This window comes from Pseudochaenichthys georgianus, chromosome 11 (genome assembly GCF_902827115.2).
Source record: "Pseudochaenichthys georgianus chromosome 11, fPseGeo1.2, whole genome shotgun sequence".
NCBI lineage: Eukaryota > Metazoa > Chordata > Actinopteri > Perciformes > Channichthyidae > Pseudochaenichthys > Pseudochaenichthys georgianus.
The window spans coordinates 13,166,394-13,303,164 of record NC_047513.1 but is presented as its reverse complement, the minus strand read 5'-3'; the positions used below and the strand labels follow the sequence as shown (position 1 = coordinate 13,303,164).

At 41.3% G+C, this 136,771-nt stretch overlaps 2 protein-coding genes across 2 annotated transcripts; both read right to left on the bottom strand.

Moving 5' to 3' along the window:
- Positions 1-33,628: 33,628 nt before the first annotated feature.
- samd12 (sterile alpha motif domain containing 12) lies at positions 33,629-121,893 on the bottom strand. Its single transcript, XM_071204732.1, has 5 exons — positions 121,719-121,893; positions 84,953-85,161; positions 74,591-74,720; positions 50,994-51,134; positions 33,629-33,655 (listed from the first exon to the last, which is right to left on the bottom strand). Exons 1-5 carry the CDS (start codon positions 121,777-121,779, stop codon positions 33,651-33,653), a joined length of 546 nt encoding a protein of 181 aa, XP_071060833.1. The 5' UTR covers positions 121,780-121,893; the 3' UTR covers positions 33,629-33,650.
- Positions 121,894-129,371: 7,478 nt separating this feature from the next.
- Positions 129,372-130,246, bottom strand: LOC117455503 (zymogen granule membrane protein 16-like). The gene is made up of 3 exons (XM_034095012.1): positions 130,195-130,246; positions 130,001-130,106; positions 129,372-129,702 (listed from the first exon to the last, which is right to left on the bottom strand). Exons 1-3 carry the CDS (start codon positions 130,244-130,246, stop codon positions 129,372-129,374), a joined length of 489 nt encoding a protein of 162 aa, XP_033950903.1.
- Positions 130,247-136,771: the final 6,525 nt, after the last annotated feature.

Below are 136,771 nucleotides of genomic sequence, written 5' to 3'. Positions count from 1 at the left end.
ATTTTTCGGGGACGATACCTTCAAATATCGTTTTTTTTAGGCAATTTCGTCACTAGGGGAATTTTAATAACGCCCAACCTTTATCTCTATGTATATGCATAGTCTGCATTTGCAGAAGAATATAATGGACTAAATAAGGACTAGTTTACATTTGCAAGAGCTTCCCCTAAAGTTTTGTGTACTTTCTATCTCATTAAGGGCTTTTCCCTGCTACAGATGAACATGATTTATCTCGGTAGTAGATAAAGGTATTATGACTCTAAATGAAGACATTAACTTGTCAAAAGGAGACAAGGATTGGCTTATAACTCCCCATTTAGCGTTATCAATTAGCATCTCCCCTCTCAGACCTTCATTTTCTCCTAACATCCTATCGAATTCTGTTTTTATCGGTTTTATTTGTTCTATGTCCTATATATATATATATATATATTCAGTTTGCAGTTGGATGAGCCTGTGACTTAAGTTTGCCATTGCCCTATCTACACTGTAGCTAATGTGCACAAGACAATAAAGCCTTGAATCTTGTACTGTCTTCCCCCTTTCCCCAACACTTTCCTCCTAATTTCCCCAGTTGTTGATTTTCACTAACACTCCGACTATGTCTTCATCATACCTTTCCATTTACTTCCCCTTTCTCTCCCCCTCGTTTCCTTTTTTTCCCCCTCAAGCTTTCCCCTTCCCTCCCCGGGGTCTCCATTGTGGTTAAGACGAGTAGCTGGCAGGTAATTACTGTCACAGCCGTAAGATCTTAATCAAGGTGTAGATGTGAAAGAGTCACAAGTCTCTGTGACCGTTTAAGGATAATTTACGGCACACTTCTCACTACACCGCAGCAGAAGAACTGTAAACACTTGTAAGGGGTATGTACAAAAAACATACACACACACACACAATCTTGCCACTCTGCTCAAACCTGCAATTATACAAGGAGCCACTTCAGGCAATTTGGAAGCAACGGAGATAAACTAAGGTGCTTACATCATCAATACGGTGCCGCACTTGCGGGAAAAAAGACGAAAGGAAATTAGTGTCGTTTGTCACATGTCAAGATTAAGCGCTGACGTGAGTAAACTCCGTCTTTTATGTGATACCGATGGAGTCCTTCTTTGGGTGTATTTATGGCACGTTATCATGTGTAACCAGTGAAGTGGGGGAATACTCAGAGGATGTATGCCGAGCAAAATAAACCATGGGATTGGGTTTGTTTCACATCACAGCTCAGCAAAGAGAGAATATTGAGAACAGCATTTTAGCAACTTCTTCTCTGTGCAGCAGCGTGGAAAACGAGACCAGACAAACTGCGGATTAGTGTACGTTCAGCAGTACTTTACCTGAGAGGCTCTACAAGCAACACTGCCACAGACATCAAGGATGTGCTATAAGATGTTTTCTGCTTAGCTGCAACGTATTAAACTATTAAACCATTCAACTGCAGCTGATTGAACAAAGCTTTGAATTCTGTCTTGCTTTCCATCCCTCTCAGCATTGGAAACTCACATTGTTCCTATGTACCGGACTGTCACCCTCCCCGTTTGATATGCACATCAAGTGATTAATGTGCATTGTGCAACCTACTTTCTTCAAGTTCATTCTTGACCTGGGAAACATCATTTAACAGAACGATTTCACCTGAATGCCTGTTATGGAGCCTTTTGATTATATCACATGATCTTCATCAGCAGGTGGGTTACAGAATTGTAATCCTTTTTTTCCAAAGCACTTGGAAGCCAACATGAGTGAGAGTCCTTGAAGTGCTCGGAAAACTAATGGGAAATTGAACATCAATAAATCCAAGCTAAATGAGCAACTTCACATCATGTAACATGATGGAAAGCTCTATAAATGCTACTAGAGGGCCCTAGAGGTAAGTGTTTTCTGAAATACTTCTTTATTATGGTCTCTTTTCTGTGCATTAGTCTTCATCCATGCCTTATAAAAATACGCAGTGACTATTGTTGGCAAATCAACCAGGCTGTAAACCTGTACTGTAATTTGGCCTGCAATAACTGATTATTTAAAGCGGGCTGGAAACAAGCAGCGGACACAACATTGATATTATTATCACAAGTTGATTTTAGCAAACAGTTGCAATCATAAGTCCATTCTCTGCACATCATTTCCTCTACATGTTCATTATAGCCTCTTAAATATTATTGAAGATATGCGCCCTTGTACTGTCATTCCTGTATTATGTAAGCATTACTAATATAAAAAAAGTAATTTAGCATGCTCTTTTGCTTTTGTGCAAACAAGGACACAGAAATATGTAAACTATATAAACCCTAAGCTAAGCTATAAACTTTCCCTTTAAAGAAAAATGCTCTATAATGGCGGTTTATTAGACTTGCAGGGCTGTAAACATTAAGATTTAGTTTATGACCTCAGGAGGGAAATAGACTCAGTGCTGCTGCCATATAAGAGTCATACAGGCTCTCAGCTTAAGTACATTTATCCCCCAGGATGCAGTGAGCTGATGTTGCACGACAGCAACATCAGCTCACTGAGGAATAAGCCAGTCAAAATGAGATGCCACTATGATTAATAACCATGCAAATATATGCACGCATTGGACTTGAGGTGACAATATGGATGCCGTGAGTCGAACAATGCGCATCGCGGGGTAGCCATTTTCTACGAAATGTAATGTTCAGTGTACAGTCTATAGGTATTCCTAGAGTACCAATACATATGCAGACCAACACAAAACTGCAATCAGAGCAGATTCAGAAATGTGTGCTTGCAAATGTGTGCATCTATTTGCAGGCCATTGAGTGTGTGTGTGTGTGTGTGTGTGTGTGTGTGTGTGTGTGTGTGTGTGTGTGTGTGTGTGTGTGTGTGTGTGTGTGTGTGCCTACTTCGCTATACTATTTTCCATCAGGCTGTGTGCTGTCAGGCGGTGTTGTATAATGTGGAACTATTCGATCAGTCACTGGGAATAGAGTGTGTGTCTGCAGAATGGCAGACGGCCACCACTCGTCTCCCAGGAGCCAGTTCACTTTAATTGAAGCTCCACTGAAACACAAGCCCGGGCAGTAGCTCACACAACACTGTTATCTCCAGCATTTCTGTCTCCCATAGAAAAGGAATTAGAGCGACAGCCACTGGCCTGAAGAGCTGCAATGTGACACACACACACACACACACACACACACACACACACACACACACACACACACACACACACACACACACACACACACACACACACACACACACACACACACACACACACACACACACACACACACCACACACACACACACACACACACACACACACACACACACACACACACACACACACACACACACACACACACACACACACACACACACACACACACACACGTTCCTAACAAATAGACACAAAACGGCACGTGCACTCGCTAGCGCACACACTAAACTGATTGAGTGGCTGTGGCTCTCATTAACCAAGAAATCTCATATTGGTCTGTTTTATATTGACCTGAGCTACAACGAAGAGGAGAACAAGACAGAAAGGGCGTGAGAGAAAGAGGCAATTGAAAATGGGAGGATCAATGGAAGGAGAGTGAGTGATGAGAATGGGAGAGAGGGGGTATCTTTTTGGGGAGAAACAAGGAGAGGCACGTTGAGGAAGGTAGACATGAAGAGAAAAAGGAGAAGAGGGCGGGTTTGTGGACATCAAATTAATAGTTACCCTCTCTGTAGTTTTCACTCTACCTCCGTGTTCTAACCCGAGTTAAGGCAGAAGGTTAAGAGCTAATCATTGTTTAAGGCAGCCATGAAAGCTTGATCATTTCATACACAGCGTAAATGACTGAATAAATAAAGCAGCCTCCTCTCAGGAAGAAGGTAGGGAGGCCTTCTATATCTGGGCCAAAAATGGGATGTTTAGGTGATCGTGTTTTATTCTGATGGATCAATTGATTTGTTTTAGCCAGATAATACGATGCTAAATTGTTCTTGTTTACCCAAACAGCAGTACACCTACTGCTGTTTGGGTAAACAAGAACAATTTAGAAGAAGAAGAAGAAGAAGAAGAAGAAGAAGAAGAAGAAGAAGAAGAAGAAGAAGAAGAAGAAGAAGAAGAAGAAGAAGAAGAAGACGAAGAAGAAGAAGGCTATATCTCAGATGCATAAACTACAGGTCATCAACTTCTTTTTTAAATACACAGGTAATTATCGGATATTGCTATTGGCTGGAGAAAAATCCACATTGTGCATGGTGGAGCCTATAAATTCTCACTTAATGGTCCTGAAAAGAAACCGATTTCCAATCCTCTTACAATGAGTCGTTTGCTCTTCACATGCTAACAGTCACTGTGCAGCACAATATCAGGAGCTCTAATGTGGCAGAGTCAACAGGATATTATTATTGAGACATTGATATGAGTAAATTGAAAGTGGAGAGGAACATTAATCAGCAACAATTTCGATCACTGGCAAGCCATTTTTTATTTATAAGATGCCAACAAGGCTCTTCTTACAGTTTCTCAAATGTGCTGCTATGCTCCTCTCTTTTACATAATTCTCAATTGAATATGTTTTTATTTTTGGGTGTTTGCCAAACAAAACAAGCGATGAGAAGGCAACATGGGGATTCTGGGAATAGTGATGAGCTTTTTAAACACTTTTTTTGAGATTGAAACTACACTAAAGGATTAATTATTTAAACCATAAACAATACTTTATTTATTGCAATAAATCATATTAATATCCCGTGATTTGATAAAGACAATGTGCATGAATTGTTTTCCACTGATGACAACAGTATCTTAAAAACATTTCAGGCCAGTGTAGGCAGGTTTGGGCTGTTAGTAGACCAGCTCCAGCTGATTTGCAATGCCTTTTGATCTCACTCTACCAAATGCAATACAAAGAAGCATGGAATCATTCATTATGAATTAGCCTCCAAACCCTCTGGCATTTCCCTGGTTCCACACCGTGATCTGCGCTTATGCAAGCCAAGGTCACATGATACCAAGCTGTAGTAACATTTCGATGGCTTGCTTCATCGCCTCCCCACCAATTTAAAAATTCACATAGTTCTGCTAATATATTCACACCATTAAGGAATACATAATGAGCAGCAGGACACTGTTTAGCATTCAGTAAACACCTGCTTGGCCCCCAAATCATATTTCATATTTCTCATTGTCAGCAACTCTTCGCGAGAATGGTGTGGGAGTTGCGACGTAGAGTGGGGTGGGGGGCACAAGGGGGCTATTTATATTCTGCTAATCCTCCAGTACACTGCTGCAGAGGGTAATGGGGGTTAACAGGACTTTCACTTAAACACACCCTGAGCTCCCCGCTCTCAGGGAGTTTCTCAGAGGCCAGAGGAAGGTGCGTCCCGAGATACAAAACTGTACATCGATCAGCTCACCAGAGAAAGCTTTCACTCTCTGATGGGGTTATGGAGGTGGGGATGGGTGGGGTGGGGTAAGGGGGGGCGGGGGGTCGGATTGGGAGTAGTGAAGCTCATGGTGACTAAAGTTGCAGTGTTGGCAAAAGTGCACATGCTGAGCTGTATAAGTGAGTGCATGACTAAAGGTAATAGAGGATACAAAACACTTACCCACACTCTCTGGCACAATTGCAGTGGGGGGAAATACTAGTTATATTACCTCAGAGCTCAAGTACCAGACAATGATACCCCAGGTCTAAACTTAAGTGTAACTTTCTTCTCAAGAAAATCAACAGCATCAGGCGTTTCAGGAAATGCCCCCAAACTACATATGTTTACACTCAAGTGAAAAGCCCTCTAGCGCAGGGATACTTGCTTTGCCCTCAAGGCTACTTTTTCAAAATGACAGGATACCAAGGACCAGTTAATAAACATATAAAAGGACATTCAGGGCATTTCGGGGGTGAATTAGGAAATGGTCCAGGGCCACCTTGCACTGTAGTAGTGATACTCAACGTTAATGAGATACAGACAAGTTCCACTGCTCCAGCAGCTTTACACCTTGTCCGTCTGTAACCATTGCTTTTTCACATCAGAACACTGTTATTGGTCTCATTTAATTGAAGTACTTCTAGCGGCTCTAGCCTACTTAAAACTACCAAGAAGTAAAAATAATAAAGTAAAGTAGCTGCATTCAGCTCCACCTCCACTAGATACAGCCTTAAATTGCTGCTGACATGGATCATTACTAATAATACAATAGTTAATATACATATCTGCATAAAAAGTATTTCTACATTGTGATATTTTACCTCAGCAAAGGATCTGACCCTTCTCCCACACCCACTCACTGTGCTCTTAAGGGGGGGGGGGGGGGTCTACCCTCCTTTTCATGTACTATGTGTTTACACAGTTACCTCATTCACACCAACGCAACTCCGGTTCAAGCTCCGTGCTAGAGCTTTTCAGGTTCAGAACCGGTTCTTCGGTTTAGCTCCGGCTCTTTTCACACCGCCCAGAGTCCGACTGGTGCTGCGTCATTGCGTCATCGTTTGCGTCATGACGTAACCGTTTGCGTGCCTGCTTCACAAAGCCAAACCGCGCGGAAACCCCTCACAGCTCACACCGACAACAACAACAATGGCCGATTGTGTTGAAGCGCTACTCATTTTGGTTTTGCTCTGTCGAAACGAAATGGGACGACTTTACTACCAACTTTACAGTCGTTACATGCTACATTCAAAACTGCTTTACAATCGTAATCATCAACTTCAACAACGATTCCGATTCCCCCTGCCCCCGCCTCGACGTAAGCGTGACGTATGCGGTGCTTTTGCTCTAGTCTGACACTTTTTTGGTGCTTGAAACGAACCGGATTCCGGAGCTAAGAGGCTGCTCCGCTGCGGTGTGAACAGGAAAACCCGGTGCTTTTCAAGCTCCAGCTCCGAACCGGCCCTGAAACACCGTTGGTGTGAATGAGGTAAGTGAGAGATTCATCAATTAGTCATCCACCTTCCATTTTACAATCCATTTCCTATAGTGTCTATCCTGCCCATAGCTGCAAGCAGGGACCTACTGTTGCACTTTTCCAGCATGCACTGGTCACCAGGCTAAAAAACAATTAGACTCTCACACCTACAAGCATGTTAAGATTTGTTTCCAATTGACTGATTATTCACAACACCCCATGCATGTATTTCCATTGCATTCCAAAAAGTGGGGCACTGTTTTCTGTGATATACAGTGATTTGTACACTGAATAAACATTACTTTGCCGGAGTCTAAAACCCAAGATATATTCAAATGAAGTGCTGCTTCTGCATTTGGTTTACTAAATTATTGATTCTGAATGTATAGTACGTCCTCGCCCTAAATCATATATTAGTCTTACATTTGCAAATTCCATTTACTGATCATGCAGTACCTTTACATTAAGAATTCATCAGGTGGGAAAAGATTTGACCCGAGGCTTTCAGTGGAGCCACAAGGGCCATAAAGAGAATATTATCTCAGAGAGAACATGAAGTACCAGCACTGTCACTAATGCCATCGCCCTAAAACACTGCATTCACATTTTCAGCGGAGGGGGAATTCTTATCGACTCGTTAAGGTGGTTACGAAAAATTCTTTATTATTCCGCCGGGTTATTTTGCACCTCTTCTTCTACCACATTCCACATCGCGGAAACTCCGTTCACACATCAAAACGTTCAGCTCGGTAGGGAATCGATGGCTATTACTTTTCTTATTCATAACTTTCATAATTCCAGAGATACATCCCATAATTCATCACATTTTTAACATGGAAGTCAATGGAGAAACTCTTCAGACTTGAACAATCTTCATACAACTTCAACTGCTAACTTCTCTTTCATACTTTCACTCAGAAACCTCATTCCAACTTTAAAATGTTATCCCTCTTTCTGACATTATTCGTGTAACACAACATTTAAATCTGATTCTTACTTTTAGAGATATTAATATTTGTTCAGACCTTGGTAAAGAGGCCTTCTTCAGATTTTAGAGTGCGTGATGTCACAGCTAGAGTGGAGGACAGATTTAATTTTGCCTTCACATTTTCTTTTAAACCTGCCATAATTCCCAAACCCTACATTCCTGAGACATAATTTTTCACGAGAAACGTAGGAAAACATCTCGTAGCTTGAAAAATAAAAATATATTAAGCAAAATAATTAAACAAAACGCCTCTTGAGGGCATGAAATGACAAAAACGTTCCAACATGTCTCCATTAAACTCCATTGTAAATTCAGCCTCATCGATCCCCACTACAGCAGCCGCACACCTTTAGTTAATCTGCCAAAAAGGCCATATTATTAACCCGAAAGTACACAAAAAGTACACTTCAGATGCTCAAGTTCCTTGACATGTATCACGCTTTGAAATGTCACCAATATAACCGGTTACGATTCTTCAACAAAACGTTCACATGTAAGAGGTTTATCTCTCATTCAGAACAATGAAAATGCTCTCCTCTCACTGATTACTGCACATCACCATGGAAACCTTTGATCTCTGGACACGTCGTTAGCTCAAATATAAACACCTGTGTCATGGAACACGATGATGTCATAACTCCAACTGACATGCTCAGAGCAGCAGACTTCAGCTAATGGTTAATGGTCCTGCCCTCAACAGCTCTACGTCAATTATGGGGTGTCGTGTCATCATATGCCGTTTCCATGGAAATGCATCCCTCGCCATAAAAGACGATGTCGCTATACATTAACTATACATTTTGAAAATGTTCAAAGAGTGCTCAAACTTCGCGTGTGCTAACAGTCCAGTCGTGAAGACATCTACGGAACAATTTTTCGATTTCTTCAAATGCTGTTGCCATGGCAACACAATGCTCGCCATGAAACACGGTTTTCTCATAACTTCAGTGAAAATGCTCCAAACGGCCCAACACTTCACAGGTTTGGTAACGATGCAGCCATTAACGCATCTAAGCGTATTATGGGATGTCATCATGGCATTGGCATAGCGACAGATCATTCGCCATCAAGTTAGTTCAAAAGTTTGCAGTTCAAATATTCTGCTGCTTTTCCAAGCCTTTTTACTTTCTTTTCTTCTCTTATCACACATTCAAGCCCCCAGTGTTCATGTATCATTTCAATCTAAATTATTCACTTTTTTCTTACACATTACATTTCAGCATAGCAGTTTAGCGTCAGCTTTTCAGCATAAAGCATTCCCACTAGAGATTTCTTCAGGAATTGCAATCTCTAGTTTGCCATTTAATATTTAACCCAGCTGAATATCTGCTATCAACAAGAATGGTATGTATGAATGATATTATATTAACTCTCTTTTTCTGATGGTAATGTTTGGTTTGTTATGCCTTTTTCTTATTTCACTGACACTTGTTTTTCAAGGAAAAAATAGCAACCACTTTGAAAACCTAAGAGATATTAATGTAGACGGTGGAAGCAGGGAGAGGAATATACGTGCCTTGATCCCTGCCGAGTCGACGCACAACTGTTGATTGGTGTCAGTGCCAAAAAACTTTTTAGGAGCAATGCGCTCATGGTATAGATGTGGCGCATACATCTTAATTCCTGCTCTTTTCCCTCACCCTATCCTAAGGGAGTGCATGTACGTAGACACGTTGTGCCTCTCCACCTCTGTTCCTTACTTCCTACTCCTTTCCCTCAACCTATCCTAAGGGAGTGCATGTACGTAGACACGTTAGTTTAGCTGCTATAGGCTTAGACTGTCGGGACACCATACTTCTTCCTTCTGTCTGTCTGTACCTGTGTACTCTCATGTTCCGAATAACCCAGCTTCCCCAACATTTCTTTTTGGTGTCTATATCTACGCTGGGATCCTGAGTCGTGGCTGATCCTGCTGCTGCGGTCCTGTGTTCTGGATCCTCTATCCTGAGTTCTGGATTTGAGTCCTGGACTTCGAGTCGTGGCTGAACCTGTCACTGTGGTCCTGCCTGACTCTCATCATACTACTTCCCTGATGGCTCCCACAGGATTGTTGACATCCTCGTGGATTCATTTTCTTATTATAGACACATGCATTTCCAAACATTTGGTTTACCTACGCTGTACAATTTATTATCTCTTCGATTTACACACAACATCTATTGCACGTCTGTCCGTCCTGGGAGAGGGATCCCTCCTCTGTTGCTCTCCCTGAGGTTTCTCCCATTTTTCCCTTTAAACTGTGGGTTTTCTCCGGAAGTTTTTCCTTGTACGATGTGAGGGTCTAAGGTGGTCTAAGGTGTCGTATTGTCATACTGATATTCTGTACAAACTGTGAAGTCCACTGAGACACATTTAACATTTGTGATATTGGGCTATATAAATAAACATTTATTGATTGATTGATTGATTAATAAAAAAGAAAAAACCTCAGCAAATGAGTGTTCACTAATAAGCCTTTGACCCAATATCCCAGAGGCTGATTTATTAACCATAGCTTAGCCACCGTAACTAGGGATGGGATTATTAAGCTTTCTATATGTGCTAAAACATTTAAAGGGTTTGTGGATTTTTGGCTTTCCTAAAACGAAAAACAAGTGTAAAGAAAGAATAAACAATATTTGTATTTCCTCTGTAGGCCAAAATCATTAGCATGTTTGGCTAACTAGCTTACAGTAACCTAGAGTATTTTTAAATGCCAAAGTTCGCATTCACCTATCAACATATACGTTTGTTGTTAGCAGTTTACATTTAAAATAAACTAGCACATTCACAGTTTAGTATTTACCCACTGTGTGATAGTCCTTATGCTATGACAGTTTAGGCTAATATTAGCTGCTCTGTACCCTAATGGATTACACTCCATTTAGGATTAAGTTTGCCAAACACAAGTGCTAGTTCTTATTGATTTTAAAGTTATCAAACCAGTCAGCAGCTCAAGCCCGCTTACTACCGCTGACATACCACTAGACCGGGTGACGACACTACCTATTGACGCAGCAACCACTGTAAGTTATATTCTTGTTTAAATAGACTTCTCCGTTTCATTTATTCTACTCTGTATAATTGTTCTGTAGTTATTGGAGCTAAAACGTAGCTTTTGAGAGATTTTAAATCTCAGATCTGCTCAACCGAACCTGTTACACAGGTCTCAGTGGGTCACTCAACCCCGCATTACAATATAGGCAGGGACACATGCTGATTGCGTGAAGTACAACAGCGTGACTTAGTCATCTTTCAGCTAAAAAGCACTCAAATACCGCATTTAAAATCTGAAGTCTCCATCCCCACCAACTCATAAAGCTGGCAATGTCTTTGATCTCATATTCTCAAGGAACTGCACTACTTCTAACCTCTCTGTAAACCCGCTCCACACATCCGATCACTTCTTCATTTCATTCTCTCTACGCCTTTCCAAACATAACAAACTAATCTCATCTCATCCTGCACCTGTCCGCCGTAACCTTCGTTCCCTCTCCCCCTCTACCTTTGCCTCATCGGTGCTCTTAGCCCTCCCTTCCTCTGACTCGTTCCAACTTCTGCCTCCAAACTCTGCTGCAGAAACTCTGCTCTCTACTCTCTCATCCTCTCTGGACTCTCTCTGTCCTCTCACATCTCGGGAGGCTCGTCAGTCCTCTCCTGCTCCCTGGCTAAATGACTTACTGCGTGCTAATAGAACCATCCTTAGGGCAGCAGAGCGGAAACGGTGTAAATCCAAACACCATGACGACCTCCTAACCTATCAGGCTCTCCTCTCCTCTTTCTCTGCTTCGATCTCCCAGGCAAAAAGCACTTTCTTTCAAGATAAGATCCAATCTTCCTATTCCAATCCCAAACAAATATTTCCATCTTCTCCACCCTCTTGGACCCCCCAAAGCCCCTTCCCCCTCCTCCCTTCTGTCAAGCGACTTTGTTAACCACTTTGTGCTTTGTGGTTAACGACTTTGTTAACCACTTTGAAAAAAAGGTTGATGATATTCGCTCTTCTTTTTCTGACTCACACCTTTACTCACCGCTGGGTCACCAGACCCTCCTTTCACCCACACACTAACCTCCTTTTCCCCTCTCTCTCCAAGTGAGGTTCTTACCCTCATTACCTCTGCCCGCCCTACCACTTGTCCTCTGGACCCAATCCCTTCAAACCTCCTTCAGACTATCGCTCCTGATATTCTACCGTTTCTCACCCATTTCATCAACACTTCTCTAACTTCTGGTCACTTTCCAAATAGTCTTAAGGAGGCAAGAGTAAACCCTCTCCTAAAGAAACTCACTCTCAACCCGTCTGATGTTATAAACTACAGGCCTGTCTCTCTCCTCCCGTTCCTGTCTAAAACACTTGAACGCGCTGTCTTTAAACAACTCTCCTGTTATCTCCATCAGAACAACCTTCTGGATCCTCACCAGTCTGGTTTCAAGGCAGGTCACTCCACAGAAACTGCTCTCATTGCGGTCTCTGAGGAACTGCACACTGCTAAAGCAGCCTCCCTCTCCTCTGTCATCATCCTGTTGGACCTGTCTGCTGCATTCGACACGGTGAACCATCAGATCCTCCTTCACACTCTTCAAAAACTTGGAGTTTCAGGCTCTGCACTTTCCCTCCTCACCTCATACCTCAAAGACCGTACCTACAGGGTAACTTGGAGAGGGTCCGAGTCCGACCCTTGTCAATTAACTACAGGGGTCCCTCAGGGCTCTGTTCTTGGTCCCCTCCTCTTCTCCCTGTACACAAACTCGCTCGGATCAGTCATTAGCCCGCATGGTTTTTCATACCACTGCTACGCTGACGACACCCAATTAATTCTGTCCTTTCCCCGCCCAGAGACCCAGGTCGTCGCACACATCTCTGCTTGTCTAGCTGACATCTCTCAGTGGATGTCTGCTCATCACCTCAAGCTCAACCTTGACAAGACTGAACTGCTTTTCCTTCCGGGAAAAGATTGTCCCTCTCTTGACCTGACAATCAACATCGGCACCTCTGTTGTTTCCCCGACTCAGACTGCAAGGAATCTGGGTGTGATCCTAGATAATAAACTGTCCTTTACTGCAAACATCGCTGCTACAACCCGTTGCTGCAGATACATGCTTTACAACATCAGGAAGATACGTTCCCAGCTGACCCAGAAAACAACGCAGGTTCTGGTCCAGGCTCTCGTCACCTCACGCCTAGACTACTGCAACTCCCTCCTGGCTGGTCTACCTGCATGTGCCATCCAACCTCTGCAGCTCATCCAGAATGCAGCTGCTCGTCTGGTCTTCAACCTTCCAACATTTTCCCACACCACGCCGCTCCTCTGCTGCCTTCAGGGATTAGGGTGACTGTGGCTGTGAGGGAGTGCGGTCGTCTTTCAACCAGAAGGTTGTGGGTTCGATCCCAGCCCATGCAGTCAACATGTCGATGTATCCTTGGGCAAGATACTTAACCCTGAGTTGCTCCCGATGGCATGGCCAACGGTGTGTGAATGTGTATGCATGTTAGGTCCTAGAGTAACACTGCTCTGTATGAATGGGTGTGAATGGGTGAACGACATGTAGTATGTAAAGCGCTTTGAGGGGTCTTAAAGAGCCTGTGACACAGTTTTCCCCCATCATCCAAACCCATCAATTTGAGTACATATTGTCCCCTTGAAAACCGTTACTGAACTGATTTTGGATATTTGTACTTTGATAACCATTAATCTGCTTTCAATGTTGACAATTTTCTGGATCTTCTCGCGGATTCTTCAAGTCCCGCCAAATGATGGGTGACGTCATTGCGGGCACAGCGCTCCAGCTGCACCGTCCAGGATCCCAGCATCTGCATGTAAACCTTTATATATATACAGTCAGATGTAAACGCACGACGGCGCACACAGCAGCAAGCTCAGACAGCGATGACAGGTTAATGTTGAACGTGTCTGAGAGCTCATATGAGGCTGAAGGATCGGTTTATGTTCTATCTGTTAGAAGTTTAGGAATGAGGTGCGTCAATATGGGCGATCATATGGTCATGTAGCCAGTGGTGGAATGGGACTACAAATCATCCCGGGACTCTCGACCGGCCCACTTCGGTACCGCTAGTAAATTGTCAACGGGGGGAGTGGGGGATGTCAGGGTGCTGTAGATAGTAAATGTAAATATGTAAATATGTGTGTCACTGCATCCTGGTAAAATACAAATATAATGTATAATGTCTGTGTCTTTGACATTAGCGCTGCTAGCCACCTGTGCCCTGTACTACGAAGCCAGTTCAACAGACCCTGGATATGTTTGAGTAACAAACAAACTAACAACAAACTAACAAACGAGATCTCGCTAAGCGGTCCTACGACGCTGGTTATCAACTCGGTAAATCAAGCCAGGGTTTCTCTCTCCAGCTGAGAGCGCGTTCACGTCTAAGACACGCGTGGATCTGACTTTAATTACATTTGTCTCGAGTGTTTCGTCAACATAATGTGTTAAATAATGCTTCTGCATCCAGTCTGTGACACTGTGAGTGTTGCACGGCCAGATGAGGCTGGAGAAGCTGACTCAGATAAGGAAATATATTATATATTATGATATTATATGATTGATGATCTGATCGATGATGTAATATGAATGATAAGTGCGACACGTCGGCGTCTTCTCTGCATACGGCAGTTTAAACTGTATTTTCTTTATCCTGTAATATGACTTGAGAGATTTAAACTCCGCACACTGAGTTGATCTCTTTTCTATAGACGCCGGAGGCGGGCAGCGTCAGGTAAAAGAAGTTATTTAGCCTTCTCAAACCTGAGCCTCACGCGCCGCCTATGGGGGATGTGCTAGTTACTTATCCGACCGGCCCACTTCGGTACCGGCCCATCGGGATTCGTCCCGATGGCCAGTCCGCCACTGCACCCAGCCCACGTAAACTGTCAACGGGGGGAGCCTCGCTGCGGGGAAACGGTGGACCTAGTGTCCCGATCGGAGTGGGAATAATAATAATAATCCGTGCATTTTATCCATTAATTTCCCCAACATTGTGGTAAAAAAACCACACGTTTAATCCATGTTGTTGGTGTACTACAACTACAAAAAGCATCGGTTTGTTTTCTCATCAGGAAATGCAGACCGGCTCAAACAAACGATCATTTAATGTATCATATGTTCGCCGAATTGACATGAAAGCACTAATAAATGTAGTTTCATCCACTTGAGTTTACAACCACAAAAATAATCGATTTGTTTTGATATCACATCCGACGGGAGGAAATTCAGCAGCTCTCACTCCCGATTTGTAATCCTAATGTAATCATCATCTTCACCACGATCATTTATGTTTATGTCGCCGAATTGACATGAAAGCACTGACAAATATGAATATACTGTAGTCAACTTCATTAAAACGTTATTAACGTGCCTAATCTCAGTAATTCACCATTTCTACGCATGACACAACACACTTTGTCCGTGTTTGGCTCTCGAAGCGTTCCCGCATTGACGTCACTTCCGGCTTCCCCCAAAACTTCAAAATGAGTCAAGGAATTTCCCCGCGATGTTCGAAATTATTGATATTTAACGGAACGGTATCGCTTTTTCTTTTTTAAACTGACGGTTCGAGATTACTAGTAGCCCAATATTTCATTGCACAACAGTTGTTGGGATGGTGTCACAGGCTCTTTAAAGACTGCATAAAGCGCTATATAAGTACAGTCCATTTACCATTTACCTTCACTGGCTTCCGGTAACTGCTAGAATCCACTTCAAGACACTGGTACTTGCGTACCATGCTGCGAATGGATCTGGCCCTTCCTACATCCAGGACATGGTTAAACTGTACACCCCAGCGCGTGCACTATGCTCTGTATCAGCCAAACGACTCGCTGCACCCTCGCTGCGAGGGGGATCCAAGTTCCCATCAGCAAAAACACGTGGGTTTGCTATCCTGGCTCCAAAATGGTGGAATGAGCTCCCCATTGACATCAGGACAGCAGAAAGCCTGCACATCTTCCGGCGCAGACTGAAAACTCATCTCTTTCGACTCCACTTCGAGCGATAGAATTACTAACAAATAACTGCTAACAGAGCACTTATATACTAATAAAGGGCTGGCTTATCTAAAGCCAGTTGAGTAGCACTTGAAATGTTTGGCTCTATGAAACCTGATGTACTTATATGATTCTGTTTTCTTCAAGGTTGTGTCTTCCTGGTCGAATGTACTTATTGTAAGTCGCTTTGGATAAAAGCGTCAGCTAAATGTAATGTAATGTAATTAAAAACAGGTGTCATTTCACTTTTACACAGAAAGCAAACGAGGTGAATTTGCAACTCAACAAAAAAGATAAACCAATCATGTGCGGCGGAACAAGTTTGGTTTCCCTCATATGTATGAGGATTATAAAGCAACAACACAGGATTCCTAGTCCAACACAAACATCAAACTTTAATACTCCTATCAACCTTGACAAAGGCAGCGCATACTACATTAATGATAAAAGCCTGTAACATAAAAAAACAAGCCAGCGAGAATTTTACATGTTTTAATGTATTTGTCCCCCCTTGATGAGTAAAGGCCTTAAACTTGTGATACAAAATATTTACTCTCTTCTGATGCCTGCCGGTGCTCGATTGCTTTGACCGTGGAATGATAAAATAAATAGATTACTCATCCTCTCCTCTAAGAGAAATATGAGAGAAAAGTAAAGCTCTCTTTCAAATAGTAAATGTTTCTTTTAAAGCCTCTACAAAGTTATACAGTGGATATATATATATATATATATATATATATATCTCTGTATTTATATGGTTATTTTAAAAGGATGAACAAAATGTCTTATCAACAGAAGGTTATTATACTGTATGATAAAACTGGTCTTCATGTTACGTCCAATATTCTATCGTTCTTCTTCCTCTCTGAAAAAGAAAACAGTATTTCCCTTATACCCATTGCAAACTAAAGAAACGGGAACGAGCGTCCCAGATGAATGGCATGATATTTCAAAAACACTGAACTCCCTATATGGAGCATTTTATTCTTACTTTCCACCACCAAGAATGCTGACACTACCTTAAATTCAGCAGGTATTCTCCGCGGTGCTTCATGAGCCTGATTTATCTCCTCACTTCCTTCCTCTATCTGTATTCTTGAGAAACTTGCTATTTCCCCAAAGAGTTTGTGAAATCAGCGCCAGATACTTTATCTGCACAAGAGAAACTTGATGATAATCTCGCAACAATGATACCATACTTCATTACTAGGTCTCATTATTTTTTGAAAGTTATATTTTTGGAAAATGTAACTTCCTCCGTGCTGATATGACTAACCCAGTCCACAGTACTTAACGATGGCCTTTAAATGTGAACTTTGGCTGCATGGATTAGGTTTGACTTTAGTACCAACAATTAAAAAGATCAACAAAACAAAACATTTGATTTAGAGTAACGAATAGACCTTTTTCTAACAAAAACAACATGGATTGTAGTTATTGCCACATCAATTCTTATGCTGCATATTACTGGAATGCTCTAATTTTTGGAATATTAGAAAAGTTACTCGAAACAGTATAGGAGTGAAGTTAGTAACTGCCTATTTTACAATAATATTTCTCAGAAATGGTCTCACAATACTCTCAAAATGTGTCTAGTTTTAAATGATGTGAACAACATTGTCTTTAACTAAAGGTTAAAAAAAAGATTAAAGATTTCCCTTGCATGGCTAAATTGCCCAATTTATATGTGTTTACAGTTTCTCTCTGGCTTAATGTGTGAGTAAAAAAACATTCTGCTTTTAGGGAATCAGACTTCAAGGGTCGACCCGACCCACCTCTGAATGTTTCTTATTGCAAAGTCAAGACAGCAGTTTGTCAGTGCCATTTCTTTTTCTCTCCTCATCCACAAAAACTGTTATTTTCTCCTCTCAGACTCCACCTCCATAAGGTTGCCTATGAGCTTCATAAGAAGTACTGTAAAGGTAAAGGTGACTTTTTCAAAGACACACCCTCCACCTGAGACAAGAGCATTTGTGCTTGAGACACATTTTATGTTGTCTCTTCTGCGCTCTGGAGACTCAACAGATTCTATCTGTGTTTTCCCGCTCCCTGGCTCCATGGCCTCTCTTTTCAATAAGTCAGTGTTAATGCCATTTTTGGTCTTTATTTTATAAAATAAGGCTCTAGCCGGGTACACGCATCTAGAGAAATAGCAAGGGATCTGCGCTCAATATCTTTGTCAGATAGTATTGTAATTGTGTGGGGCTAAAGTTGCAGGAGCAGAGCGCCTTGGTTTGGTTATTGCCTGCTTAGATTTCCCTCGAGCCTGATGCAGTGCACACCCACCCACCCACCCACCCACCCACACACACACACTGTGTGGTGTGGATTGCCGCCCTGTCTGTCAGCCTTCCATCTCGTGCACACACAAATGTATCTCGTGCACACACAAATGTATCTCGTGCCCTCATTGGGCGTGCCGTCATTGGGCGTGCATTGCGCGTTCATGTGTGTTGGAGGAGGTGCTCTGTAAGGAAGTCTGAAGGAAGGGGCGGATTCTTTTCGGCTGTGTACTTTCAAATTTTAGTGCACTCGAGCCGGTTTCTGAAACTTACCTACCCCACCTTTAAGTGCCTGAAAAATAAAGTAACTTTGATTAAAATCCCCACAAACGCATGCATTCAGTGACTCTTTAACGAGCCCCCCATGTAAAGATACAGGCACCTGTAACAATGTTATTCCATATATTATTTCTAAGTTACATACAGTCACTGCTTTTAGTTCTGTGGCTCTGGTGTGTGTGGAGGAACAAGGCACTAAACGCTCTGGACTCGTCTGTGTAGACATACCCTCCTTTGCTCATCTGTCATGTACACAAGCACTTTGTAATTACAACAGCTCGGTGTGTGTGTGCTGATTATGGTTTATGGTGGGTTGGTGTTTATAACCGTGGCAAATCAAAGGCAACCTCTGTGACCTCTGATATTCTTTTGGACACACACACACACACACACACACACACACACACACACACACACACACACACACACACACACACACACACACACACACACACACACACACACACACACACACACACACACACACACACACACACACACACACACACACACACACACACACACACACACACACACACACACACACACACACACACACACACACACACACACACACACACACCTCCTTGCTCCTCGCTCCTTTTGAGAAATAAAGCATGAAAAACACGTTAAGAGCCCAAACCATCATCATACAGCATTATTAAAAGCACAATACAATAGTGTTTCTTTGTCAATATGACTGACGACCACACTTATGCAGCGCTGAGGTAATGTTAATTCATCATTTAATATAAATTCCTGATGGATATAAGAGGGCACATTAGCAAACAGCCGGTTGGTCAATCCCCGACCCGTATTGCGCATGCGCAGATCTAAGATCCAGTAGAAATGATAAAGTAAAAGTCTGCTGCTTATTGTTCTACTAGGCCAAAATAGAGTCGAAGAGTATATGAGAGTGTGTTAATTAATATATTTGGGAGATTGGAGTAATGCTGTATATTTGTTTGTGTCTGTGTGTTTCATGTATAGGCCTTTCACGATAATTAATTTTGCTGGATACATTTTCCCGGAAATTATTGCGATAAACGATAATATTGTCGGCACTGTTGTATGACCATTTGAGACCACTGACATAATGATAATATATAATAATAATTCAAGTACATCCTTTCAAACTGCTAGTCACATCCTCATGTAAATGGCAATTTATCGACAATAAAACAGTGGAAACAAACATGTGACTTTCATTAGTGAATGAAACTTTGTGCCCTTTATAGTCTGTGTCCAATATTGTGTATTTGTATATATTGTATATATCGTGTGTATATATATATATATATATACACACACGATAGCAGTCATTTAGTGCGCATTATGTGTAATTAAACCCATGATATTAAAATCTCACTCCAGCCAGGTACCCAAAGCTGGCAACCCTGCCGTCCACACTCACAGCAACGGCCTATACAGACATAAATAAACCAGCGACTGTATTCGCCATGACACAGACAGTCTGTGGTTTGTACTTGTTTAACTTTTGTCTAGTTTCTGAACAGATATGAGGAGCTGTGAGCTCTGAGGGCTAACAGCTAACGGCTGATGTTGGTTTTGTGTTTCGCATTGAAGATGACGTCACGGCTCCGCCTACACTAAGTAAGGGATAATGTGCTGCGACGCGGCCTTCATGCCGATCTAGATCCCTCCGCTTCGCGTCGGGCTCCTGATCAGCCTGTCGGTGTTCTTTTCCCCATAATGACCAAGTCGCTGCACATTATCCCGCTTATTACATGGCCACATTCTCAACAAAGTAACGTTATGACTCCCAATATTAATTGAAATGCTTTTATGGATTTAGAAAATGATTTTATTGATTTAAAAAATAGTTGTATGTATTGATTTAAATTGACATGCATCCGCGAAGAAATATAGTCCGATGTTACTGTTTGAACTAACGTAGCAACGGCAGGAACTGCTTCGATAGCGTTTTTGAGGAGCTTTCTGATTACAGATTTGAAAACATCGCTGCTTGCTTTAAAAGTAGCACAATTCATTATGTCAAACCTTGGAAAGTATCTCGATATCTCGATATCTCGGTAACTGCACACTGTATGTTTTGCCATTTGATGTATATGTCTGGACCGCTGCGTAAAAAGGAGGGTTTCTGCCCGTTACTTCTCCGCTGTTTTCTTGTCCCTCTTGTCTTTTTCTTTTCTTCACTGGGGACTCATCAGCCACTAACTATTACTCCAAATTACTGTGCTCTCCAAATATATTAAAATGAATGTTAAAATCCTCCATGTTGCTATCACACGACAGCGGAAAACTAAAGACAATCAGACATTCTTGACAGCGGTCTGTCTGTTCGGTATTAACAACGTGTCACGTGTTCTGAATTGACCAATCAGAATCGAGTATTCAACTAAGCCATGTACGCTCTCACTGTTTTTCAAATGTAACAGTCGTGTGATAGCAACATGGAGGATTTTAACATTTAGACATATACATCAAATGGCAAAACATACAGTGTGCAGTTACTTTGGCATCAGGGCAGGGATATCGAGATACTTTCCAAGGTTTGACATAATGAATTGTGCTACTTTTAAAGCAAGCAGCGATGTTTTCAAATCTGTAATCAGAAAGCTCCTCAAAAACGCTATCGAAGCAGTTCCTGCCGTTGCTACGTTAGTTCAAACAGTAACATCGGACTATATTTCTTCGCGGATGCATGTCAATTTAAATCAATACATACAACTATTTTTTAAATCAATAAAATCATTTTCTAAATCCATAAAAGCATTTCAATTAATATTGGGAGTCATAACGTTACTTTGTTGAGAATGTGGCCATGTAATAAGCGGGATAATGTGCAGCGACTTGGTCATTATGGGGAAAAGAACACCTTCATGCCGATCTAGATCCCTCCGCTTCGCGTCGGGCTCCTGATCAGCCTGTCGGTGTTCTTTTCCCCATAATGACCGCGTCGCAGCACATTATCCCTTACATATTTACTACCCCAGTTCCTAAACTGTAATGGAAACGCAGCATAAAGTGAGCCTGGCCTACCAAGGCCTAACTATACCGTACGAGGCCCTGCAGTGGAAATGCGCCATTATACTAAGTTAACTATCTAAACCAGGGGTGGGGAACCTTTTTCCTCTCAAGGGCCATTTCAATTTTTTCAACATCCTTCGAGGGCCGTACAAATGATTGACCTCTGCTTAAAAATACTAAAATCACAGCCCATTCATTTCGCCATTCTTTCATGCTGTGCAAAGAAAAAGCAACCTCTTAATCCAGATATTTTACCATGAGTCACGCATGCATGTGCACGGTTGTGGCATGACTACCAAAACAGAAATATATGGACACAAGGTGTGTGCAAATGTTAGACCCTCCAGAAAAACGCGATTATGTGATCGCATAATTTACCGCATAATCAGCAAAATGGCGCAGATCTTTAAAAGGGCGCATATTTATCAAAAGGCCGCATAATCCCCGCATTTTTCCACACAAAGTTGAGAAAATAAAAGTGAACTCGTCTTGACGTGGAGTAGTGATGATGACGCGACGTCATCAGCTCGCGCATCACAGAAGGTAAACAACACTGTAGAGTGAAGGTGTCGAACTCACAAGAGAGAGAAAACACCAAGATGAAAAAATCTAATCCATCTCATTTACCAACGAACATTTTTGCTAAAGACCGGGCAAAGCAGTACCCCGATGTCTTGCACGAAAGTGGGGGGAAACTATTCTGCACCCCGTGCAACTGTGTTGGAGAATAAGAGAAAATCGACGGTGACGACCCACTTTGATTCATTCAAACATTCGAAAATGCTTTCTGCTGCTGCGGACAAGAAAGCCAAACAACTCACGTTCACCGAGGCATCAACCTCCAAAACCCTTTCGAGGGCTACAAGAAACGAGGTGAGTAGCCTACAAGATTGAAGTTGGCATAACGAACAAGTAAATGAAAACAGAATGAGGCAGAGAAGTGTGTGAGTGAGAGAGAGTGTGATTAAAATAGCCCAATTGCTTTTACAATAAATAAACATTGAATGTGTTTAATTGAATAGTAAAGGGGTTTAATGTTAGTGGCAGGTTGTGTGTGAGAGAGAATAAATAAGACGGGCCAATATTTAAAAAAATATATTTAGCATATTTCGCAACTTTCCGCATATTTCGCAACTTCCCGCAATTTCTCTTTCAATAGGTTGGTTCAGTTTGTCTTTACTATGAACTGTCACAGAGATATTCAATCAGAAAGAGAATGATAGCATCTGATCGAGCCAGAATATTTGACTTTTTTTCATTGAATAGTAAAAGGGGTTTAATGTTAGTGGCAGGTTGTGTGTGAGAGAGAATAAATAAGACAGGCCAATATTTAAAAATATATATTTAGCATATTTCCGCATATTTCACCGGATAAAATCACATAAAAACTCCGCATGTTTAATCGCAAAATCAAGGATTTTAGCCTGCGTTTTTCTGGAGGGTCTAAAATGTATTTAGTTTCCTATCCATGTGGACATGATTTAAGTGTGTGGGGGGTGGACCTAACCTCCTCTTGGGGGGTCCGGAGGCATGCTCCCCCGGGAAGATTTTTTTTAAATGTTGAAGTTGAAAGCATCAATCTGGTGCACTTTGAGAGCAACATTAGGAGATCTATGGATACATAGACACCCATATAAAACAGAACTGTAAGCAGATTTTATTTTAATTTATGGATATTTTACAAATCACTCCCCTTTCAAACTGTATTCTTGTTTATTAATAACAACTTTTTTTACTGTCATATAGTATTTTATACCAGTTTTAACTTTATTTTCTTATTTGTTTATAACTATAATGATCATATACAGATGTGCCTTTACCTCACTGGTTGTAGAAAAAGCTTATATATTCGTTAGCATAACCAGATGCTAATAACAACAAAGTTATTGACTGTATTATCAGTATGACAGATGAACAGATCGCCACTGGGCTTACAACTAAAGACACAGCCACGCAAAAACTGCGACATGTGTACGGCTCCTTATGGGTACTGCAATTTCTGAAGTGGCGGAGCGGCGTTCTGGTGCTCTCCGTCAGCACTAATACACCCCTGCCAGACGAGACGTATACCACGTGATGACACTTTAGGCTAGTGTTGTGTTCAAGGACCCTGACCTTGGCCAGGAAAAACAGGCACTCACTTGTTTAATTATTTTGCGGTCAAGATTTCTTTAATTGTTTTCTTTTTTGCATGTGTTTATAAATTACCTCGAGGGCCGTACCAAATGGTCTCGCGGTCCGTATACGGCCCTGAGGTTCCCCACCCCTGATCTAAATACTCAGAGTCCTTTACCTTACCTGAGCTGTAGTTATCAGTATCTCAGTCTGACAGGAGAGGACTCTCCTCCACCTTGTTGTTGAAACAGCTCCTTATATCCGTTAGCGCAGCAAGCTAGCACCAGATGCTAACAACAACAATACAAGTAACCGTTGCGCGCGCTCTCTCGCGCCACACATACACACACCCTACGGAGCTTGAATGACACACAGAGACCAATCGAGGGCTTTAGTGTATGATCTGTATGAAAGTGGCCATGTCGGCAGGCCACATCATGTGGACAGCCAGTCACCCTGACTGTGAGGCAGAGTCAGACCCACATTTGCTCAGCGTTGCATTCACAATACATACATAAAAAGAAAAATCATCAGGCCAGCAGGCCAAACCTGAAAATTAGTATCATTTAAGATGTCGGTTAAGGTAAAGGAAAGACCATGGTCATAGTTCAAAAAAATCTAACACTATTTCAGCATACCACAGTTAAATGACAACATTGATACCTGGCACTATCATTATGGTACTATGAATATAAAACTACACACAGCAGATGGTTAGCTTAGCAAAGAATGGAAAACAGGGGAAACCACTGGCCTAGCTCTGTTTAAAGCGGCAAATAAAATAAACATACCAACACTTCTTAAGCTCAATATAGCACAAACATCAACAGTGATTAAAAGAGAGATACACTGTGTGAGATTTAGAGGTGCTGGCAGCTAGAGATTGCAAAAATTCCAGCCAATTATTTAACGTTTAGCATTAAATTAAACGACTGTATTTCCTGAAAGATGAAAGTCATTGTTGAAACAAACTGTTATGAGAGGATGTGAGCCGCGGTGTCTGCCATCAAAGTCGGACACTGAATGCCGAAACCATTCCACTGAATTCCTCCATCAGAGGACTTGCGGTGCTTTAACAATGTCACACCATGTTTGCCTTTGAGAGGATGCTCATTATTCCCACAGCTATAAGAGGTTGCTTGTCACAGAAATGTAAACATCTGAACAAATCACCTATGCTCAGGACAGTCTTGATTACACACACCAGACAAATAGCCTCCTTATTAAAGGCCTGGAAGGACATGTAAGATTGAAGCGGTGAAGGAGACATTACAACATTAAAACAGAAAGAAGATAAAAGAAAGCAGTGGCAGATATCACCCAAAAATATGGTTATAAGGAGAAAAGGTAGAGGGTTGTGAAGGAGACCGTGTCAATCTGGTCCAGGGATGATAATGTCAGCACTGTAAACACTTTAATCAATCCCTTCTCATCTCACTTTCTTTGTCTGCTCATGGTTCTCTACTCTTCCTGCCACTCTCCTCTCCGTCTGTCCTCCTGTCTGTTCATTTACACTTGGCTGGAAACCGAAGGCATCGGCCTTAATTCAGCCGCTACAGCCCAGGCGAGCTGGCTGGAGACGCAGAGCCATTTAAGGAAATAGGATTAAGGGGGAAAAAGTTCAAAAGTACAGGAGAGGAATAAGACAGCGAGTGACAGAGAGGGAGAGCACAGAAGAAGGGATTATGAAAAAGAGATGGAATGTGTGGGAAGGACGCCTCTTTCACAGAAGGTGAAAAAATGTTGAGCGTAGATGGGAGAGTTGGACAGATTGGCTTTAAGTGCCTTTCTTTGTATACGGTCCAGGCTGTAAATATGAAGGTGATGAATAAGTCAGCGTTGTTGGCTGATAGTCAGAATTAAACCATGCAGCTGCATACTTCCATTCGGACAGAAGCCGGATATTTGAAAAGGTCACTTGTTGATGGACCTCTGGTTTCAACTGACAAAGGACTAATTTACAAAGGGCTGCCAGTAAGGAAAATCCAGCTAATGCATCTTTGGGGCATGTATAAAAAGCTGTGTCTGATGGTAGGAGTTTGAGGGAGAGTGTGTATGCATGTATAAATGACGACCCCCTGTCATAAAATGGTCCATTGTGATGGACTTTGAAGCATCTGTCTGACATTTGCCCAGCGCTCCCATGTGATGGTAAACAAGGATGGATAGCATCCATAGCTGAACATAATAACAGCTGATGACTATCATCCTTCTTGGTGATGTGTGAAAGATGTGTTTCCCCTTTGTGTGATTTGTCAAACCATTGTGCTCCCTTTCCGGTGAAGGGCACTGAAAAGAGTTGCGTCTAACTCATTAACAATGAGAAAACAACTCAAAGATAAATACAAATCTGACACTTTTATATCATTTTAAGTGAGGGGATATCATTAAATGCTGAGAGCCTCATTTAAGCTATACTGTAGAAAGAATCAAGATGACAGTTAAAAAGCAATCAAACAATTTTGTTATAAAAAACAGCCACTATCTCATAGGGCTTTGTTGATTATCAGTTGCACTTAGCCTTCTGTCTGTCAGTGATTATTAAAAGTCTTGACATTGATTATTGCAACCGACATGATGATGGTTTCTACTTTTCACCATTGCTTTCACTTAAAGTGATATAAATTAGTCCAGACTTTTCCCACTGCCTCCCTCCTTTCATCAACCATTAGTTTTTTTAGTCATATATAAGTTTAAGGGAAACATTTTCTTTTAACAAGGTATTTTTAAGTTTAGTTGTTGCTATATGCCCGACTGATTTTGAATTTCTGAAGAATTTATTTATTTTTCTAGTTAACTAAAAGCAAACTTGGTTAGCCAGCATGTTCAGTAAACTAGGAACGCCACGGTGAGGAAAGATTCCCAAAAGTTAACAGATTATTGGTTATGTTAACTATTAGCACTAGTTTTCAATCTGAAATACCTCAAACTAAATACTTTTAACAATGTATTATCGGACAATTCACTTCTCATCACTCCTCCAACTCTGCAATGAGCTAAATGTAACTAGTATTACTGAACTACAAAGTTAAATTTCTATAGAAATAAATAAATAAAAAGCCAAACCATGTTGGGAAAGTTCGGCAAGTGATCGATATTTACGAACAACCTGTAAGATCAATAACACCAACTACCACAACAACCTTAAAGTACTCGGAGACAAATATTTTCAATGATTTATATGAAATGCACATTTTTCTGAAAGGCTTTAGGGCACCAGTGCTGCTTCCTTTTACATATTGTATGAGATGTATTGCCTAAAGCGTGTCGTCCTTAAACATCAACATATCCTTTTCTTATGCAGCTCATTCATCAGTTAGGGTGTCTACAGCAGGTCAATGATAATATTCCATGCAGCTAAGTCATTAGATAAGCAATTGCGCTGACATTTTAATTTTGAATAACAATAAACCTGCATGTAATTTTCACCTTTTAATAACCCAGCAAATTATGACAGAGAATCATAACCAGCCCCTCAGTCCAAAACCTTAATTACACAAGCTTTCCTCTTCCATCATCTGTTAGAAACTCCCAGAGGACACACACACACACACACACACACACACACACACACACACACACACACACACACACACACACACACACACACACACACACACACACACACACACACACACACACACACACACACACACACACACACACACACACACACACACACACACACACACACACACACACACACACACACACACACACACACACACACACACACACACACACACACACACACACACACACACGGCAAAATAAAGCCTATGACTAGACAAGCCTTCGAGTTTGAAGTGTCTAAGAATAGCAGCAGTGATGTATAATATGGCTGACTGTAGGTTTACCAGACATGAATGTCATTAAAATAAAAAAGATTCACATACATACATTTACAGCCAACTGTCAGGAACATACAAATCACAAAGAATTCTCAGAAGAGGAAACATCACCATCACAGAGGAAAACCACAGGCAGTTTTGAAACGTCTGAATTAAACAATGTATCAGTCCCACGCATTATATCTGAACTTTCACATGCAAGTTAGTTTTATTTATCATAGACAAAAAAATAAATACACAAATCCTTTGAGTGTGCGGTTTTTGTGTGTTCTAAACATTGTGAGAAAGGATGTTCTATGTTGAAAATAGAAAAGCAATAAGCAGTTTAATAGCCATCTGCCTCAGGAGGAGGAGACTAAAACTGAGCTTAAAGGAGCGTCAATAATGTTCATCGCCAGGTAGTCAGAATCTGTATGAATGCTGAGGTTTCTCCATGGTAACACTTTATTATAAGCACAAGTTCAATTCTATTTTGATAGTTATTTAAAATTAACAAACAATGAAGGTATAATACATGTTTGAAAAGTCCCAATAATGCTATAAAGGATGTTACTGTAACAGTTTTGACATTTGATTAACTATTTTATCTTTTTTTCATTAATGACCTCAACCATTATTTGGATGGCTGTTAAATATGTGCAAATCATGATAATAGTTTGTTGAAGGATTCATAAATAGATTTTTAAAGCATTTATAAACTTATATAAACTACATTTATCTATAGTATATAGCATCCATTCAGGCAAAGTGGCAATACAAGGTGCTTTACAATACAATACAATACAATACAATTACAACAATAAGCATGGCACGGCAAAAGACAGTCTGTGAAACATAAGTATAGAGTGGATTCAATTTAAGAGAAGGTGAAAAGATATGTCTTAAGATTTCATTTGAAGGTATCATCAAATGTGATCAAAACAAGAAATGATGACATGGTTATCACTCAGAATAACACATGTGAGTCATTCATGTTTCCTGTAATAGTATAGTTTGTAAACAATTGAGTAGAACAAGCCTTTGTGCTTAATTCTGGTTGAGAAGCACACAAAATGGGTATTGGAAGCAGAATATAGCCTTAATTTATTTAGTCAAACATACTTAAGGGGCCTATGAACAGAGTCTTAATTTAGAGAAAATGTAGATTGTTATTCCCCCCCCCTTGCATTCTGAAAGAAAACAGGCCAGTGATCCAAGATTAACATTGTTATTCTGGGAAAGTGAATGCACGGCCCTGTGGGTCCACAGTCCAAATGAGTGTGCACGGATCCACAGTGTGCTCTGCAGAACAAACACTGACTAACACCTACTTGTGAGTTACCTCCGTTCTGACTCGTTCATGTGTGACAGGAAAGCAAGGTACTGTTGCTTCAGAACAACCTTTAACTCCAGAAGGGTTAGTGAGCGGGATGTGGGCGTAAAAACAGAGAATATGCAGCAGGAGGTTTGTGGAGAACATTTAGCAAACAGTGCATCTCATATCGCAATCAATATTAAACCTGCACAGGTCAAGCTGTTCGGAGATATTTATACAGCCCGACCAGCAGAGAAACACAGTGCTGACAATTCCCATGAAACATGTCTATGGCATCTATTGTGGGAATCAGGAAGATAGTGTTTGATGTGGTAACTGTTAAAAATCCATGATATCCTTCTAGATGTTCTTTACTGTGATTATACTTTGTTGAAGCTTTTTTATTGCCCTCCCAGGTATTCCTGCTGTAGTCAAACACAACATCCAGAATGTCCCATAAAAGACCACATAGCCGCTCTATCCTTAAAGGAGCGGTCCATGTTCTCCACAGGGAACTGGTTAAGTAGCAATCAGACAGACAGGGTTAGAGTTAAAGGCACTCAAAAGTGAACTACTTCCAAACCACTGTGGTAATGGGCAAATAAAGCTTTAAAGCAAAAACAGGAGTTTCTGCAAATGTTTTCGGGCTCTAGGGTGGAAATCATGGCGCTCACCTAATATTTCAACTGATGATTTAATGTGTGCATAAGGAAAACTAATATATCCCTCATAAATATCTGCTGGGTAGATTTGGTGTCATGTGCCCCAAGAGTGCACTGTATCATGATATTGCCGTGCCAGGGTAGTAAATGGCTGGCATAGCAGAGCATGGCCAGCCTGCTTCATTCTACTTCTTATGGCTTCTCTGCGCCCATTTTATAGTGGCGACACATAAAACACTGACATGCCATAATTCTACACTTTCTGCAGCCCAAAACTGTAACAGTAATAGTTTAGAAAAGGTGCAGGTGGAGATGGAATTGAGAAAAGTGCAAGGAGGGGAGATAAAATGTGTAAAGATAAGATGGACTTTTATTAATCCCTCGTGGGGAAATTGTTTCTCTGCATTTGACCCATCCTGTGTTAGGACCAGTGTGCTGCCATTTTGAACGGCGCCCGGGAGCAGTGTGGGGAACGGTGCCTTGCTCAGGGACACCTCGGTAGCACTTGCCGGGACTTGAACTGATGACCTTCTAGTTGCCAAGACAAGTCCCTATCGACTTCGCCACCACCGCCTCAAGAATGAGGAAGGGTACAAAAAGGGTGTGTGTGTGTGTGTGTGTGTACATACACGTGTGTTATACATTTGTTTTACATCCAAATGCCTTTGTTATGAGTCATTGTCAAAGGCGGAACAAATGACTGTAAATGGAACTATTAGTGAAACATGGAGGGTGAAAGAACGAATTCAAATTAAAGCGTTGCTCGCTAGCCACTTACTCTCTCTCCAGCTGCATAATTGCAGTGTTAGGACACTGAGCACTCGTGTGTGTGTGTGTGTGTGTGTGTGTGTGTGTGTGTGTGTGTGTGTGTGTGTGTGTGTGTGTGTGTGTGTGTGTGTGTGTGTGTGTGTGTGTGTGTGTGTGTGTGTGTGTGTGTGTGTGTGTGTGTCCAAAAGAATATCAGAGGTCACAGAGGTTGCCTTTGATTTGCCACGGTTATAAACACCAACCCACCATAAACCATAATCAGCACACACACACCGAGCTGTTGTAATTACAAAGTGCTTGTGTACATGACAGATGAGCAAAGGAGGGTATGTCTACACAGACGAGTCCAGAGCGTTTAGTGCCTTGTTCCTCCACACACACCAGAGCCACAGAACTAAAAGCAGTGACTGTATGTAACTTAGAAATAATATATGGAATAACATTGTTACAGGTGCCTGTATCTTTACATGGGGGGCTCGTTAAAGAGTCACTGAATGCATGCGTTTGTGGGGATTTTAATCAAAGTTACTTTATTTTTCAGGCACTTAAAGGTGGGGTAGGTAAGTTTCAGAAACCGGCTCGAGTGCACTAAAATTTGAAAGTACACAGCCGAAAAGAATCCGCCCCTTCCTTCAGACTTCCTTACAGAGCACCTCCTCCAACACACATGAACGCGCAATGCACGCCCAATGACGGCACGCCCAATGAGGGCACGAGATACATTTGTGTGTGCACGAGATACATTTGTGTGTGCACGAGATGGAAGGCTGACAGACAGGGCGGCAATCCAATCCTGTACTTTTTACAGTATTACGGCTTCCACAGATGACATTTTTTTATGGATTTTTTGTCAAAGCACTTAAAATATTCATTGCTATCGGGATGTTAAGAGCATTCCATGGAATATAACAAAAAGTGTATCTCGAGCCGGTTTCTCAAACTTTTAAAATTGACCTCTGATCTTTCGATAACCTCTAACTTTTAGCCAAAACACTAGACTGAGATACATTGCTTTGATGATACTCCCACAAAGCATACATATTCTGTAAGAAAGGCAGCTATAGACTTAGAGATTAAGGCATATTTTCTATGGGTAGTGAAGAACAATGACAATACATCTGTGTTAAACTGTGAGGCGGTGTTGCACATTGAAAAGGGGTAAAATAAACCTTTTCTGAAAATAAATACTGCAGACCAAAACATATAGAGAATGCAGGGCCTAAACACTTACATGTATACATATTTAGGAGAACTTCCCCCCCCCCCCACACACACACAATTTAGTCAAAGCTGCAGCTTTAGCTTATGCAGTGAGAGCCAATAACTCAAGACAGGATTATACTGTATATCAATACTACTCTACATTGGTAGGAGCATATATTTCTCCCTGCATCCACTGCACTGACAACTTTATGGTCCACTGGTTTGACATCTAAAGTCAATCATTCCAATGAGAAATGTTTTGATTGACAGCGGATGGATTAGTGCATCTAGTGGCCGTTGTCTCTGCTGACTGAGAGATGAAAGATGTTTTTGGTTGGTCAAAACGTTGCTTTTTGGACAGAGCGTCAAAATCATTTATCTAGGGGAAGTGTAAAACAAGCAAATTTGAGTTTTTGCACCCATATTTTCAAATTCAAGATCTTTAGTTAGCAATGGTAGAATATAACAAATAGTCAGATCTCGTATTTAAGTAAATGTAGTTATACGTTCATTAAAGAAGAAGAATTATGCTGAAGATATTTCATCTACAAAACCCACTCAGTGATGGTCCTTGAGCTACAGTAAGAAGGCAGTCAATGTAGCATTATTATTTCTCTCCCAGCCGACTACAGTCCTGCAGTGGTTCCCAAACGGTGTGCCGTGAGTCAAGTCCGGGTGTGCCGTGGGATTTTGTGACAACTATACGTTATTATTGCAATATACAACTACACAAAAATAATTATTTAATTTACTATATCAGTACTTTGTAGCTTTATATGTACGTAATCTGCGCGATTTGCGCATCCACATCTCCACGTGCAGTGCTGCATAAACATGGCTGAGTCAGCGATAACTTTCGAGGGGTGGAGGTATGCCCATTATTTTGAGTTCGTCTGAAGAATAGACAGGAATGTGACGGTGAGGTGCAAACTGTGTCCAGGCCAGAAGCTGTTATCCACTGCTGTAAACACCACGTCAAACCTCAACAAGCACCTGCAAAGAACACATGCTAAGGTGAAGCTAACGCACACGCTATTTGTTGTTTGTTTATATCACGTAGTGGTCTGTTCTTCTTCTCTGTCTTCCGGTTGTTGCCTGTTTTGAATGACACATACACACTACCGCCGCCTGCTGGTAAGGAGAGTCATTTCCACTCACGCATGCGCAGTTCGTACGTGCTCGACGATTAAAGTAACGAGTTACTTTATGTAGATAGTATCAAAGTAGTGTAATATATTACTTTTTTTTAAAAGTAATATGTAATATATTAAAAAAAATTAGTAACGACCCCATCTCTGGAGTTGGCGTTCTCTACTCTGATTTACATGAAGAACAACAGGAGGTCACGGCTCTCTGTTGAACAGGACTTGCGAGTGGCCCTCTCCTCAGTGCCACCAAGGATTAAAAAAATCTGCGCGCCCCGACAGGCACATGTATCTCACTAATTTGTAAATCGGCAAAATATTTACAATAGCACATGTTTCAATGCTGATTGCTGAAATGTTACATTTATAATTTGTAGTTCAGGACCATGGACAATGCAGCTTCCTTGCATTGACAGTTCTCTGTGCTGAATTTCTGCTGAGTTTCCTTTGCCTCATTTTTTATTGTGTGACCTGTCTGGTTTAAATGAGTGTGTTGCTGCTTTGATGAAGCCTAATTTGATAACGTTTCAAATTAATTTCTGAAATACTTCATTAATAAATATTTCATGAGTAATATAGTTGTCTTTGTCACATTTTATTTGGCATTAGTAAATAATTATGCACATAATACAGATATTTTACATGATATGAGTGATAACACGTGTTATAAGGGCTATTTTGCACAATAGGTGTGCCTTTAGATTTTTACTTGTCCTTTGGTGTGCCTTGGGCACAAAAAGTTTGGGAACCACTGCTCTAGAGTGTATGTTTCCATCCGTGCATCTCATCAAGCTTAACTCTGATTTACTGTAATATGTGTGCATTTTCATATTCAGCATGTACTATATATTATGTCAGGCTTTAATGTCACATCAGAGTTATGCAGCGTGACGCTGCGTGTGAAGCTATGTTAAAACCAATTTCCATATGAGGGATTATTACACACCTAACACTACATCACTGCTAGGTACCTGCTGCTATTTAGCACACTTGTCTGCAAACGTCCACAGGATAGGTACATTAGTCGTAGAGTAAACTTCATTATTTAATGTTTCCTAATATACAGGAATGCTGCCGCAGGTATGAACTGAGTGAAACAATAAATCAGGGAGTCAGCCAGCAGTGGGAAACACTGGACGACCCTCATTAGCTGCAGCACTTGTAGCGGCTGGCAGCCGGCTGCTGCATCGGGCCAGGGCATCCTGGGGTCAGTCTGGAGGATAATCAAAAGCTGTAATTATATCAGGAATGTCCCTCAAGCGCAGCGACTGGCAGGGGCAAAAGATCGCTGACCAGTATCTGACTCAAAACATGGAACACTTCCAGAAGGAGACAATGAGAACAGAAGAAGGAAATAAATGGAATAAAGCCAAAAGGACATTTTAAAGAAAGCACAGATCCTCGTGCTGCTGCCGGAGAGAAGCACGGCTCTTGTCATAATGCAACAGCAATGTGGGAGGATTAGAAGGACAATCGTGGAGAGACAATTAAATACATGAGACATTGACATGTAAATAGATAACACACGCACAAACTAGCTGTGAAAAGAAAATCCAGAGAGAGGAGAGCCAAGGAGCTGAGCATTCAAAGCTGGTGTATGAAAGAGGGCTGGGTTAAGGGGGCGGAGGAAGATCAATCATGTGGAATAGCAAAAAGACCTTTCAACAAACTGGCTTTCATCTACTGACAACGCAACAAACTGGTCTTGATGTGAAACTTCTTCCTGAGGAGCAGGGCCCCTGCCTCTAATAACTCCCCTCTGTGAACAAGCTAAATCTTTAATGGAGGGCAAGGTCAACCAAAAACTCCTCAGCTGTAGCTTGTACATAGCACACATGGATAAGAGGCACGGGAAAGTTAAGTGAAAAGGTAACTGTTTTTAAGAGAGCTGAGCGGGAGAACACCGATTGTGTGCCAGTGTGTGTACAGCATGTACTTAAAATCTATACTGTACACGTAAAGTGTATAAATAAAGGTGTAGACACTCACAACAACCATAAACACAGAGAAAAAATGTGCAAGGAATTATATCATTAGCTATTTACAAAAAAAGCCTCATTTATATTTCATCCCCCTGGCAACCCTTGCCTCTAAATATTTATTAAGTAATTAAAATAAAAGTTAAAAAGCCTCTGTAGCCTGAGGTCCTGTGGTACTGTGGTGGATAAAAAGCTCAGCTCAGTTACAATTCATTCTGTTAAAACCTGAAGTTTAAACCAATGCCATCTTAAATACATTTTGAGAGTGAAGTTCTCTAAAACTACAAGTTATAAAGGGGGCAGATTAATGCTTTACTTGCTGCTGATGCTGCTACTAGAGGGCACCTAACCCTCATACATAACCAACAATCCTAACTTGTTGAGTCAAAAACAGATGTGCTCCCAAGTATTTATTTATAGATGCCAAACGCCAGTCAGATCCCCTTTGAAAGATAAAACAATGACTACTTTTTTCTTTTTCTGAGTAAGGTCAAACACTAGAATACGTTGTGCATGTAGATGTAGTCAGTGTATATCAAAGACTACAACCAGACTAGCTGATGTGTGATTAGACACAGCAGTGCTTTAAGCTAGCTAAGTTAGCATGCTAACGGTTAGCCATTAATTATTTTTAACTTAATGAAGCATGTTAGCATATTTACAGTTGATAATTAGCACTAACAAAACATATAGCCGAGTCTGATAGGATTCTTTTTTGGTCATAAATCAACGTATTGGAAGAATAGAAAGTGGGACCTGATGAGGCAGTACATGAAAAGTAGGCTCACAAAAACAATTACAATGTCTCTTTCTGTGGACCAAATGTTTGCTCAAAAGTGAATGGCAATCTATTGAAGAGCTGTTTAGACATTACAATTATATTACATATATTACAGAACTTAAGTATTGAACAGAACAACGACCACAACAATTTTATTCTCTGGAGCTACCCTAATAGTGTCTCTTAAACGATAACAGCTGGGGTTGGGAGTAATAGTTTTTTTTCCGCATTTGTTTATTATAATTTGTTGTGTATATTTAGTTGCAGACCACTCCGTGCTCCAGAGGCTAATTTCCCACCATGGTCAACACAATACGCAGCACGAATCATTCAGAACATGGTGTTATTTCTCTGTGTTATTTAATCACTTCCATTGTGACCCAGTGCTCTGCAATGTGCAGGAACGAGTACATGTGCTGAGGGTGTGCTTTTTGCTAACAAGCACTGCTTTCGAGAACTTTCACCACTAGTTGAAAACAAACAATGAAAAGCCGCCCACTTGGCTCTGAGACATTCACTTTTAATTACAGACGGTTGAGAAAAAAAAAAGAATAGAAAATGCGACAAGGGGGAAATAGATAAGCTGACATTTTGGCAGGCAATCACGCATACAAATACTAATGGCACCAATTATGAGTGATGTGGGCTGGGTTAATCAGTATTTCTTATACAAGGCTCACTTTTGAGTTGAATTTTTTTCTTGTGTTTTACAGTAAATCACTGTCACGTATGCCTTTTTAGTGATTGTGAGAAGAGAGGGCTATTAGGGTGTCCAATCACATTAATTAGAGTAGAAGTTCACCATGGGTGCAACAGCAATTGGCGATTTTGCACATACTTCGTCCCCTATAGAAACTACAGTAATTAGGGAAAGAGTGTATAGCTATTGTCCCTACGACCCAAATAACAAAGTACTGTACACTATGTACATTCTTAAAGCAAACACCAAGTGAAGTTTAACATGAATTTGTATGAAGACACAAGAGGAAAGCTGAAGTTGCACTTGAGATATAAGTTTGTTAATTGCTTGCATTTTATTTTCCCATTGTAATATATTCAATAAAGTGTCATTAATCTATTTGTTTACAGTAATCAGTTGATTAATGACGGTGTTCTTTTTAGACAATGTCCAATTTCAAACGCCAGCTTTTTAAATACTTTGTGTCGCATTTGTGGTCAAACCAATTTGAACCCAAAGTCATTAACTGCTCCCCATCAATCATGTCTGCCCCCAAAGTGAGAGATGTTACAATAATAATGGATGATCAGGTGTGGTGCCGCACTGTTGCTAAGTACACCACCATAAATCCTCCATACACATACCATGATCCCGGACTAGTGTAATATACATCATTTCCTTTTATGTAGCTTCTCGTTGCACCCCATTTCTCTCAAAATGTCCTTGGTATCTCTCTCTTTTCACTCAACACACCTCATACTCTCTCCTTCAACTTCATCTTTATGCTTCTTTGGAGCTATGCTTTCTGAGGGGATTTAGTGATTCAGTGAATACATATTATTTAGGTTTCAGTCACTCTGGCTCCTTGCTTAGCTTCATATGTCATCTTGACATTCACGTAAACATACGGCAATAACTCGCAGGGGAATGAGTTTAGTTAAGCACCATAATATTGAACTTTAACTAGAGCGTCTACATTATAAATAAACCTGTAGAAATGTTTTACAGTGTAAATATTATATTTCTGATGTAAATAAGTGCTCCCTTTCAAGCTTTAGTGACAGCCAGAACTGTATAAAGGAATACTTTAAAGAAGAGTTTGTATTTTGTACCTCTAATGTGGCATTGTTTAATCTTTTCTCCCTCTGTCCCGGTCCAGTCTACTCAGATTGGTTACCTGGCTGGCTCTGTTGTGATTTCAGGCAAGAGTGTGGGAGAGAAACTCCCTCTGTGGGGAACTTTGGGATTTTAGCCTTTGCAGACCATCTACATGCACAAAACAAATATATACTATATAAAAAACAAACGATACAGAAAAGGAACGTCTCTCCAAAAGCATAATAGGGTCTCTTAAAGATAAGAATATTAATGAAGAACACTGTATGCATTTACACTAAAGACAAACTAACACAGTATGTGTCAGGGACTATTAGACTATGTTAAGCAGCTAGTTCTATGAACAGGAAACCTCAAAATCAAGTGTTTTCTGTATAGGCTGCAGGCAATTTTACATATATATAATATATTTGGCAAAAGACAATAAACAGGATGCTAATGCATCTTGCTGGTGCCACTGCTGCATTTATGATACAATTTCATTAGCCTGTTATTTTTGTGCAACACATAAATACAGACTAATACATTTACCTCTCGGTTCTGCTTCTCAGCAGCATCATTTAAGTGCACTAAGTCCATAAATATGCAACTAAAAGTCCTTCCATAGGAACATATGAATAGTAAAAGAAATGTATAACACTAACCTGGTTTGCCATCTCAAATTTTCATAAATAAAAATATAATTGTAATGAAAGTATTTGTGTTCTTTGCACAGTAGGCTAGAAACATTTAACAGCAGATTTATCCTATTAATGTGTTATCTCAGGTTAGGTACCAGGTAGGGATGGGACATGATTGGTATTCTGTGATTAAATAAAGGAGCATCATTTATTGACGAAAAATCATGACTGGAAACTGGAGTGCTATTAAAAAAAAAAGTGTGGAAGAAGTGTGTGTGTGTGTGTGTGTGTGTGTGTGTGTGTGTGTGTGTGTGTGTGTGTGTGTGTGTGTGTGTGTGTGTGTGTGAGAGTTTGTGTGTGAGTTTGTGAGTTTGTGTGTGAGTTTGTGTTTGTGCAGGATGTCTTTGAATAATGGTTGAATAATTCCCAGTAAATATCCAGTAGTATTTCTGCTTGAAATGCCCATCCCTAGTACCAGGAACAGCAGTTGTATGTGATATAAACACATAATTGCATTTTCTCTAATGCATTAACTAATAAACCTACTTCCATGTTACCTCAAAAACTGCATAATGGTCGCCTTGGCAACGAACAGAGGGCAAAACAACTCCTTGAGAGCCATTTTTATGTTCTCCATTACACGTACGTAGAGTAGGTCTGGAGCCAGTGCTCAGGCATGTTTATGGGGTAATGGCCAGTCTCAGAGTACAGTAAGTGTCCTCTGGCTATTGATCCAGGTTGGTAAGAACATGAGCGAGTGCTGGGAAGCTGAAGGCGTGCGCTCAGGAGTCTGCACTGTCCACGCCGCCCTGGCTCCTGGATGTCCGGAGGTGGTCAGAGAGGCTGGAGAAGGCAGCAGACTGGGTGGAACCAGCCGTGCTGCAGAGCGACCGATACGATGACTTTTTAATGGCTCCTCATATCAGTATAAACTAATGAATGTGGCTCTGCGCAGTGAAACCCTACCCGCCGCTTCTGGTTAAAAAGGAATAAAAGAGCGTTGGGGTTTGATGCATCGGCAGGGTGAATGTTGTTATATACAGTAGAGGTCAGGTTGTGATTTCACACAAACATAGCTTACAGTTCAGCTGTGCAAAATGCATGAACTTCATTAAGTTAACATGACTGATGGGATGCCGTGCAGAGACTTGCCCTTTGTGGCAAAAGATCCCGTCTATACAAATAATGCATTGACTGCTAAGCTTTCTTCAAATTCCCCTTTATTATTCTGTATTATAGTGCAGAAGCTACAGTAATGCCTAGATATGGGGCCAGCCAAGGACCCTCCAGAGACTCTGGCAAAAGAGCAAAACCTCATGTGATGTCAGTGGACCTGTCAAAGCAATCTGTTTCCCTCCGCCAGGGGTCAAAGGCCAGGAGACGGAGCTTTCCCAAGCAACATATCCAATACGACTGGAGTGCCGGTGCTGTGCCTCCAGCTATTCCACCTCTGCACCTTCTATTCCTCTGTCTCTCTGTTTATCTTTCTTCATTATCTCCCTTTATTCCTTTTCTATTTTCTCACGTCTTCCACTCCCTCACATCGTTTGTTGAATTCAGCTTTATTAAGAGATGTGCACATGCTGTTCTGACGGCTGCATCCTGCTCTTCTGTCCTTGAGAGCTAGAGTTGGAGGTAAGAGTGGGTTTGTTGTATATTCGTGCATCTCTTTTGCTTGTCCCTGGGCACAACTAGATGAAATGTGCTTCGCCTAACCTTGACGTTGCTCAACTCTCTCTCTCTGCTTTATTTTGCTTTAGAAAAAAAAAGAAATGGCGGACTGGCAGTCCAGTGTGAAACGCTTGGAGTGAGAGTCTGTAATTGGAGGCCCTGAGCAGGGAGTCTTCACTGGATGTCAAGGAGAATTATAGCTTGAGGATATACGAGAGGGGGGGACTCTATTCAAGATGCTGCATAAGTTGTATGCTCATTTTCTTTGTCTTTTCCTTCCTCTCTCCCTCCCTTCTTATTTGAAAGTATAACTGGACTCCATTTACTGATTGAATGAATGCCATGTAAACTATGGGGTGTCTGCTCTACCTTCATTACCACGGCCAGTTTCAATTCAAGCCTTAATGAAAAGAACCTTTGTTTTCACAACAGGGGACGCAATTACTCTTTGTATTTCATAACATTATTACCATCTGAGGTGTGTAGTGATGTTGTGGATGTCTGCATTTAGGCTTTGAGACCCTCAGAGACCCACAGCATTAATGAGCAAGGTCTGGGCACACTGAGTCGTCGGAGCAGTGAAGCCGTTTGCTCCTAAATGACATTTCCTTTGTGAGTACGAGCCCAACATTAGCTCCTAATGTAGCGAGTCCCCCACAGCATTGGCTTTGCATTCATTTTTAAAGAAGTGTAACACTGTGAGAGAGACTTTATTACATTTTATATTACAGAACAACTTATATATATGGATAAGGGCAAAAATATATAATTCCCTTTTTACAGGGTATTGACTTGTTTTTTTACCTTAATCACATCTTCCAGGCACTGGGCCATAGATGGGAGTCTCTGAGGAAGGAATATCGCTGACAGGAAATTATGAAAAAGAATTAATTTGACCTTCGCTTGCAGCAAGAAAAAGAGAGGGAGGGAGAGAAAGAGGGGAGATAGAGGGGAGGGTGGTTTAAGGAGGAAGTGCCTCCACAGAGGAGAGGATCCTAAGAAGAGAGCTTGGATAATAGGCTCTCAGCTTCCAACACACAGGACATGTGACTGAGAGCCCAAAGGAAGGACAGTAGTAACCCCCATGGTTTCAATAAAGACTTCAGAGTACAAATTAAATTTGCCCATAATGTCCTGGTACGATACACTTTTGTTCATAAAAACTGTTCAGTCAGACTTCAAAAGTAAGATTCAGTATGTATTATAAAGGTTTCAACAGTTAAACAGGTATACAATATAATATATTGTATTGCATTCTTCACTTACATTATTCCAAATGTTTCCAACCATTTTCAAACATCGAGAAAAACAGGTTTATTCATCAATTTGCCTGTAATTGTGACCAATTTGCGTTGTGGTAATGTGCCATAAGCTGTTAATACATGACTTTTTATCCAGTTTAAACCAACTTTTTTCAAATACAGTTGTTAGTTCTGGGTTATTCTTAAAGTACATTCAACCAGAGGGTTTTAGTCTTTGGATGATTTTTTTCGGAGAAACAAGCTGAGCCAATGTTTACCTCGTTTTACCTTTGTCCCTACAGTATGTCTGCCGGGGAAACACACATCTCGTGGGGCCGGGGCCTTTAAGGTGAACCTGCCTTATTTATTTGTTGTACCCTGGGTCTGTTTGTTTTGGAAGGCAAGACATCCCTGCGGATAATTAGGCTCCTGACCTCTGTTCAGGCCTATTGGCATTACAAAGTTATCGATTTGGTGTCTTGTTATCAACCAATCAGCAGACTGTAAAATTAAAGGGCACCTATCATGCAAGATGCACTTTTTGATGCGTTTTATACATAAAACACGTGTCCCCGGTGTATCAGGGAACTCACGCAGTGTCAGAAAATAAAACCCTCTCTCTTTTCCTCCGTACCCAAATCTCTAAAAACGGGGTACAACGGAGCTAATCCAGATTTGCAATGCGGACCCACAGCACTATCAGAAACGTTGCTATCAGAAACAATGCCCGACTGTTTTCGACGTAATATGGTCGGTGTTTACATTAGCATCGCTAACACTCAGAGCTAACCTGTACTGGAGAGAGCATGTGTGCGAAGAAGCAGGAAATAAAAAGGAACTCACCTTGTGGTATAACCGGCAAGAGAGAAAGCCTTTGAGCTCCATACTGTTTCAGAAATAATCCTTGATAATCCATGATATGGCATTTCATCACGGCAGTATCTGCCAATAAAATCTCCCGCATAAACTCTGCCCCTCTTCTTTTTTCTTTTAAAGCTTTATACCCAAAATCAGCACTTTTGAAACAGGAAGTGAAATAGAGGGATATGAGGTGATCTGTTTGGTATTTTGAGCAAAACACTTCATAGACAGTAGACATAGACACTTCATGGTTCTCAGCAGAAAACCGATTGACTGTCCACTCCAAGTAGGGAATGAGTCCTTACTCCAAGTGAAGGAGTTCAAGTATCTCGGGGTCTTATTCTCGAGTGAGTGAACAATGGAGCGTGAGATGGGCCGGAGAATCGGAGCAGCGGGAGCGGTACTGCAGTCGCTTTACCGCAGTCGCTTTACCGCAGTCGCTTTACCGCAGCGTTGTGACGAAAAGGGAGCTGAGTCAGAAGGCAAAGCTCTCTGTCTACCGGGCCATTTCCGTTCCTACCCTCACCTATGGTCATGAAGGATGGGTCATGACCGAAAGAACGAGATTGCGGATACAAGCGGCCAAGATGGGTTTTCTCCACAGGGTGGCTGGTGTCTCCCTTAGGGATAAGGTGAGAAGTTCGGTCATCCGGGAGGGACTCGGAGTTGAACCGCTCCTCCTTCGCGTCGAAAGGAGCCAGTTGAGGTGGTTCGGGCACCTAGTTAGGATGCCACCTGGGCGCCTCCCTAGGGAGGTGTTCCAGGCACGTCCAGCTGGGAAGAGACCAAGGGGTAGACCTAGGACCAGGTGGAGGGATTATATCTCTTCGCTGGTCTGGGAGCGCCTTGGGATCCCCCAGTCAGAGCTGGTTGATGTCGCCAGGGAAAGGAACATTTGGGGCTCTCTGCTGGAACTGCTACCACCGCGACCCCGACCACGGATAAGCGGGAGAAGATGGATGGATGGATGGATGGATGGACTTCATACACATGTTTTTTATATATTTGTATATATCTGAGACCTATGCTATTGCCTATAAACAACATTATAGGTGACCTTTAAGTGTTAATCTAGTATACTAGCTGGGAAACGTACAGCCACAATGTTTAGCTCTGTCAAGTTTCTCTGGATCATCAGGCAGTAAACTTGTTGAACTAGTTCAGGGATGGGCAAATGGCGGCCCGCAGGCCGCATGCGGCCCCCACCTCCTCTTTTTGCGGCCCTCAGATTAATTTATAAACAACGTAATTAATTGAAAAAATTTTATCTGCGGCCCCCCGGTAGCCAGTACATCAATGATGTGGCCCCCACCACCATCAAAGTTGCCCATCCCTGAACTAGTTATAAACTTAGAAAAGGACATCCTGTTCTGAGAAGCTCTCCGACTGAAGAGATTTCCTTTATAAAGCCATAAAGCGGAGAGAGATAATTCATTCAGGTGCCTGGAGCAAAGGAACCGGGGTCTACTAAAGCACAACAGGAAAGCTTCCTTCATTTACTGCCTCGGGGCCGTAGTCCCCTAATAAAAGTGGTTTTGAACTTTTTCACCCTACAGTAAGACTTGAATAAGTAATGGAGACTATTGTGTCTGAGAATTATGCTTAAAGAATGACTGCAGCGCTATTGTAATCTTGAGGCAGATTTTAATCACAAGTAATGCCTACACTATGTAGAAAAAACTACCTAGACGCTCACAGAAGGGTTCTTTATTATTCATTGGATCTTTAATGATTGGTTTTACAATTTATCCGATTGATTGGCAGCAGCACTGCCATCATTTACATGAAAGGTACCTGTTTAACAACTCAGAAATACTAGAACAAGTCAAACCTGGATTGGAGCAAACAAACCAACTTCACACAAACTAAGAAAAAAAGAAAAACTGTAGAGCATCTATGTCTAATTTATTTCATAGTTTCCTTGGTTTCTCCTTTAAATTAAACTTTGTTAGAGTAAATGAAGCATAAACAGCGAGCCGGTGTCTACATTCACAGATTAGCGCAATGTACTCTTAAACCTCTTTCATAGAGCTCTGTCAGCTGTGTAATTCAAGTTTCTTTCAGAGTGATGATTTCACAAGCCAGTAATAGCATATTTACTGGCATCGGACTGTTAGTGAAAAAACTCTGAAATGGTTATAAGCATGAAATTGAATACAGAAGAAGAGTGAAATGAGATTTTTTTTTATATGAGGAGTGGAGGATTGCGGCGGCTTAACGGCTTCCAATCTTTGTATACAAGTTAATTCAGGGAGATTCAGTGCAGTCACAACAGGCCTGTACACAACTATGTGAATGGAGAAATGCCATTATCAGGAAAACAACATCATTAATCATAACATTCTCATTCCCCCTTTCTTATAGTTACAAAGCCTACATTTGAAGCTGTCAGAGGGGTTAATATAAAACCATAACTAATTTGCCAGAAAAGAGTAAGATATTTTTGCTTAACACCCTGCCCTCTCCATTTGTTTCTATGGATATTAAATACAAATATTAACTGTGCGACTAACATGTATGTCTCTGACTCAGACATTTACGAGTGAAAATACCGACTTCCACCTGTATCGCACTCCAATCCTCAGTTTTCCTTTATGTGTTGATGTTTTATTAAATGTCCTTCCTTTTCATATTTCACATAAGAAAAGACAATTTCTAAAAGATTTTTTCTGATTTGATCTGTTCCTTTCATTTCCTCCCTTTTGTAATTCATACTGGTCCTCTCACGCACATACATTCTCCCTTTACAAACATATATTTTCACTCTTACACACATACATTCTCCTTTTACATTCATACATTTTCACTCTCACACATATATATTTATACTCACATTCATAAATGTTGCTCTCATATTATCATATTTCAATGCAGACATTCATACATACACTCACATTTATACATTTGTCACTCATGTAGTGGACATTTTTATTATTATCATCCTTATTATTATCCTTATTATATCTTTCATATGTTTAAACCAAATGCTTCTTATTTCCTCTTGTTGTGCTTTTACCATTATTATTCTATTATATTCTCTTATGAGTTTCCCAGTCTCTGCAAGGCCACAGCTGTTTCAGTAGACTGGGAGACTCATACACAGTCACACAAAGTTCCGTTATGTTATCTGCAAGGCCAGACGGTGTCTCATAACAATCTCCCCGTGTGAACAGGGGAGTTATAATATTCCCACTCTTTCCTTATATAATCTCTGCTATTTCATTGTCCTGCGCACTCTCGGGCAGACTTTCCATACTCTGTCCGACCGGTGACAATATATTATTATGTCGTGTATTTGAAGCTTCAAATAAATAACCAAAAGACAGCTTTGCTTGATTCACCATTTATTTGTTTTGATCATTTGACTTGTACTCTCCAGCTGTGTTTGGGCCCTAGATTTCCATAACACTCACACAGTACATTTTGCTCTCATATTCATATGCACTATTTTAACGCTCATATTTATACATTTTGCTCTCATGCACATTCATTCAATGTTTACATTTAATATTATAAATAATATATGCATGTCTGAAGACAATATATGTATGCAAGAGAAGAATGTATGTATGTATGAAGACAATATATGTATGCAAGAGAAGAATGCATGTATGTGTGAGAGAAAGTATAGTGGAAACGGAAGGAGTATGGTTGAAACGGAGGCAGGTCATTATCGCGCTGTGATTGGCTCAGAATGTCGAGCGGGGCGGGCTCATGTTCAGAGCTTCTGATTCAAATCAACATGATGGAGGGAGATGAATCTGTGTACCTATGGACCATTTGTTTTTCTTTATTAAACAAGTAAACGGAAGAGCGTCTGTGAGGCGTTTTTGCTTTTTACCTTACTAAATAGTCTAACGGCCCGTCCACACTACAGCTTCGACAGCTTCAAAAACGGTTTCCAACGCATCTGCCCATTCACTTTGAATGGGGTGACGTCATGTTGCCTCGCCTTTCGCCGGACTGAATTGTGGGTAGCATAGCGGTCCGTCTCCGGCGTTAGAAGTTGAAGTCCGAAAACTAGGTTATATTTAAGTAAAGATTCATAATAATGTGTTGGGATAAAAACTCCAGTTAATTTTAAGCTGAAGGAAGACATGCTTCTTCCCTGAGAGAATTAGCATTTTTAAGAAGTCAGTTAGATTTGTAAAAGCAACACACATTTCTTTGATTATCATTTCTTAAATAATGTCATTTCATTTAGAAAAACTGTTTTCAGCTGATGACATTGATGCCGTTTCTGTGTGTGAACCCAGCGGTCAATAGAAAGCCTGTGTGTGTATGTGTGTCTTATCTTGAGGCATACTTTCAATATATTTTTTAATAAATAATTGGCTTTAAACCACTTTAAAAACAATGACTTATATCAGACTATTTTGTCACAAAACTCCTTACAAAATGTTGAATGTTATTTTATAATAAAGTTATTAAGAATATGTGGAGCATTTTTCCTTTCAACAGTATACAAGTTGTTATGCTAATGAGAAAAAGCGAGCAAAGCGATGTGTTTGCTTTGTTCATTTATGAAGCTTGTTCACTATTTGCCATTATTATGTCAAGATACTAGGCGCAAACAATGTTAACAAGATACTGATGTCACGTGCAATTAATGTCCAAAGCTGTATTTGATTGATATAATCACGTATATTGTCGAACTAAGTGGGTCAGCGTGCTTTAGATTGCTTTTTAGATTGTCGAACAACGTCTGAAACCATCTCCACCCAGCCTTTTTGAAACTGACGAGCATGTTTGCAGTGATTGGGCAAAGATGAGAAGGGAAGCAATATTTCAACTTCTTTATCACGCTCTTTTTTTGTCACTCTCCCTACAGCTAGAGTACTCATGTCATCATTAAGAAGAGGTTTAAGGGAACGGTGGATCTAAGCACCCTGACTCCAAAGGGCCCCTATCAGGTGGACACTCAGAGGCCGTTGTTGTTTGGGTATCACTTTCTATTTGGAGCCCCTCTGTCCACCTCTGTTGACTGTAAGCAATAAGCGATGAGCATCCACTCTCAGCTGTCCCCGTGGCACAGGGAGATAGAGAGAGAGAAAGAGACAGGGGAAATCTAATTATTTCCTCCCATGGCCCAGCAAGCCTTAAAGGTTAATCACTGTCCGTCTAGCTAATTCTGTCTGGGTACACTGCAGTAATTACAACACCTCGCTCCCTCTCCTGCTCTCACATTTCTCTCCATTGTGCACCTTTCTCGCTCCAGCGCTCTGTTCTGCACCTCTCTCTTTATATATCTAGTAGACGCTTCCCTCGCTCTTTCTGTCTCTCATGCTCCATCATGTTTGTCTTCCTATATAGATGGTGCCCCTCTGATCGCTCTCATATACACATTTCCTGTCAATGCCTGGGGACTTTACTTTGCCAGATAATGTGTACCTGCTCTCTTGATAAACTTAGTATAATTCCACTACTTCCATCAACACCCCCTATACCATCACCACTGCTTCTTTAATTCTCGTCGGTTAAACTTAAGCCATTTTTTTGGTCCTTATTTAGATACTTAACGGAACACTTCCTGCCAAGAAAAAAAGATTTCCTAACGACATGGCAAAAAGGCATGGGAGCCTTTTAATGTGAAACATCTACAGGAAGTGTTAGACTGTGGCAAGTGAACAAAGGTAACTCAAGGTGGAATAATCAATGAAAACTGTTATTGAATTCTGGCTTTTATATGAGTGCTTGCAGTATATTTATAGACTATTTAATACAGAAATATTTCGTAAATACAGAAATGCATTTGTGTTCCATCAGGCCTCAGAAGGAGGGTAGAGTAATATAAGGGTTTCCTTTTCTCACCTCGTCTCTTTCTCACTTTCCATTCTCTCCATCTTCTCACCGCCTCTATCTCCTCATCATACCTTTTTGTCACTTACTGTCTCTCTCTTTCCCAACTCTTCTCCCTTTACCTCCTCTTCTTCGTCATATCATCGTCGCTCCTCCTACCTTCCACTTCTCTTCTTTCTGGCTCGGCTTCCTGCTGGTTATAGCTGTATTTCCCTCTAGGACGAGTTGAGAAAGTGCGCCTTGGGCCTGGAAATACTCCACCATTTCTTCTCCTTCCAATTTCTCGCTACCTGCCAAAAGCAACTCTGGAAGCAACAGCTCAGGATACTTTAAATACCTCTGGTTTAATTGCTCTTCCTTTTCTCACTGCTCCACATGTGTTACGTTCAGTTACACAATGGTGATGATAAAAAAACAACTAAAAAAACAACCCAATATCAAATAAAAGTTGTTTATATCCGAGTGAATGTGTTCAATTCCAAGACCATTTCCTCCCTTATAATGAATTATTACTTCCTGTGAGGATTCTTAGGCGTTTATACATAATTAATCACATGCAAAACAGCATGTACATCCAATTGCCTGAACTCAAAACATATACAGTGGGGCAAAAAAGTATTTAGTCAGCCACAATATGAGAGAGGCCTGTAATTTCCATCCTAGGTACAGTACACTTCAACTATGAGAGACAAAATGGGGGGAAAGAATCCAGGAAATCACATTGTAGATTTTTAATGAATTAATTGGTAAATTCCTCGGTAAAATAAGTATTTGGTCACCTACAAACAAACAAGATTTCTGGCTCTCACAGACCTGTAACTTCTTCTTTAAGAGCCTCCTCTGTCCTCCACTCGTTAACTGTATTAATGGCACCTGTTTGAACTCATTATCAGTATAAAAGACACCTGTCCACAATCTCAAACAGTCACACTCCAAACTCCACTATGGCCAAGACCAAAGAGCTGTCAAAGGACACCAGAAACAAAATTGTAGACCTGCACCAGGCTGGGAAGACTGAATCTGCAATAGGTAAGCAGCTTGGTGTGAAGAAATGAACTGTGGGAGCAATTATTAGAAAATGGAAGACATACAAGACCACTGATAATCTCCCTCGATCTGGGGCTCCACGCAAGATCTCACCCCGTGGGGTCAAAATGATCACAAGTCAATGACCTGCAGAGAGCTGGGACCAAAGTAACAATGGCTACCATCAGTAACACACTACGCCACCAGGGACTCAAATCCTGCAGTGCCAGACGTGTCCCCCTGCTTAAGCCAGTACATGTCCAGGCCCATCTGAAGTTTGCTAGAGAGCATTTAGATGATCCAGAAGAGGATTGGGAGAATGTCATATGGTCAGATGAAACCAAAATAGAACTTTTTGGTAAAAACTCAACTAGACGTGTTTGGAGGAGAAAGAATGCTGAGTTGCATCCAAAGAACACCATACCTGCTGTGAAACATGGGGGTGGAAACATCATGCTTTGGGGCTGTCTTTCTGCAAAGGGACCAGGACGACTGATCCGTGTAATGGAAAGAATGAATGGGGCCATGCATCGTGAGATTTTGAGTGACAACCTCCTTCCATCAGCAAGGGCATTGAAGATGAAACGTGGCTGGGTCTTTCAGCATGACAATGATCCCAAACACACCGCCCGGGCAATGAAGGAGTGGCTTCGTAAGAAGCATTTCAAGGTCCTGGAGTGGCCTAGCCAGTCTCCAGATCTCAACCCCATAGAAAATCTTTGGAGAGAGTTGAAAGTCCATGTTGCCCAGCGACAGCCCCAAAACATCACTGCTCTAGAGGAGATCTGCATGGAGGAATGGGCCAAAATATCAGCAACAGTGTGTGAAAACCTTGTAAAGACTTACAGAAAACGTTTGACCTCTGTCATTGCCAACAAAGGGTATATAACAAAGTATTGAGATTAACTTTTGTTTATTGACCAAATACTTATTTTCCACCATAATTTGCAAATAAATTCTTTAAAAATTAGACAATGTGATTTTCTGGATTTTTTTTTCTTCTCATTTTGTCTCTCATAGTTGAGGTATACCTAGGATGAAAATTACAGGCCTCTCTCATCTTTTTAAGTGGGAGAACTTGCACAATTGGTGGCTGACTAAATACTTTTTTTGCCCCACTGTACCTCTTCATCCACATCATTTTGTTTACATTTCCATATTCCCTTCATCAACCACTTTTCTTTCCCCGAGGCACAAGTAGCCTCCACTAACAGGCTGCTTCCTTCTGAGGCCAGCCGCCTAAAGCTGCTGAGGAGAGGTGAGTCGTCGCTTCCCATATCATCAATACAGAGGTGAGGAGAGGATAAAAAGAGCGGCAAAGAAACCACGAGAAGGCTGAGAGTAGCCCTCAGCAAAGTGTCATCACTCAGCTAAACTCTCAATTGCACTCTCTTTCTCTTTCTATTTTCCACTCGCTATAGGGGACCAAAACAGCAGCGGGGGATAGGAGCTGCTTTATTACACTCCAAATGTTTTCCAAGAATTTCGCAGAGTGACAAAGTTCCCTACAATTTGTTTCTCAGCCCCTGCGGCAGAGCCCTGCTTGAGAGTCTGTGGGCAGACGGGCTGCTGCTGGAAGAGGTGATGGAGGAGGGCGGCTGCTGGAAGTGCTGAGGAAGAGAATACGCGAGCTGAGAATCACGGGGTGAGACGGAGAGAGCGAGGAGAGGATGCGGGCGCTGTCGTTAGGAAACGAGCTACAGAGGATGCATTGAGCAAAGTGAGAAGTGTTGACAGTAAAGATATAAGGCCAAAGGGAGAAACCTCAGATGTGCCATATATAGGAACATATGATGCAAATGTAATCACAACTTCGTTGGGTTTAAACAAATTAAAAAAACCTCCACAGTCTACTTTTAAAGCAGCAGTCACATTTGACTACACTAAAGGATAGTTGATGAACTCCTGTAGCCGGCAAGCTAAGTGGGTTGACTTGCCTCGCAGCCCAAAAGCTCCTGTAGCTTATTTGAACTGTTCTGTTTAATTTCCCCTGGTAATGTTTACAATTGTAAAACATTTAATTGAATAAAACAGCTGGAGAATAAAGCCATCTGAGCTAACAAACTTGCCAACAGTAAGATTAGCTCCTTTGCTAACGGGACTCCTCTCTCATAGCCATCTGTAAACCACTGTTCTTTTGTGGAGACGTTTTTTATCCAGAATTAAATAAGCCAAAATAGCTTTTAGTTTGTTCCCCTTTGGCAATCAGAGACCAACATGTAAATGTTCATCAAAGTTGAACTCTACATAAACCATTCGTGCAGACAAATGTTTTGAGATTCCATTGAAATGAATTGATTTCACTGCAAGATTCCAGCGTTTTAAATCACAGCAAACTAGCGGGATAGCTGCGGATACCATTGAGACGTTTGCATATTTAATGACCGTTCTGTGATCACTTTACATCAAAAGATACCCAAAGAAGACAAATCTGTCCATGACTCTTGGAGTTGCATAATCATTTCTGATTCACCACTTCCTGTGAGCTTTAAAACATGCAGTGATTGCCATGACTACAGATGGCATGCACATAAATGCTTCACAGTAAATGGTTTGAATATGTATCAGAATGTGAGATGTCTGTGTCCTTGTGAATAATATTTACCCGCGAGAGAACCAGATACAGTACGTGATCTTAAAACCCTGTGTTGTTTTGACGCTGGTGCAATCAAATTATTATGCAAAATTAGACAAATATTATGATGGAGAAATGTATACATAGTTTTTTATGTATTTAATGATGGACTGAGATTCACAGGGGGAGAACGGGTGCTGTACCTTGTGTGAGGAGTTGAAGGGTCCGGACTTCCTCGCGGACGCGGAGCTGCAGGACCTGCTGCAGTATGTGCTGCCTCTGGGCTTCCTGCATGATGCCCATTCTTTCCAGCTTTCTGTCTGTCAATCTCATCAGAGCTCGCCCTGAGCAGGAAGAAAAGAAGTCTGAAGGTTAAGAGACAGAAGGAGTGGGATTAAATATGCACAGCTAGAGTCACTCTAAAAGGGTAAGGATAAAGCATTTATAGCAGAGTAGGAACAGAGAGCACACAAACAAACTCGAGAAATTACAGCAGCACTAACTATGCAGTGTACGTTGATAGCTTAGCTTTTCAAGGCTGCAACATGTTTTTGACATAAAAGCTAAGTGTTTATAAAAAACCTTTGCCCATTATGTGTATGTCAATTAGTGCTACACACAGCATAACTCAATGTGAAGGACAGTCTCCCAAACCGCAACACGGGTTTCCATAAATATCTGTAATGTATGTCCCTTGAGCAATAATCCCTTACAGCTCCTTCCTTAATTGCAAAGCCTTGTATAAAATCCATACTTTAATCATCCAATCAGTGTCGATGAGGGGGATTTTGGTCAAGTATGGCGTAATTATTAACGCTTGTTACGAGTGGCTTTGTAGCATGTGGGATGGTAAGCAGATAGGAAGATATTCAGGCTAATTACTAGGCGTTCGGTTGGACTCCGGGAGCTCCCTTTACTCTTTTGTCCTGATGACACCCTTGGCAAGAAACTGGCTCTGATTGGTTTCAAGCCAATGGGGAAAGATCCGTCCTGATTGGCTCGTTGAGTCAGCAAGCACTACTATTTAGACATACTTATGGCTATTTTACTAATATGTATTTAGACTGTAAGTGTAAACATGCACATTGACATTGAATTTTATCTCGTTGCACTATCATCGCTACTACCTCTGCTTTTACCACTTATTTATTGTATCTATTTTTTACTGCAGTGAGAGTTGCCAAAGAAATGTTGTTGTACTTTGTATGATGACAATAAAGATATATTCTATTCTATCACAGTGTTCTCTAACATTTTCTCTCTTGTTTTTTTGTTTTCTCTCTTTCATGGCCACAGAATGAAACATAACAAAATATATACAGTTTTTAAATTGGTAAACTTTTGTTTGTGTTCCTTTCTAAAAACAACAACTCAGAGAAAAGGCAAACTTAATAAATGTACAACTCTTGACTTGATTGGACAATCTATTGTCTATCGTTTGGTCACGCAGAGCCACACACTACCATGTTGCTATCACAGCACAAAAGGGAGCAGTTTGGAAAGCTAAGTACCCTGTGAGTGTTGGTGGTATAATCTTGACTGTGTTGGGCCAATGTTCCCGACTTAACAAAAGCAACTCCTTGCTAGGTGTACGGTGTAATGGGTGCTAAAATGTGAAGTACAGTTGAGATGCTTCAACGCAAAATGCCGTTCGATGTACCCATTACATTCAAACTGGGGAGCAAAGTAGAGTCATAAAAGCTTCGTAGAGAAAAGACCATATTTAAATGGCAAGATAGAAAGAATGAGATTAGTAAGTTGGAAAGAAATAAAGGACTGATGAATCGAATGTGGGGCGGAGGGCGGAAAAGTTGGGGGGAAAAGGAAGACGTACAAATTGACTGAAGAATACCGTGGTAAACATGCTGTTATGAGTCTATAAATATTGACCAACCATCACTTGGTACCTCATTCTGTAACCGAAGATAGATCGGCATGGCAACAGAGGTTCACTTTTGCTCTGCGTCAGTAATGTCTATCTTAAATAACGAGAGTATAGGAGATACAACACAGCTCTCAAAGGGTTCAAACAGCATATTTTCTTAGCAATGTATCATGGCATACTTTCTGTAGAGACGTTTGAGCAGAATCAATCTACTTCATCTTATATTTGGCAAGAAGGCAACTAAGGGTGTACACCAAATTGTTGAACTTTTCGTTTATCAACTTTTAGCTGGAATATGTATCATTTGCAGCTGTGGACTTTTGAAACGTGTCACCAGTTTAGAAATCAACTTTTTTTTGTATTAATTCTTTTTTTTTAAAGGGCTTCCAGGACACCAAAACAGAAAATCAGAATGAATGAAACCTGTCAGTTAGAATTGGACATTCATGTTGTATTCAATAAAAAAGGTTTTCCTGTAGATTACCGTAGACCTTATCCCCTAACAGCTTTTAACAAGAAGTGTATTAATGTGGGCAGGTGGATGACTAATAAAAGGAGCTGGTCGGTGACAGCGAACAAACTGCCAGTTCTGGGCGGTGGATGCCAAGGCGCCGTATCAGCGGTGTGGAACAGCTTCTGTAAGGAGTCCAAGCTTTCACTGCCTCGCCCAGCAGTTCTGAGCCATTGGCTTGGACAATCCCACCAAGCCTCAGCCGGGGATCCTTCAAACCACAATTAATACACTGAGCAGTGTAGCATGGCCACGAGGAGAGGACGGAGGAGGAAATTGGTCAAGAGGAAATAAATGAGGAAAGAGAGGGAGAGAAACTCGAAGAAAAGTTGAACGAAATTATAGAAAAATATTGAATCAGCTGTAAAAGGCATCTTGAATGACAAAAAGACCATGACAAGGCCGTGTGGTCGTACAACAATATTATGTCAGCTTACTGCATGGGTAATTCTACGAGTTTCCAGCACTATGACAGCATGATGGCCTCATTTCATGTGGCAGGTCAACACAAAAAAGACAATGGCAAAAGAAGACATGTCAGAAAATCCTTTAAAGGTCCCATGTCATGCTTTTCTGGTTATTACCCGTCCCCTTGTGTGTTATGTAGGTTTGTATGCATGTAAACGGTCTGCAGAGTCAAAAACCCTCAAACTACACCCTGTAGCGAGTAAAACTCTAACAGAGAAAAGACCTGTCTATGCTGCCCCAGAACGCCTCGTTGGAGATTTCTCTTTTTCTATTTGTTTCTTCCGGGAACCGCATGACTTCATGCGGTTCCCGGAACCAAAATGGACCAATCCGCGGAGCTCCTCACACACCAGGATCCCTTGGCGTCACTATCAAATGCAGTGGGGGGACCTTTAGCGTAAATGTTCAACTAACAGGGAGTCCCATTGACTTGCATAGAGCTCCCTGGTTGGTAATAGACGAGTTTGGATCACGGAGAAATGTTCTCCGCAGACCCATTCTCACAGCGTTTATAAACCACACTTATTGTTTTTACTTCGGCTGTGAGTGTTTGTGTGTGCTCAGGATGAGTTTCGCGCTGTCTCGCCGACCCGGAAACCACACTAGTAAGCCAGTATTTTAGACGCTCACTCTGTCCACCCCTCCCTTTACAGCGGAGAAGTTAAAGTAGGCCTCTTGATCTGTTAAATCACTGCACTGTGCATTTGACTTTTTGTTTTGTATTCCATCCACGTACTCTGTGGTCCTGTCACCACAGCTCCTTGTATGTCAGAGTATTGATTGGATTCAGATTTCTCTCATCACTATGACAGCTGACAGAATCTCTTCACTTGTCTTCTCGGCAAAGCTCCACTTTCACAAAATGTCCTTTGAAATGCTAGGCTTATTAAATTTCGGCACACGTTGGATATTTTACCAGTAGAAAGACCACATTACAAGTAATACAGAACCACACCATTTAATTAAAACCAGACATTCTAAAAACAGAATTTATGGCCAGGATTTTTTAATTTCAAATGGCACTTGACACTTGAATTTTTTCAAGAATTATTACCAAATCTAGGCTAAACATTTTGATATGTTTTCAAAATAGTTGTATTCCAAATATTTCATTGTGTGCTCCTCAGAGCAAGGGGGAAGCCATGAATAACTCTGATGAGACCCACAGTCTAGTGCAATTAACTTAGTGAAACTTCAGCTGAACTGCAGGCTGTTTAGTCAGAGAGAGCAGAGAGGACAAGCCAAGCATGTGAAGCCCTCCTTTTCCCCCCAATATTGGCAATACTTTTGGGCATTTTCCAATGTTAGCTAAATAAATCATCAAAGAAGTTCAACTGCACAAAATACATTTTCGAGTTCTCTTTACTTCTAGTCATGAATGTGCCATTCAAATGAGTTGCAACATTGGACCAGAATGGTATTATTCATAAAAAACAAAAACAAAATGTTTCTGTTTGACAAGACTCAGTTGTCCAACATGTTTACTGGGTCAGCTCAATAATTTGCTATGATCCTGATTTACTTTTTGGTATTTCATTGCTGCCATCAGGTGGAGCTTTTGATCAAAGTATACTCTGAAGTGCTTTTAATCAGGTAATGGAGTGTCATTGAGGGAAAACTCTGCCCTTATGATTCTGTATTTTGGTGGCTTTCTGGTTGGCTGGAGGAATTCTTGAGTGGCAGAATGAGCAATCTTTTTCTACAGTAGAAGAAGCCTGTACCGCAATGTCAGGGTGTGTTAAAAAAAACCGGGTTTCAATCTTCTCCTGAATTGAAAATGTGGATATAAATAGGTGGGTTGGGAAAATACTGTCCCACAAACTAACCCACATTCCAGTCTAGCTATGTTATGAAAATACAGCAATAAAATACCTCGCCACCCTTCATCCTTTTTGTCATGCCTCCCAAGCTACCCCCTTCCTCACTGTCACTTTCCTATTCAGGTAGCATCTTGACTACCATGCTGTTCTGCTCGCCCTGGAATGAGGTAAATAATGTCCTCCGCTCTTTCTATAAGATGGTTAGTAGATCAAAGAAGAAGAGCTGCTGCTGGTGCTTTCCCTGAATTCTAAAAACGGTCTCTCCTCCACCAAATTCATATCCAATAATGTTTGAGTGCTATACTTAAAAAAACATGCATTTTATACATTGTTCTGAATGGATTTTCATACCCAAGTCAAATATGAGTCACGCATGTAGACACACATACTTTACAGAATCACACACAAACACATTGTCCCGGGGATTTAGATTAATGAGTGGTGGGTGAGCAGCAGTGTTGGGCTGAAGCAGATTAATCTACAGCTATAGTCTGGCACCACGGCTGTGATGAATGGGAGCTTAAAGTGAATCTGTGTATACACACACACACACACACACACACACACACACACACACACACACACACACACACACACACACACACACACACACACACACACACACACACACACACACACACACACACACACACACACACACACACACACACACACACACACACACACACACACACACAGTCTTTGTAATTCCCTTCACCTATGACAGGATGTTATGTCTCTGAAATCACAGCCAGCAGTCCTTCCATAATGACCATGGAAACTCACACCAGCTAGTTAGCTCCACAGTAAACCTAACAGTGATTTCAGTAATCCATACAGACTCCACAGCGCTGAAATTCCAGAGAGCTGTCTATAGGTTGTTAGCTATGGCTAACCAACAGAGGTGCAGCATAATGATGGGCACACTGAAATAGACCAGTACTGGGGAAATCAGCATGAGGGTACTACTGCTGTGACAAGTGCAGGACTGAGGCTCCTTATTATCGGTGCGTGGGTGTGCGTTTGTGTGTCTCTCTCTCTGGCTGGACTTGTTTCATTACTTCTACTGAACCCTGCTCTCTCTAGGATCATCCTCTGCTACAGTCAGAAATAGCATTAGCATCGGATCACAGGTGCTCAGCGGCAGCAACCTTTTAGCTAGGAACCTATTGCGGTGAGCACGTTGCACGTTGTAACTTCCGGTTGTTGTTGTTTTCATCTCCGGGTATCCCGTGTGCCTGTTCTGTTGCTGATAGCTTATTAACTTAAACTTAATCGATCGTTTTAAAACTCTTGATCACGGCAACTGCCTGACGTTGTAATCACACGTTACTACAGCTTAAGCACTCACAACTCTCCTTCTCTTAGCGACTGTAACTCCACAGTTGCCTACACTCTTTTCGGGTTTGCTAACGGTAGCTACTTTAGCTTGATAGCTAGCCATGGCTCTTTCCCCACCTTCTGGTGCTATTTCCTGCTCTTCCTGTCTCATGTTTGGTTACTTCCCGGCCTCCCTTACTGGTAAGGATACATGTGTTAAATGTAGTATAGTTGTTAGGTTGGAGGCGGGAATCATAGCCATAGAAGCCCGGCTCCGCATCTTAGAAAGTAACTCAGTTAAAGTAAAGCCCATGTTAGCATGTGCGGACCGGCAAAATGTAGCTCCTCTTAGCCGTCCCCCGGCAACTCCCGAGCAGCAGGGAGGCTGGGTGACTGTTCAGAAGGGGCATAACGCGAAACCCGCAGGTCCCCACCAACCCGTTCACGTATCTAACAGATATTCCCCACTCAGCGAGACACCCGCTGAGAAGCCAACTCTGGTTATTGGTAGCTCTATTATGAGACACGTGAATTTAGAGACCGAAGCCTCCACAGTCACATGCATTCCGGGGGCCAGAGCGGGCGACGTTGAGGCGCATCTTAAACTGCTGGCTAAAGATAAACGTAAATACAGTAGGATTGTTATTCACGTCGGTGGTAATGATGTTCGTTTACGCCAATCAGAATGCACAAAACTTAATGTGGAGTCGGTGTGTAGTTATGCTAAAACAATGTCGGACACCGTAATCTTCTCTGGTCCCCTCCCCAATCTGATCAATGATGACATGTATAGCCGCATGTCATCATTTCAGCGCTGGTTGTCTTGGTGGTGCCCAGCAAACAATGTGGGCTTCGTAAATAATTGGACAGCCTTCTGGGGAAAACCTGGTCTGATTAAGAGAGACGGCATTCACCCTACTTTGAAAGGTGCAGATCTCATTTCGGCAAACATTTCAGGGCTTTGTGGACGTAATCCATGACAAACTGGAGTTGAGACCAGGAGGCAGAGTCGCAGTCTTACACGCTTCTCTGCGCTCTCTCCTAGGCAGTCACCCATAGGAATCCCGAACCCAATAAAATACCCAATATTAGCGGTGTGTGTGTCTGCCCAAGGACAATTTAAGGTAAAACCTAATAGAGGTGTCATACATAATAACCTAATAAAAGTAAATGTAACAACTACTACAGTGCAACAAAACAGGAAGATTAAATGTGGTCTCTTAAACATAAGATCTCTAGCATCTAAAGCAATATTGGTAAATGATTTAATATCAGATTATAATATTGATATATGCTGTCTCACTGAAACTTGGTTGAGACATGAAGAATATGTCAGCATAAATGAGGCCACTCCACCCAGCCATGTCAACACTCATATTGCTCGAGGCACGGGCCGAGGAGGTGGAGTTGCAGCAATCTTTGACTCAAGTTTACTTATCAATACTAAACCAAAATGTAATTATACCTCTTTTGAAAGCCTCGTTTTTAGTCTTACGCATCCGACCTGGAAAACTTTGCAGCCAATCTTATTTGTTACAGTGTATCGTGCACCAGGTCCTTATTCAGAATTCTTATCAGAATTCTCTGAGTTTTTATCAACTTTGGTTCTTAAAACAGACAAAGTAATTATCGTAGATGACTTTAATATTCATGTTGACGATGATAAAAATAGCCTTACTGTTGCATTTAACTCTATATTAGATTCTGTTGGTTTCTGTCAGAGTGTAAATAAACCAACCCACTGTTATAATCACACTCTCGACCTTGTTCTGACTTATGGTATTGAAATTGAGCAACTATTAGTCGAACCGCATAATCCTGCTTTATCCGACCATTTCTTAGTAACTTTTGAAGTACTGTTACTAGACTACAAAGCATTAGTCAAAAGCTCTTCCAGCAGAAACCTATCTGTTAGTGCTATAGCCACATTTAAGGAAGAGATTCAACCAATACTTAACTCGATAGCATGTCTGCATGTAGGGGAGGAAACTTATACAAAATGTACACCACCCCAAATTGATCATGTTGTTGATAGTGCTATAGATGCGCTGCGAATAAAATTAGATTCTGTTGCTCCTTTGAAAAAGAAGAAAATAAAACATAGATTAGCTCCATGGCATAATGCCGAAACCCGCAAAATAAAGCAAAAGTCTAGACAACTTGAAAGGATATGGCGTTCCACTAAACTTGAAGAATCTCGTTTAATTTGGCATATTACTCTCAATGAATATAAGAAAGCACTGCGTAAAGCGAGAGCAGCCTACTACTCTTCATTAATAGATGAGAATAAGAATAATGCAAGATTTCTTTTCAGCACTGTAGCCAGGCTGACAGAGAGCCACAGCTCGATTGAGCCTTCTATTCCCTTAGCACTCAGTAGTAATGATTTTATGTGCTTTTTTAACGATAAAATTGTTACTCTTAGAAACAAAATTAATGACCTCTTGCCTTCGACCAGTATAGTGTTATCAACAGCTCCCGGAATCGTAAGTTCTAATATTACACTAGATAGTAAACTAGAATGCTTTTCAGCCATTAACCTTGAACAATTACATTCAATGATTCTCTCTTCTAAACCATCAACGTGTATGTTAGACCCAATTCCAACTAAGCTGTTGAAGGAAGTTTTTCCATTAATTAGCACTTCTTTATTAAATATTATGAATATGTCTTTATTATCAGGCTATGTTCCACAATCATTCAAAGTAGCAGTGATAAAACCGCTTCTTAAAAAGCACAACCTCGATCCAGAGGTTTTAGCCAACTATAGACCTATTTCTAATCTTCCGTTCCTCTCAAAAATTCTTGAGAAAGCGGTCGCAAAACAGTTGTGTGATTACTTAAAAAACAATGATTTATTTGAAGATTTTCAGTCTGGCTTTAGAACACATCATAGCACAGAGACAGCTCTGGTTAAAGTCACAAATGATATTCTAATAGCCTCAGACAAGGGACTTGTCTCTATTCTTGTTTTGCTCGATCTTAGTGCTGCATTTGATACTATCGACCATGATATCCTATTGCAAAGACTAGAGCACTTAGTTGGCATACAGGGAACTGCTTTAGGCTGGTTTAGGTCCTATCTATCTGAACGCTCTCAGTTTGTACGTGTTAACGATGAATCTTCCACGCAAACCAAAGTTAGCCATGGAGTGCCACAGGGCTCAGTGCTCGGACCTATTTTGTTCACATTATATATGCTTCCGTTAGGCAATATTATAAGGAATCATTCTGTAAACTTTCATTGTTATGCGGATGATACTCAACTATATTTATCAATCAAGCCTGATGAAATTAATCATCTAAATAAAATTCAAGATTGCCTTAAGGACTTAAAAACGTGGATGACCTTAAACTTTTTGATGTTAAACACGACCAAAACTGAAGTTATTGTACTTGGCCCGAAGAATCTACGAAACAAATTATCTAAAGACATACTAACTATGGATGGCATTAATTTGGCCTCCAGTGAGACTGTAAGGAATCTTGGTGTTATATTTGATCAGGATTTATCCTTTAACGCCCACATAAAATCAATTTCAAGGACCGCCTACTTCCATCTACGTAACATTGCAAAAATCAGGCATATCTTGCCTCAAAACGATGCAGAGAAACTAGTCCATGCATTTGTTACTTCTAGGCTGGATTATTGTAACTCTTTATTATCAGGGAGTACCAAGAAGTCAATCAAGTCGCTTCAGCTGATTCAAAATGCTGCGGCTCGTGTACTAACCAGAGTTAGGAAAAGGGACCACATTACTCCTGTTCTGGCTGCCTTACACTGGCTCCCTATAGAACACAGGATAGAATTTAAAATTCTTCTTCTCGCCTACAAAGCCCTTAATGGGCAGGCGCCATCTTACCTTAAAGAACTCATTATACCCTACTGTCCTACTAGGGCATTGCGTTCCAAGAATGCAGGGTTGTTGGTTGTTCCTAGAATCTTTAAAAGTACAATGGGAGCCAGAGCCTTTTCTTATCAAGCTCCACATTTGTGGAATCAGCTTCCAGTTTGTGTTCGGGCGGCAGACACCCTATCCGTTTTTAAGAGTGCGCTTAAGACCTTCCTTTTTGATAAAGCTTATAGTTAGGGCTGATTAGATTCAGCCCCTAGTTTTGCTGATATAGGCTTAGTTTGTCAGGGGACATCTTACTTCTTCCTTCTCTCTGTCTATACCCGTGTACACTCATGTTCCGATTAACCCAGCTTCCCCAAATGTCTTTCTTTTTGGTGTCTATATACGCTGGGATCCGGAGTCATGGATGATCCTGCGGTCCTGTGTCCTGGATCGCGAGCGCTGGATCTTGAGTCGTGGCTGTGGTCCTGGATCATAGGTCCTGGATGGATATCCTCGTGGATTCATCTTCCTATTATACACACATGCATTTCCAAACATTTGGACTACCTATGTTGCAAATGTATTATCTTTTCAATTTACACACGGCATCTATTGCACGTCTGTCCGTCCTGGGAGAGGGATCCCTCCTCTGTTGCTCTCCCTGAGGTTTCTCCCATTTTTCCCTTTAAACTGGGTTTTCTTTGGAAGTTTTTCCTTGTACGATGTGAGGGTCTAAGGACAGAGGGTGTCGTATTGTCATACTGATATTCTGTACACACTGTGAAGACCACTGAGACAAATGTAACATTTGTGATATTGGGCTATATAAATAAACATTGATTGATTGATTAGCTGCAGGGCTACAAGCAACTATGTCACTGAGACAATCAGTCACCATTGACTTTATGGACTGCAAGCCGCTCCATATCACAGTGAAAACCAAGTGAAGTGTGTGTCCGGTGCTGCCTCAGTCTATGTTTTGTCATCGACGGCTTGTTGAATCTAAATCTGTGTTATCCTACTTTTATTCACGAGGGAGATCCGATCACATATGGCAGCAAGGGGTAAACGTACTAGCAGGCAATCACATGGTGTTCTGTGCTTGACAAAAGCCCAGTGCATGTTCAGAGTTTGCAGGTTTGCCAGATGCAGCTCGGTGACATGTGTCCCTAGAGGACACGCATATGGGAAGGCAAGATTTGAGAATTGTGACTAATGTGGAAGATTTACCTTAGGAGAAGTAGTCCTAGAATGCATTCGCTAACCATATATCCCAACCTGATCTCACCAGAATGCGTGACTCCACCACGACTCCTTAACACTGCATTGCGTGGTGGAGTCACACACTTTGTTACATTTACATGTAAATGTAACAAAGTGTTCACCCAATGTAAAGTGAATGAGGCTCCTTTGTCGTGGTGCACACACGCATTTCTACCACATCCTGCAGTGAGCTTTTATTCTATAAAACGCTTTTAAAATCTACTTTATAGCTTGTAGTAACTCGCGGGAGGCTTCTTTTATTTTATTTGTATTCATAATAATTTAAATTTTTCGTCAGAATGTATTATGGTGCATTATTTACGATTTTTTGTTCTCAAAAAACAGTGCATTGTGTGTAATACAACTGTGATTTTTATTAAATTAGTTTTTAAGGAAGGCCAGAGCTTCAGCTGTTTCCAATAGATTGTTCCCTAGTTAACGTTTTTTTAAAGAACATTATATTCCTATTTGATCATGTCCCCTTTATTGTATTACGGAGAGCAATGTGAGCGTCCATTCCCATTGGATAACAGGGTTTTACACCCGGAAGTAAGTATTCCCCTTACTGTCGATTGATTTTACAGTGTTATCTGCATTACTCATCAACTCAAAAACACCAGATTATCCTTGTTGATTACACAACATTGATTGGTTTAAATTGTGTACAATGCTTTTGTAATCTTCCCCTTCGATTCGGAGAAACAAATATGTGTTCAGTTTAGGATGGCCGAAGACACTACACTACCCAGAATCCTCAACTATCGTTTGGGACTACACCATGTGCTTTGCTTGACAAACCCCGTGATTTGTCCTCAAGCTCTGTGATTGGATGTTGGAGTGGCAGTGCGCGAAGCTTACGCTGAGTGACAAACAGCATTTTGAAATGGAATGAAACCCATCGACGCCACACTATTCAAAACAGGAATCGAACGTCTCCTACCCCCCCCCCTTAGGTCACAGGCTCCTCCAACAGTGCAACACAATAAGACAGATACACAGAAAAAATAGTGCAAGTCAATACTAAAAGAAAAATAGTAAAAAGTGAAATAGTGCAATAAGAGTCTATACATGGGATTGGAATATGATATATTAGACAAATCATTTCTAAGTAGCAGCCAGATTAATGCTATGGATGTTATTTCAAAGTTCAGGTGTTTAATAGTCTTATGGCCTGTGGGATGAAACTGTCCCTGAGTCTGGTGGTTTTAGTCCGGATGTAAGATAAGATAAGATAAGATAAGATGGTACTTTATTGATCCCAATTTGGGACATTGTTTTTGTTGCAGCAGCATAAAAGACAAGGCATTTTACAATAAAACAAAACCACAAATAAACAAGAATAGAAAAAAAAGAAAATAGAAAATATACGTGTTGAAATAGAAAATATACATGTAGATATTATATATGCAAATATACATATTCAAACATATATGACAATGGAATATGGAATATCAAATATTGAACAGATTATGTGTAAAATGTACAGCGATGTTGTATTACAAGAGAAACTATGGAGCAGAGAGTTCTCTTCCAGCCAGAGGTGATTTATTGTACAGAGTTATTGCAGTGGGCAGGAATGTGTTCCTGTATCGGTCCTTGTGACAGCGGAGCTGCAGCAGTCTGTTGGAGAAGGAGCTCCGTTGACTGTCCAGCTGCAGGTGGAGAGGATGGGTGGGGTTAACAGCCTGTTCAGTGTCCTCCTCTCCACCACAGCTTCAAAGGGGGTCCAGCTTGATGCCGATGACAGACCCAGCTTTCCTGATCAGTTTATTGATCCTGCTGGTGTCACCGGCTCTGATGCTGCCCCCCCCCCCAGCAGACCGCAGCAAAGAAGAGTGCACTGGCCACAACAGACTAGAAGATCTCCAGCATCTTGCTGCACACATGGAAGGATCTCAGCTTCCTCAGAAAATAGAGTCTGCTCATCCCCTTCTTGTACACAGCGTCAGCGTTGATCCTCCAGTTCAGCCCATAAGTGCACTCCCAGGTACTATCCTCCACAACAGCCACATCCTCTCCTAGAATGCGGCTGTTGTGCCAGACGGCAGCAGACAGAACAGTTTGTGGCTGGGGTGATGGGGGTCTTTTATAATCCTGAGGGCTTTCTTTAAGGTTAACCAGGTATTTTTACTCCACTACATTTATTTTAGTTACTTTACAGATTCTGATTAATGATGTGAAATATAAACAACCCTTAAAGCAGACTTTAGTTACACCTGAGTAAAATTCAGGGAAGCTGATTGTCAAGCGCCAACAATCAGGAGAGATATTTGATTGGAGGACTGGCTTATCTAAAGTCAGTTGAGTAGCACTTGAAATGTTTTGGCTCTATGAAGCCTGATGTACTTTATGATTCTGTTTTCTTCAAGCTTGTATTTTGTTGGTCGAACGCACTTATTGTAAGTCGCTTTGGATAAAAGCGTCAGCTAAATGCAATGTAATGTAATGTAATGATTGTTGGTGCTTGAGAAGACTAAATATGTATCTGCAGATCCCTATAAAGTATATACATTACTCGTTATTCTCTACAAATAGTTAATTAAAAACTGTATATAATTGCTATTTTGGACATCCCTTTTCAAGATTTCAATATTACTCTAAACGTGTAATAACGTGCTTTAACCAGTAGGTGGTTTGGGTTAAAAATCTGTCAAGTTTACAGTGTTAACAAAATAAAATATACTGCTGTTTCTGGTTTAGTTTACGACGGATATATTCTGTTATTGTTTTGATATTTGTAACACAAAAGCGATGGAAAAACCCCACAGCAACACAGAAAAGATGGTCTTAACATGAGTAGTTAATAAAAAACAATAATATCAAAACAAATTATTACTACTAACTTTATTGTGAAATTAAAACAGAACGGTAAAAGAATAGTTTCCGGTCTATTTTGAGGCCAGATCTCTGTAGATAATTAAAGAACTACGACCGATGTGTAATATTTACAATGCATTCATGTGATGACTTTCAAAGAGTAAAGCAAGCACTGCTGAATAAAGTATGATTTATCTTTTACGAAACGTTTTTTATATGGAATGCAGTTGGAGGTCAACCAATCACAGTGCTTGAGGCAACGCGGAACAATAGCTGAGGATTCTGGGTAGTGTAGTGTCTTCGGCCATCCTAAACTGAACAAATATTTGTTTCTCCGAATCGAAGGGGAAAATTACAAAAGCATTGCACACAACTTAAACCAATCAATGTTGTGTAATCAACAAGGATAATCTGGTGTTTTTGAGTTGATGAGTAATGCAGATATCACTGTAAAATCAATCGACAGTAAGGGGAATACTTACTTCTGGGGTAAAATCCTCCGTTATCCAATGGGAATGGATGCTCACATTTCTCTCCGTAATACAATAAAGGAGACATGATCAAATCGGAATATAATGTGCTTTTAAAAACGTTAACTAAAGGGAACAATCTATTGGACACAGCTGAAGCTCTGGCCTTCCTTAAAAACAAACTAATTTAATAAAACAGTTGTATTACACACAATGCACTGTTTTTTGAGAACAACAATTCGTAACTAATGCACCATAATACATTCTGACGAAAAATAAAAATTATTATGAATACAAATAAAATAAAAGAAGCCTCCCGTGAGTTACTACAAGCTATAAAGTAGATTTTAAAAGCGTTTTATAGGATAAAAGCTCACTGCAGGACGTTGTAGAAATGCGTGTGTGCACCACGACAAAAGAGCCTCATTCACTTTACATTGGGGTTGTTTGCGTGCTGCCGACACGTAAATGTAACAAAGTTCGTGACTCCACCACGCATTGTGGTGTTAAGAAGTCGTGCTGGAGTCACGCATTCTGGTGAGATCAGGTTGATATAACCGGCTTCAAGCACAGCTGCCAAAACTTGTCAGGGCTGAAGGGTGTGATTTTTGTAATTAGAGGGAGAAGAGGGTACATTTGCTGCCTTTGTGCTCATGTCTTTACCTGTGGCCGCCCCACACACAGCCATAATTAGTGTGCCATTTTAGCTTCTTGTGCAAACAAGAACTGTTTTTGTATATGTGACTATAGTGGGCACATTTGTACCTCTTGGCACATGCTTTTATATCTGATGAGTCTTTACAAGGTGTGTGTGTGTGTGTGTGTGTGTGTGTGTGTGTGTGTGTGTGTGTGTGTGTGTGTGTGTGTGTGTGTGTGTGTGTGTGTGTGTGTGTGTGTGTGTGTGTGTGTGTGTGTGTGTGTGTGTGTGTGTGTGTGTGTGTGTGTGTGTGTGTGTGTGTGTGTGTGTGTGTAACCTTTTTAGACTTTCTAACGATCTGGGTTGTGAAAGGATAATCCTGCCGTGCATGTGAGACTTAAATTGTGTTCACTGACAGCATCACACAGAAGGCCTGGACCCCACTACTGAAAATAAGTGTGGCTGGGAAAGATTCAATATCATCTTTGTCAGCTTTCAGCAGTAGTATTAGGAGAGCGATGATCATATAGTCATTCATTACCACATGGTGTTGTATTCCTCCGCCAACCAGTCAACTTGCTGTTAAAAATGGCATCACTTTATGTTATTAGAAATGTGTGTGTAATAGTGATTTTTCTTGAGTGACTTTACGACCGTAACGTAGAAATGATTTCATCCTTGAGTCCATGTGAGCTTTAGTAAATGCACTGTAAAAACATTTCTGGGGCCTCATTTATAAAAGGGATATACGCTAAAAAAAATGGCGTACGCCAGTTTCTACGCAATGTTTGCGATTTATAAAATACTAACTTGACGGGAAATGTGCGGTCCTCCACGCAAACTCTAACCCATGCGTACGCACTAAGCCAAAAAAATGGGAGAGACGAGAAACTGCGACAACGTTGGCAGAAGGTAGAATGGAGAGAAATATGTGGAAATAATACCATAAACAAAATGTTACCTCTCATTTATCATATATGAAGAATTCATTTACACACATTGATTAAAGACAATCTTAAAATGATTTAACAAACGCCTGTTTGAGAATCCTCAGGGCACACAAAAACATAACTTGGATAAATAAATAAATACGGATATGTTATTTAAAACCACCTCAAATATGTTGTGTTAATGTTATGAAATGTTTTCTCATAAATGATGCGGTAAGCAGGAGGACAGAATTACGTCTAAATTGACGCCGTTTTGAATTTCTATAGGTTGTAGATACGAGCATGGTTTTATATACTATCACGTTTAATCGTGTTTTATGCCGTTTGCCAAGACTTGATAAGTCGCTTGTAAAACACAGGAGGTATGGAAACTAAGAACACCATATGTGGTAAATTGTACAGCTAATATAACACAACACATTAGTTGTATTTCCTTTAACTGGTGGATTATGGATATATAGTTGCTGATCGAAAGCTGGAACACAAACCACCAAATACAAACAAATGATTCAGATCCAGTCGTCATGACTCCACTCCGGAGGGATTCCCCGATCATTTCTTACAGTTTCTCATCAAGGGGGGGTCTCCTGTCCCCGGTACAAACACACTGCCTGAGGAAGGCTATGTGTATTTATTTTGCACAATGATTTGAAATGTTGGCAATACTGACTGATGCAATATCCTAATCTCAATGATCGTAATATTTGATAAATGCAACATTTGTGAAAATGTCACTCTAAAGGAAGTTATGTGTTGCTGCAAGTAGTCCCGGACTTACGGTTCTCTAAAGACTCAATCAAGGTAATGCCTCAAATAAAATCTCACCACGATCAATTTAATACATCTTACAAAGGTAATGTGAATAATGTTTAACAGATGGTAATACTCTCTAATATCTCATATCATATCGCAATTGCAACATTGGTTAAAGTAATCACAATTAGTAGTTTTTTCCAAATCATGCAGCCCTGGGACCTCATTTATAAAGCCTTGCGTAGGATTCACGTAGGAATGTTGCTTACGTAGGACAAAGCAAATAAATACGCACAGACATTTTCCGATTTATAAAAACACTGCGCACACACGTCCTATGCCGGTTTCCCTTTATAAATCACAATCAACTCGAAATGCGGCGCAGCTTTTGCGGGCTTCACGTAACACCATATTTGCCTATAAATAGTCAAAGAAACCCCTGTATTAATATTCATTTTGACTGACTGCATGAAGAAGATCGCAGGAAGTGACGACTGAACAGCTAAAAAAGAAATTTCATACCGTGGCCGTTTCTCAATCTCGAGGATACTGGCTTCCAAGCCAATATTTCAAGGATGCTACGTCATCGAGTGCCGCCGAAGTACTGTTCTAATCTCCAGCATACTTGGAATTCCACCGAGGCCGCGTCCTTGGTTTGGGGGAAATTTCGAGGCTGCACATGGGTAGACTTCGCCTCCTTAAAATCCCCACAATGCTTTGCGCACGGACCAATTTCAAAAACCCTTGCGGATAATGGCTGAACCGACGCAGCACACATTTAAATGTAGGTATGTAGTGGCGTAGAACATGTGTTGGTAAATATGTTACTTTGTTACATTTGTTTGTTATCATCAAAAATGTGTTCCGTGAAAGTAAAGCAAGTTCATAATTAGATAGACATCGTGAGGTATTTATTTTCGGTACAGTTTATGTTGAAACCGTTAGAGAGAGTGGCACACTTGTTAGCGTGTTCCATTCTTCTTCGTTTTCCGAAGCCGTGGCTTGGAAGCATACTTGCTTCGTTTCTGAAGGAAGTGACTTGGAAGTACGCGACTACCAAGCCAGCATCCTCGAGAATGAGAAACGGCCCGTGTCAGATTTTGGTTCTTTTGGGGAGGTGGAGTGGAGACAAATCACAATTTGTTTGGTGGATGCAGTTTGAACCTGAGTAGCAGCATGAAGGTCGGATCATCACCAAAATAAATAAATAAGTGGTCTGAAAAAAGTTAATGACAAAATACACATAACCTTCCACAGGCAGTGTGTCAGTGTGTTTGTGCAGGGGACAGGATACCCCCCCCCATGATGAGAAACTGTAAGAAAGTCGGGGGATCCCTGCGGAATGGAGTCAATTCATTTTTATTTTTTTATTTGGTGGTTTGTGTTCCAGTTGTCGATCAGCTGTGCGCAGCGTCTCCACTGCAGCCTGTGCGTCTTAACCCCCCCCCTACAGCAACTCTATATCCACCAGTTAAATTAAATAAAACAAATGTGTTGTGTTAGATCAGCTGCCAAATCTACCAAATATATGGTGTTCTTAGTTTCCATACCTCCTGTGTTTTATGAGCGACTTATCAAGTCTTTGCAAATGGCATAAAACATGATTAAACATGATAGTATAAACCATGCTCGTATCTATACAACCTATAGAAAAGCAAAACGGCGTCAGTTTAGACGTAATTCCGTCCTGCTTACCGCATCATTTATGAGACTACATGTCATACTGTAACATTAAGACAACATATTCGAGGTGGTTTTAAATAACATATCTGTATTTATTTATTTCTCCAAGTTAGGTTTTTGTGTGCACTGAGGAGTCTCAAACAGGCGTTTGTTTAATCATTTTAAGATTAGCTTTAATACATTTTTGCAAATTAATTCTTTAACATTTATTTTTGGTATTATTTCCACATATTTCTCTCCATTCTTCCTTCTGCCAACGGTGTCGCAGTTTCTCGTCTCTCCCGTTTTTGTGCGTACCACGTACGGATGGGTCAGAGTTTGCGTGGAGGACCGCACATTTTCCCGTCAAGTTGGTTTGTTATAAATCGCAAACATTGCTTAGAAACTGGCGTACGACATATTTTGAGCGTACGCACCGTTTATAAATGAGGCCCCTGGTCTTGAAGATAGCAATACTCAATGTTCTAAAGCTTCCTGTGGAGCAAAAAGCAGCCTCATTTACAGTCTAAAACACAAAATGAACACCACACACACATTCAGGCTTCATGTGGCACTGCCTGGTATTAGCTGGAGAGCAAACTGAGAGCGGTACTCCGTGAGAAGATTACTCTGATTGGGACTGTAATCACATGGCCTCAGAGTCCTTGTGTCTTTCTCCAAATCTCAAATTGTCTTGCTATGATCATTACTAAAGGCTCACTAGGAGCGTGAGCTGAAATGAATTGAATGTCATGAGTCTTTCCCCCCCCCTCTGTGCCAGGTCAAGGCTTTTCTGCTTTCTGTATGCTATTGCAAATATGGACTGAAGTTGGAAAACATTGAATAATGCATAATAGAGGAATACAGTGTTATGGTCTGTGGTTGTTCATCATCAACAGCATCAGTAGTGAAACTATACAGTGTGTGTATAATGAGCCAAACCACACTATTTATGTAACTGCTCCACTGCACGTCATTCAGTCTCGGAAGATTCATTTCCAAACCCTCCATATGGAAAAGCAAGGACGACATTTACAAAACATGCAATTTGGCAGAGCAGTAATTAATTTTATATTACACATTCCATATAATCACCTTGCCAATGGCATCATTAACCGCGATTCCTTCTGTCTGCGGATCAAATTGTCCCCCAAACAGCTCATCAGCCGCGAGCTGTTCAAATTTCCCTTTTGGAAATTACACAAAACAATGGGCACCAGAGGAGTCGTTTTGTGGCTCTTGAGTTGATTTCGTTATTATTATGCCGCAGCCATGTTAAGACCCTTTCACTCCTTTATGCCAGTTTTCTCTCTTAGACAGCAGCATTTTTATTACAGCAGTCTGTGGCGCCTTCAGGATCCATTGTCTCATCCCTCAAGTGCTGTTAAGGCCTGTTTCAGTGCGTCTTTGTCCTTCTTTAAAAACAGTGTTTATCAGTTTTCATGCTTTTCTTCAGCTCATCAAATATACATTTTGTACCCAGCGTGAGACCTTTTACTGGACGGGAGAACGCGGCCAGAGTAAGGCAGGCGACTGGGTTTTTTTTCAAAGTGGAGGGATGATGGATAAACCAGAAGGGGGTCGAACACAGACCTTCAGAAGAACTGAAGTGGTATAGTGTGAGCTGCTGAACACAGGCCGCCCTTCATGAAACCACTAATATTACAGGCTATTAATTATTCAGAGTAAGGACTTATGACACCATACATGAAGGGCTATCAGGAGGCTGGTTATTAACTGACCTGGGTGTTCCTGTGTGAGGAAAAACAGTCGAACAGATGCATGGTCGGAGAAGTATTCCCAATTCACACTGCACTCAATTCTCAATTTGTATCAAGGCTAAAGAATTTTCCTAAATGTTGTTTTGTTTCTCCTTTGGCCTGGGTGTTTACCTCCTATGTTGGAAGGGGTGGGAGCCTTTCTTATGTCTTTGTCCAAGAACCATAATCAATCCAGAGCCATTTCAAGTTGCCTTTAGCAGCAATTCATTCTTACAATTTCACATTAGAGTACTTGAAGTTTGTAATTGGGCAATCCTTTTTGACACTGGCTAATGGATCAACAATGCACTTATTATAAATGTACAGTTTCATAATGTAAGCCCCAACACATTTTTACTCATTTACAAATGTAACCCCCGCCCCTGCAGCCAGCCTTTACAGCTGCATATCATTCTTAGTATGCCTTTAGAGGCACTCTGACTTTCCACAATGTGATGTAATGGACTCCTTGGACAGAACATATAACTTAACAGTGACTCACCCTTTTTCCCCCTCTGCCATCCTCTTACTTTCATTACCTATGTCATCACACCTTTTGCACTGATTACATCTAAGGTATCGGAAATTGTGTGTTTAACAAATGTTTCATGCCAGGCAACTCTCCCAGCAAAAGAGCTTTGTCCTTCTAATTACAAGGGATTAGGGACTAATATCTAATTATGCCTTAATATGCTTTAATGCATTTTTAATGACAGCTGGGTGTTAAAGTCAAATTCGCCGCCGTCTCCGATGGGGGCGGGAGGTGAAGAATGAGGGAGGGAAAGGGTTTCTTGGCAGCTATAGGCTGCAGGGAGGATGGGAAACATTGATTTCTTTGGCTGAGGTTACAGGAGCCTAGCAGGGAGGCAGCTGCTGCATACTGAAGGCATTCTGCGTTACAAATGGTGCACCGGCACTGATACGCAGTAAAATGCATTTCCTCACCGCTGTTTTATGTCAAAGGAGGGGTGGACACAAATGTCTGTTTGAATTATGATCTGGAATTGAGACTGTATATTGATTTTGCAGTTATTGAAGGGGATGACTATGTTGCCAAGACAAGTGAGATTTGAGTACTGCTGGCAGCTGTAAAGAGCATTGAGTATTCTGTTGGATGGATTGGACTTAAAATACAGTCAAAATCTACTATCTGGGTCGGCAAATAATACATCCGGCCTACAGTATGCATGTTCTGTAGATACACACATTTTCAGTTTTCAAGGGTTACAGCTATTGCGCGAGAAGCCCACTGAAGCAATAGATATCCACAGATGCACGGCTGCATGCCCTTATAAATGTATTCATACTCACTGTTTGTTTGTCTACGAATGATTGTTTTCCACAACAGTATTCCACTCGTCATTTGTTTCCCCCCTTGTTTATTCTAATAGAGTGTACTGTAGGAGCAGGAAAAAAAATATCTGCATAATATTGAAAAGATTGATTGGGATGCAAATTGCCTTGTGAGCCCAATTGGTGTGGCTTGGCCTGTTTTAATTGGGTTCCGTTAATTAATGCTCGACGTGAAGACAAACTGAATTACTTGCAGGTTTCGCGCATGTCATTATCTCTTAATTGTGCCAGTAGGAAAGCATGTGTGTGTGAGCACTGTATGTGCATGAATATGTTGTTAACTCTCTCCTCTCTTATATTATCTTGTCAAAATCATTACAAACACAGATCATTAAGTTAATACACCATTCTAATGTTTTAATCACTGAAAGAGTAATATGAGAAAATATAATTTATTTACAGATTATAACTGAAAGCATTGGGCTTGTTTAGGAACACTGAGGCATTTAATCTTAAAGTTAGATTAATATGCCATAATTAGATATAGATCCCTAGAGAAATGTTCTACTAACTGAAGAACTGGATGACTGCACTTGACACGATTTATCTTGTGTGCAACAAACACTGCAAGGGTGTGATGAGAGAATTATTACTGTGAATAATTAATATTGCATAAGACCCAAATTATTAAATATTAAAAAACGTAAAGTACTAAGTCATGACAGCAATTGTTCTACTGTACCATGAATAAGAGAGAAAAGTTTTCCAAAAGGATCCCACTTGAAGATAGATTGAAAATGTAGCAGCGGTTCACTAAGTGTGCAATGAACTGTGGGTTATCTCCTGGACCTGATGAGATATATCTGCAAGTTGAACTGAAAAGCAGTAAGATCCATATTTTCAGACCATTTAACAGGGGACGCTAAATCTCAAAACCCTCCATGCAACCGTATAAAAGTCAAAATGCATCACCAAGGAAAATGAGAGCAGAAGTCATTACGCTGCTCATCGTGACCGCCGAGCAATTCATCCTGCCAGCCAGCCAGTGAGTCGAGGAGGTCCTCCAAACCCGACAAATAAACATATTAATGTGATCGGTCTTGCTCCGAGTGCGAGGCAATTAACGTTCGTCTGTTACCATGCGGACCGGAGTGTCGTTAGCACCGGGGTGACCTTGAGGAGCCTCGTTAGGGAAATGATTGACGTGACAAACGGTTGTCGGGGGTGACGCCGACAGTGAGCGGGTGGGGACGGACAGACTGGAGGCCGGGTGGCACGGCTGCAGGCGGCAGACAGTGGGAGCTGAGCGCACCTGGATGTTATGGATGAGATCTGGCTTCATCAAGATGACAAGTGAAAAGCTAAGATCTAAGGCAGAGATGAGTCTCCACGGCAACTTAAAGGGGACCTATCATGCAAAATGCACTTTTGTATGTCTTTTATACATACATATGTTTCCCCGGTGTGTCAGGGAACTCGTACATTGTCAGAAAACAAAACCCTCTCTTTTTCCTCCGTACCCAAATATTTAAAAACGGGGCTGCAACGGAGCTGATCCAGATTTGGGTCCGATATGACGTAATATCGGAAATGTGGACCTACGGCCCTATCAGAAACGTTGCTATCAGAAACAATGCCAGACTGTTTTGGACGTCATATGGTCTTTGTTTACATTAGCAAGCATCGCTAACATTCAGAGCTAACCTGTACTGGAGAGAGCATGTGTCATAAAGCAGGAAATAAAAAAAGGAACTCACCTTGTGGTAAACCAGCAAGAGAAAAAGCATTTGAGCTCCATATTGTTTCAGTAATAATCCTTGATGTGGTTTTGAACATGATGGTGTTTAATCACGGGAGCATTTAGCTGAATCTCCGGTAGAATTCTGAGCAGGCATTAACTCCCCCTCCTCTTTTTTTTCACGCCAAGGACCCCGAACCTGCAGTTCTCTAACAGGCCTGAAATAGAGGAATATTAGGGACGCCTAAAATGCATGATCTGTTTGGTATTTTGAGCAAAACACATCATAAACATGTTTTTTTATATAATAATATGCCCATAATATATGCCTAAAAATAGCATAATAGAAAACCTTTAAATGCTTCAGTTGTGCACTAAAAGGAGCTAATAACTGCATATGATAAAAATAGAGGTTCAACCCTCATCATAAATGGTTGTTGATTTGTTTGTCATATATTTTCCAACAATATAAGTATAATCATTAAACACTAATCACCTAGCAACAGCTAGAAAAAACCTTGCGTTGTTGTCTACAGTTAAACTGCAGAATAAATTATTTTTGGACGACCTCCATAAGAGACGCCGTACAGGTCAGTGAAAGTGTGAAACAGTACCTGTGATATCGTGCTGTTTGAAGGAGTCGCTGTAGATCTGGTGCTGGTTGGGACAGTGTTTCTTCAGCCATTTGCACACGTCCTGCTGGGTCCACAGGGCCACCGGCTTAGAGAGCTTCACATATCCTGGCTGAGAAACACACAAAAATAACATTTAAAAACCTTCCATCATCTGTTATACTGCTTATATTTTGGTTTTGAATCAGCTTTGTGCAGCAGTCGTATGAGTGCCCTTTATTTTTTAGCTAGCTGTCTCTCCGTTGTTATATTTTAGATATCCTTATGTATCAGTGTGCGAAAAAGTACACGTCCCACCGTCCGGGACGTGTTATTTACAATATCGGACAAGTAGATCTTTTAATTGACTTGTCCGGTGGACAAGTGACGTTTTTCGCCCCGATTTATTGACAAATTATTGATAAATTCAGTTTACAAAAGGCAGAACTCATTCGCAAATTGTCTGTGTCCGCCATTGTTCGTTTAGAAATGTTAGTTTCGGTTCTGCTTGTCGATTCATAAGGAAATGCATCTCGCCGTTTTCTGTACAGTTAGACGGGGGCGGGGCGGAGCGGGGTGGGAAGTGTAGCACAGTGGCAGGGTTGGGAAGCAAAATTCGGTTTCGAGTAGGAACAAATAACAATTGTCCGGTACCGGGATTAATAAGAGTTGTGAGGACAGGAGGCGGAGCCCCGCGGACCGCAGCTCTCTCTTTCTATGCTCCGTATCAGCTGATCGCTGCACGTTGCAGCTCAGCGTCTCTCTATCTCTCTCTTTCTACACACAGCGGATCCGCTGCCCGTTTAACAGCCTCATCGTTGTCAAACTTTCTTATGTTCTTTCTAACACGTAATGAAGGTTATTAAGCGTTTTAGCTCCTGTGTCGTTAATATTGACCGCCATTTCCTTTATGAAGTGAAGCAGCCTCCCTGTCTGTCCTCGCGCTGTCCTCACATCCCCGGACCCCCAGACTCGGAGGAGCACAGGGATGTCATGTTAGTATTGTTTATGAAGCAGGGTATAGAAAGTACATTATTGAAATGAGAATACTATTTATTTACTTTTACAAACAGTGATTAGCTGGGCAGCTGCAGCATGTGTATTGCAGGACATGTGTATGCGCTTTGAGTTGTAGAAAAGCGCTAGGCCTATAGGCTATAAATATAATAATAATAATAATAATAACTTTATTTCTATAGCACCTTTCATGCAGGGGATTGCAGTTCAAAGTGCTTTACATCAGTAAAAAACAAGACATCAAATCAGTGTAAAACAAGCAGCAAGAGCAAAAAGTGGGATAAAATAATTAAAAATAAAAACATGGGGAATAAAACATAGAGAAATAGTGCAATGTCAATCACAGGGAATAGTGCAGTATAATAGTGTAAAAATGCTTTGGTAAAGAGATAGGTTTTAAGCTGCCTTTTAAAAATGCCTAATGTATTGGCTTCCCTAATATTGTTGGGTAACGTGGTTTACAAAGGCTGCATCACCGATCTTCTTATGACTCTTTCTGGTGACCTCTAATAGACCTGCATCTGATGATCGCAGTGTTCTGGCGGGTGTGTAGTTTATTAGAGAGTCAGCAATGTAGCTGGGTCCTTGTCCATTTAGAGCTTTGTATGTAAGGAGAAGCACCTTCAAATCAGTTCTGAAAGTTACAGGAAGCCAGTGTAGAGTAGCTGAGACAGGACTAACGTGTTCCCTCCTTTTGGTATTCGTCAGTAGTCTAGCTGCAGAGTTTTGAATGAGCTGGAGTCTAGCTTTCTTGGGGAGACCAGTGAATAGTGCATTGCAGTCGGCTAGATATAAAAGCATGAATTATCTTCTCTGCATCATTGTGATTTATGAATGGTCTTAACTTCGCTATGTTTCTGAGATGAAAGAAAGCTATTTTGGTCACTTTGTTTAAATGGGCGTTAAAGTTCAAATCTGAGTCCAGGATGACACCGAGACTTGTCACCTCCGGTTTAATCCAAGTGGTTAAACTTCCTAGATTATTTGTTAGCATCTCTCTTTTTGAGATAATAATAATTTATTATTATTATTATTATTATTATTATTATTATTAGGCCTATGTGTTGGAGATGTGTGGTTGGACTCTGTCTCACAGGCAGGTTGCAGTGTAACATCAGAGGAGACTGGGCCAATTGTACATTCTTAAACTGCACCACTTAGAACTAACTAAATAATGCAGAGATTATTTTTATATAATTGTATTCAATAACCGTAAGAAATTCAACAGTATGAAGTGATTTGTAAATAGGAATACAGATTTGACTTAATGTTTTCATAAATATATTTTTCTCCCAGTTTGTCATGGGACTTATTTACCCTCTCAAAGAACCGGAATCGAGAACCGAAAATAACCGGAATCGAAAAGCAGAACCGGAATCGTTAAAATCCAAACGATACCCATCCCTATGTGTGATGCAGTAACATCTTACCGCTCACTTACGTTAGCGGTGTTGTAAAAACCGTGGGAAAGTGTAAAATACGATGACGAAGAAGAAGATTCCAGTGGCCCCAATTTTTGTCCATTCTGGACAAGTGAAGAATGTATTCGGACAAGTAAATTGCCAAACTCACTTGTCCATGGACAAGTACTCTCTAAAAACTTTTTCTCACACTGTGTATGAACATGTATTATTAAAGCCTGGGGGTTATTGTTGGTGGAATACCACTTCCACATATTGGTCAGACGATGAGATGTCAGGACTGCAGTGCAATGCATTGTCTAATGAAATACTGCTCACCCTCGTTGTTGCACTCATGGGTCGTAGTGCAGTCATGTGACACCTTCCACCTGACTGATTTCGTCGGCTGCTGTGTGACATTTTCCAGAAAGGATCAATAAAGTATTCATCTTTTAAAGTAAAAAGAAGACGCATATGTCAATCTCAAGCTGAGCAGAGACTGTTATTAATCTGGTATGTTGTGTTAAGCCACACCACACCATGTATTCACCTTGTCCTTTAAAAATGTTGACAACAAGAGTAAGGCAGTGTTACTTCACATAACGAGAAAAAAGGAACTTTTGATGTCTGGGAAGATTTTGTATTTATTTATTTAATTCTCTATTAAAAGGTAGGGTAGGTAAGAATGGAGAAACCAGCTCGAGTGCACTAGAATTTGAAACTACGCAGCCGAAAAAAATCTGCCCCTTCCTTCAAACTTCCTTACAGAGCCCCTCCTCCAACACACACGAATCCGCACGTGACCAATGAGGGCACGAGATAAGTTTGTGCACGAGATGGAAGGCTGACGGGCAGGTAGGCCATCCAGTTACTTTAGCCGGGCCGATGATTGGTCGTGCTTTTTACAGAGCCACGGCTTCCACAGATGACATTTTTTAATGTATTCATTGTCAAAGCATCTCATGTATTCATTGCTATCGGGATGTTAAGAGCATTCCATGGAATATAACAAAAAGTGTATCTGAAGTGAATTACCTACCCCACCTTTAAGCAGTCATCCAAATGTAAATAAGATCCGTTTTATGTGTATGTCTATTGTGAGAGAGATTTTTCTGCTAGATTCTGCTTTACAGTGTCTGCCACAGAGACTGGGGAGCTTTGCATTGTACCCGGCCTGTCAAGCATGTTGAATAATGTTTCCTTCTCTGAAACAGTATGAATATTTTTGAAAGATGCATTATGTATAGTGGCTTTTAATGATATAGTGCTACCTTTAACAGCACATACCACACATATTAATTTTTTCGTTACAATTGTGGAAATTAACTAAGCAAAAACACCATACAAATAAGACAATACAATAGCTTTGCCTAAAACAGAGGAGGCCACATCCAGTAGACTGCTAGCTTAACAAATAATGTGTGGTTTGTTTTCTTGATATATCCAACACGATTTCCTAGAAACTGAGGTGACTCTTTAAATAGTTTTGAACAGCAGTCCAAAAATAAATAAAAGGTCAGGTTAAAGTTGAACAAATCAGAGAAAGCCACCAAGTGCTCAAATTCAAGTAGCTAGAATGTAGAGTGGGAATAAAACACCACCAACTTTCTGACATTATGAATCACTACCATTTCAAGTTGACATACAGGTTTTAAATCAACATTGGAGCTGTCAATCCAGGCTTGATAAGTGCTTTGGTAGAGATCAAAATCCAAACCATCCAAGCTAATTCAAGTATTGCTCTACAGCACCCCTATTGGCACACACGCCAGTAATGTGGTTGTAACCACTTTGTGCAAAATGAAGGTTTAATCTGCAAAAAAATAGGTCACTTCATATATTGTATTAAACATTTATGCAATATAATGCTCACATACGCACATTAGGGCTGGGGGGTATGAATTATATACAATTTGTTTTAATCAAATAAATCAATATAAATATAGTAGTATTGTAGTGTTCACTATTTGTGGTTTTGATTAATAATCATTAGTATATTGGGCAAATGTGGGTAAAGATTCATAATTAAAAAGTACTTCAGTCTCCTGTTACAATACGATATAAAAAATCTAAGGAGATATCTAGTCTCATAGCATGGTATCGATATACTATTAATATATTGCCCAGCTCTAATTGACATGCACAATTCAATTCAATTCAAAACCTTTATTTATCCAGGTAAAATCCCATTGAGATCAATGATCTCTTTTTCAAGGGAGACCTGCAGCAGTAGGTTCCACAAGAAGACATAAAACATAAACAACAAAAGGACATCATACAGAAAAATGTACAGGGATTACAATTTACATATTTAACCACATGTACATGCACATATCTGTATTGCACTGTACTCTGGTTGTGAGATAGTTTAAATACTTCAACAGCGGGCGGAGCAGTAACCTGCCAAATGGACCGCTCTTGAAAGTGCTGGCTGTGCTTTTGATTCTGATTGAGGGGCTCCTGAAATTACAAACGGAGAGAGGTGATTACAATTTCACATACACTCCCATCTACTCCAGCATGCTCTCTGGTGTGGCATAGCAATGGAAAGCCTTCTCTTCTCCACCCAGAAGAGAGCAGAATAACAGATACTGGCAGCATTTCCTCTCATTCAAGCTCTCACCCCCCATCCCTCATATCTTCCGCTGTATTCAATCTCGCCCAGTCCCTGTCAGATATATCACATTGTCTTTCTCACTTCCTCTGCTTACATACTGCATCTCGCATCTCCCCTATCTCCGTCTATCTCACCTGTTTCTTATTATATGACACTACTTCAGCCTCTCCTCCTCTGTGACTTTCCACAGCTCCTTCCCACTCACTCTATATCTAGCGCCCCAGAGAGAAAGAGAAATTGGGGGAGATGTACAAGCTGGTTTTGGCATGCGGTCTACATCCCCTGCAGGTAGGAGAAGTGACAGACAGTCAAGGCGAGCAGGTAGGTGAAGCCGCAGTTCTTGATGTGTGGATAGATGAATCTGCGGGAAGTGGAGGGAATGGTGTTGCATGTAGAAGCCGCATTAACCATTAAACACATCTCAACGTAATGCTAATTGAGCCTAACTACGAGCCTGGGGCGACAGGAGGAGGCCTGGATGGAGAGAAAGTACAAGAAGAGTGTGTGTGTTTAAAGCATGCGAGGAAAAGGGGAGTTTGGGAGAGTTGAAGTAGCAGGAGAGAAAGCAGAGGATGCTGGGATGTTGAGGGTGGCTTGACTAAGAAATGAAGCAAAGGGAATAAGGAGAGCAGAAAGAAAAAAACCTCCAGAATGGACTCGACATAATTTGACACGGGAGACTCTCATTTTCCATGAACACATTTGTGAGTCAATGGCCATCTGTGTTTTACATTCTGCACTGATTTAGCCCATAGCTGTGTTCCCGGGGCCGGGTACAATAGGTGAGCCGGAGCCTTCCTGCCTGCCAGGCAGCAAACAGAGCCAAAGGGCGGAGAGGAAACAGCAGAGAGGAGAAAACAGGAATCATGCTCAAAGAGCAGTGTTCAAGAGACGGGAGGGCCAATTAGAGTTTGAGTGACAGCACAGGGGTGAGAGGAGAAGCCTGCTTTATTTCTAAGTGGGATACGTCTGGGAACGGGCACACACATATATAAATATATATCCACATGTGAAGCCCAGTCGACCATCTGGAAAATAAAAAGTAATGTACACACACCAACCATCCGATTGCCAACTTTCAGTGTATTCAGCGAGTTGCTGTCTTTGGCTTTTAATTGATAACTGAAAACCCAGTACAGAGTATTCTTCATGTTACCTTAGCAACAGAGCAAGGACAACCTCTGAAATTAAAAGGCGATGAATAAAGCCTTTGGGGGGGGAAACCGTGCGGCCCAAACATGAACCAAGAATGTGGAATGAATATCCAGACATTAGGGACCACAGTGGAAAACCATTACTTCCATAATGAAGCATGTAATCGTGCTAACACTGATAAGCATTTAAAGATCCAATATGAATGTACTCGGCTAAATTAATCAAGAGGCAATCACATGGCCTTCTTTGTGGAGACACTGTTGGAATAGAAAAAGGAGCTGGGGATTATGAGCGCTGAAAGGCACTCTAGCGACAAACACTGTGCGATAGAGGGAATTTGGCAGTTGTGTTGAATACAGCGGTATTTGTTTCTTAGGAGAGCCTCATCCCCCACCCCCCACATCCCTTCATTCCGGCTCCAATATTGTTGGGCTGATTGCAGGGTCAAATGGCTTTACACTCAATTAAAAATGTTAACTACAGCAGAAATGTCCCTCATAATGACATTGTTCTGTGTTTTGTATTTAACTTGCCACAGAGACCTGTCATGACCTTACATGTCACGTAGCTTTCACCGTTTTTTTGTTTTACTTACACAAAAATAACAACTCAACCTCAGCCCTGGTTATTTCCCCAGACAAAAGAAGTGGGCAGTGTTCACTTATTGAGCAAATGCGTACAAGGGCAAAACAAATGTTCAATCGCTCTTTGACAGCGCAGGAGCTGTTACTGTTGTTCAGAACCATTACAGCTGTCTGGCAGCGTTCATTAGGAGGAATATTGTTTGTTGGTTGAAACGGGGCTTTGTGCAAAACATTGCAATCCAGATTCATTGTCTAATCATGTTTTGAAAAACAAAACCCAAGATGTCAGACTTTAAAAGAATATCAGAAAAAGGCGACAAGCTCAGTTTCTACTTACATGATGTAATATAATCTTCAGATCCAGGGGAAAGGTCTTTTATGAGGCAATTAGTCAACTTGATGTTGTTAATATTACATATGAATATAAGGGAAACAAGCATAATGCCTCTGGACAGGCTGGCCCCAAAGTGCCTGTTTATAAATCCCATTTTAATGTCTATATTCTCTATAGTTTTACTCAGAATGATGTAATTAATGCACCTCATGTTATGATTGTACGACATATCTGCTTATTAATACATTTGGATGGATTCGATGATGTCTATTATTTAAATCAAAATGCAGCAGCCCTTGTGTATACGTTGTGTGTTAACTTCATCAGGAACTGGGGATAATTCCACACAATTTCAACTTGTATACAGCTAGACTTTGGAGCAGTCATAAACCCAATACCCCCAATAGAAAATTGGACTAAAGCAACATTTTGATGTTCTTAGATAATCAGCTAATAACAAGTTTTCTTTGATAGAAGCTGTAAAAGGGAGAGGGTTCCCAGACCAGTAAATTGCTGTAAAAACTGCATCAAAACATAGTCATAATTTAGTTATAGATAGAGCAATAAAGTTAAACGTGTTAAGGACTACAATGACAAACACATCAAACATTACACTATCGTGCTTTATGTATATGTAATGTTTATATCCTGTTTAGAAATATGGAGGTTATCCTCTTGTATAAACCTTCCTCTCACTTGTCAGTCCATGAATTCATTGCACATAAAATCTGCACGCTTTTCTGTTTATTTGAAGCATTTTTTTAAGACACCAGCAATAAACAGCAATGGTTGCATTAGACTGGGGTCCTTCCCCTGCCTGCATATTGAACTTGCTCACTTAACATCTGCAGGATCCACTGTCACATGCTACCCTCTAGTGTCCGAACTGTACACTGCAACAACTTCGTTTTTAAAGTGTGACAGGACAGAAAAGCGCTGAGGAGGAGGAGGGCTGATGCCATTAGCGTCATGTTGACTGAGTGAATGGCTGAGTGAGACACGGAGCCCAGTGTCGTCGGCCCTATCTTAACCGCACAGCTAATTAACAGCTCTGGCATATATATATTTTCTCTCTCTCTCTCTCTCTCTCTCTCTCTCTCTCTCTCTCTCTCTCTCTCTCTCTCTCTCTCTCTCTCTCTCTCTCTCTCTCTCTCTCTCTCTCTCTCTCTCTCTCTCTCTCTCTCTCTCTCTCTCTCTCTCGATTAAAATTCCCTGTATTAATCAATCTGTTACATACAGGAATAGGGATGAAAATGAGATACATCTCTGTGTATGTGACAGAGAGCTGATGACGGCTGTAGGAGAATAACATGCTATGCTGGGTGAATTAATAATCCCCCTCGTAAGGAGCCTCAACTTCACCCAGGCACATCAAAGAAAGTGCACAAGACCCCTTCACAGTCCTGACCTTGGGATTTGCCAGGGTCCATAAAGCATTTCCGAGTGTGTTAACACCAAACAAGATATATTCACCTTGGGTCTGATATTGATTAGTACTGAGATGAGATGATTTGCTATGGATGTTACAGCCATCCAGCGAGTCTAAAAGGCTGATTTATGCCTCGTGTTGAAGCTATCGCTGAGCCTTGGCTCCATTACAAACCCAGCCGTGCGTGCACAGATTCAGCTTTAATCAAATGTTGTTTTAGAAATGATCACTGCTGATGTGATTTACCTGAAATTACCTAAAGTATGATTTTCTTAGTACATACTCAGGTCTGGGTTTATTATATTTACATATGTGTTCAGTGCTAAATATACCATAATAGGTTCTTACTGTATGCTCTTCATGAACCCATTCTGTGGGGTGTGTGTTAGTATTTTAGTTTACACAGAGCCCACATATTCCTTTAAACTTGGAAATACGTGACATAAGTAAAGCTGTAGACACTCTCACAGTTACACATGGACTTTAGTTGTTAACTATAAAGTTCTAAAAAGCTGCAAACCTCCTATATATCTTAAATATTTATAAATAATATGTGGCCCCTGGCTGTGTTAAAATATATTGCCATTCTACTGTATGTACCAATAGTCTTTATGTAGTTTCCCCCAAAGAGAAACACTTATTCTTATGTGGAATCAAGAGACACCAAAATGAGACAAAGAGCTTAGTCAGGTAAATGATAACAATGCAGTCCCTCCTCCAGGTTTATAATGCAACTCAGCTATAATAGGAACGATGCTATGACATCAAATGACATGATGATACCTGCAAAGACTACGAAGCATGGATAAATGTTACAGCTACTCGGAAACTCTGAAATAATTTACAGTCAAAGCACAATACAAAGCGTGTGTGTGTGATTGTGTGCACTAATTGAATCGAGGCCTTGCTGTCCGTCTGGTATTTCCAAAAGTCCACGCGGGGAATACACAGAGGACTATGTCTGACTGCTTTGATTGACAGCTGATTATCACAGATTCCACACAGAGAAAAGAGTTTGTGTGTGTGTGCGTGCCGTGCATGCGGAAGAAGCGATTCCTCACATATCCTCCTAGAGTCCTAACCACACGGCCTATTTCTGGAGGGGAAGTAAGACATTTATTCTGCATTGCTGATGATGGATGCTCTGATCTATTATCAGAAACACAGAGGAAGAGTCTTTGCTGTGTTATTCTCTGTTAAAATATGTGTGTGTGCTGAAGGGGTAGATGTGTGGAACAAGGGGGAATATTATTAAGAGGGTGGTTGATTTGTTTTGAGTAGCAAGCAGGATGTTTGACTGTCATTTGATCACACATACAATCAATTTAGTACCAAGGAAAGGAAATTAACAGCACAGCGCAAGCAGAACCCTCAAAATATCGAAATATGTTGTGAATTTTCTGATATGGAAAGTGTCAGGGTACGAGGTAAACGATAAGCTGTGTTTTGAACTAAATGTGAACATCAGCACTACTGGAACATACAATGACAATGCTCACTGCATCATAGTTCAAGTCTGTCTGTTCACAGATCACAGTTCGGTTGGGTTCTGGCCTTACCGGTAGGTGCCAAAAGTGCTGTGTTATGGGAGAAAATATGTTGTTAACAAAATAAAAGGAAGAACGAAAAAGAAGTTAACTTTTTATTGCATGAATGATTTGTTTTGCATCTGGTGGGACTAACTACTTTATACTGCTGGGTTGCTCAATCCCTATTCACATCCCTCTTAATGTTCTACAAACATACAGTGAAACCAAAATAGAGACTATAGTCAAATTAGGTATACACCAGGGATTTTCTCGGAAACTATCTCTCGTAACGCCACTTACCCGTGACAGCTCAGACTCGGAGACGGAGCGCTGTGGCGGCGCGCGGCGCTGGTACATGAGGGGGCTGACGTCCTGGTAGCTCGGGCTGTCGTCGTCAAGCAGCAGAGACCCTGCGTCCACCGACTCCTCCTCTTCCTCCGGCTGTGACGTCATGTCCTCCGGGCACATCTGGTGGTCAATGCCATTCTGGCTCAGGTTGCAGTGAACAGCTGTGTGGGCAAGAGGGGGAAAAAAGGAATGAGCTACGACTAAGGTTATATTTACTGTCATGGATTAAAGTTGTATTTCATTGTGGACCTGCTTAATATAAATACGTTTTAGTATTTTTGGCAACCACTCCATCACTATATGACCTGCTTAATAGTATCCAAAATACACTGCAATAGGATTTATTATTTAAGGTGACTTCCAGCTGCTATATTACATAATGTCCAAACTCTACTGATTATATTACCATCTGAGAGGATGCTAAATCACAACAGGTCCTCCCACATTGAGTGCTGTACGGTTAAAAGTCCACTGGATGGTGGCAGATAGTGATACATGAAGTAGAGTTTCAATCTATAAATACAGTCTATGGTTTCAATGCAAGATTATATACTTAGACCATAAAGAGACTGTAAAATAGTATACCGTCTTTGCAGCTAATACACAAGAAAGCAATGTACTTGCCATCAAATCACACCAACAAAATAAAGATAAGTCCTGTTCTAATAGATACTCATTTAAAGTGTGAAGCATTCTGCCAAATTCAAATATTGAAACTTTAGGCAAATGTTTTTGTTTTCAAAATTCTTCTGGTAACATAAAGCGTTGACTTAATGAGACAAAAAACTATTATTTTATGAAATACACTCAGGAGTTGTACTGCTTTAGTCTTACTTTGGTGTTTCCAGTAGCTACTGGCTGTTCACGTTAGCTATTGCTCGCAGACCTAAGATAGTAGTATCTATGTCAGTTCGCTGGCTTTTTTTACTTTCCTCTGCTCTGCTACTGTAAAGTATTCATCATTCATCCTCATCCTTTCTTTCCTTCAAGGCTGCTCTTCAGCACAAGCTATGTGGTCTTGCTTTTAACAAAGAGAAAGCTAAGCTGTTTTCCAAAAGTGTGCTTTTATTGATACTTATGGGGCTGTCTCACTACTCTCTAGAATTCCAGATGTGAGGAGTCACTCTATTCCTGTTGTGCAGTTTGTCAATAACATGGCACCTTCAAAAATCAAGTGAATTTAGTTTGCATACCGTTTTAAACATTAGGTTTATTCCAAACCCAGAATTATGGAATTGGGATGGATTTTACAGAACAATGGCTTTACAAAGCATCAACAATTAAATGCACTATGTGTGTAGATATGTTGTGGATGTTAAACTTAACCATTGACAACCCAAGAGACAGAACTGTTTCAGTCATTGAAACAAATGATTGATTATTAAGCATGTACAATAGACAGTGAAATTGATCACTGCTGTGTTTTACTGGAATAAAAACACAATTGCAGATAAAAAGTTGGGCCTTGATGAGAGATCAACCATTTTACAGCTCTAAATAAATGTTAGCCTAGCTTTTCCGGACACATTTTCAGTCGAGTTCTGATCTCTGGCAGATGAATTGAATACTGTAGATACATCCTCTAAAACCACCAAATCAGTTCTCAAGGTGAGGATGATTGTGCTCCAGTGAAGGCTGTGTGTTAGACTGGAGATTTTAGGAGATGAAGGACTAACGTCACATATCGGCAGGGCAGACATTTCTCCTTGTAAAGTTGTATGCCATTACTTTGCCATTTCCGCCATCAAGTGATTATTTTAAGTTAAGTGTTGTTTTCGAAGGAGGCATCAGGCTCAGGCTCTATTTTAGTCTCATCAAGATTGTGGGCGCAGAAGTGACAGCTAGCAGTGACAAATACAAGTGATAGAAATATGCTGTTTGACATCATACAATCTGCTTACTGTACTTGTTCCAAAAACATACAGGTCGATCACTCATTTATGAGGAATGAGAGCCAAAGACACTTCTGATCACACCTGAAGGCTGCTGCTGATTAAAGCTTGAGTAGTAGATTTCTGTAATTATTTAACCAAAAAAACCCAGGCAAGGGTTGCCAGATCTTTTCAAGCAGCACTGGCAAGCAGCACTGGCTCCAAATTGCTTAATCTAGTGAGGAAGATGGCAAAGTTGGCAAAGATAAGTTCAACACATATTACTGTTAAATGTTTCTAAAATACATTTCCCATCCTAGCTGTAGAGATCGATTCCAAATATGCTTTTCTGAATGCTCTAAAGAGAGTGAGAACAAATTGCAAGACATAAATGGTCTGTAACGAGAAACAAAAGTGAAGTTTGACGCATTCGCTAAAGCCAATAAATGGGATAACTGCCCAAATAAGCAAAGATGACAGCCAAACAAACCCTGGAAAACCACAAATTACTTCTTTCAGGCCGCTGTCATCAAGCAATGAGAAAAACTCTCAATGTCCTTGATTGGGACAAGACAACAACATCATCTGTGCCGATATCTATTTGACAGGAGTGAAGGTGCTCCTGCCCTCCTCCATGACATGCCATTTCAGAATCAAAGCCGTATATGATTCAGTGACCTAATGCACCGCAAGCCGCATTTATGGAAAGCAAAAACTCTCCGGGAAACGTCCTCCCCCACGGCCCTAAATCACACCTTGCTGTCAGGATGGTATTGGAAATGTTCTCTTCTCTACACTTCCACTGATTATTCTGAGGACACGGAAGTGTTTGTTATAGACGGTGTCAGAGAGCACTGCACCGTGCACAGCTTTCTGGTGGATCACCCAGAGGAGATAATGGGATTTATGCCTCTCAAGCAACACACTGTCAGAATGCCAACAAATAGAAAAACAACAGTGGACATTTGCTCAAGGACTGGACCTAAGTAGGGATGTCCCGATCACCTTTTTTTGCTCCCGATCCGATTCCGATCATTTGATTTTGACAATCTGCCGATACCGATTTTTCCCGATCCGATCTTTATGCAATGCATTAAGAGAAAAAAAAGGTAACAGATAACGGCTGGTCATCCAACGCGATGAATTCAGCTATCTTGGCTGTTATTGTGTTGGCCTTTTCCCTGTTCTGGGGCAGTTTCTCTTTCCTTTTAAAAGCCTCTGAAAGTGTCGGTTGTTTCAGTGCCGTTACCTGAGTGGCCGCTGTGTACTCGCCGTGTTGTTGTTGGTGTTTGTTTCTCAGGTAGCGTATTAGATTGGTTGTGTTGAACGTAGCTCTGTTCTTTCCACCACGCGGAACCTCTGCCTTGCAAACATTGCATCTGGCTGTTACACTGCCTTCGCTTTCAATTTTATAATACTTCCAAACTCCTGACATTTTCTCTGTCCCGACTCCCGAGTCACCAGCTGAACGTAGCCTCTCGTTAGCTTACTGCTACTATTAGACACTGCGCCCACTCTGTTGCCAGATTTCAGAGAAATAAGCAACCAGGTCTATGAAAACAAGCCCAAAGAAAGCAACACATACATGATGTTGTGTCATTTTAAACCAAAACTAAGTCCTCAGGATGACTTTAAGACGTGCACATGGTGATTTTTGTTTTGTAACATTAAATCCATTTAAAAAAAAAAAATCCCGATCCCCGATTTTTTGAAAATCACGTGATCGGCTCCGATCCCCGATCACGTGATCGGATCGGGACATCTCTAGACCTAAGTACAATTTTAAGGTACTTTTACTTATCAAGTGTACTCTATACTTCCACTTCAATTATTATTACTCCAATATTGCACTTTTTACTACACTGCATTCATTATATAATTAATTAACTGAACGACAAAAAATGTACTGAATATTTCTTCTCATTTAATTATGAACATAAGTGCTAAGGAAAAATCTAGAGAATAAAAGCAAACATGTTCAAATATATTAAGAGACAACATATAAAAAACAATGTAAAAACAAAAGTATAATTTTACATCAGAGTTTCTGACAAATTTGAGTCGGTATGCATCCTGAAATCTCTATTATGATTTAATCACAACACGATTTCATTAAACGATGACACATTATCCTACCTCTACCTTTTTATACATAGTGAATACTTTCACTTAGAAACCATAAGTACATTTATATAATGCTATACTGTGCTGAAGGTGTGAATGTACTTTTACTTCGCAGGGTGTTTCCATAGTGTTCCACTGGTACTTTTATTCCAGGATAAGGTCTGAATACTTATTCTGCCAGAGTCATATTACTTGTTTTTTCTCAGTGAGCTGGAAAGGATATCCTTAATGAATGAGCACACCATGAGAGATTGTTTTCAATGACACTATAACTATGCCAAGAAACTGACTAAAAGGTTTGTGATTAACATTATAAAGCCACATCACAAACACAGCAGAGATGACCTGGTCTGTTCTGATCTCTGATAAGAAAACAAGGTCCCGAGACGCCCCCAGTAAAACGGAGATAATAAACATGAGCTGGCTGTGTTTAAAACAAAGCCAACTTGAGATGCGCAGCACGAAGTGTTGCTCCCTTTCCCTGCCTCTTTATTCATTCCTCCTCTCCTCCCAGCTCACTCCTTCCCCTCACCCTGACTCAATTCATGACTGGTGTGCAAGAACTCCGGAGGAGAAATTAATTATACATCCTCTGCCGATAGCAACTAAACAATGGCGCCAGCAGAGGGAGAGGAAGATGGATGGGTGAGAAGATGATGATAGGGGTAAAGTAAGTGGAGGCACAGAGAGGAAGGACAGAACGGGTGGGTGGGATACTAAAATGCTTTTTCTTTATAAACGGAAACAGTTACTATAAATAGCACCATTACATTCTTCCCTCTCTCCTCCCTGACATGCAAGCATGGCGAGGGAAGAGAGATAGATGAGGAAGGGGTTTATTCTCCCAATGAGATCAGTAAAACAGAGGGCGAATGAGGGGAGAAAATGAATGGAGATGTTAAGAATAGCGGCATCCATGTCCAGCCAAATGAATTCCCATTACTGAGGAGAGGATGAATAAAGAATTGGATTAATCTTATGGCTCCGTCTCTTAATTACTATACAGGGTTTTTGGAAAAAGGAGCAATTACAAAACCAGTCACAAGAATATTGTGTACGTCTCTGAGAGAGGAGCATGTAATCAGGATACACTGCTTAATCATTTAGCTCTTGCAACATTACACTTTGTGTGCTAAGCTCCCACACAAAGAATATTGAATATGGAGGTTTTAATAAACTTTAATTTGGCCACTGCTGAGATGTTAAAAGGGTAAATGGGGGCCTAAAAATACAACTCTACATCGTTGCTGGTGGAAGCTTTTCAAATACACGCCTGATTTTTTATTTAGTTTGTATGAAAAGATTAAGTCAAAACTTTTTTTAAATTGCAAACATGGAAATACACATCCAACTGATCTGATAGCATAAAAGCTTAGGAGGTGTATATTTTATATTGTTTTAAATGATTTACTTGCCATTTTTCCGAACACCCAGCCAAATGATGCTAACTATAGTAGTATAGCTGGCAGCAGTAATTCATCAAATACAAGGAAAAAGTTCCTTAATAACATTAACCGGCCAAGCAGTGCTGAAAAAACAGTAACCTTTGAACACTTACCACAATACACCAAACAAATCAAAATCATTGACTGAAAATATAACTGAATACATGTCAATATTCCAATAACATAGATTCAGATTGAAGTCATTAAAGGTTAATGATTACATTGAGGACAAAACATTTCTGAAGGACCTGTGTACTTCCTAATCACCGCATCAAACTCAGTTGCAGCCCGACATGTATACTTACAAAATGTAGCTGAGGGTTCAGCAAGTCAGATGACTCGATGTCAAAATGATGTATTCTTACTGAACACTTACTATATTTAATAGTGTAAAGGGGGGAATAATATGTAATTATTTGGGCTATTTGTTTCTCCTTACTTCCCCATAAATGTGCAGAAACTCAGCTGAAAAAATGCACGTTTGGAACCAAGGTAATGGAAAAAGCCAAACGATGTTTTCATGTGCTAACTGTGTGCTAACCCCAGAGCCTGTGGTTCAAAGTGAAACCAGTAATGGGTCCATAATCAAAAAGTGAAGTTTGCTCTGTGTGGGCGCTCAGGCTCATCGTGATCTGTTTCTCTTTGGCTGACTCTCAAAGCGCAGCAGAATGAATTGTCTGTGAATAGAATCAACTGTGTGACCCAGGAGTGTATACCAACTCTGCACTGCAGCCATGAGACCTTTTACCTGCTTCCATGTTTAGAAAAAAAGGTCATACCATTCAAAATCCTCTAATAGGCATGCACACAGGACAGAAAGAACACGGGCTCTTTCCTCCCCTAACCAAACTGAGCCAAACAGACGCTCTTTTTGGATTTAAAGATGTGGTCTGGCACCAAATCTGGCAGAATGTGAACAAAGTGACATTTCAGTCATCTATTCAGCTGGTAACAGTTGCTTGGAGCTGAATCAAAAAATCGCCCCAACACTGAAAATGACGACGCAGTTCAGGGAATGAATGGCACATATTTCTCAGCTGGTCAGCTTCCTCCATCTGTCATCTCCGTCCAATCAGCTCGCACACACTCGTGCATGCATCCATAGTGATTAACATGCACTTGAACTAGGGCTGAACAATATATCGTGTCGTGACGATAATCGCGATATGCGCATGCGCGATATTCACATCGCGTGGACGTGCGATTTAAAGCGTTTAATTTTTAGGACTTCAAATCAAATCAAGTTTTATTTATATAGCACATTTATAAACGATTTTTGGTCGAGCCAAAGTGCTGTACATATAATAAAAATAGCCTACAGTAGAGACACTTTACAGCAAATACAACAGCACAGATTGTAATATTAAGTAGGCAAATTAACTCAAACACTTCATGTTACAATTATTTTGCTGATGGCTACAAAAGGAAAACTTGCGCGGCTCTCATGTCAGGGGCACTTGAGTGAGTGACATGCAGGCTCTGCATGCACAGCAAACCACCAATCACAATCAAATCTTCAAAGCAAACGGACCCGGTGATTAAAGGTAAAAACACTGAATAAAGTAGTTTCATGTGTTTCTCCAGGGCAGTTCGGCGCTGCTAACCGAGCTAGCTCAGCTTGTTGCTCTGATAACTTAAGATCCAGACGTCCGTGACTAAAATCCTTCATCCGGTTAAATACAGTTAAAAAAATACCAATTGTATAGCATAAAGTTCAAGAAAGGATGGTTTGCGGAAAAAAAACTGTCTTTTCTTCAATTCCTGTATGTTTTCATATCGCAATATCGCAGGGGAGGGAAAATCGCAATGTCAGTTTTTTACAATATCGTGCAGCCCTAACTTGAACACATCCCTGCCTGTAGAAATGCCTTTCTAACACGGCCTGATTCTCACATAAGCTGATTTCAAAAAGTGAGCAAACCTACCAAATCTACATGGGGTGTTAAAAGAGTCCATCCCCTGCTCTCTAAAGGAGGAGAGAAATGTGCTGAGAGTGTGTGAATGGGTGAGGAGAGGGTGTTACCCTGAGGAAAGAGTGTCTCCATCAGTTGAGGACAGAAGACATTGTCAGATCCTTGTTACACGCTTACTAAAGTAATAATTAGAATATCGTTGAAGGGTAGAGAGACAGAGAGAAGGACGTCGCCTGCAGTATGGGATGTTAGGAAGGGTTTGAGATTAAATTCAGGAGGAAGATGTACGGTATAGAGGATCTCTTCTCTCATGCTGATTCTTTTTCCAAGCCCTGGTCTTGTGATTAATTCACTAAAGAGCACACACTTTGGAGAAGACCCCACTCGTATGATTAACGCTGGGTATGAAACTCAATATGTTTTTACAGTAGGCTACTGTATATGTGAATATCAATGAGGTTTATAAAGTGTGTGCCAAAAGCTGGCATTTACAATCTTGCTAAATTAAACCTCAATGACATCATTCCTGTCAGAATATTGCTTATGTTACAGCTTATTATGGCTAAAGCTGATTTAAAGCTGCTTTGGTTAAGAAGATTTAACATTGGAGAAATGGTTACATTTGCTTGAATGAAAAAAACGATTTTGTAAAACAACATCTTTTATTCTGAAAAGCTATACAAATGTACCATATACAAAGCCCTAAAAGTAATTAAAAATAAATGTTTTGTGATGGTAATTCTATTATATAAGCTCTACAGGGGCACATTTAGTATTTTTACTTCATTAAAGCTTTTTATTAACACCTAAATATGCCATTAACCGCCTTCTTGTTATGCACAGCTTCATTGGAGCAATAAAGATTTAATTGTGCTGCTCAATGGCACCTTCACCAATAGTCTTTGTCGGAGAAAAGTCCTTGTGTAAAAGCGGAGCTACAGAATTAAACTGGTTAACAATACGTTGTGCTCGAAGAGAAAGGCTCTGTAAGATGCAAGTGCTTCTTTGTTTAGGCAGTGCTTCAACATCATGTTGCAGCAACCTGCAGTTGAGGTGCCAGATAGAATGGGTGTTTCTGCCTTTAGAGGAATGAGAGTGTGGTGATGTAAGTGAACTAGGTATTCCTCTTCTAGCCTCACAGGGTTTAGGTGTCTCTGTTTCAAACACTGAGATAAGTAGGGCATCAGTGTGTTACCCTGAAGGAACCAGGAGTCATTAATAGAGTTGTGGCTTTTAAAATTCACGAGGCTCTGCGGTTTGATTCATGAGGCCCAGGTGATCTCAAGGCAAGGCAAGGCAAGTTTATTTATATAGCACTTTTCAACACAAGGCAATTCAAAGTGCTTTACAAAAAATGAAAGACATTAAGAAAATGGCATTTAAAATCAGTCATTAAAAAGAAAAGCTAATAAAATAAACATTAAAAGAAAAAATACATGAATAAAAGTTACAGTGCAGTCTAAGATATGAATAGTTCAATTAAAAGCAGCGGCAAAAAGAAAAGTCTTAAGCCTGGATTTAAAAGTAGTCAGAGTTGCAGCGGACCTGCAGGTTTCTGGGAGTTTGTTCCAGATATTTGGAGCATAATAACTGAACGCTGCTTTACCATGTTTAGTTCTGACTCTGCGGATCTCAGGTATCGTTCACAGCAGTGAATCAGTGAGTCAGCTCTGTGGTTGCTAAAAGCACAGAATGTTACATTTGTTGACACTAAATGTTCCATTATTGGGCCAAAAGTACATAATAGTCGGAGGAAAATGTTTTTGTTAGTCAGCAGGTTGACAAGACTTGTGTAGCCAGTATACTGTATATAAGGGTCTCGCATGGGCATAGTAAGAAGGACCGATCAAATATTGCAATGAATCACACAAATTATTCTCCTGTTTTGTCAACATTGCCAAATGACATTTGGCCTTTTAACTCATGCATTTGATATATAAACGATTAACCGTTTAGTCAAAAAAGGGTAATCACAAAATAGATAAATCCCTAATTTAATTAATTGATGCCAAATTGATGTCTTTATTTTCCTCCCCTTTACCAACCGTCAACATCGTACATGTTCACGTTTTAGAGACTGGAATCAAAACGATTTAGTTTTATATTACTCTAAAATGATTGTAAAACATCTAGTATTCTAGTAAATCAAAAGGAGAAGTTTATGTATTTTTTCCAAATACACGTATTATTTTTCTTGCCGAGTTTTACTGTAAATCAAAGGGTTAATTTACGAGTCATGCCGGTACAATAAATACTGAGGATAAGTCGGGAAAGGCTTAGCTTTTAGTCTGGGCCAATAAGGGTTGAATACTGGAGTTGCATAATCGTAGCCTGGTAATATACACGTAATGAACCCTTACTAACAAGACATGACATCTGGATGAATTCATGTCAAGTTCCTTTCAGTATTACTGGCTTAAGTGCACTCATTATTGCATGCATAGCCAGAAGAATCTCATCAGGCTGAACTGACTGAGAAAGGACACTTAGAAAAAAAACTGCACAATTAGGGGATGACTGTGGTAAAAAGATATGCTTACCTAAAACCCTAAATCGACACCTTCTGACATTGTTATATACACAATTATTGGTATTATAGGCTTATTAGGATAGCTCATTTGTCTACTGTAGGGACGCAGAGGACTGACTTCATTGCTAACTTACAAAGTGAAGTCATGTAACAAGTTATCCAGCCAGAGAGACTCCTCGTGGGGCTCTTAATTCACCCTGACATCCTATCAGAAGTTAACTGTGCTCAAACTTCACAGACTGCTCTCTGAAACCCCGAGGCTCGATCAGCCATGATTGGTTGGTCCCGTGCAAATGTGCTCAGCTTTGAAAATGTCTCAGCTGCAGAGAGCGAGGGAGGATTTGAAAAAAGAGGATGAAGAGAAAAAAAGTGGTATAGAGGTATGGAAAGTGAAAATGAGAAAGGGTGGGGGGGAAATTGTTTGTGAGATGGAGCCAGAAAGAAGAAGAGGGAGAGGAATGACCCACTTTACAGCACAAACGCATACGAGCTAAATATAACTGTATATTCACTGTGAAGCATGTTTCCCCGGAATAAAGCTTTTAACATGCCTGGCTTCAAAGGCACACAGTAAAAGCACAACAAAAATAGATTGTCTTATTTTAGTGCCGAGTAACATTTATAGACCTCTGATAAGAGACACAAGCCTTAATTCTGCCCAACAACAGGGAATATTGGAGATTAAGTAGAATGTTGAGGATAATGTTACTTTGAACCTGATACAAGGTTTGCATTATTAACTTTAACTGCAACAACAACTACAGACTTACTGTCACAATTGAATGTTATTTATTTGATGTCACATGCATGTTTTTACAGTGCAGGTACAACACAGTAAATACAGTAAAAAAAAGATGCCAATGTTCTTCTATTTAACTAGCTTAAAGTAACCCTTATCCCTAAAACAAAATTCTACCTCATAAGAGACTACAAGTGTTTGGTCCATCTGCATCTTCCTAGAAGTCTATTTTCACATGGTTCATAATAATGTTGTATTTATAGAGGCAATTTGTATCGAACAACAGAGATATTTCTCTTTAATAAGGCTTCTAATTTAAGGCAGCTAATGCAAACCAGACTTGTATTGAACAATTCATGTAAGTGAATAAAACCTCTCTTATTTGACATTTTAACCGTGTCGATACATTTTGTATGTGCACTTTTAAACCATCATGTCTATAAAATTAAAAATAAAATTGAAAGAAGCATGTTTTCATAATATTTATCTTATTAAGTCAATTAGTCTGCAGGTGAGAAATCTGGATTCAACCTTTGTTTGCCTGCCAGATTGTCTGTGTCTCAGCTTTTACATTCTAGCCTTCTGCATCACTTGTTATTCGTGACCTTTTGCTCGTCTTTGCCCTTTTCATTCTGGGTGCCTCTCTGCTGCTGAACCATGTTTTTGGTTTTGACCATCAACACAGTAAACTCTACTTTTGTTGTAACTTTTGGACCTCCAAGTCGGGCATTTGAATCCCAGTATCTCAAAAACGGCAGATGAAACACTCAATATATGAATTTTATAAAGACTACTATACTGTATAGTGACTATAGTGATTACTACAGGACACCTACCTTGACTTGTCAATAATGCTTTTATGTTAAAAAAAAAAAAAACCTGACCTTTTTGTAGTTTACCGAAAAACTAAACCGAAGAGATGTTGCCGTTTTGTTGCCGTTTTATGCTTATTGGACCTTTCTAGATTGTTTTTTCTTTAAGTGCTGATATAACTAGTGGTGTTGTAATAAGCTCTGCTGAAGCCATCCCTCCAAACATATGCAATGGAACAATTACAAATTATTCGTTTTGGTCTACAAGTTATTTCCTTTTCAGACAGTGTAAAGCACTGCGATTGTGGTGCACAAGACTTTTAATGAGATTTGACATCCCGACTTGACATGCCTTACATTTAAACAGCACAACTAACACAGCATTTGTGCACATTTCCTCAAGCATCATTGTCTGAAACAACATGCAGCCTAAAAGAAGCTATAAGAATAAACTCTGCAGTCCTGACACATCATGCCTCGTAACAACTGTCTTCACCTGACAATGACTTTCTCCATCTGAGCCCACACGCTGACACAACCTGCCTCAGATCTGCAGCTTCAATCAGTCAGCAAGATCAGAGTCCTGAGAACCTCGCGGTCATCAGGGACCGGAGCTGACGCACCGCCAAGTTTCTGCACTCCACACAACGGGGTGCCAAATGATGCAGAATATTTCACAAAAGGCTCAAAGGTCGTCTTTTGTGACAGAGAAGAGAGGCGCACAAAAGGCTGAGAAGTGATCGATGAATGGCTGGAAAATTCACAGATATTTATATCTTCCCCTGGGTCTAATTTCCCTTATGCTCATAAGTCATGAAGGTTGATGAAAATACCATGTACAGAATATTTTGTTGTGCCCTGTTTGGTGACACCGACCATGGACCGATGCCGTCAGCCAGGTTACATTGCTTTTAAAATAAAGCAGTGCTGTATAAATAATAGGGTTGGGAACCGAAACTCGGTTCCAGATGAGAACCGATAAGAAAATGCTGGGTACCCATAGAAAATACACAATTTCGGTTCTGCGTAACGGTTCCACCGGGGTCTGTCTGCGCCACGGCGCGTCCGCCTGCGCCGCAGGGACGGTGGAATACAGGGGCGGCCATCTGTGTGTTCTGGAGAATCACAGACCGGCACCGCCCTTCATTTTTTTTAACAGCATCATGTAAATTGCACTGACAGGCGACAGAGGTCCACTTTGCCCCGCAGCGAGGCTCCCCCCGCCCTCCCGTAGACAGTTCACGAGCTCAGTCACTTCATAACACCAAAGATGGATTGCGGTAAACGCTCTAACGTGCGGCTCCACTACACTAAAAAAGAAAAAGACAAGGCACAGTGCAATGCCTGTGGCAAGTTAATAGCTTGCCACAGGCATAGCTCAGTTAAAATAAAGCACAGCTATTGTATAATACATTTGTATTGCATGTATTTTTTTTATTTGTACAAATGTCAGTGAAAGCTTAAAAGAATAAAGATATTATTGTTATCTAAACGTTTGACCTCTTTCTTTTATAATTTTGGAATCGAAATGGGGAATCGATAAGAACCGGAATCGATAAGCAGAATCGGAATCGATACATTTCAGACGATACCCATCCCTAATAACTAAATACATAAAGAGATTGGATGCTGCAGAGGATTTTGATGGAAAAATAAAGACAAAACAAAAGCAACACTCCTCTCGTTGTTTTGCCTCAGCTAATCTGCATATTCATCAGATCTAAATGTGGAAAATCCACACTTTTTCTCTCTTTGAGCACTGTGAATCTGCTTCAATTTGTGCAAGTGAGTCAAGTTCAAAATTGGTTTACAATTCAAATTAATTGGGCCGTAGCATAAATAATCACAATCAGGTGACACGTTAACACTAAGTTTGAGTGCAGATGTGACATGAATATGAAAATAACTACAATTTGCAAGATGCATTTCAATTTAACCAATCTTCTCCACTGGGCTGTAGTCAGTATTCTTGGCTATGCAAGCTCACATTGTTAAATCTTAAGAATTCACTTCTTAAATAACACAATCCTTTAACTTGCCCCTCTGTAAGGTATGGATGGGCTTACAGTTAGTGTCAGCACTACCGTTTTTCACAATTCAAGGATGAGTTCTAGTTTAACCTGTTAAGCCCCAAGCCTGTTTTTCAGGTTTCAGGCTCGAAAATCACATTACCAGAACAAATGACTATATTTTCACTTCTAAAAAGGAGTAAATGAATAATCTTTTTTCTCAAAGCAATGATACACCTGTGAGTTGGATGTAGAAGAGTCAGAATCAATATAGATGTTTTTCTTTTAAAGCAAATTCAGATTGAACATAGCGAAAAAAATGTAAATTATAGTTTCCGTCCAAAAATTACTTGAAAACCACCCTTGAATGATGGGATAGTAGATTAAAAGCTTTCGGAATCCAAACCATAGCATATAATAAGTACCCTGTATCAAGATTGATGCAAAACAAGTTACATTTGACCTTTTTAGAGAGGTTTAGAAAAGAAAACCCACCTCTGGTGTCCTTTGGGTATTTGCCATATCTCTGGAACCCATCGGTTGATTTTGGTGATTGACACCTCTTTTGAACCGTTAGAGCCAACGGTTCATAGACTATATATACAGTGGGGCAAAAAAGTATTTAGTCAGCCACCAATTGTGCAAGTTCTCCCACTTAAAAAGATGAGAGGCCTGTACTTTTCATCCTAGATATACCTCAACTATGATTGACACCTCTTTTGAACCGTTAGAGCCAATAGAATCGAGGGGGTGTTCCTAAATCCATCTAAACATTACCATTGGTGAATGAGAGTGATGCGCAGCCAGCATGCCCAAAACCGGAAGCTCTCTTATATGAAAACTCAGTTTATTGACATAAATGTTATGATGGATTATCAGTAATCATTTCAAAGTAGTGTTGTCACGATACCAACATGTTGGTTTCGATACCAAGTAAAGAATTGCGATTCTTTTTCGATACTTTTCTTTTATTATTTTCATGATCAGTACAATTGTAGTGTTTTACAACATGGTCTCTTCTTTATACTTGAGTTTATGTGATTTCTTTGATAGTTAACTTTATATTTTATTAACATGTAATAGTACAGTAATATAAATAATTATTGACAACATGTACATTGCAGATGTTAGCCACATTGGTAAGTTAGCTAAAAAGGTAGCCATATTAGACAGTTATCATTGCCATTAATTGCCTCGTCAAACTACTAAAACGTTCGTTTGTCACAAAATAAATTACACTTGTTTGACTTAGATTTGAGAGCATGGGCTTGAGCATGATGTAATTATGTTATTTATCACATTCGCTAACCTGTCTGTCTCTGGATGCCGGTCGGCGAGGTTGGCTCCCTTGGTTTGCAGGGATCTGAAACATCTCTTACAGACAGGCCTTGTGGTGTCCGTAGGCTTGCCCTCACTGTCAGAGATATGGCTAAAATACTTCCAAATTTCGCTTCTGGCGTCTTTTTTGTCAACAAGCCGAGGCGCAGCGGCAGTTGCACTCCCACTTGCAGCCACTTGCTCCCCGTTTTCTCACATGCTCTGGCAGCTAGCGCGTGCACGAAAGAGGGGAGGGACTTAGAGCGTGCTTGAGAGGGGCGGGACTGCAGGCACGGCTGCAGTGCAGAGCGCTGAACACACACGGCTCTTATTAAAACGGCGCTTTCTCACCGGAGTACTTTTCCACGTCATTCTTAAAGTACCGATACTAATGAAACGGAGGAATCGTAACGTTTTTAACGGCAGGGTATCGCGGTACCTTTCAAGTATCGGTACACCATGCAACACTATTTCAAAGTGACAGAGACATTGAATTAACCTTCAGCAGGGTTAATATGCGTTTTAATGCCCTTCAGCACATCAGAAAACAGCAAAGGTAAGACGTATTTGCCGTTTTGGCCCCGTAAAGTGAAGTTGTGTGTTGTCTTTGCTTGCCTTCGCTGCCGTGAGTTTTGGTCGCACAGTGATGATACTTATACCATTGGAATCTGTGGAATCTCAACTTTCATATGATATCTAGTCTGTGCAGATCCGATGAAGTATAAAACATTGCTACCGTGAGTTATGTGCTAAGTGCGTTAGCATCCTTTCACTTAGTGCTAATTCAGACGCTTGGCGTTAGACTTGTGTTTTGTTTAGGTACAAATGGTTCATATCGTCAGTTACATGAGTTTCATCCTGTTAAGTGGGTCTGACACATTAATAGGTTGTTAAATGTTAAGAAGCCCTGACACACAGTTTCTCCGGCGGGGGCTAAGGGGCTTAACAGATTAATAACTGGTGTTTTAGGACAGTTTATTTCCTTTATTGCTGAATGTAACATGACAAATGTAATACCACTCATGTCTGTATGCTAAATAAGACACTTCATCTAGTAACCATTTAGCTGAGCTAAGCCTTAGCATAAAGACCAACAAAAATGGCAGCAACAATTTCCCAGAGCCCAATGTGATGTATTCAAATGCGTCGCTTTATCTGACTAACAGTTAAAACTAGAAAACATATTCACTTCAAGATCATAGAAGCAGTGCTCTTTGTATTGCCTTACAAAAGTAACAGAGTTACAGTAATGTATTACTTTTTGCTGTAATGAAGTAATGTAACTCATTACTAATGAAATTTGGGTAATATACTACCCATTACAATTCTCAGTAACGCAGTTACAACTAATTTTAACCCAAAATGAAATGGTGTTTTGTTTTTTAAGAATTCACTAACATCGCGAAACATTCCGACACCAGAGAAAATGTGTGCCAGTAGATTAGTAAGCCTGGTGTTTACGTAATAAGTCAGGCTGATCTTGATGAGCCTGAAGAGTGTTCTTTTCCCCATAATGACCAAGTCGCTGAACATTATCCCGCTTATTATATGGCCAAATACTAAACAAACTAAGGAATCGACTCCCAATATTAATTGAAATGATTTTATTGACTTAAAATGATCGTATTTCTTCCGCTAAGAAAAACAAAAACTCTGTTCCACGCAGAGGTTGCGCTAGACTTTTTCGCTGCCCGTCATTTTGACGGACAGGATTGTAAAACTTCCGTTTTACGTTTGGCTGCTGCACCTCGCGGGAGTGTGCACAGCATAAAGCCAAAACTCAGACATTTCAATGATTTGTTCGGCACAGTTAGGTTTGGAAACGGTATGATTTCCTTTTTGGAGGGCATGCATAACACGGCATAACACCGGAGCCTCGCTGCGGGGAAACTTTGGCGCTGTTCTGAGTTTGTTCTAATCTGTCAAAATGACGGACTGCATTCAGATTTGTCCGTCATTGTTAAAAAAAATCCGTCATAGACGGAAAATATTCGGTTAACGCGACCTCTGGTTCCACGGCGCACCAACAGCTGGAACTGCGACAACAACAACTGTACGGCAGCACTGTCCAACTCTGTTCACAGTTTCTGTACTAACAAGTCCTTAAACACTGCAGAGCCCATACCGTGTTCCTGTTAGTGTTTACTTCTTGTCTGTCTTCTTCTGTTCATTTATCTGACGTCCAGCGCTCCGTCTTTTACCCTCTTTTACTTTCTTGATCATCCTTAGCAACGGAAATATACCAATCAGAATCGAGTATTCAACTAAGCCTTGTAATAAAAGTTGTTAGTAGCCTTAAGGGCCTACACAGTTGCTGCACTAAACTACATTTTAGCATTTAAAATACCTAGCCATTATTTTGCGGTTATTTTGGTGAAAGTAACTCAAAAGTAGTGTAACTCATTACATTTCAGAGACAGTAATATTGTAATATAACTTATTACTTAAAAAATACAGTAATAAGTATGTAATGTATTACATTTTGTAAGTAACTTGCCCAACACGGCATAGAATACATGGAAACCCAGCAGAAATGCACATATTGAAATATGAATAATCTATATATATTTTGTATTATAACAGGCCAACTTTGGTACTTCATGGTAAACATATAAAACAGTGACAAAAGTTTACTTTTGTTGTAATCTCAACAATAGATGAAATGCACCTTTTGCACAAGGGCCAAGATTTGTAGCCTTGGTGTCAGCTTTTTGGGTATTTCACTGGCATCCATTCCTGCTAAATCTGGTTAAACTTAGAGAAAATAGAGTTGCTTGAAAACAAAGACCCTGTTGAGGTTATCCATTACAACACCAGACTATTTGCTTAACCTTCTCTTGTTTTCTCTCCAGCTGACTGTCACAGAGACGGTGATACAACCTGAGCCAGCTAAAGCATTCAGGCCTGAGACAGATCCCATAGAACTGTAATGAGTTAGTTTCAGACTTGCAGACAGAGCTTTACCAGGTATAGGGTAGGGGTGCAGGTCTCTCTAAGTCTGTTGATTAATTCTTATATGGGCATGCTGACATTGCTACAGGACAAGTGTGTGTCCGATACCACTTTTTCTATCAATATTTTCTATTTGTATTCTCTGCTTAGCACTCATTCAGAATTCCACTCAGCACCACTTTAGTATGGTGCATCAAAGACGGCTGTAGGTCCACCCAAGGCAGGGGCGGACTGGGAATAAAGATCAGCCTGGGAAACTCGACCGGCCGAACTCGGTACCGCGAGTCAATTGTCAACGGGGGGGTGCTAGTGAATTGTCCGACCGGCCCACTTCGGTACCGGCCCACCGGGAAAACTCCCGGTATTCCCAAGGGATGATTACACAACACGGCTCTCCCATGACATTTGCTACATCTTCTGTCATCTTAATCCCCCTCCTGCTGAGTAAGGTCGGGAAGATGCTCCCTCAGCGATTAGCCTGACTAAAATGTAATCCTGTTCCACCGAGTCAAATAAACATGTTTACTTCACTAATTCTATTTTTGGCTAGATCCCCTGGATGGATTTAGGATGAGTATTCTGAATGGGTGCATAGGCAGGCAGAGCGGGGCAGGCCATATCAAGGAGCTTTGACGCACAGAGGCACAGAGGACTGAAATGAACAACTTGTGCCAAGGGGGTAAACAGTGTCTGCTGAGGCAGGACACGGGGTCCAGTCTTTCTTACATATGCATGTATCTAAATGTATAGACACAAGCTTTTGTCACATGTTCATATGCCCCTACTGTATATCAAACTCTTTATTACTGCACTAAGGTCATGTAGCCTTTTATAACTAGCCTTATGTAATATTATAATGACATAAGCATTAATTCAAACTAAAATAAGACTGTGCTGGTGACCAAGTGGTTACAATGCATAATATATAACCACATGATTACTTTTACCTGAGGCCTTTCATGTCCTGTTTGTCTCCATACGGCTAACTGTAGCAAGTACAATTGGGTTATACAAATTGGGCTGTGTAAGTGCGAGTCGGTGGGTACAGACAGTACAGATAGAAAAAGTATGCTCCTTTGAAGCAACTATGGACTTTCAACATCACAGCAGCAATATGTTGCTCTTCTGTCCTCCTTATGTTCTTGAAGAAAAGAGTGGAACTAACATTATGCTACACTTTTCATGACAATTGCATTGTTTGTTTAACCGATTGCAATTCCAGATGGCTTTGGATTGTGCAATGGAAAGAAATGTCATGGTTTGACTAGCCTTTGGTACTCCTTCTATGCCAACATGGTTGTTTGACCGATGAGGACTTCTTTGACACAATGCTATTGCTCAACGCAGCTTTGTGACAAAAGGGCCGTATTCGTTACTTCACAAAAACAGCTAATCTGACATTACTAACCACTAATGCCGTCATTAGCAAAGATGTCTGCACAATCGTCTGTTTCATAGCCAATTTGCGTTGGTTCAGAGAGTATTAGGAGAGGTATGATGCAGCATTAGCCAGCTGTGTGGGGAATATAAAATGTGGAGATTGTTTTTAGACAGCTATTGCCGTCACTCTTCATATTAGGGCTGTACCCGAATATCTGAATATTCGTTCGTTGGAGTACTATTGGGGTTTCAATTTCGTTATTCGGATATTCGTATTTATTTTATTGGTTTGTGCACTGCGGCTGCCAAATTGAATTGATTGAAAACTCCAATATCAACGTAAGAGCTTGTGCCTCTTCGGGGGGTGCTAACACTTAACCATAAACGTTATCGTTTATTTCTCCATCTTTATACGTAGATATGACTTTTCTCCGTTAATCTCCGTCACGTTGATTCCATAGTAGTAACAATGTCTCCTGCTGTGGAGAACACCCTCTCTCTAGGGACAGAGGTAGCAGATACAGCCAGGTAGTGCTTTGCTAACATGGCAACATAAGGATATTTGGCGTTTGTAATAGCTTTGGCTCCGTCTGAACTTTTTGCGAGTGGTGGAGGCTTAAATGCTAGTAGGAGTTGGGTTTGCATTTCAGTCTTTTTTCTTTTGGTACCGGTGATATTCACGTTCGGGTGATGCCTTTTCAAATGAGTGTGCAAGTTTGATGTATTGCCAGCCGCGTAACCAATTTTAGTTGAACAATGCCGACAAACAGCTTTGGTTCGGTCCACCTGTCTTTGTCCATCATCCTTGTACGTAACTGCGAAACCAAAATGTTCCCAAACCGGAGACTTCAATGATGTTGGAGGATTTTCAAGCTCAACTTTATCTGCGTTCACCATTTCGACAGTTCCTCAAATTACTGACTACTGACGCATCCCTGTGACCAGCTCTCATAGTATGCCTCTCGTCCATAGACTGTATATACAGTGGGGCAAACAAGTATTTAGTCAGCCACCAATTGTGCAAGTTCTCCCACTTAAAAAGATGAGAGGCCTGTACTTTTCATCCTAGGTATACCTCAACTATGAGAGACAAAATGAGAAGAAAAAAAAAATCCAGAAAATCACATTTTTTTAAAGAATTTATTTGCAAATTATGGTGGAAAATAAGTATTTGGTCAATAAAAAAGTTCATCTCAATACTTTGTTATACACCCTTTGTTGGCAATGACAGAGGTCAAACGTTTTCTGTAAGTCTTCACAAGGTTTTCACACACTGTTGCTGGTATTTTGGCCCATTCCTCCATGCAGATCTCCTCTAGAGCAGTGATGTTTTGGGGCTGTCGCTGGGCAACACGGACTTTCAACTCCCTCCAAAGATTTTCTATGGGGTTGAGATCTGGAGACTGGCTAGGCCACTCCAGGACCTTGAAATGCTTCTTACGAAGCCACTCCAGGACCTTGAAATGCTTCTTACGAAGCCACTCCTTCGTTGCCCGGGCGGTGTGTTTGGGATAATTGTCATGCTGAAAGGCCCAGCCACGTTTCATCTTCAATGCCCTTCCTGATGGAAGGAGGTTGTCACTCAAAATCTCACGATACATGGCCCCATTCATTCTTTCCTTTACACAGATCAGTCGTCCTGGTCCCTTTGCAGAAAAACAGCCCCAAAGCATGATGTTTCCACCTCCATGTTTCACAGTAGGTATGGTGTTCTTTGGATGCAACTCAGCATTCTTTCTCCTCCAAACACGTCTAGTTGAGTTTTTACCAATAAGTTCTATTTTGGTTTCATCTGACCATATGACATTCTCCCAATCCTCTTCTGGATCATCTAAATCAGGGGTGGGCAACCTTTTTCATATGAAGTGCCATTAAAAAAAAAAAATGTTATCAGTGGCCAACGATCGAGAATTATCAGCGGGGGGGGGGGGGTGAGGAGCTTGACGCTCGTGAACTATCAGCAGGAGGGCGGGGGGAGCCGCACTGCGGGGAAGCAGTGTGTGGACCTGTCAGCGCAACTTACATGATGCCGAATTTAACAAAGACATTTAAATAATTGGTTTAAACAGCATAATAATAAGGACGATCGTCCGTTCTGTGATTCTCCAGAACACACATGTTATGATATTAGGGATATTAGGGTCACGCAGAGTGAGATGAGATCGATGTCCCTTTAAGAGAGAGAGAGAGAGAGAGAGTGAGGGAACGTGTGTATGTTTCTGGAAGTGAAACGAGGCAGCAGAAAAAGGTCTGATGTATTTTATGAAACAGAAGAACAGCTAAATAAATGCAACGGCCTCCCAAGAAGAGCTCGCCTCTCTCCAGTCATTTAAGCTAAAGTGGGTTATTGAACCTGAAGCTTGTTGCTTCTGCCCTCCTCGACTACGGTCTGGGAGACGACAGGAAAGTTCAACACACAGATGGCCAGTCCGCCCCTTTGTAGCATATTATTTCGATGAGCAGATCGCCACTGGGCTTTCAACTAAATACACAGCCACGCACAAACTGCGGCATTTGTACAGCTCCTTATGGGTACTGAAATTTGTGAAGTGCTTTCCTCCGTGGTGAAACGATCAGCACAGCACCACGGAGGAAAGCGGCAGAAAGTCACCTGGAGTTAAAGAGAGCGGGGCTGCGCTGCGTGTATGCGTGTATGGCTTCCTTCTGCAGGTAACGGGGAGACGCACTCTGGCGGCGGTCTCGTTCAGGATCCGAAAATACAATTTAAATATTTTTGCACACTTATTCCTAGTGTGCTACTGGTTACGGTGCCGCGTGCCAATGCTGGCACGCGTGCCAGGGGTTGCCGACCCCTGATCTAAATGCTCTCTAGCAAACTTCAGACGGGCCTGGACATGTACTGGCTTAAGCAGGGGGACACGTCTGGCACTGCTGGATTTGAGTCCCTGGCGGCGTAGTGTGTTACTGATGGTAGCCTTTGTTGCTTTGGTCCCAGCTCTCTGCAGGTCATTGACTAGATCCCCCCCGTGTGGTTCTGGGATTTTTGCTCACCGTTCTTGTGATCATTTTGACCCCACGGAGTGAGATCTTGCGTGGAGCCCCAGATCGAGGGAGATTATCAGTGGTCTTGTATGTCTTCCATTTTCTAATAATTGCTCCCACAGTTGATTTCTTCACACCAAGCTGCTTACCTATTGCAGATTCAGTCTTCCCAGCCTGGTGCAGGTCTACAATTTTATTTCTGGTGTCCTTCGACAGCTCTTTGGTCTTGGCCATAGTGGAGTTTGTAGGTGACCAAATACTTATTTTACCGATTAATTCATTAAAAATCCTACAATGTGATTTACTGGATTCTTTCCCCCCATTCTGTCTCTCATAGTTGAAGTGTACCTAGGATGAACATTACAGGCCTCTCATATTTTTAAGTGGGAGAACTTGCACAATTGGTGGCTGACTAAATACTTTTTTGCCCCACTGTATAAATGGACGTAGGGTCCGTGACGTCACCCATAGGATTCTGCAGACTTGCCGAGAAGCCCTTAGTAGGCGGAGTCGGCCACTAACGGCTCGACAGTGACGTCAGAGTTCAACTCCCGCCTACTCCAAATAAGGGCAAAGAGGCGGAGCCGAGGCGGGACCTGCAGCCACCGAGCTGAAAGTTCCAGAGCTAGCTGAAGCTACCAAGCTAAGCTAACATGCTCCCCATCTGCACACTGCCGTCGCAGCATTTTACGTTTCTAAGGTAAGCGGACATGAAACTATAAATAATAATCTAAGTTATTGAGTTTTTAGCATAATACTTCAGAATCTTAAAATCCCTTAACGTGTGTATGCTAAATTCAACACTGGAATCAAGCAAATATGAATATGTTTGCATGACATTAGTTATTTATATTTTGATATCACTTATCTATACGTTTAATACATTTAAGTCAAGCTAAGGTACATGTGATGGTAGCTAGTTAGTGCTCTTACCTGTGAGGCCTCCTCCAAACAGCATATAACCAGACTGTATCATTAAAACCAAGTACCAGTTCTAGATCCTTGACTTTAGACAAACAATTAAAAAGACAAAATGTATTTAAAGACCAATCTTTATTTGAATGTGCCTCTTAACCTGATATATTAGTTATACAGTAATAGTATTGACAATCTAAAAAAACTGAGCAACTCAACAGTCAAATGTATGTTTCTTATTGTCTACTCTAAAGCATGTATTACACTGAACAAATATATAAATGCAACACTTTTGTATTTGCTCCCATTTTTCATGAGATGAACTCAAAGATCTAAAACATTTTCTATATACACAAAATAACCATTTCTCTCAAATATTGTTCACAAATCTGAAAAAAATCTGTGATAGTGAGCACTTCTCCTTTGCCGAGATAATCCATCCCACCTCACAGCTGTGGCATATCAAGATGCTGATTAGACAGCATGATTATTGCACAGGTGTGCCTTAGGCTGGCCACAATAAAAGGCCACTCTAAAATGTTCAGTTTTATCCAACCTGATCTCACCAGAATGCGTGACTCCACCATGACTCCTTAACACCGCATTGCGTGGTGGAGTCACAAACTTTGTTACATTTACGTGTCGGCACCACGCAAACAACCCCAATGTAAAGTGAATGAGGCTCCTTTGTCGTGGTGCACACATGCATTTCTACAACATCCCGCAGTGAGCTTTTATTCTATACAACGTTTTTTTAAATCTACTTTATAGCTTGTAGTAACTCACGAGAGGCTTCTTTTATTTGATTTGTATTCATAATTATTTTTATTTTTCGTCAGAATGTAAAAATTACATTAGTTACGAATTTGTGTTCTCAAAAAACAGTGCATTGTGTGTAATGCAACTGTGATTTGTGTGTAATGCAACTGTGATTTTTATTAAATTAGTTAGTTTTTAAGGAAGGCCAGAGCTTCAGCTGTGTCAAATAGATTGTTCCCTTTAGTTAACGTTATTTAAAAGATAATGATCATGTCTCCTGTATTGTATTACGAGCGTCCATTCCCATTGGATAACGGAGAATTTTACACCCGGAAGTAAGTAGCCTATTCTCCTTACTGTCGATTGATTTTACAGTGATATCTGCACTACTCATCGACTAAAAAACACCAAATTGTCCTTGTTAATTACACAACATTGATTGGTTTGAATTGTGTACAATGCTTTTGTATTTTCCCCCTTCGATTCGGAGAAACAAATATTTTTTCTGAGTTTTAGGATGGCAGAAGACACTACACTACCCAGAATCCTCAGCTATCGTTTGGGACTACACCATGTGCTTAGCTTGACAAACCCCGTGATCAGTCCTCAACCTCTGTGATTGGATGCGCGAAGTTTACACAGAGCGTCCAAAAGGACTTTGAAATGGAATGAAACCCATCTACGGCACACTATTCAAAACAGGAATCGAACGTGTCCTACCCCCTCCCCCCCTTAGGTCACAGGCTCCTCCAACAGTGCTACGCAATAAAACAGATACACAGAAAAAATAGTGAAATAGTGCAATAAGAGTCTATATACAAGTGATTGGAATATGATATATTAGATAAATAATTTCTAAGTAGCAGCCAGATGAATGTTATTTCTAAATTCAGGTGATTAATAATCGTATAACCTGTGGGATGAAGCTGTCTCTGTGTCTGGTGGTTTTAGTCCGGATGCTGCGGTACCGCCTGCCAGACTGCAGCAGACAGAACAGTTTGTGGCTGGGGTGATGGGGTCTTTTATAATCCTGAGGGCTTTCTTTAAGGTTAACCTGGTATTTTTACTCCACTACATTTATTTTAGTTACTTTACAGATTTGGATTAATGATGTGAAATATAAACAACCCTTAAATCAGACTTTAGTTACACCTGAATGAAATTCAGTGAAGGTGATTGTCAAGTGCCAACAATCAGGAGAGATATTTGATAGTTGGTGCTTGAGAAGACTAAATATTTATCTGCAGATCCGTTTAAAGCATATTCATTACTCGTTATTCTCTAATAGTTAATTAAAGACTGTATATAATTGCTATTTTGCACATCCCTTTCAAGATTTCAAGATTTTCTAAGGTTTATTGACATATCATATACACAACAGTGTAGTTATGCAATGAATGAAAAACTTGGGTCACAGGTTCCTCAACAGTGCATTACAAGACATCTATCAATGTGTGTATACTTCCACCGTTACACTGTCGTATTCTGCACATTTCTTTAAATAAAGCCTTATTAGTTAGCACATCCTCCTATCAGGCACTAAACTGTTTTACTCTAGATATAATTTGAGTATCTTCTTGATATTTTCTATTCTATATTTATATTATTGACCTTCTACTTTCCCACTATTTTGTATGTACTCTTAATATTTAAATGTTTTCATAAAATATAACACATTCAAAAGTGCTTTACAAAAATGAAAGACATTAAGAAAAAGGCATTTTAAACAGTCATTAAAAAGCAACACAATCTTCCTGCATTGCAATTACTCTAAACGTGTAATAACGTGATTTAACCAGTAGGAGGTGCGGGTTAAAAGGCTGTCAAGTTTACAGTGTTAACAAAATAAAATATACTGCTGTTTCCGGTTTAGTTTACGACGAATATTATTTTGTTATTGTTTTGATATTTGTAACACAAAAGCGATGGAAAAAACCCATAGCAACCAAAAAAAGATGGTCTTAACATGACCCAGTCGTCTAGTAGTTAATAAAAAACAATAATATCAAAACAAAATATTACTACTAACTTTATTGTGAAATTAAAACAGAACGGTAAAAGAATAGTTTCTGGTCTATGCTGATGCCCGATCTCTGTAGATAAATAAAGAACTACGACAGATGTGTAATATTTAATGCAGCCAAACCATTTATTACAATGCATTCATGTGATGACTTTCAAAGAGTAAAGCAAGCACTGCTGAATAAAGTATGATTTTCTCTTTTACGAAACGTTTTTTTTTCATATGGAATGCAGTTGGAGGTCAACCAATCAAAGAGCTTGAGGACTGATCACGGGGTTTGTCAAGCTAAGCACATGGTGTAGTCCCAAACGATAGCTGAGGATTCTGGGTAGTGTAGTGTCTTCTGCCGTCCAAAAACTCCGAAAAAATATTTGTTTCTCCGAATCGAAGGGGGAAAATACAAAAGCATTGTACACAATTCAAACCTATCAATGTTGTGTAATTAACAAGGACAATTTGGTGTTTTTTTAATCGATGAGTAGTGCAGATATCACTGTAAAATCAATCGACAGTAAGGAGAATAGGCTACTTACTTCCGGGTGTAAAATTCTCCGTTATCCAATGGGAATGGACGCTCGTAATACAATACAGGGGACATGATCATCATCTTTTAAATAACGTTAACTAAAGGGAACAATCTATTTGACACAGCTGAAGCTCTGGCCTTCCTTAAAAACTAACTAATTTAATAAAAATCACAGTTGCATTACACACAATGCACTGTTTTTTTTACTACAAGCTATAAAGTAGATTTAAAAAACGTTGTATAGAATAAAAGCTCACTGCGGGACGTTGTAGAAATGCGTGTGTGCACCACGACAAAGGAGCCTCATTCACTTTACATTGGGGTTGTTTGCGTGGTGCCGACACGTAAATGTAACAAAGTTCGTGACTCCACCACGCATTGTGGTGTTAAGAAGTCGTGGTGGAGTCACGCATTCTGGTGAGATCAGGTTGGTTTTATCACACAGCACAATGCCACAGATGTCGCAAGTTTTGAGGGAGCGTGCAATTGGCATGCTGACAGCAGGAATGTCCACCAGAGCTGTTTCCCGTGAATTGAATGTTCATTTCTCTACCATAAGCCGTCTCCAAAGGCGTTTCAGAGAATTTGGCAGTACATCCAACCGGCCTCACAACCGCAGACCACGTGTAACTACACCAGCCCAGGACCTCCACATCCAGCATGTTCACCTCCAAGATCATCTGAGACCAGCCACTCGGACAGCTGCTGCAACAATCGGTTTGCATAACCAAAGAATTTCTACACAAACTGTCAGAAACCGTCTCAGGGAAGCTCATCTGCATGCTCGTCGTCCTCATCGGGGTCTCGACCTGACTCCGATTAAATTTAAGTTACAAGGATGACCTTATTTTATCAACCTCAAACAGAAGCCGTTTGTTGTACAGTATTATCCCGCTTAACACTTGTCTATTTAGTTTTAACCTTTAGATATAGTCTATAATTTTAACTTGGAGGCTACTATTAGCATCGTTAGTACCGATGTAGCTACCACGCTAACCCAAGCCTTAACATTCATTATGTAGCTGATTAAAATCATTAACACATAAATAAAGTACTCGAATTTCACTTACCGCAAAACCACATTCATGCACCGTCTGTTTTAACCGCAGAGTGAGTCACAATAGTCCGATATATAAGCATGAAGAACAAACAACTATGGCCGGGCTTCAAGTTGTGTTCCCTGGATGAACTGAGCAGGCAGAGTCCCTGTAGCTAGCTTCACGGCAGAGAGACAAGAAGCTAGCAGCAGCAGTCACCTGACAGAGCTGTCACTCAATGTGACCACGCCCTAATATATGCATAACTTTAAGGCTTAATATTAATTAAACAGATGAGTGGAGAAAAAATGCACCCCCCCAATCCATATTCATGAAGGGGGGATCTAACTATACAGAGAATATGATTTTTTTAACCACGATGTAAACATGTTTATTTCTGCTGTAAAGTTGGGCATTTTAATATGGGGGTCTATGGAAATTGCTCCCTTCTGCAGACTGCTCCTACTGGCCACTAGATGAACTGCAGTGTGTGGCACTTCCGTATTGGCGTCCCGGCTCTTGCCCAGAGTTTGCCGCTTGCTCTCGTCCAATGAAATGACTTGGTCGCTCTATGACGCGTTGAACCCAATGTAAGCAAATTACTCTGCATGCTGCTCTAAACCTGAGATTACTTCCAAAAAGTTGTTCACGTTCTAAATTTTTTACGTTTAACGTTATATTCGTTCCGTACACACGTGTAGGGCCCGAATAATTTCGGTACGGGTACGTATACTTATATGTTCAAAGAACACACTTTGGGTTGCATACATTAACAAATACTATAAAACAACAATACTGTATAACAACAAAATGAATGCCGTGAATAAAACCAAAATACACGCAGTGTTTCCCCTATATACAAATAGCGGCGCTGCTAGGGGGCACCAGCCAGGTACCCAAACATTTTTTAAATAATAATAAGTGGCGACCTTTTTTCATTTTTGATTGTTTGTTATGTGGATTTGTATTATTTGTGTTACTGTATGTTCAATAAAGGTGTATTTTTGCTAAATCTTGAGACATTACCACTGTATGTACTGGCAGGCCGATTTTTGGCATAGGCGACATAGGCGGTCGCCTAGGGCGCCAGAACTGGGGGGCGCTGCGCTGGTAGCTCTGGGAGGGGAACAAATATTAGGATGAGCGTTGGCGCTCATCCTAATTTTTGGCCTCGATGTAACAATATTCAGAATTAAAATGCCCTGTACGATGGGCGGGGTAAGCAGGGGCGGACTGGGACACAAATTCAGCCCGGGACGTTCAGACGCACCGGCCCACACACCGGGCCGCCGCCCACGCATGCGGGCCGCCGCCCACGCATGCGGGCCGCCGCCCACGCATGCGGGCCGCCGCCCACGCATGCGGGCCGCCGCCCACGCATGCGGGCCACCCTTGTGGTTTACAGATAAATTATACATCTACTATGCTCATATACTCTTATGGCTAGATTCCCCAGAGTCAAGCCATAACATAAAAGAGATGGACAACAGGAGTAAGGTGCAAAATGAAACCTTCCTTTATTTAAGGTTTCTTCAAAATGTCCGTGTCATGTGTGAAGTGTGTCAAAGTGGATTTGTAGGAGTCAGTAACGTGAATGTACAATTGGGATTAAGGACAAAGTACAGCAAATGGGTATAGTCAAAAATGGTTGCCTGTGCCTGGCTGTAAACAAAAAGTGCCAATGCACATGCAGCTCAGATATTCAATCAATGCCATGTGGTCTAACCAACAAATTATTCTAATAGTCATTATGAGAGCACTTGTCCAGTATTAAATAACCAACTTCAAGGAATACAACAGGCACATACCCTCTCAAAAACCCCAAAATAAAGAGACTGTTCTAACTTACATCACCAGCAGGTGTCGCAAGCAGCTCACTTGTCTCTGCGACCCTGTCAATCACTCCATCAGTGTCCAGAGCCATCAGAATCTCCTTCTCTGTGCACATGAGCATGAATGCCTCCATATGCTCCTGGGTCAGAGTGTTCCTCAGTCGATTCTTCACATATTTCAGTGTGGAGAAGAATATAATAGTCTGGCCAGCCCTGCAGCCCGTTCTAGGTTCTGATTGGCTCTCTAGGTTGGCATTCTAGCTTCTGACTGGCTGTCCAGGTTGTCAATCACAGCCGTGGGCATATTATACTAGTCGTAACATTGCTAAACTTTTTTCATGACGGTTTTCTCAGTCAACTAATGCTATTGCTAACAGTAACATAAATTAACACAGCCCTGCACACGCTGTCATTATATGCTGGGTCTGTGGTTCATCATCTTCCTTCTTATTCTCCTCCTTATTACTGCGACTGGGAGCGGGAGCCCTTCTACTAAACAGCTCTGTGATTTTCGAAAATGTTCCAGCATCTTCCTGTAGCAATTTTCGTTTTTTCATTCTGGCTTTTTCAGCCCCACCCTTTCTTTTTTTACTGTTCTCCATCTTGTCTTTCTCAATTTCGCTAGCTAACTTACTGATCAGTCATCAAACGAAGCTAGGGAGCTTGTCTGATGAGTGGACTGATGGGAGGTCCACCGGAAGGGGAGGGACTTCACCACTCTATTGGAGGAGACGACTCATCTCTCCCGGCCCAACCCCTTCAGTTCATCTATTAGCCTACTTTCAAAAAACATAAGATTGACAAGTTTGACAACCTATCAACCTATCCGTTTACATGGAATGTTTTTCCGATCGTATCCGATCACTAAATAAAGCGATCCGCAGCTCACAAATCAAAAGTGCGAGTGTGGGAGCGAGAGAGCGAGCGAGGGAGAGAGAGAGAGGGCGCACCGTTACCGGCGCTGTTATTAGAATGTGGTGCTAGCAGCTAGCACCACATTCTAATAACAACAGCGCCGGTTAGCGCAGCGCTAACGGATATAAGAAGTAGATGTTTCTTCAACCAGGGTGGAGGAGAGCTCTTCTGTCAGACTGAGAGGCTCAGTGAGTAAGGACTCTCTTGAGTGTTTAGATAGCTAATTTTAGTCTACGTTATCTCAGTGGTTCTCAAACAAATATGTGTTTACCAAGGCACTACTTTATAATTATTAGGATAAATAAAAACAGGTTTGAAATAATTCCAATGTCTACTATAGGACAGTAAACCAAAAATATCGTTTAAAATTGGAGGGATACAAAAATATGCATAAATAAATAAATGTTAACTGGTCAAATATGATATAAATGAACAACAAAAATAAAATAAGTTACACTTATTTGTTATTGGCTATGGTAGGTTATTGGTTATGTTCATATACTTATTTGATTATTAAAATGTAAACCGATCTTTTTCATATGGGTGTTTAGAGTTGTACCCCCTAGATCAGGGGTCACCAACCTTTTTTAGGGTGAGGGCTACTTTCAAAAAATAAAACAAGTCGAGGTCTACTTTTGCTCCTCTTTTTTTTGTTTTTTGCAGTGTATATATTTAGCACATTTTAACATTATTATATACTGACCTTTAACCTTTGTGTGCTGTTTGGGTCTGTGGGACCCGTTTGCAGTGTTTACTAAAAGAAAATGTTTGCAATTTAACCTGCTTTATTTGGGGGTGGATCTCACCTCCTCTAGGGGGGTCCTCACCGCCTCATGAGCATGCATGGAAGATTTTTTTTTTAAATGTTGAAGTGAAATGCATCAATCTGGTGCACTTTGAGCACAACATGAATTGATGGATACAGCTCTCAACACTCACATGAAAGGGAGCTGTATTTTCAATAATCCAAACATCTTTAGAAAATGATCACAACCAATAACAAATCATTTAATCTTGTTTATTCTTATCTTATGTTACCTATTAGCATTCTTTCTTTTTCTTTATGCATATTTTACTAACCACTCCCCTTTTAAACAGTTTTTTTTACTGTCCTATAGTACACATTGGAATTATTTCTTACTTTATCTATATTAAATAGATAAAGGTGTGCTCTCCCTAGCTCTCTTTCTCTCCATCTCTCTCTCCGTCTCTCTGTCTCTCTCCCTCCCTCCCTAGCTCGCTCACTCTCTCTCTCTCTGTCTCGCTCGCTCACAAAGGCTGTGTGCTCCTCCGTGGCGATGACGGCTTGCGTTAAAAAATAATAATAAACATATTTGTAAAGTGGGGACACATAGGTGATTTCGAAAAGTGCGGGGGACATGTCCCCAGTGGAAATTACGCCATGCGTGTGTGTGCGTCAAGTGCAATAAATATATAAGTTACAACACACAGAGTAAAACTCTGCCCCTTGTGTGTTGTATAGGCTGGCATGATAGGTTGTTCAATGGGGCTGATGTGTAGTGTAGATTCTGCCAGAAGGAAAATCAGCGGGGAGGTTTTCTTCCCGACTGCAAAGCTGGTCCCGCAAATCAAGCAAGAACGTGATTGGTCGATATTCATTGTGGGGGTGGGGGAGGGGTGTTATAGAGTTGTAGTAAGTAGATAGAGTTCGCTATGATTTAGCTTTCGTTTATGCATAGGGTAGATTCTTTTAATTACATTTCCTTTTTTGTTTTGTGTATTTTATACATTTTGGATTTGCTTGGCGAGCTATTTTTAGAACATGCCCGGCGGGCGACTCACGTTGCCCCTGCGGGCGACTAAGTGCCCTAGTGCACCCTAGTGCACCGTGTTGGCTACCCCTGCCCTAGATCATGTCTCTAGTAATTGTGTGCTCAAAGTGCACCAGATTGAAGCATTTTACTTTAAAATGTTCAATACCCCCGGACCCCCCTAATTTGACCCCCCTAGTTTCTGTTTTTGGAGCGTATTTGTCTTTTGTAGAGATTTTGTATTTATACTTTATATATAAAATCTCACCTATGGCAGCAAATTGGCTAGAACCGGCCCTGGTACTAGGCCTCAAGTGCCTTTCTTGTGCTGGCAGACACAGAAACAAATTGGCGGGGCGCACTTCGCACGTGCACACACTAAAACATTCCACGCGCTCCGCGCTCACATTATGTTGGGCCCACGTGCCTTAGCACCGCTGCTATGACTCCATCCTAGGGGAAACACTGAAGTATCATCACTGAGCGATCAGAACTCGCGACAGGGGAAGCAAAACCAGACAACACACGGCGTAGCTTTATGTAGCAAAAAACGGAGATATGCTCACCTTTTGCCGGACTTATCTCAGCCAATGACAGCTATGCATGCATCCCCTGAATATCCGAATATTCGCTGCTGATTACTACCGAATATCCGGAGCCCAAAAAATGGTATTCGGGACAGCCCTATTTCATATGGGTATGCAGTCCAGAAGAGATTCCATGAGAATAAGCCAATGACTTTGCCTTCCAGTCCAGTGTTGTCGTTCAGAACAGCTATTAAAAAATGTTTACTTAGTAAAAACCAGGGCATCAGTCAATATGGTTAGAGCTAAATATAGAACCAGTAATGAAGTCATTCATATTGGTTGTTATGAGGCAACAGTACTTGAGAGTTTTAATGTCTCCAACTGTGTTTACATGAGGCAGGGTGATAATAAGCCTCGTCACTGGGATTCAAATATGTAGTGCAACTGCTGTGCCTGATTAGAACAATTAAAAAGGGATATGAAGCTGTTTCTGTTTGCATCTGTAATGAGTTTGGTTTCAAAACACAAGCATGCATGTGATAGAAGAGTGTGAGAACAAGCCATCCTCCTTCACTAAATAATTATGTCAACCATCTCAAAGATGGCATCAGATTCACTGTCCAACACGGTGTAACAATCCCCAAGACTCATGTCTCACACCTCCTGCAGTTGAAAGAAATGTGTCAGGGAGAGCAGCACAGTTTCTGACACACCAGCACAACATACTCTCCAAGCCTTTCATTTCCAGGCCAGACTTTAAAAGAAGAGGCAATTTTTACAATCACGAAATAAGATGCTCACACGAAGAAGTAATAACAGTGTTGGAGTGTGAACTAAAGCAGCCACAATTAATTGTGTACACTATATAGAGGCCTATTAATAATCTCTCTAGAGTGTAAGTAGAACTATTTGTTGTGGAGCTTTGCAGATATGTGTGTTATCGTGTGGTCTTGCACAAACTGAATTAGCCAAACACGGCTAAGTGCGGAAATTGCGGGAAGCACTCTCCAAAGTGCTAGTTTCTCAAAGAGCTTATTGTCTTCTCATGTGTTGTGAATTATTAAATGGGTGACCCATATTATCTTGTCTTAGAGGGGTTGGTAGAGCAGTGGAACAGTGACACTGCAGAGTTGTTGCGGTTTCTCTTGAACACCACATCTTAAATTAAAAGGGATGGAGCTGCAGGGAGCTTTGTCCGATCCACGGAGAGAGCTTTGCTTACAGAAGACAAATAAACAGATCCAGATTTAATTAGAACTGAACAAAAAAGTATATGGGATTTTTTTTTATCCAACTGGCAAATATAGAAATGGAGATCAAACGGAGTGTTATCTTCGAGGGAAGTGGAAAGAAACAAAACCAAAATTGGATTATACATGACATGCTTACACATTCCAATTCAATAGAGCTGCATATAACGTGCTTATAATAAATCAATTAATCATGTAATCTATTACATGTAAAAGCATAAGGAAAATTAAGTAGAAGTTACCATTAGAACAAAATGGACACCAAGTATAAAAAGTTAAAATACTGGTTTGTTTTACTGAAAAGTGTTTGATTAAATATTAGATACTGATGAATTCATGGGTAAGCAGTCTTTTGCTGTTGGAAGTGGACATAGTTTAAACAGCTGTATACAGTTACAGCAAATAGTGTAGCCAAGTGGTACCTGAACTACAGTATAGGGCCACCATAAAGGGTCAGCTATTAAATCTAAGGGGTCATTTTTTTTTTACTTGGGAGTGAATCTTTATTTTTTTGTGAAATATTGGATATTTTCACCTTAAAGGTGGGGTAGGTAAGTTTGAGAAACCGGCTTGAGATACACTTTTTGTTATATTCCATGGAATGCTCTTAACATCCTGATAGCAATGAATATCTTAAGTGCTTTGACAAAAAATCCATTAAAAAAAAATGTAATCTGTGGAAGCCGTAGTACTGTAAAAAGCACGACCAATCATTTTAGCCGGCCCAGCTAAAATAACTGGATGGCCTACCTGCCTGTCAGCCTTCCATCTGTGCACAAACTTATCTCGTGCCCTCATTGGTCATGTGCGCGTTTGTGTGTGTTGGAGGAGGGGCTCTGTAAGGAAGTGGCAGATTTTTTCCGGCAGTGTATTTTCAAATTCTAGCGCACTCAAACTGGTTTCTCCAAAATGACCTACCCCACCTTTAATCTGCGTGGAATAGTCATTTAGATGACACAATGTCAAATTAGAGGGAATGGTTTCTTTGGTGGAGCTGCGAACAGCCTAAAGACATCTGAAATACAACAAGGGGCCACGACTAGACAATGTTTTTGTGAAGGGTTACAAGCCAAAAACATGCCGTTGAATTGTTTTTTTAGAATAATTATGTTTCCTTTCTAGAAAATTATCTGAAATGTAGTGGCTTAAAAGTCAAACGTAGCAGACAATGGAAACACTCAAGTAGAGTTGAAGTACCTGAAGATACATACTTCAGTCAATGCGCTTAGTAACTTTCCACACTGAATGATTTCTGACCTAATTCTACATTTCTCTTCAAAGAGACAGTATTTCAAAGTATTGTATTTCAGTCACAGTAGGGCTGTGCAGAATGTTTTGGCTGCTCTAGCTAAATCTGATGCGACCTTGTGTGTTGAGAAGTGCAGCTTTTACAGACACATTCGTTTTAGCGGCTTCAGGGGATAGAGACATGACCCATTATTCATCTCTCTCCATGACACGAGTCAGTGAATTACGGTTGAAGACACCAAGTTACTTGAACTGCTCAAGTCACAAATTGCATTGATGCTGTATTTCACGCTTTGTGTTTGCATTTCCGCAGCAATGACAGAAGACAAAGAGCTTTCAATAATTGTACTGCTGCTAATCTTAAAAAGGTCCCATGTCATGGCCATTTCTACTGCTCAGGATGTGTCCCAGCTGCCTTCACATGCCGTGGTCAAGCCACTACTTAAAAAGAAAAATCTCGACCCCTCCATTCTCGCTAATTTTAGGCCCATCTCCCAGCTACCTTTTTTACCTAAAGCCCTGGAGCGAGTAGTCTATGTCCAGCTACAGTCGTTCTTAACCACGCATGGCATCCATGAAAAGTTTCAGTCTGGCTTCAAACCCATGCACAGCACTGAAACGGCCTTTTTAAGAGTTTTTAATGATCTGCTCCTAGCCACCAACTCAGGTAGCCCAGCTGTCCTGGTGCTGTTAGACCTGACAGCTGCCTTTGACACTGCGGACCATAGCATCCTGTTGTCACGGCTTGAACAGTCCGCAGGCATCACGCACTTGCATGGTTCAGGTCCTACCTGACAGACCGTAGCTTCTCAGTGCAGCTAGGTACCTTCTCCTCTGCCAAAGCCCCTCTTATCTTACCTGTGGGGTTCCCCAAGGCTCGATTCTGAGCACCACCTTTAAGGTTAGTTTTTTTTAATCGAAAAATGTCGGAACACAGCGATTTCAGCTTCTCAAATAAGAAGTATCCTGCTTTTCTCCATCATAATAGAGTCAAAATGCTTGGTCTTTTGACAAAAAAAAAAAATGTGGGGTAGACATTTTTAACAATTTTCTGACCAAGCAATTAATAGAGAAAAATATCTGTCAAATTAATGGTTAATCAAGATAATCGTTAGTTGTAGGCCTATGTTACAGCAATGGCTGTGAATGTATCTAAAATAGTGAGATAAAGACGAAAACAGCCGTACCATGATATGTGGTTGTCGACAATCAAGTGTTCTAACAGTTACTATGTCCAAAACAAATACTGTTAAAATACTAAGCCACTGTGTTATTCAACGGTGTTAGCCTTGGTATAAAGAAGAGAAAGGGACGAAGACATCAAAACAAACAAAATGTGCATCTGCAGGCAGCCTCAGCACCTGCCTTCCTCTTTACTGCTTTGAAAGAAGATTCTCAAGAGACGCATTAATGAAACTATACAGAGGGAAATGCTGCTGAAGGATGGCAGTTTTATAGCTGCTGCTGTTGTGCTCGCTGTATTTCATTATAGACCACGTCCAGCTTTGGGTCCTCAAAAGGGGGAAAACACAAGTGATGCAACCATATTGTTCTGCTTACTGCTTTAATCTCCAGAACATAAATAGCACCTGGCTGGCAAACAACATGACAGCTCACTATTCTACATCTCAGGACCAGGTTCAGGTCAAACAGCATCCAACAATATGTGAAATGTGTATTAAAAAGTCCTGTCATGGCAGTCATGCAGGAGTGCCACAGTGTCATACCAATCATACCTGCATGGGCAAACACACTGGACTGGAAAACCTTTTGAGAGCTAAAGTCCCCCTCCATGCATTTGACACCCCTTCCAACATACCTCTCATTGGATTCTTGATCCACAAGATGCCCCCGATAAGGTGAGGAGATTGACCGAGCATCCCGAGTCACTTTTCCCACTTCTACTGTCTGGAGCGAGTTACTGACCATCACGGGCACACCACCTGCTGCCAGAGGAGCAGCCTTAACCGGACTGGTCTTGTGGTGGAACAAGCTGAGCGCACGATTATTATATATAAGACAAATGATCATAAATAGGCTCCAGGGGCTTCAGTATCTTCCAGAGAACAGTGTGCACGGCGCGGCCAGAGATGATTATGCAAAAGAAGTGCACGCTCCTCGGTCACAGACCTGTTAACCATTGGTGTTTGTCTCCAACACTTACGACCAGCGCGCACACACTCAGTAACAATATAAAAGAAAGAGGCTGCGCGTTAACACTAGGTTTTATGGTGCACCATTAGAGTGAATACCAGCGGTGTATCATTTCATTGTACAGTGTAATAAAAGGAGAAGACAGTGTTCGTAATGCGGCTGCAACATCACCTAAACACAGGCGTGCACAGCACAGGTGAACCTACGGTGTCTGTGTTGAGCCGTGTTACACCGTAAAACAGCTGCTAATTATCACGATAACTACACCAGTTTGTCTGTTTCAAACGAACACACAACGGAAGTGGTGTCGTAGGCAGGACAAGGTGAAGCAGTCTTACCTTCGACAGCCATAGCGCTGCTACTCCACAGAGAAATATAAAAGTGAACGCTCTCGCATTGTACCTTGTTTGAGATGGGTCTGGCTGCAGACCGCAGCAAGGAGGCGGATCATATAGGGGCGTTTCCTATAGGGGCGTTTCCTAACTTTTTTTATCCAATAGCAATTTAAGGGATTCCAGCTGCTTTTATAAATCCTTGCAGAAGAAGTCATTCGTTCTAGTGATGGGAATTCCGGCTCTTCTTGGTGAGCCGGATCATTTGGCTCACCAAGAAGAGCCGGCTCTTTCGGCTCCCAAAGGGCTCTTCAGTTTACCACATATTATACCTTTTAATTAAATCAAATGTAGCCCTGTTTTGACTAATGATTTATATGTGTACACATATATCACTTAAATTATTCAAGACATCCTTTGTACTAAAGTATTCAAAAGTAAAAATTACATGTTTAATATAAATTATTTGCTGTGGCCAATTGTTTTCATTGTATTTACAGACCCGTGTAACTCTCTGATACCACCCAATGAATGCATTGACTTGCTTGTAGAACCACGCTACACAAAACAGATGGCAACACCTCTAAAAACTATTTAAAAAAAGGGGCTACTGTATCAACCTATATAAAGTATATAAATATAGTTTTTCTCCCTGCAGGAGAGGGGAACGTGCTTTGAGATCAGCTGCTAGGCTGCAGCGGGGAGAAGAGGGGGACAAAAAGAGATCTCCGTCCTCCGTGTTTTATTCTTATAGAAGTAAGAAGAGAAGTAATGGGGCAGAAACCCTCCTTTTTACGCAGCGGTCCAGACATAGACATCATAGCTACGGCGACACATATTCAGTTGCCAGTTACTTTTGGCATTAGGGCAGGGATATCTTTCAAGGTTTGACATAATGAATTGTGCTACTTTTAAAGCAAGCAACGATGTTTTCAAATCTGTAATCAAAAAGCTCCTCAAAAACACTATAGAAGCAGTTCCTGGCTGCCGTTGTTATGTTAGTTCAAACAGTAACAACGGACTACTTTTCTTAGCAGATGCATGTCAATTTAAATCAATACATAAAAGTATTTTTTAAATCAAAACAATCTTTTTCTAAATCCATAAAAGCATTTCAATTATTATTGGGAGTCATGTCGTTACTTTGTTGAGAATGTGGCCATGTGTAATAAGCACAGAACAGTTTGGAAGCACATCTTTCTGTATCCCTCACACAAAGACACACTAATGGAAAATCCTCACAATAAAGCACACAAAATGTCTCTATGTGAGCAAAAGGCAAGCAAATAGCATGAACATGAACGCCGTTTTGATACATCTAGTAGGCTAATTTAAGCAGGTTATTTGAGAAACCAGCCGAAATATAGAAACCAGAATATTGTGGTGACACGTTATTGGACATAATTCACCTCTCGTATTGTGTTGCCACACGGACCCTTTAGTGGGAACACCTGTCGCGTTAGCTTCCATTCCTGCTAGCTCGTCAAGCAGAGCAGTTGATGTGATCCTCTCTGTTATTAATGGCTAATAAAGATTGGAACTCTGTTCTTAATACACCGCCTCCGACTCCTTTTTCCTGGCACGATACTGGTGACCTTGACATTTCCGAGAAAGTTTCCGGGAAATTAACGAGCATGGCTGAACGCGATGTGTTCGTAAAGCTGCCGGAATTCTGGGAGCACGCCGCGGGGGCATGGTTCGCACATGTGGAGGCGCACGTTTCGGGACAAGGGCGAAGAGATGCATCGCTCCGTGCAGCTACAAACCCCCGGGAAACGGAGGGGCCGGCGCTCGGTAGTGGCTCTGAGCGTCGGCGGCACGTGCAGGCTCCTCTTCGTCAGCGACAGCGTTTCACGGAGCCTGTTTCTGTGTGACACGGGCGCTCAACGGACCGTAGTTCCAGCGTCGAGTGAAGACGTCGCCTGTGGGGGGCACGGACCGCGATTCACGACGGCTAACGGCGGTCCCATTCGCACGTACGGCGTGGGGCCTATGTGTCTGTGCATCGGCGGACAGCGTTTCAGCTGGGATTTCGTGACATTGGACATTTATTTTCCCCTCCTCGGAGCGGATTTTTTGTGTGCTCATGGACTCTTACGGCCCGTCCACACAGCGGCGTGCGTTGACGCTTGCCGGCGGGCGTGTCTGACACTCGACCAACAACCAATCACATGAATCTCCCGCCCCTGACACACAAGCAGCGGTTTGATTGGCTAGAGCTTGTACTGGCATATGATTCGATTGGCTGACGCTTCTGCCGAGGCGTCAAAAGTTGAACATTGCTCAACTTTTGCAGCGAGCCACGCCAGCAACGCTCCGCGTCACTTCCCACGATGCAGTTCGGCTAAAAGTGACGTCACCCCATTCAAAGTGAATGGGCAGAAGAGTTGGAAGCTTCAACGCACGCCGCTGTGTAGACGGGCCGTTAGTGGACGTTAAGAATAGGCGTTTGGTTGATGCCTTAATGTTTTCTTCCCTCGTGTGCACACTTGGCAGCGCAGCGTACGACGGGTTGTCAGGCTCGCTGTCAGGGGCAGACACGTTTCTCAGACTGTTGGCCGAGTTTCCAGACCTGTCGCTACCCACCTTCTCTGCGCTTACCACTAAGCATGGCGTGGAGCACCACGTCACTACCGGGGGGCCTCCTGTCTACGCCAGGGTCCGGCGGTTGAACCCTTCTAAGCTGGCTGTAGCGAGGGCGGAGTTCACAACCATGGAGCGCCTGGGCATTGTCTGCCGCTCCGACAGTCCTTGGGCTTCCCCCCTGCACGTTGTTCCCAAACCGAATGGCGGGTTCCGCCCGTGCGGGGATTACCGCCGACTCAACGACGCCACTATGCCTGACCGCTATCCGGTGCCGCACATTCAGGACTTTTCGGCGCATCTGGCCGGTACGGGGGTGTTTTCCAAGGTGGACCTGGTGCGTGGATACCACCAGGTGCCCATGCACCCCCTGGACATTCCCAAGACAGCAGTGGGCTCAAGAATGCCGCTCAGACGTTCCAGCGCCTGATGGATTCGGTGCTGCGGGACCTGCCGTTTGTGTTTGTCTACCTCAACGACATACTCGTCGCAAGCACTTCAGTGCAGGAGCACCTGTCCCACCTCCGAGCCCTTTTCACACGGCTCAACGAACACGGATTAATCATCAATCCTGCAAAGTGCCAGTTCGGGGTGTCGGACATCAATTTCCTGGGGCACCGCATCACCAAGGGCGGTGCAACACCTCTGCCAGCAAAGGTGAAGGCTGTTGCGGCTTTTCCTCACCCGCTCACAGCCCGGTCGCTCCGTGAGTTTCTGGGGATGGTGACTTTCTACCACCGTTTCATCGCCCGGGCCGCACACATCATGCAGCCGCTGTATGAAGCGTTGAAAGGCAAGACCCCCGTCCAGGTGATCAACTGGACAGCAGAGGCGGACGGCGCTTTTGCTGAGGTCAAGACCGCGTTGGCTCAGGCGGCTTTGCTGGCACACCCATCATCTACGGCTCCCATCTCCATCACCACGGACGCGTCGGACTACGCGGTCGGCGCAGTGCACGAGCAGTGGGTGGAGGGCGCTTCGCAGCCGCTCGCCTTTTTCAGCCGCCAGCTGACGCCTAGAGAACGCAAATACAGCGCCTTTGACCGGGAGCTCCTCTGACTTTATTTGGCCGTGCGGCACTTCCGTTTCATGCTGGAAGGCCGTGAATTTACTGCGTTTGTCGACCACAAGCCGCTCACCTTCGCCATGTCAAAAGTGGCGGAGCCTTGGTCGGCACGTCAATAGCGGCAGCTGTCCTACATATCGGAGTTCACTACGGACATTAAGCACGTGGCTGGCAAGTCGAACCTGGTTGCTGATTGCCTCTCCTCTCGTCATCGGTGCCGTCCAGTTGGGCCTGGACTATACTCGCATGGCGGCGGACCAGGTCACATACCCCGGCGTCCTCTGAAGGTGGAGAGCGCGGGGCTGCGCTTGGAGGATGTGGTTTTCGGCGACGCGGGAATTACTCTCCTGTGTGACGTCTCTACGGGCCTGGCGCGGCCTGTCGTCCCTGCCAGCTGGAGGCGTCCTGTGTTCGAGGCTGTGCACAGCCTGTCACATCCCGGCGTTAAACCTTCAGTACGTTTGGTAGCGGCGAAGTTCGTTTGGCAAGGACTGAAAAGGGACGTGAGGACTTGGGCCAGGGAGTGCGTGGCTTGTCAACGCTTGTCTTCATTCGTCACGACGCACACAGAGGCCCCCTGCAGCCCCCTTACGATGGACCTTTCCGGGTTTTGGAACACGGTGAAAAACACCTGGTGGTCGACATGGGCGGTAAGGCTGAGCACGTCTCGGTTGACCGGGTGAAGGCTGCTCACTTGGACGTGGACCGGCCGGTGGTGCTGGCTCGGCCGCCGAGACGGGGCCGACCCCCGGCTTTGATTCCTGTCAGGGAGTGTGGACCTGTTGTTCCGGTCCCTCCTCTGTCAGGGGCCACACGGGCGGAGGTCGCTGTACCGACTCCTGTGCGCAGGTTTCATGGGGGCAGGCGGATTGTTCCTCCCCGCCATACGGATTTTGTTTACACGTGAATTCTGGGGGGGCTTGTGTGGTGACACGTTATTGGACATAATTCACCTCTCGTATTGTGTTGCCACACGGACCCTTTAGTGGGAACACCTGTAGCGTTAGCTTCCATTCCTGCTAGCTCGCCAAGCAGAGCAGTTGATGTGATCCTCTCTGTTATTAATGGCTAATAAAGATTGGAACTCTGTTCTTAATACACCACCTCCGACTCCCTTTTCCTGGTACTACAATATCACCAGATCTGGATCATATTCTAGCCAGACAGTGTAAGAAAACTACCACTTAATGTTATAGTTCAACATCTTGGAAAATAAGAGCTATAGAAGACACTGTGTTTGTGCAGTATGAAGCTGGAGTCAACAACTGATTAGCATAGCTTAGCACTGGGAACAGGTGGGGAAAATAGGAAACAGCTATGCTGGCTATGTTGAAGGAAACATAAATCACCTCCCATAAACTCTAAAGCTTGCTTATCAAAGGGTTTTTATCTTGCTTCAAGTATTTATCTACAGGGCATAGTGTAACGTCATAAAACCTGTCTGCCATTATCTGGAAGTTCCCGAATATTAAGATTTGTTGATGAACATGTTGTTTGCAACCCCCTTGCTGCAAGCAATACAATTGCTTCTTTTTTACAATGACTACATCTTAATGTGCATACAATAAATACCAGGTCATCAAACTGACAGCTGCAGTAGAGGTTGTACATCTTCTTTAGAAGAAAAGGAAACCAACTTTAATTAAACATGCAGCTTCCTGTCAGTTGATGTTATTATTGTGTGTTATCTGTCTATGTGCGATGTTGCTGACACTGAAGGTCAGCACATATATGAGCTTTACCAAAAACAAACTAAATGCATTTAGGTCATTATGCAATTACATTGAAGTGAAAGTGTGAGTGAGTATGAGGAAGAAGCGTTTGCAGGTTAGCAATCGATAAAATATTCCCTAAGACTTGCATCACAGGTGTTGCAGGGAAAACACAACTGTTATAGTTGTGATTGCATGTATTTGATCCGACAAACAGATAATGAAGGTATGCAGGAGTCTATTGTGTTGCCACATTTCTTGTGTACTTAAGCCTACGGGCAGGTCTGTCAGTCGGTGATAAATCTATGTTCTTCCTGGTTTCTGTTTTGTTTTGTTTAAAGCTCTGCTCAGCCTGTCTGAGGGGTTTTCTGACTTTTATTGATTTACATCACATAGAAAGTATGTGTGTGTGTGTGTGTGTGTGTGTGTGTGTGTGTGTGTGTGTGTGTGTGTGTGTGTGTGTGTGTGTGTGTGTGTGTGTGTGTGTGTGTGTGTGTGTGTGTGTGTGTGTGTGTGTGTGTGTGTGTGTGTGTGTGTGTGGGTGTGGGTGTGTGTGTGTGTGTGTGTGGGTGTGTGTGTGTGTCTGAAAATAGTTTTTTATAGAGAAAAAGAAGAAAAATAGACATATATATGTATACCTTTTTTATTGCAGACAGTGAGCAGTGACCATCCAAATGGCATATTCTTATAATATACCATTATGTCACAGTGTAATTCTGTCAAATTTATAAGAATAATAATGATGATCAATTGTCTTTAAAACGTTTTATATTTTGAAGGGTTGGTGGCAGTGTTGGAACTGAAGTCTTGATTGATGAAGAGATAGCATGCCATCATCAAGTACTATTTGAAGTCATGCAACTATTTTATAACTATAGCAAATATGCTTATCTTGGCCATTTCAAAAAGTCTTGATGAGCAGAAATTCAAGGGAGTCACTACACCCAGCTAAGAAATATCTGAAGCATGACTTATAACTCCTAAAAATGTGTTTGCATGCTATCTAGTTCCCTCTGCCTTTATGCTAAGCTAATCATCAGATAAACCCAGCTCTATATGCATGGGCAGACATAGAGTTGTAGTATCAATCTTCTAATGTAACCCTCTGGATGAAGAAATTGGATGATTGCATGTTTTAAAACGTCCCACTGTTCCTTCAAGCGGTATAGACAATTCCTATTATTATTCAGATAATATTCAGAGATAAGTTGTGTGTTTCCTGATCTGAAGCCACTTTAACTGCATTTATCCTAAATAAGTATTATGAGTATTGAAAAACACAATATGTCAGCAGCTTTCATGTAGAGATATCCTTTTTTTTTATTACCCAATACATTTTTCCAACAATGCCAAGAGCATGATGTGAACAAATGCTATGCCGAAAATAAATCAAAGTTACATTTCATCAAGCCTCTACCCATACAGTCATCAGAACAAAGAGTTAACAATAAAATATGTTTCCAGCTTAATAAAGAACAGCACAAGCAAATGTGTAGATTTGAAATGTTAAAATGTTGCACTGCAGAACAGACGAATTACATTCTGAAATAAACCATAATTTTCACACATAGGTTTGAACAAGTTGTTGGTTAAATGGTAGCATCTCCTCAGGCAAGCTCTACTTCTCAGTGCTCAGTGTCAGTAGCAGATGTATCAACTCGACTCCAGTGTGCTGCGATAGAGGTCATTGCTCCATGATTAGTGCCACTGATGAAGACCAGCTCGGCATCCTTGTGGCTGGGATATATGTTGAAGGAAGTGCCTGAGGGCTGGCCTGCTTCAAGATGGCGGCCCTTGCTAGTTACGATCACCACTGACTGCACGTAGTGACTGGCCTTCCCAGAAATCTGAATGATGGCTTCATCGTCAGACAACTCCATCTCCTGTAGCTGGCCGGACCTGTGACCCACAACGGAAGACCAGGTGAAGCCGTAGCAGAACTGGATGCCGATGAATGAAATGTAACAATGCTCAGTTTAAAGTCGTGCAATCAAAGTCGTACTCAGGTAAAAGTAGAAAAAAAGCATCGTCATCAAAACATACTTAAAGTAGCACAGGTAAAAATATTCATTATGCAGTATGTTCCATTTCAGAATTATATACATTGATCGTTTTTAAGTTATTGATGCATCAATGTGATGATTACTTCAATATGGCACTTGGTAAAAGTGTGACTTTTGACCAGTGTTACATTATTCTTAATTTAATAATATCAAAAATAATGATCTGTAACATTTACCCTTATATGTTGGACGACTCCCACATTCGTACAGCTGTGATTCTTCCCTCCCCAATTATACTGAACGAAGAGCCACTCCCTGACCCCACAGGAGGGGAGTAGGAATAGCTCTGAGTCTCAGCTGCGACAAGGAGACAGACAAACATTATGAACATGAATTATCCTTATAAATTTGATTCATGAAGGATAATGTACTCATGGAAACTTACGGTCAGCTATAGCAGAGGCTGCAATAACAGCGAAGATAGCAAGAAAAAGCATTCTGAAAAGAAAGAGAAAAGTTATTTACCCTGCATCTCGTTGTTAATTATTGACTATAGACGGAGTCTCACCTGTCTGATTTGTTGTTTCTTCTATTATCAAAAGATACCTGTAGTGGATAATACAGAAATATAAATACATCTGTTCAGTCATTCTTGTTTACTTACATAATACATTTGGTTAGTGATGAGTGGAATTCAAAAAATTATATTTGCCGTTCAAGTGTGCATTACAGCAAATGAAGCCTCAGCATGTGTGCAGCTACACTCTCCTAATATCTACAGTTGGAGTGGATACGATCATGTATAGTGCAACTGCATTCAGAAACAAATCCTGAACAGTTTATTGGTCCTTGCAGAGTTATAACGTATCAGACAGGGAGGGAGGTGGGTGGGTATTTTTGTTGGCGGTTCGTCAGGTAATTCTATGGAGCTAATTTCCTGTCATAACTCCACAAACAAACTAAACAGGTTTTACAAATGCCTCATGATTCACTAACAAACACAATGTGGTTTGCAAATACAAAACACCATCTACAAACTAATGCATTTAGTTTTGCAAAGAAAAAACGTATCTATCAAATAAACACATACCATTTTTCTAATAAATCATATTTCAGAGACAAATTCAGCTTAGGTTTTACAAGTACAACACTTTTTTTTACAACTACAACACTTTTTTTTACAACTACAACACTTTTTCTTCTCACGGCGGAATATTACTGCCAAAAGTCACGTGAGTGAGTCACGTGACTAGTGGTGGCTGGTGGAAAATATTTTTGGTGGGGCTGTTGATACAGTGAGTAAAACAATTTTTTTGGGGAGAAATGACCCCTTAAATTAGGACTTCTGGTGATGTAATGGCACGTTTCCAGTGCAGCGCGGAGCTCGCTTTAAACGTGCCGAGCCGTGCGGGGCCCGTTTTTGGTTGCGTTTCCACTTGGCCTAGTACCGGCTAGCGGGTCCTAATTCACAGTTTTTCTGGCCCCATAAAATCGTGGTTCTAGGGCCAGGCTGAGTCGGGCTGAGTATGCTAAACTAGAGAGAGAATCGCTGGCAAGGGGGCTACAACTACAACAAGATGAACATATTTTACCGTGATTTAATTGTAATACACATTTCAAAATAATGCCGAATTAACAACATACTGATACCGGTTAGTAAAAACCATGAATTAACGCTTTGACAAGTCTGCAGACAGACGGCAGGCGAAAAACCCTTTTAAAATGCGTGTTTTCTAAATGGAGCTTGGCTAAGCTAACATTATATATGCTCCGACTGTCCACACTCACAACAACGGCTTATACAGACATAAATAAACCAGCGACTGTATTCTCCATGACACAGACAGTCTGTGGTTTGTACTTGTTTAACTTTTGTCTAGTTTCTGAACAGATCGTATCTGTCCCCGGCTGTTTGAAGAGCAAGCATGGGAAACAAAAGACAGCATTTACCTGTTTGCATCCAGCTAGCCATGCCTTTCTGGTGTACCAGCTACGTGAGAAGCCTTGTTGATACGTTTTGTCTTTTTCACGAGCTTTCTGCGATATATACAAATCGGGTTGGTCCGGTCCAAGGTCTTTAAGCATCAATTTATCTCACAAACTTCTCCTTTCGAAAGGATTGGAGAGTAGCTCTTGCACGGAATTGGGTGCGGACCGAGGTCCGGCAACTCCACCTGCACACGAAGCCATTCTCATCCAACTACTGCGTCACCTTGGTCACTCACGAGTCTAAAAAACAACTCACGTAAACGCACGTAAGCAACGTGGGCGCCAACGTGGGCGCCAACGTGGGCGCCAACGTGGGCGCCAACGTGAGCGCCCTCGTGACCAAAATATTTGACGGCGATGATTGGCTGAAATTATGTTTCGGCAACACAGTTTACTATTGAGACTTTTGCAACGTGCTGGTTGCTGCTGTTTGGCTCGGGGGCTCCTTGCACGGCGCCCGGTAATGATAAACTAATGCCGCGTCAAGGCCAGGCAGGAAACATGTGACTTATCAGTAACTTTAGACATCGTAACACCATTTTAAACGAGATTTTATTGTAGATTATACATTTTACTGATACCAATTGTATGATATTTACCTTGTTCATTAAAAATTAAAATATAAAATATATATATTTTTAAAATATATATATTTTAATTTAATTTTTCTTTTGTATGTGGGAAGAGGTGGGGCGGCGCACCTAGCGCCGCTATGTTTTAGGATACCAACAAATCTTCAGAGCTGGTAAGTGTGATTTTCAAATCTACATTTGGACATTGCCTTGCCAGAATCTGTGATTGACGGTATCCTAAAAATTACCTGTGAAACTGAGCGGCTGTGTTTCGTTTTTGGTTAATGAACATTTGGGGATAATAAACCCAGGGGATCAGTGTCTGGGGACTCAGTCCTGGCTGATTTTCTCTGTGTGTGCTGCTCGGGACGGAAGTGCCATACAAGCATACACAGCTCATGTTTAGACAGACCTTAAAGGAGGGGCATCAGTGAAGTGGAGCTTCTGTGTGAAAGCAATGTAAAAGATTTGTATTGGACAAATCGCCGAATTCTAGAGGTTTTTCAGCGGCCAAACACAGCAGTTGAAAATAAGCAGCCGGAGATATCACTGCTATCGCCTCTGTAAACACGGCTCCAGCTGCAGGCTCGGGTGTGTGTGTAAAATCTCCCTGTGTTTGTGGGGCTGGAGCTGTGCAGCTGAGAGGGAGAAAGTCACAGCTTTTTGTCTATAGCTTTAACTCACACCACCACCATCTCTGTTAAAAAAAAAGGGATGGTCTAAAAGCACTCGTGGTTGTGACCGTCTTCTACATTGCTGGCAAGGCTGGGGCAGCGCGAGGTGCGTGCATCACCCGATGCGCCACGGTTCCCTATACATGGCTAGAGGAATAAGCTAGTTATTTCTTTTGGACGGTCTTCGGGCACGATCTTAGCACTTGTACAAGGGTGGAACGCGTGAGTCAAGGCGCCCCACTAGAGATAAATCCCTACCCCCTCTGAAAGACCTCATAATTCGGACTAAATTGAGCTGGATTGAGTTTTTCCGTCACGCTGGTGTTTATTACGATTTCATGTTTGTTTGTCCAAATTGTACTAACCATAACAATGGGTAATCATGTGTCCACACCCGAGCCGGTTGTTAAAACTAAAACAAACACATACAATAAAGGACCGATGCCAGCTAGACCAGTGCACCCTCCAGAGTTCGCAACAGCCAACCAGAACTACACACACATGTTTTCCCCAAATATGCCGTCTGGGATAGTCGGCAGAGCTGTAGGCTGGAATCATGTGATGCCTTTCACAGCATTGATGTGTGAATTCTCACAACAGAACAATCAGAGAGGGAGAACCCCGTTTGAATGGCCATACACGGGCACTTTTGACATGAGTGTGCTGTGGCAGGCGTTTCAGATTGTAATTGATGACCCAAATCCCTCTTGAGACACAGTGTACATGAAAGAATGTGTGAGAGCGTGGATGTCTGTGGGAGACAGAGAAGGATTTCATAAAAAAAAGAGTGAAAGTACAGGTGGCTGCGAGTGGGGCACCAGTGAGCTCAGAAAGCTGATTGATAATGTTTCCAAATATGTTGCGGGTTGTCACTTGTTCAGCTTGGAAGCCGCTTTTGACGTCAGAGGGGAGAACATGTCCAAAGTAAAAGAGAGGCATGGCAAAGATGTAGCGGCCGTAGCTAAGGCTGTAATGTTTGACTGGCTTAAGCGCCAGGGCAAAGCTCCCCTCCCGTCCCAAGTGATTAGCATCTTGGCAGGCGCAGGGGTCCCACTGACACAGAGCATTATCAAGGAGCACACTGTAACTCTCTGCCCCAAAGTGATCCCCACCACAGACACAAAAGAAACAAATCCTATTGCCAGAAACTCAGATAACGACTTGCTGATGGCCGCTGCAGCTATCATAAACAACAGACAGGTAGAAGTGAACAGGGAACTGAAAAGGGAGCAGGAAATACTAGAGACACGGTAGAGCAGGAGCTTTGATGTCAAACACTGGAGGTTTATTTGGAGTTACGGCCGGAGCATTCACATCACAAGTCACAGCAGTCACGGTGAGACTGCACGGGAGAGTTGCCACGTCAATTCTGGAGAACCTCTCTCTTGTTAGCCCATTTAACTGGTTTCACAGAGAGTAATCAACATATCTTGATAAGATAGTTTAACCAGTTGGGCACACTGAGTCACTTGCGTCCGTCACTTATGGCCTCGAAGATGTCATACCTTGGAGTCCACAAACAACAAAGAAGGAAGTGTCCCAGTGCACCCACAACAACAGACCATCTGTGACCTAGTATTGACCGGTCACAGAATGGGAACAATAACATTATGGCTCAAGCAGCCTATGTCCTTAAAGGAGATAAACAAATGTCAGGGTTGGTCCTATACGTCATATCTAGGAGTCTAGGTCAATAATTTCCCTAACAGTAAGTATATGTACAACATGGAAAAGTAAATAAAATAAGTTTAATAGGAGGATGTGGATTTATTTTTCTCTCACCTTGTAATTACACAATCAAACAATCTATAATTTAGCTTTGACCTTCCCAAAAATATTTAGTTGAATTGGACACATTTTTCCAAGCTCTATTGACTGACATGCAATGACTGTGACTGATGGAAGAATCTGAGAGGAATGAGCAGAGAAATTATCATATTTAAAAGACAGCATTGTCATAAGAGGCCAACAAGAGTCACATGGGTTTGTCACTTTGCTGAAGGATATTTGTGACCAGCTATCCAGGCCAGACTCTAAAGACTTTCCAAGGTGTAACAATGCTGCTGCCGGAGTACTGACTGGAAGTATTGCTGATATCATGTCTACCATCCTCTTAACGTACTCTGTCCAACAATATCAGTCTCATAAGAAAGGTGTTTTAACGCTTATTCAAAATAGCAGAGAAACATGCATTATTGTACTCAGGAGGGGACACTGACAGAGGATTACTCAAAAAGTACACAGTAAAAGTACTTCATAGTACTTGTGGGACTAGTACTGAGTCCAACAGTGTCAATCTCAAGAAGAACTAATGGCAAAAAAAAAAAATTCCCTCATCAAACTTAGCAGAAGTGGCTTGATTAGGTTCTCAGGAGGGGACTTTGACAGAGGATTTAAAAAAAACACACACACTAGAAGTACTTCAATGTATTGTGATTTTGTCATAGTTTTTATTTAGTAAACTACATTTTCGTCTCGTCACTTTTCGTCAACGATATTGCATGATGATTTCGTTACAGTTATTGTTTACTGCCGTCGGTGCCGTCTTGTCATCGTCTCGTTTTCGTCATGGAAAAAAGTTTTAGTCAACGAAATTAACACTAATTACCACCAAATATTCTTATTGTTTTTTACATGAGCTGTGTTTGCTCTGAAGGCACATGCCCCAGCAGCAATCACAGGGAAAATCGGCCAGGACGAAATCCCCTTAGACACCGATTCCCCAGGTTATCATTAAAACCCCCAAATGTAAAGAGTAGAGAAACCAAAAAAATGCAGCCGCTCAGTTTCACCGGTAATTTTTATGATACCGTCAATCACAGATTCTGGTAAGGCAATGTCCAAATATAGATTTGAAATTACACTTACCAGTTCTGAAGATCTTTTGGTATCCTGCCGACAACGCCAATTTGTGATGAAAACTTCTGTGCAGCAATGCAGAGCCAAAGCTCAGGAAAGGATGGAAGCTGGAGCGGCTTTAGTCAAACACTGTTATTTATTGAGAGTATAATACGGCCGGAGAGATCACAGAGTATATCACACTTTCATGTGGGCCACCTAGCAAACTCTGAACACAAAGAGAATGAAAACATGGATCTGTATCCATAAAGGAGGGACCTAAAACGCCCGCCTTACCTTAATCATTACCAGACATTGGAACAAAGACCCGATTGTATTACCAACTCACATGGGCCAAACTTCTCCCCCACAGGAAGGCAGAGGACCTCTTGACCTGTGTCCTCCTCATGTTATAGGCAGGAGCATATGCGACTTAACGAAAAGCATCTCTTTGTAAATTAACAGTTTCTCAGAAATGCTGAGAACCTCTAGACACAGAGAGATCGGATTGAAATATTCTCTGACACACAGTAAAGTACTTCATTTTATTTCTGGTAGCAGTCAACTAGTACCGAGTCCAACAGTATCAGTTTTATTCAGAAGTTATGGTACAAAATATTTGTATCACTCATTGAATATAGCAGGAAAGAAAATGAAGAGCAGCTGATTGACCGAGTGCAGAATCGCTGTACAGTTTAAATCTCCTTACAATGTTGTCCATTTTAGACAAAGGCGTATTATATTTACAGCCCTAATAACATTCATTTTCTGGTCTCAATATGTGTCTTGGCTGTTTTCGTTGTGATCGCTAAATTCACCTTGTTTATTATCACTGACCCAGATCGCTGGATCGCTAGAAACACCGCTGTCATCAGGCTGGCAAGGGCTGTTCCATGCTCTGCTCAACCTCCCGGCGGGATTCTCCCGCCTTCCCCAATGGACTCAGTAG

Bases quoted from the DNA above. Each gene is read 5' to 3' on its own strand.
- LOC117455503 (XM_034095012.1), bottom strand. From the start codon at position 130,246: ATGCTTTTTCTTGCTATCTTCGCTGTTATTGCAGCCTCTGCTATAGCT. The intron at 130,107-130,194 runs GTAAGTTTCCAT...TCCTTGTCGCAG, and splicing joins AGCCTCTGCTATAGCTGACC to CTGAGACTCAGAGCTATTCC. The intron at 129,703-130,000 runs GTCCAACATATA...TTGTTACATTTC, and splicing joins GCTGTACGAATGTGGGAGTC to ATTCATCGGCATCCAGTTCT.
- samd12 (XM_071204732.1), bottom strand. From the start codon at position 121,779: ATGCTCGGTCAATCTCCTCACCTTATCGGGGGCATCTTGTGGATCAAG. The intron at 74,721-84,952 runs GTAAGTGGCGTT...TGTGTTTCTCAG, and splicing joins CCGAGTCTGAGCTGTCACGG to CCAGGATATGTGAAGCTCTC. The intron at 51,135-74,590 runs GTACTGTTTCAC...CTTCCTGCTCAG, and splicing joins CAAACAGCACGATATCACAG to GGCGAGCTCTGATGAGATTG.